The sequence below is a fragment of the Mustela nivalis genome (assembly GCF_964662115.1).
Source record: "Mustela nivalis genome assembly, chromosome: 19".
NCBI lineage: Eukaryota > Metazoa > Chordata > Mammalia > Carnivora > Mustelidae > Mustela > Mustela nivalis.
In genome coordinates this window covers 5798375-5942553 of record NC_139038.1, presented here as the reverse complement: position 1 = coordinate 5942553, position 144179 = coordinate 5798375, and the positions used below count along the sequence as shown (strand labels likewise).

At 46.5% G+C, this 144179-nt stretch overlaps 1 protein-coding gene and 1 long non-coding RNA gene across 2 annotated transcripts; one reads left to right on the top strand and one right to left on the bottom strand.

Annotated features, from left to right (window-relative positions):
• Positions 1–36904: 36904 nt before the first annotated feature.
• Positions 36905–49264, bottom strand: NPTX2 (neuronal pentraxin 2). Its single transcript, XM_082712770.1, has 6 exons — positions 49176–49264; positions 47695–48507; positions 45818–46034; positions 41134–41378; positions 39197–39376; positions 36905–38356 (listed from the first exon to the last, which is right to left on the bottom strand). Exons 2-6 carry the CDS (start codon positions 48118–48120, stop codon positions 38129–38131), a joined length of 1296 nt encoding a protein of 431 aa, XP_082568896.1. The 5' UTR covers positions 48121–48507; positions 49176–49264; the 3' UTR covers positions 36905–38128.
• Positions 49265–49428: 164 nt separating this feature from the next.
• LOC309854092 lies at positions 49429–125056 on the top strand. Its single transcript, XR_014306094.1, has 3 exons — positions 49429–49850; positions 68997–69045; positions 124680–125056. It is a non-coding gene; the product is annotated as an uncharacterized lncRNA (long non-coding RNA).
• The last annotated feature ends 19123 nt before the right edge of the window (positions 125057–144179 follow it).

Below are 144179 nucleotides of genomic sequence, written 5' to 3'. Positions count from 1 at the left end.
TTGCTTGTTCTCATTTTTGACAGGGACACAAAGGTTAGTGACGGGAAAGAAGTTAGGAAATGGGAAATGTATTTGTATGCTCTCAGATTATTAAAAATAAATACTTATCATACTGTATTGGTTTCCCCAATCCAAATGCAGGCGGAGATCCAGCCCTTGGAATACAGCCCTCCTTTAAAAAGGCAATTATAAGATTTCATTTTCTTTCCTTTTTTTTTAAGATTTCATTTTCAACAGTGTCTTTTATTGTCAAGCCCCTTGGCAAAGAAGTTGAAAGAAAGCCAAGCCTATAATGGCTGCATTGATGAAAGGCATGCTAATTCACGGGTTCTCATTCTAACTGAGAAAGTCACAATCTTGGACATTCCCTGCACACCAGAAATCAACACACCAACCTAACCATGCTCAAAGCCGTGCCGTTAGAAACAGAGTCGGCGGACGTGGCTGACGCAAGCAGGAAAGGATGCCACTAAAAGGGGGCTGGGTGGCTCCAGGATCACAGGCAGGATGTGGGGGAGACTGGTTCAGAGTCAGTCATGAGGACCCTGCTGCTGGGACCTAAAAAATCCAGTGGGTTGGACATCACTTAGGCACTTAATGCAGGTCACTAGCCAACGTGTGTGGTCACGGGTACCATGGCAGCCAGTGTTACCCCTAATGCCAACTTGTCCTCTACTGGACTCTACTGGCACTACTCATTCCAGTCAGCAGCTCACAGTGTACAGATGGGGCTGGGTGCATTGGACTGGTCAAGCCTGGATTTCATGACCATAGGCCAGTTGCAAGAGAAGCTGGGAAAGTGACATTCAGGCTTTTGTTTTTTTGTTTGTTTACGTAGAAGGCACACTTCAAAACCATAGGCGTGGACAAGAGATTTGAACAGACCCTTCACAAAAACAAATGCAGGAACAGCCAACAAGTACACGAGAAGATGGTCAACATCAAAACTTGCTGGGGAATTGCAAATGAAAACCACAGGGAGATGATACTCTACATCCACTCAAGGGGCTAAAATTTAAGACGGACAACACCAAATGTTGACAAGGGTCTGGAGCAACTGGACCTCTCCTATGCTGTCAGCCCCCATGTAAAATGCTATAGCCACTTTGGAAAAAACAGTTTGGCGGTCTCTTATGAAGTTAAGTATACATTTTACAACTCATGATTCCACTCCTAGGTATTTAGCCAAAAGAAAGGAAAATGTATGTCCATACAAAGACTTGTACACAAATGTCCATGAAAGCTTATTCACAACAATGCAAACCAGAGACAATTCAAATGTCCATCAACAAGTGAACAGATTGGCAAATTATAAATTGTGATGTTCCCATGGAATGGAATCTGAGTCTTAAAAAGGATTGCAACAGCTTGGATGAATCTAAAAACATCAAGGTGAGTGAAAGAAGCCCGTCCAACAGGAGTACCTCCAGTAGAATTCCATTTTCACACACTTCAGGCAGGAGAAATCTATTCCATTGGGCTAGAAAGCAGATCAATGATTAGCTGTAGCCTGGGGTGAGGGTGTGTTTAGTGGGAAGAGGCTTGACAAGGACGCTTTTGTGCTAAAGGAATTGTCCTGCATCTCGACTGGGGTGGTAATTTTGTGTGTATATGGTCAAGATTCATCCAGCAAAAATATGTGCATTTTATTGTATGTAAATTGTACCTCAATAAAATTGATTTTTAAGAAGCATGAGGACAACACGGGCGCCTACTTTCAGATAATGTACATTTCCTGGGAGAGTCAGAGAGGACACAGCTTACTGAGCCCCTGTGAGGAGTCTTCAGTATTAAATGTGTGATTTCCCATCATTTAATTATTCATGATAATCTCTAAGAGGTACTTTGACCCTCTTACAAATGAGAAATTAGACTCTAGAAAAATTGTCACTTACCACAACTAATAAAAGGTTAAATTATTAGTTAATTTATAAAAAGTGATTTATTTGCTCCACCAGCATTTATGGAGTGCCTACTGTGTACAAGGCTATGTCCCAGGGCTCTAAGCTCCCATCTCTGGAAACTCAGAGCTGGGGAGTAAGGGCCATCACAGATAACAGCGATCCAAAAGGAGAGGGGTGTAAGGGTGTGGGAGCAGGGCTGCACCTGTCAGGGAGGGTTCCTTGAGTCTTGAAGTATTGGTGAGGGATTTACAGACTTGAGAAGAAGGGAATGTGGTGGGGGTGGCTTTCCAATTGTCTAGATATACCCAGATAGGCCTGGGCACAGCTTTCCCATGGATGGGGATGGTATGGACAGATGGAGGAACTAAGATCACATAGGCTCAGAATTGTTACGTCAGGAAATAGGGAGTCACAGCAGGTGTTTCAGCACCACAATGATATGATCAAGGAGCAGATAAAGAAAGAGCTTCATTACAGTGGCATTCATCTGGAAAATTCCTTGTCTGTTCTGGGCTAGCTTAGATGCCACCTCTCAGAAATCGTCAAAAAACAAAACAAAAAACCCACAAAACTAAAAAACAAACAAACCAACAAAAAACCCCAAAACCATAGTGTAGGGCCACCCACAGTAAAAAAAACAAAAACAAAAACAAAATAACAAAACTCAAACCATAGTGTAGGGCTACCCGCAGTGTATCATCTTAAGGGTTTATGGGCAATGTATCACATTCTATCACAGAATAAACACATCACAATGTATCATAGTCAAAAACAAGCAACAGCATTTCTTGAGCTCATATTCCATGCCAGGCAGCTGGCACACATTACTTAACTTCATGCCCCTAACAACTAGTTGTGTTATCCTCCCCTTCTTATGAATGAAGACGCTAGAGTATAAAGGGTTAACTTCCATTCACAAGGCTGGTGCATGGCAGCCTTTAAATGGCAATTTAAAACCTGATCTGACCTTTTACATCTCACAGTGCAACTTTTTTTTTTTTAAGATTTTATTTATTTATTTGCTACAGAGAGAGAGAGACAGCGAGAGAGAGAACACAAGCAGGGGGAGTGGGAGAGGAAGAATCAGGCTTCCTGCTGAGCAGAGAGCCCGATTCGGGGTTCGATCTCAGGACCCTGGGATCATGACCTGAGCTGAAGGCAGTCGCTTAATGACTGAGCCACCCAGGTGCCCCTCACAGTGCAACTTTTTGATTATGAAAGTAGACTTCTCTATTGGTCTGAGAGGGCCCACCCATCAGGACCAACAGGCTGGCTGGGGACTTTTGGTTGATGCCGCTACCCAGTCCTGTAGGGAGAGGCAGCCAGGAACTGTGTCGCTGCCCCACACCCAGGGCGAAGCTTCTCCCTGGCAGGATTCCCTCTCTCCCTTCAGACCTTCCTCTAAGCTCCTCCAAGCTGCCTCCACAGGGCTGCCCTGTGCCAGCCGTTCCCTGAGGCTCTCTGCCCCCTGGCTTCTCTTTAGGTTTGGCAATGGGGAGCCCAGTAGGTGCTAAGAATGAAGGAAGAGAGTGGAGTCTGGGTCTTTGTTTCTCAGCTGCCTATCCTCAGAGACACCACCAACTGGGCTGCTTCTTCTGACAAGCGCCACAGGTCCAATCACGTGGCTCTCTCCTCTCCCCTTGGGCCCCTCATGCCAGTCTCAGCGGCCATCCCTGTCCCCCACCACCCAGGTCTAGGGGCAGTCATGGAGCCCAAGGCACTGCCTCAGTCTGGTGGTTTTCCTCTCCCCTGCTCATACTTCTGACAAGTCTCTAGTACGCTCCCTTCAAACTATCATGTCATTTGGTGTTCCTACATGCTGTTAGTATCAACACATCCCCCCTTTCTACCCACACTCAGTTTCTCCTTGTGTGGTTCCTCAAGTTTAGGTAATTTGATACATACGTGGGTCATCCACAAAAGCAAATCAGGTCCCAGCCAGGTTGGTCCATTCAGAGTGGAGCTCCTCTGGGACTCTTTGATGGTTGTGGGAAACTCTTCTCCTGCTCACCCTCCTCTCCCCTCCTCATGCCCCCCACCATAAGAAGGAGGAGGCTTGCAGCCACATGTCCCCTGGCAGCCCTCTTGTGACCATGAGGGAAACCAACGTGAGGAAGAAGCCAACAAGGAGAGGGAGGGAGATGAGAGAACAGTAGGGAAACTGGGTCAGAGCCCTCCTACAGGATTATTTATTCTATTTTTAAAGATTTTCTATCCCTTTCTTCCTTTCTTTTCTTTTCTTCTCTTTTCTCTCTTTCTTCCTTTCTTTTGCGTGAGCCAGGTTGGGGGTGGTGGGGGGGAGATTCCTGTGGGGAGAAGCAGACTCCTGGCTGAGCACAGAGACAGACGCTGGGTTCGATCCCATGACCCTGAGATCGTGACCTGAACCAAAACCAAGAGCCGGAAGCCTACCTGGCTGAGTCAGCCAGATGCCCTGTGGCCACTTTAGTTTTGTAAGATGACAAAAAGTTCTCTGTGCTTAAGTTCATTTGTATTGGATTTTCCACCATTTGTAAAATCTATCTTCAAGAGATTTACCAAAGACAGTCCCCAAACTGCTTTACCTTCCCCCTCTCTTTTCCTAATGGATTATACACAGCTCTTCACCCATTTGCATTTCGCTCTTAGATGTGCAGCCGATTAGATTACTTCTAGAATGAAACCCAGGGCTTATCTTGTGGAAGCAACCACCTTCATCTCAGGCCACGCAATCACTTTTATTCCTACCCCGGAGTCTGGCACCGTCTTCCATTAACGTGTCAGCGTGGAGCTCCCTGAAATAAAGTGCCGGAGCACAATTGTTGAGCTGGGCTAATTAAAGATGTGTATCATTGGTGGAATTGTCTCTTTGGAACCAAAAAATTAATTATGTTTCTTTGGCCTGGTGACCAGATGTGGAAACAAACCAACAGATACACATAATTGTTTGCTATCTCCTGTTCTAATAAATTATCTCCAGAACTCATTTGCTTTTTCAGATTCTGTGGGTACCAGACGATGAATGTCCAATGGGATCTAAAGAAACGGATGCCACATGGTTGGCAGTTCTTGGGAACGCTTACTTCCCTCCCAGGACACGTGACTGGGGCAGAGATGCCAGCCACATCCCAAGGAGCGTCCGTAACTCTGTGGATCAAAAGTGTGTCTGTTGGTTTGTTGGCATCAAAACAGGGAAGTGGGGCTTTTTGTGAGAAGACACAGATGGCAGTGACCTGTTCTTCTGAAGAGGAGTAGCTTCCACAAACGGCCTGGAGAGACTCCTCCCTGGTTCTTCCTCATGTGCTCCAGGTGTGGGTGGCCAGAGTGAGCTGCCCTGAGGGTGTGTTTTGAGGGTGTATTTTGCACATGGTGGAAAACCTAATTTTCAAAGTTAGGGGAACAGTCCACGAGACCACTGTCCCTTCTGACACCAGAGGTCCCCAAGACTCCTGGTTTGATAATTCACTAAAGAGACTCATAGAATTTTCCAAGAGCTGTTACACACAAAGTCAGGGTTTATGACAGTGAAAGGATACAGATTAAAATCAGTGTAGGGAAGAGGCTCATGGGGCAGGGCGTAGATAAGATCCAAACACGGGATTCCATGGAAATTTCCAGTTGTTGCCCAATGGTAGAGTTAAGGGCTGTGCTAATGTCTCCCAGCCACATGTGATAACATGCATGGAGCACTGCCAAGCAGGCAGACCACCCAGCCTTGGTGTCAAGAATCTTTATGGGGGGGTGCCTGGATGGCTCAGTGGGTTAAAGCCTCTGCCTTCAGCTCAGGTCATGATCCCAGGATCCTGGGATCGAGCCCCACATCGGGCTATCTGCTCAGCAGGGAGCCTGCTTCTTCTTCTCTCTCTGCCTGCCTCTCTGCCTACCTATGATCTCTGTCTGTCAAATAAATAAATAAAATTTTTAAAAAAAAAGAATCTTTATGGGGGATCCATGGTTGACTCTCCAAGTGGCTGAGCTCAGTCTCCAGCCCGTTTGGAAGACATGCTGATCCTGTGTCACCCAACAACCCCACCCTAAATCCTATAGTTAGACCATTTGCCATGGCCCAGGGCCCCGGTAAACAAAGACACTCTTACCAGGCAGGACATTCCAAGAACTCAATGGATTTTTGCATAAATATACAGGTGGTCACCACCCAGAGGAAAACATAGAATGCTTTGTCTCTATCTGTCCAATAGAATCTGCCCCAGCTGGTGAGGTTAACAGCCAGCCAGTCTCCTGCTGGAAGGCCTCAGGGAACTTCCACAGCCTGGATACCCCCCCAACACTGACTCCCCCAAATCCTCCCAAGAGGGCAGCTACAAAAGCACTGGGAATTTTGCACAGAAGACTACCCCCTCCCAAATCCCAAATCCTAGCTCAGTCCCTCCGCCTCGCCGCCCCCGCCAAAGCTATGTTTCTAGGGCTTTAAAGTGCCTACTCAAAGGCCAGGCTCAATCACCTGACTTGGCAAATGAATATATTTTTTAAAGTTTTTATTTATTTATTAGAGAGAGAGCACACAAGCAGGGGGAGCAGGCTCCCCACTGAGCAGGGAGCCAGATGCGGGACTCGATCCCAAGATCCTGGGATCATGACCTGAGCCGAAGGCAGACGTTTAACCAACCGAGCCACTGAGGTGCCCCTCAGCAAATGCATATTACAAGAGTGTCTCCCAAGAGTCATTTGAGCACGAAGTAGCCCAAAAGTTCTGGGTGTCTGTTTCTCAACCTTTCCACCAAATTCCAGACTGGTTCATATAATGTGGGCCTAAGACAACTACGGACGTCATGCCCGAGGGAGTAATTAGGGTTTCTGAATTTTAGGGAGTCTTACCAAGGCGGTACATGGCCCAAACTCCTCATTTACAGGTTACAGTCTTACTGCTCCATCCTCCCGGCCAGCCTCTTCCGCTTGCAGGGACCTCCAGTTGTTAAAGGGTTTTACAATTAATGTAATGAATGCCATTCCGTGGGCCTTCTGCAAAATTGGCCGCTTAGAAAGGCTAAAGTCAGATCCTGTCTGATCGCATTTTAAGCTCCGTGATTAACCAACAGCACGTCTGGAAGCCACACAAAGCCTGAGAAACGCTCCCAGCCAGCACAAAGCCTTCGCTGACATTTGCTGTTGAGATAACAGGGAGGCCACCGAGATCCGGCCTGACTTCAGGAAGAAAGAGCAAGATTGCAGGGTCACAAAAGAGACCCCAGGTCACCAAGTTTGTGGAAACAAACACCCCACCATGGCAGCTTGCTTTTCACACCCACACAGTGGGCACGGTGTGTCTTTTATGGCTCTGGTATTCTTTTGCATTAGCTACCGATACCAAAAGTTTGCTCTGCAGGTTTGTGTCCAATTTATGGACATGCACATATGATTATACCGGTATTATATGGCTGCACATAAAAGCTGGTGACTATGGAATCTCATTAGTTTTCACTTTGGTAAATCACCATCCTAGCTCAACTCAACAAAGAAGTGGTTTGTTCTGCCGACAGGCCTGGTCTGCCAGAGCGCTTCCTAATTATGATACACTCTCAAGGGCTCATTAGCAACTAAATTACATCCTAGTCATTGAGGAAGCTGGCTTCTTGCTTTGCAAGGAGGCACACTGGTTGGATGAAGGAGCGTTGTTATGTCATTCATTCATTCCCTTCCTCCCTCATTCATTCATTCATTTATAATACCAAATTGGAGATGCACAGGGATTGGCCATGGTCTCCTCAGTCATTAGTGCAAGCCAACGAGGTGCCAGACTGTAACATTTCCCTTAAGAGACATCCTAGCCTGTCTTCTGGTTCCACCTGCATTTTGCCATCAGCCAAATGAGTTTTGGGAACTTACGGTCAACGAAATCTGGGAAACGCTGTCATAAATGTGGATGGGGAGAAGCTGGAGAATATAGTACCACACATCTTGAGAACTGATCCTAGGGACACCCAGGCTGTTGTGTGGACCCTGGTGCTGCTCCAAGTTACCTCTGCACCCAGGATCCCCCATGGGAATGGCTCCCTGTCCCTGTTTTGGCTGACTGTCCCTGTTTTCACTCAGGCTCCTTGTCTCTTGGCCAGACAGGTGAGATAGCAAATCTTCCCATCTCCTCTTGAGCCCCTCCCCCACTTAGCCCCACAATGGTGCATTGTCCCCACGCTGTCACATCTGGCTTTCTAGCACCTACTTCAGATTGTGGCCTGCCCTTGCTCAAAGCCCTTGGGTGGCTCTCTCTTGTTCCCTAACTTCCAGACTCCAGATGACCTGGTGCTTGCTCTGTCTGTCCTCATCCTATCTCCCCACCTCTGTCAGGGGGGCATGAAGCCCTTCAATACCCCTGCTCCTAGGTGCCCCCTAGTCCCTGGATCCTGTGCCCCTTCCTGACGCTGCCCCCTCTGCCCCGCGTGCCCTTCCCCAGGACGACTCCTCTCTCCTCTCCCTCCGGGCTCAGCTCATGTATCCACATCTGTGATGCTTTCCTGACAAGATTGAGGACATGGAAAGACGAGCTCATCCTAAGGCTGGCACAGAGCAGGAGCACTCAAGATGAGAGGCTGAAATGCCAACCACAAGCCAGACTGTATACGGAGACAGAACCTGAATCCACAGCCCGCAGCAACCAGCGCCAGACAGCCAGGACTTTATCGACCAGCAGCTTCTTTAGTCTTCCTTCCTGCTTCCAATTTAGGACAAATCGGAGAAAGCCAAATATGCTCCCTTAACCAACCACACAGGATGTTCCACTTTTAAGAAGCCCACCTCCTGCTTCCTCAAATCCCCTGGACAGGGCATGTCTGAGCCCCCCATCAGCCCACTATAAAGCTTTGTCCCCCCGCTGCCTGCCTCTGGGTCTCTGCCAAATACAAATGACAAGGGCTTACTTGTTATCAGAGGCTCAATAAATAGCATTAGCTTGTCCTCATTTGGGTGGCCTTGACTTACATCCACACTGACCCCCTCCCTCCTCCCTGAGTGCAAGGTCGCACCCCTCCACAGCTCAGCTCTGTCACAGGCGTCTTCTTGCCAAGTTAGAGTTGCCTGGGAGCACATCTGCCCACCCAGCACCCAGCACAGGAACCACCCCCACGAATGCTTGTGGGTGGAGGGAATGAATGAATCCACCAATGATATAGATGTCTATAGGCTTGGTGTCACCATGCCAGATGCCCCAAGTCCAGAGTCCTCACTCTGCACTCACGTGGGTGTCAGGCCAGTGAGGACCAAAGCTAGTGCCTCCCCCAACTTTGAGATGTTTGAGAAACAGGGTGATTTGGTTGCAGCCCTGTGGAGCTTGGCACCATTGAGAACATATACATGTGACCCCTGAGGGTAGTTCCTGTCCTCCTCCAGCCTGTGCACTTCCTGAGGGCAAGGACTTGGCTCCACTGTCCATGGTATTTGGTGTCTTTATTGGTGCCTGGCTCATAGTAGGTTTTTTAAAAATATTTTATTTTTATTTATTTGACAGAGAGAGATCACAATTAGGCAGAGAGGCAGGCAGAGAGAGGAAGGGAAGCAGGCTCCCTGCTGAGCAGAGAGCCAGATGCGGGGCTCGATCCCAGGACCCTGAGATCATGACCTGAGCCGAAGGCAGAGGCTTTAACCCACTGAGCCACCCAGGTGCCCCTCATAGTAGGTTCTTATTAAATATTACAGGAAGGAAGGGAATGAGGGCAGGAGAGAGGGAGGAAGGTGGGCTGAACCTTGGGTCTCCTGGGGTACCCCTCTCCCCTCCACCTTTACGATTTTCAAGACTCTCCCCTCCTCCCTGGTCAACCAGACTCACGACAAAGGTCAACACAGGACAGTTCTGAGGCCTCCAAATGAATTTCAGGGACCCTAATATATCTCTGAGCATCCTTAAATGGGCTTTGACTCCCACCACCGACCCCAGTTCCCAGGCCAGTGCCAGCCAGGAAAGCCCCATCACAGGGCACGCGCGCCTGACCCCAGGGAAGGTGGCAGGGAGGGCGTGTCTCTGCCGAGATGGGGAGACTCTTTTGAAAACAGCACCAAATGCCGAGCACCACAAATTATTCCGTGAATTTTACAGGAACCATAAATATTACATAGTACATTTCCTCAGTTCTGCAGGCCCAGGAAGCAGGTGCTACACGCATTCCAACACGGTAATTAGGAGGACTCAGCGAAAGACCAGACTCAATTATAAAAATCCTGCCATTCGCCGTCTCCAGATCGGTCATTAGGAGAGACCACAGTGAGAAGGGTCCAGTTGCCGAGAACGTCCGGAGTTGACTTGCGGGTTATCTCCTAAGAGCTCGAGATTTTATTTTCGTTTCGGTGCTATCTGAGGCTGATAATGGCCCCACCAAATCCAAATTAAATACATATTTTAGGGATTTTAATCTAAGCAATACCAGCAAATGTGCCACTTTGGGGATGAATTATTTATTTGTCTGAGGCTAAGAAGAGATCCGCACAAGCAGACGAAGGCCCTGGAATAGCGGAAAATAAATTAAAGCGGCAGCTTGTGGCCGGTTTAATGCGCTGACAGCCCCTCGCTGCCCTTAAGTGTCACCAAAAATGAACTCGATGGGCCCCGCCCGGGGAAATATTTAAAGATTTGCTTGTCTCAGAGTTTGCTTTTCCACATGTTCTTGGAAGCATTTGTCTCTGAAAAGCTTACTGAAATTTTTTGGTTTCAAGTCCCCATCTGGAAAACAAAGGTCTAGGGAGAATATTGAATCAATCAATCTGCCTTCTCATTCTGGGCTTTTTGGCCCTTGTTGTTTGCGGAACCATGTTTGGGGTTTTTGCAAAGGTATTATGAGTTTCGGGAGTGGGGGTGCACTTGGGGGGGTCACGTGGGGTGTGTGCCTCCACCCCAAGCCCCTCAGGGCTGATGGAAGCGTCCGAGGCAGTGTCTAGACGGGTCCTAATTCATTGTTAATCAGTGCCCTGCCCAAAACACATATAGACTGGGATCTGTTCCATGCAACACAAGTCTCCGCCCAGTGGAATGTTCTCTATCTGAGCTGTCCAGCACAATGGTCACTGGTTCCCAGCGGTTACCAAGCACTTGAAATGTGCCAGTGTGACCAAGGAGCCTGAACATTTCATTTAAACATTTTGTTTTCCATTCATTTATCTTTTAAAGTTAGATGCTTGACACAATTTTTGGAAAACTCTCAAGGATGTTTGCACCAGCTTGGACAGTTGAATCAGCTTTTTCAATGGCAAGTTTGATGAAGCCTAAATACAGATCAGGTATTTCGGGTGAAAATTTTGGGGTCAAAGTTGAGCTCTGCGGTAAATGTAAAACATTTCATTAATAAATCTTATATTGATCCTGTGCCAGAATGACAAACATTTTGGGTATTTTGTATTAAATAAAATATAGTGTTAAAATTTATCTTCTCTGTTGTATTTGCTGTTTTAATGTGGCTAATGGAGAATTTCGATCATGTATGTGTGCAATGGTTCTGGTGGCAAGGTTGATGGTCCGGGCTCATGTAGGCACGCAGTACCAGGATGAGGAGGTCTCAGCCCTCATGGGCCTCAGGGTTGGCAGGATGGGGACACAGACAAGCAAGTGAACAGCATCAAAATAGCAAAAGACAGGAGAAAATCCTCCCTGCGCATGGAGCCTTTTAGGACTAAGTGTCTATAGCAGACTCCACTGTAGATGGCAGGCCTACTGGGTTCCAGATGCAGCACCTCCCTGAATCAAGAGCAGAAAAGCCAGTAACCAGGACCAGGGGAAGACCTGACACCGAGACAGTCAAAGCAGTTACCACCAAGTCCTCTGTGGCCTCAACTTCAGAACAAAACTCAGCCCCATCTGGAGTGTCAGGAAAAGCTGGACACTGCCTGTGAGGTAGACTCTCCCACCTCCCAATTCCCCTCCTAACCTGGTGCTGCCCAAGCTGTCACATATTGCTACCCTGGGTTCATGGCCTGTGTGGCACTACAGGGTCCCAACCTTATTCAGTGGGAGAACCCCTTTGTCACATCAGAAAAATCCATATAGCCAAGGATGGTCATGGTGCTCTGAGTGCCTACAGAGGGAGACACCAGTATAGGACAAACAGCCTGAACCGAATTCATTCAGGTGCATTTAAAAAACAATTTGAAAGCTATTTATCACAGCCCCTCCATACATTTGAAACCTAAACCACTGTGGAGAGATTGTATTTGGGCTAGCTGCAAAGTGGGGATGGAGGGGAGATTTGAGAAGCCCTGGTGGGAACTCTTGGCAGGACGCTGGGAGCAGGAGGGGAGAGGGAAGGGTCTGGAATGCCCTTGGGATCCCCAGGCCTTGAGTGTCAACACCAGCTTGGATTCAGGAGGCATTTTTTCCACGCAGGACAGAGGAGGTGAGTTTTCTCAGAGGGGTGTGTGTGTGAGACCCATAGGAGAAGCAGGTCCCTGGGGCTGGATGCACTGTGCCCAGATTTTCCCTATGTAGAGGTCACAACTAGGCCCTCACCAGAGCAGTAATGCCCCAAGGGGAGGCCAGACTGCATGGTAGAGCATCTGACTTTCCCTATCTCTTGTGTTGGGGCTTCTAGAAGGTGACTCAGAGACAAAAGTTTGAGGACAAGTAGGACAAGTGGTCTACTTGGGAGGGAAAAAGATGGGGTGGCAAAGTGAGCTATGGGAATTAATCCCATGGACAGACCCCAGAACCCAGTGTGGAGTACCACCTCACAGTTAGCCCATCAGAGCGCAATGCTACCTGCTGGGGTTTTCAGATGCACTGTCAGTTATCTATTGCTGCATTAAAAAGTCATCTTAACACTTACCTTAAAAACGAGAGCAGTAACGATCTTGCTTTCCGTGGTTCGGGACCTTGGGAGCGATGCTGCTGGGTGGTTCAGGCTTAGAATCTTGGGAGGTTGCAAGGGAGCTCCCAGTGGCAAAGTCTAGCCCAGGGCCAGAAGATTGGCTTCTACAATGGCTTCAAGGGGCTTGTGAGTTGGTTCCCTGCCATCTGGCCTCCTTGTGGTCAGGACAGTGTTATCTCAGTGCGGGCACTCAAAGGAACAGGTGTCTTTCTGCAGGAATGCAGGAAGGCTTCTCAGAGGAGGCAGTGTGGAGAGGGATTTTCCAAGGCAAGAAGGCATTCCTACCAGGAATTCGTGGTTCATTCGTTGGTTGACTTCAGGGACTGTGCCAGGTGCTGCAGCGAGGTGAACATGATTGGCAGGAGAGGGCTGGGGAGTTGGTGGGGAGCTGGTGAGGAGCTGGTGGGAGATGCTGCATGGCCTTCAAGGCAAGGTTTCTGGGAGGACAGATCATTTGTTTGTTGCTGCTTGAGGCTCTGTGTGTGATTTCATTTATGACCATCAACCCAAGTGTAGAAACGGGGAAACTGAGGCACAAGACGATGAGTGACATTTGTAAAGGTCAAGCAGGTATAAGTGGTAGAGCTGTGTTTGGCAGCCAGTCCGCCCAACCCCTGGGCCCAGTCAGAGCACCAGATGCCTCTCAGGGAGGTGCGATGCTTAGCCTTAAGGTCACTGCTGTTCTCAAGGGAGCAGGATGCAGGAGACTTTGTAAGTCATGAGAGAAGCAAGAAGAAACCTGAAGCTTCCATGAGAGAGTGGGTCTAGATGGAACACAAGACACGGAGATCCAAGACCTGGATTTGAATCCTGGCGCTGACCCATTTTGTGGATGTTGACACCTCTGTTAGCCTCTGGGCCTCCATTATGTCATCTGCTAAATGGGGTCCTTTCATTTGCCTGATAATGTTTACTGAGCACAGGGTGCCTGGGTGGCTCAGTTGGTTAAGTGGTTGTCTTCAGCTCAGGTCATGATCCCAGGGTCCTGGGATGGAGTCCTGCACTGGGCTCCCTGCTTGGCAGGGGTCTTCTTCTCCCTCTCCCTCTGTGCTTGTTCTCTCTCTCTCTCGAGTAAATAAACAGAATCTAAAAAAATAAAAAGTTTACTGAGCACTACTGTGTGCAGCATTCCTTCCTACATACTGAGGTCTAGCACCTGCCCCCTAGTGAAGGGAGAAAGATAGTAAACAAGCAGCTAAGAAGGAGACATTTCAAGGCAAGTGCTGGTAAAGAAGAAAATCAGAGAGAGACTGAGTGACCACTTTGATTAGGACACTCTGAAATCTACGCTGACTGCTCAAGTGAGAAAGAGCCTGGCGAAGATCTGAGGAAGAATCCATACTCTGGCTGAGGGCAAAGCAAGTGCAAAGGCCCTGAGGCAGGAATGACCTTGGTGGTTAACGAGAAGCTCAAAGAAATGAGTCAAATCTTGTTATAGGTCAGATCTGGGGGTGGGTAGGGGCTGCTTGGGGGATGAGCTATTCCCCATCCCAGTTTAGCCCACAGGCCCCAGATGGAGGACATGTATGTCAGGCAACAGCCTCTGACTTCTTTCCCAAATCCAATGCCACATGGGGAGGCTGAGTCCCCTGAAAGCCAGCTGCTTGGTGTCTGTTTGGATTTGCCATTAGAACATGAATACTCCTAATTTAATTTTTCTTTTGTGTCTCTCTGAGTAACTAACTCCACGAGTCATCTCTAAGCAGAATGTGCTGGAGGTAAAAACCAGCAGATTTTACATGAAAACCAAGAGCTGCCAAAGACACTTGGCAGCCTCTAGTGCTGGGCGGTGACCTTGTCTGGTCCAGGGTCGTGCACACAGATGGTGCTTAATGTATGCTCAATATGCCTGAATGACCTCACCAGTCAGGATGCTCTATTTAGTCCCTCCCAGGCCTTGCTGCTGCAAAGGAGCATCGGAGGAGGTGGGCCAGGGAGGAGGTTGCAAGACATCATCACAGTGAGTCAGGCCAGGTGACCAGCTAAACCAAGTGTGGCTGCTGACCTCTCCTGGCATCTCCCACCCCATTTCTGGAGCGCCTACTATGTCCCAGATACTGCGCTTACCCACTCGGCCCACATGGACTGTAGCTGTTGCCTCTACACAACCCCAAGACATGTCCACATCACTTTCCCAGGACCAGGGGCTGCTTGGGCTCCTAGGAGAGCAGCCTCAACCAGCATGGTCTTGGGTGTCCCAAAAGTTGATCCAGTCCACTCTCCCACTCTTGACCTCTTGGGGGCTCTCTGGGCCAGATAAGCAAAGGCCAGAGCTCTCCTGGGCAGAAGTACTGCAGGCCTGCCCTTCTCTCTCATTCCCTAGTTCTCACCCCACGGGACCTCAGAAGCCGGGGCAGCCCACAGCTCCAAAGGGCAGTCAGTTCAACTGCTACTTCCTGCTCAGAGATCTTCCCACTGGTAGGACCAGCCACCCCCAGCTTGTTTTCATCTTTCATCTGTTTGTTCAGAGCAAAAAATGTATCACGGGAAGTGGGAGCGGGGGTGGGGAGGATCCCAGCTCTACCAGGGAAGAGGGCGGGCCGGGCACACCGCTGGGTTACCTCACCTCCGTCACTCTGCCTGTCTTGTGGTCTGGTTCTGAGTCCCACATGGGCCAGGCAGGCTGGTAGCTGTGCCCAGGGGAGCCCGCTGGGCACACTCTGCCTCTACTTCCTTCCGGCTCTGTTTCCCTACAGGCTGGGAAAGAAAGAAACCAGGTTAGCCGTTTCCACCCTCACCCCTCAGGCCTCTTCAAACAGAACTCTAAGCTACCTCTACAGGGATTTCTGGAATATATTTCTGTGTAATTTGGAATAGTTCAGTAATTTTCCAGAAATACATTAACTGGGCCTGTTGCCTGCCTTTTACGTAAATATTGCTTTCCCGTTATAATAATTATAATAATATTTGCCATGTATTAAACACTTACTGTATTCCAGACATGGCAACCCTGGGAAGAAGGTTGTTGTTGGTGTTCTCATTTTCCAAATGAATAAACAGAAGTTCAAATAAATACTTTGTACAAGGTCATTCTAAGTGATATTACCAGATCTGCCTGCCTCGCACAGCCAGAGAGGATCGGACCCCAAAGCCATTCTTAACTTGCGTTCCCTCTTCTAAAGAGAATAGAAAGATAAAATACTCATTTGGTCGGACTTCCTTGCAGCTACAATGGCCAAGCCACCAGTTTAGGCCATCAACACGTAAGCAAAAAGGACCAGGCAGAAGCTCTTAGAGCTAATTCAGCCATTCAGATTTTGTCCTTTTTTCTGTCTGGAACTCAGGTATGATACGTGGAAACAGAGCAGCCATCCTGTAGCCACGTGGTCAAATCCCCATGCCAAGGATGGCAGAGTAGGAGGGTAGAAATAACCTGGGTTTCTGTTTACGTTAGTGGATTGCCTTCCCCAGATCCTTGCTTCATGAAGCAAAAACATTTCTTACTTATTTTATATTCCATTTATGGGGTTTTGTAGTTTCTTACTAGCAAACAAAAATAATTGACACCTGGCCCCCTCACACCCCATAGTGTTATAAAATTTTGAGGCTGCCCATCAAGGAGGCTTTGGCCTGGGCCCAGGAAAACATTAGAATGAACTTCAATTTGTCAAAAACCAAGGACTCTGACCCACAAAACACCACCAGAGCGTCCAGAGAATTTTAGCGGTGGAAATTTCCATTTCCTTGGTGGGTCAACTGTGTCATTACTGAGGTCAAAGATTCTGAAGTCTCTGCAGAGAAGCTGCTCCCTGCAGGAGAGCTGGGAGTCATGTGCTGACCTCGGTTTATGACTTGGTGGGCTGCTGCCACAATTGCCCCTCTCCCACTCTGGGAAAGCTGGAAGTTGCCACATTCTCGCCAATCCTGTTGGTTCTGATCCACTCATGAGAGCCATCCCAGGCACGTGAAAGGCAGTGGCTGCGTGGGGGTCAATGTACAAGATGCAAATAGACTTCGCCAAGGTCTGCCTTGGCCTGGAAAGGCCTGGGGAAGCTGTTCTGGGCATCCAAACCCAATGGGCAGATGTCCAGCTTAGCAGAAATGAGTGCCCACTATGGCCTCTAAAAGGATCTGGGACAAGGATGTAAGCATGAGGCCAAGACCCCCGTGTGGTCCCTGGGGCTCGAAGCCAAGCTCAGGCCTGGGAAGTAGAAAGAAACTAGGAATATGGGCTTGGGCTTCTTGGAGCCTCTCTGCAGGGGCCAGATTGGCTCCTGTAAAGGGTCACCCCTCCATCCCCCCAAACTCCAGGACTGACTCTCCTCCCACAGACTGTCAGCCTGAAGCAGGCGGTACTTCCCTTGGTACCTTTGCATTAAAATACTGTCTGCATATGGTGGGGAAATTAATGTCCCTTTTTCTTCTTTGTGTGTTTCAATGACTTAATATACAACAAAAGGAGAATTTTTCTCCTGGGAGTTTCCAACAGATGTTGCTATTTCCGTCCAGGCTGTGCCTCCCCTTCCAGCTGCCTAACCCAAATAAAGCGTATTATCCCAATAATCTGGAGGCAGGGTGGTGGCACTCCTGTGTCAGAACACAATCAGGACGTGCGTGGCCCAGCCATGCAGTGGGGACCGCTGGATCCAATCTGGGCTCTTTGCAATGGGGGTAAGAGTCAAGTTTCTGTCAGGTGGCGCTGGTTTTCTCCCAAATGGAAATGGCAATAGAATCAACAGGGATACCAGCTCATAACACCCTCTCAGGGACTCTAGATCTAGCTGAAGAAAGTCCCCAACAGCATTCCTGGCTCCTGCCTAGTCCCACCTGCTGCCTCCGCCTGGGCTCACCTCATTCAACACTGGTGTTTGTCCCTAACTACCCTGAGTTCTTCTCATGCTGTATTCGCAAGTATTTGCCACAGAGAGGAAATCTCCTTATAGAGTGGCTAGGAGCAAGGGCTCTGGACCAAGCTGCCCTACGTTTCTAGGCCTGTTCTGGGTGACCTGGGGGAACCACGTGTTGCTGGCGTTTTGACATCTGGACCTCCTGACCCCAGAGAGACGGCTCCTCCCAGGGCTAGCCAATTCCTTGATCCAGTAAATAAAACGCTCACCTTGCAAGTGTGTCGTTTACCCGCAGACCAGCCAATCCGGAGTTCATACCTTCGACGCCCTTCTCTACCAGGCTCTCACCCTCTGGGCCACTACCCACTGCCCTAATGGCCAGACAGCTAGCGACAGCCCCCTACATTCCAGGGCCCTCCGCAATTATTCAAACTAGCCAGTCCGAAGCCTGCCTTCCTGCGCAGACCACAGCCAAGCCTCTCACCCATGTCTTCCCCTCTCTCTGCGTCCTGACTGGCGCGGGCACTTCCCTGGGTAACCGCAGTCACGTGGCGTGGCGTGCGGGACGTGGCGTGGGGGCGTGACGTGGGCGCGTGACGTGACATGGGGCACGTGACATAACGCGGCGTGACGTGGTGTAATGTGACGTGACGTGACGTGACGTGACGTGACGGGCGTGTTTGGCTTGGCCTGGGGGCGTGGTGTGGCGTTGTGGCGTGTGGGCGTGGCGTTGTGGCTTGTGGGCGTGGCGTGGCATACCCCAGCCTCTTGGGAACTTCGAATGACAAACCATCTCCTCAATGGGAATTGTGTCCTGATCGGCTGGCCTCACCACACCGGAATGATAATGCAACCTGCATTTTCAAACATTTCCTTAACCACCTGGACCTTAATGTCCTCATCCTTAAAATGGGGATAAAATTAGTATTTGCCTACTCGGGTGGCAATGAGGATCAAATGAGTTCATAATTCATTTATTACTATTATTACATTGCATTACCAAGGCTCAGTTGTTGAACACACAGGCCAGCACCTAGGAAGTGTCCGTTCAATGTTCGCGATGACGATTATAACGAACAGCACGGTTGCTGTGGGATCACTGTAGAGAGAATGTGATTCTGAGGTCAGAACTCCCAGCACTCCCGAGCAGGTTCACTGGGTTACTCAGCCTTTTGGGGACTTGGTTTTCTTATAAGAGGAGATTAAAAATATCAATTGAATGATATTGCTGAGATAAATCACCCAAGGTGTGCTGAGTGCTGGCACCTAGACCTACTCCTAAAAAAGAGTGCTATACTGGGAACAGGATATATTTTTGACAAATATGAAAGAATAGGTTTTAAGCCCAAAATATTGATTGAGAGCTTATTTTAAGCTCAGCCTACAAGAATAGCTGGTCTTTCTGTCGTCACTGAGCCTGACTTTTTGCCACCTGGGATCTCCTGAGGTGTACGGTAACTCATCCTTCACAGCACCCAGTGGTTATAAAAAGCTCTTATCTTCTAGAAGAGTGACTCAGGGGGCCCATTCTAAAATCTGGGCCTGGGTTCAAGTCCCATCTCCACCACAGTCACTAATGGTGCCACCTGACAAAAGTGACTTTATTTCAATGTGCCTAGGTTTACTCATCTGTAAAATGGGCTCTGGTGAAGATGAGCTGGTCCATCCATGCAAAGTGCTCAGCGAGACGCTGGCCTGTTGCAGGCCCTTGTAAATATAGGTCCGCCCCGCACCCCGATCCTCCAGGCTTCTTGCTGTTCCTCAGAAACCTGAGCTCTGAGAAACAAAAGGGGCCAGATGTTCTGCCTCCGCCTCGTGCTCAAAACCGGAAGAGCTGAGGATGTTGAGCCTCAAAGGGGAAAGGCACAAACATAGACAAAGAACTATTGAGCACCTACTGTGTGCCTAGCACTGTTCTGGATGCTAGGGATTCGATAGAGAGTGAGATGAACCCAGATTCTGTTCTCACAGAGATGACATTCTAGCTGGGGGGACGGATGATAAAGAAACCAGCAAAGCCTGCACGAACTTCACGTAAGGACAAAAGCTATAGAGAAGAGAAGGGGAAATCTAGAAGGGTGAGATCAGGGAGGAGGGTGGCCAGTGAGGCCAGCCTGGATGAGGGGTCTGCATTCTATTCAAAGCTGTCCTGGGAGTACTGCAGGATCACGCTGGCCTTCCCTGCGGGGGCCTCCAGCCAGAGGGGGAGGCCAGGAAGCCCCAGGAGAGCAGGAGAAGCCCCTCAGAGCTGTTTTAATTGAAAGATCGGTTCTTCCCTGTGTTCTCTGTAGGCAGCGGGGCCACTGAATTAAACATGAGTGGTGATTTATTTATCGAGTCTTTGAAAAAGTCTCTCTCTATGATTTGCTGCACTTCTCCAGTTAACCCTTCCTGGCCTCTGACTGGGGTAACTGAGAGTATCATGGGCCAAGTTCCTCTGGGGAATGTGTGTGCTGGTGGCAGGGAGGGGGAGGGTGTAGGAGAGGAGGTGGGATGAGTCTGCCAAGGGATGGGGCCTGCCTGCTAACTACTCTCTGCTTATGAGTCTGCCAAGGGATGGGGCCTGCCTGCTAACTACTCTCTGCTAACTACTCTCTGCTCATCTCTCCCTGGGCATCTGGAGCCCAACTCCGAAGACCACCCCTGCCTCCTTAGTGGATGAGTTATTGGTCATGATTCCTCACTCCCCAGTAGCAGAAATATACCTCCCTACCCTTGCCATGGCTTGGTGGCATGCAGAGTGATCTTCCCTAATCAATGACTTGGCCAATGAGAGGCTAATGGACACGAGGAACACAGACTGGAATGTGTTTGTGCAGCCATGAAAAGGACCCACCCTGGGCAGCTGTGGCCCTTCCAGCTGGGCCACAGAAGATGTGAGACCGTTGGAGCAGGGCTGCCCAGTTGATCTGAATATCCTCGAACATGAGAACAAATGATTGTCGGCCACTGAATAATGACCGGGGTTGTTTGTTACCAGCATGATAATGATTGGAACTGACCAGTACACCCAGGGTCCATTGGAAGGACCCACCACATCCGATAGCAGGGGAAGGATGTCAGGATACCACTGCCCCTTCACCAATGGTCCTGCTCCCTCTCTGCCTTGTTGTGGTTCTAGAAGCTATGGTTCCTGCTGTGTAGCCCCAAATATGCCCTGAACTCTGGTAATACCTTTCCTTGAACTTGTCCATCAGCCCAGCAGGTGGTAATGACTTTCCACTCTTAGGAGTCTCTGGGTGTATCACCACTTTTTGTTGCTCCTTCAGCCTTGCCCTTAAGTCTGTACACACAACCTTCATTCAAAAGTCTCTTCAAAAATTTTCCAGGTGAGTACACCCATTTTCATCGCAGCATTATTCATAGTAGCTAAAACGTAAATGCGACCCAGGTGTAGATAGATCAATGGATAAACAAAATGTGGTGTATATTCTGCAGTGGAATATTATGCAGCCTTATGAAGGAAGAAAATTCTGACACCTGCTACGACATGGATGAACCTTGAAGACATGACAGTTCAGTGAAATAAGCCAGTCATGAAAATTTAGTACTTTATGGTTCCACTTCTATGAAGGCCCTAGAGTCGTTAAAATCAGACAGAAAGTAGAATGGTAATTGCCAGGGGCTAGGGGAGCGGGGAAGGGAGTTCATGTTTAATGGGGACAGAATTTCACTTTGGGAAGTTGATCTTGGCTTCATCTGAACCCATGGGCAGCCCCTGGACGTGTTGGCAGCTTCCCCTCTGGTGCCTGGGAGGGAGCTCCAGCTGTGGGTGGGGAAGCCCAGACATCTGGGGCCTTAAGACTCCTGAACTCAGCATCAGCTGAGGGGGAATGAGACAGGGTGGCGAAATCATCTCTCAATGGGACAGTCGTGAGTCCCAGTTCCCATGGGAACCTGCTCATTAACATGTCCTTCTCAGATTCTTGGTGGCCTCTGCCTTGCTTTCCTTGCTCCTTAATCCCTGCTTCTCGGAGCGTCTCCCCAGTAACCCTCTGCACCTGAGTCCTTGTTCTGGGGCTGCTTCTAGGGAACCCAAACTAAGACACAGATAGAGAAGAGAACACAGGATAGTGACAGAGGAGCCTTCGCTTCTGGGTGACTATTTGGGATCGGAGTCCAGACAGTATCCTCTGCAGGGAGAAGTGGGGTGAAAGTGGATTCCTGAGAATCTAGAGCAGGGGAGCTCTGGCAGACAAGCAAGCCTGCTTTCTGAACCTGGGGTCTGACATGTGAGCAAAGCAGATTATGGACTTGCCTGGTGCTGGCACCCACCAAGATAGTAGATGGCTCGCCCATCTGAATGAGGGAGTTGGGCCTGCCAGGGGACTTGGTGAGGGGCATTGCTGCCCTGAAGCTCAAGAAGGTGGTCATTCTTCAAGTCCTTGATCCAGTACTGACCACCTCTGCTGGCCTGGAATATCAGCCCTGTGAGGCCAGGAACCTGGTCTGGCTGGCTCACTTCTGGGAGGGTGGCCGTCCTCGATCAGGAGCCCAAGAAACATGGTGGGGAGAGCAGATGCTGTTTGGCCAAGAGCAGTCTTTTGATTCTCTTCTGCGTATGGAGCTCAAGAAAAAAGGAGTATGGGAGTTGGTGGGAGATTCTGACTAGAGCTTCCCTGCCCTGCATGGGATGATGCAGTCCTCAGGCCCCTGGGCTCTGCCAGGGCCTCCTGTCCTGTCACCAGCTGGCATCTCTGTGCCCCTTCTCTATTGCAAAACACCTCCCACCGGGCCCAGCATTGATCCAGGAGGGCCATATGGCTCCAAGAAGCAGCAAGGCATGGCTGGGCAATTTGATTAACTTGCCTAATGAACTCTGAATTCACTCCATTTTTTTCCCACGACGACTGTATTTTCTCCCTAAAATTGTTATTGATTCCTCATATTTGGGGACGTAAGTGTAATAGGAAAGAGTGTTCTGCACATGGCAGACAAGGATCCAAATTGTGGGGGTGGAGAGAGGTGAGGTGGGTGAGGGGATGACACAGTATTTGTCTAGTTGAGAGGTGGTTGGATGGCCTCTTTCCTAAGACCTGGCCATAAATCCTAGATGTGGGAAGCAAGCGTTAGCAAGTGAAAGATTGCCAGAATTAGCAGTTAAAAACACAAAATGTCCCATGAAAGCTGAATTTCAGATAAACTACAAAGAATTTGTAGCATAAGTATATCCCAACTATTGCATGGGATATACTTATGCTACAAAATTACTTGTTGCTTATCTGAAATCTGATTTTGCTGAGCTTTCTGTATTTGACAGTCAACCCTAAGGGGATGGTGTGTTGTATCTCTGTGCCTTGGCTACCACATTGCTATCTATACCCAACCTGACTCTTGGTCTCTGGACTCAGACCCATATTCCCACCGGATGCCTACAAACATCTCCGGCTCCAGTGCCCACAGCCAGTGCTCCAGCCATGCCATGTCCCTAAACCCACTGCCCCTGTTCTCCATATCAGCACATAGCATCACCACGCCCCAACTTTGGCCCAAACCCGAGTCATCCTCACTACCCCTTCTCACGCAGCCACTGCCAACCTTTCAGGAAACCCTGGCAGCTTGACCTTCTGAGTCCATCTAGAAGCTAAGTCTTTATCACCCATTCTACTGCCCCCCTCCCCAGGGCTTGGCTACCACCATTTCTGTTCTGAATTGCCAGACAGGCTCTCCCTCCTTGCCCTCTCCCCAGGGCCCTACAACCTGTTCCTGCAGCAGCTGGGGTGTTCCCGTTAAAACCAAAGTTGGACCGTGCTGTGGTGTGGATACTCCAGTGGCTTCCCATGGTACCAGAATGAAAGCCAACGTCCTTACTGGGGTGGTGAGGTCCCAGAGGCTGTGAGCTGGGAGACCTTATCTCACCACTCTCCTCTTCCTGCCACATGGGTCCTACCTACCATGTGTTAGTCTGAGAACATCTCCCATCAGGGTCAATGCACCTGCCTTCCCTCTGCCTCTGTATCTTGTTGGTTCTGCTTCTCTAGAGAACCCTACCAAGTACAATCATTATATACATTTTGCTATATATATTATTGATAAAAAAACAATAGATAGTTGAAAGACACCATATAGATTCTGTACATATACTATCTGCTTACTACATATAATATCTATTTTTTAAAAAGATTTTATTTATTTATTTGACAGGCAGAGATCACAAGTAGGCAGAGAGGCAGGCAGAGAGAGAGGGGGAAACGGGCTCCCTGCTGAGCAGAGAGCCCGATGCGGGGCTTGACCCCAGGACCCCAGAATCATGACCTGAATCGAAGGCAGAGGCTTTAACCCACTGAGCCACTCAGGTGCCCCCATATAAGATCTATTTACTAGAATATAAACTCCATGAAAGGAGGAATTTCTCATTTTATTTCCTTTTGCATCCTCAGCATCTAAAGAGTGCCTGGCAACTAATGAGTGTCCCAGAATGTTAGCTGAAGTCATCACCATCTCATTCAGCTCATTTAGCTTAGGCTGCCACAATGAAATACCACTGACGGGGTGGCTTGCAAGCATAAATTTATTTCTCATGGTTCTGGAGGCAAGAAGTCCAAGATCCAGGTGGCAGCCAGGTAGATTTTTTTCTGAAGCCTCTTTTGCTGGTTTGCAGGAATATGCTTTCTTCTCTCTCACATTGCAAAGAGAGAGAGCTCTGGGTGTCTCTTCCTCCTCTTATAAGACACCAATCTTAACAGAGGAGGGCCCCTTCCTTACGACCTCATTGAACATTAATTACCTCCTAAAGTCTCCATATCTGCAAATATGGCCACATTTTGGGTTAGGGCTTCAACACATGAATGGTGGGGTTGGGGGGGGGATGCAGTTGGGTCATACAGATTGTCATCATACTGGAAAGCTTCTCAGACATCAATAGTAACCTTCTGCAAGTTGGAGCTGGACTCCCACTTGCCTACTGTGTGGCTTCTGGACACCCTATCTTCTTTGGGGGAATTTTGCCCTTCTGAGACTTCTTCCACCTGTAGTAGTTTCCTAGGACTGCGGTAACAAAGTGTCACCAATTGCATGTCTCAAGACCACAGAGATTTGCTTTCTCCTAGTCTGGAGGACAGGAGCCTGGAATCAAGGTGTCGGCAGGTTGGGGGGGTTCCCCTCTGGAGACCTCCAGCAGGAGTCTGTTCCATGGTTGTGTCCTAGCTTCCAATGGCAGCATAATGCTGACCCCTTCCTTTGTGTTCTCTTGGCCTTCCCCCTGGGTCTCAAATCTCTCTCCTTTCTCTTTGCAGGACACTGTAATGAGATTTATAGCCCACCCTTAATCCAGGATGATCTCCATTCCAGGTTCTTAACTTCTTGACATCTGCAAAGATCCAGAATAGGACCCCCAAATAAGGTCATATTCACAGGTGCCAAGGGTTAGGACTTGGCTGTATCTTTTGAGGGGACACTATGCAACCCTCTGTCCTACCTAATCTCTCTTCCTTCCCCTCCCCCCTTCCTTGGGGTTGGCCAGCACCCCAGTCCACCCTCACGGTCATGTCCCCAATACATTTCTTGCACCTGGATCCTGTCTAATCCCATGCTGGGATTGTTTCTCAGAGGATGCAAGAGAACACATATACACAGATACGACTTTTACACAAAAGCATTGATAATGTCACTGTGGAATTTGTTTCATTTTACTATCACATGTCTTTTGCGTGCCTGCCTGCATATTGATACATCAGATTGTTTTGAAGACCTGCATGATAGTCCATCCTGATTTATTCACAGTGCTTCTGAGTGTCTGTGGATAACTTCTATGGTGGTTGTTCCGGTGTTATAATAATCATACGCGATTTGGGGAGCCTGGGTGGCTCAGTCGGTTGAGTGTCTGACTCTTGGTTTCAGCCCGGGTCATGACCGCAGGGTTGTGAGATCGAGCCCCACGTCGGGCTCCATTCTTAGTTGGAAATCTGCTTGGGATTCTCTCTCTGTGTCTCCCTCTGCCTTTCCCCCTGCTTGCTCTTGCTCTCTCTAAAATCAATAAATAAATCTTAAAAAGAAAAAAAAACCCAAAACAATATACATGTGTAATTTACAACGGTCTTCTGGTACCAACAGCTTGTCACTTGGAGCGAGGTGTGAAGACCTTACTTCTATTTTGGTCCCTTTACCTTCCCTGCTTTTAGATGTCACTACCTAGTGTATCAGATGGTGTGATAATTTTGTCTCGATCATCAAATGTGATTTAAAAACTCATGAGGAGAGTCACAGCCAGTCTACCATGTATTACCCATATGTCCTTCCTAGTGCTCCTTCTCCCAGAGGCTCCAAGATTCTTCCTCACATCATTTCCTTCCTGCTTGCAGAACTTCCTTCTGCCAGTCTTTCTCAGGAGGTCTGCTAACATCAAAATCTCTTAGTTTTATCTGAGAATGTCTTTATTTCCCCTTCATTCCCAAAGTCACCAGATATAGAATTCATGGTTTATCTCAGACCTTGTGATTCTTCTCCTTGTGATTCAAAGTCTAGGTCTTTGCTTTTATCTACCACGTCTCTGCTTCACATGCCCTGTTATGTTACGTAGGTTATGTGTGTGGTGCTATATATTTTCCCCCTGGCCTTTTTTGTTTTGTTTTGAGAGAGAGAATTCATCCCTCATAACACTGTACTGCCTCCTACGCCCTATGTGCTGGCACTGGGTGAAGCCTATATCCAAGATGCTCTGGCCTCCATGATCTCCGCCTCTTGAATGCACAGCCTTGAGTAGACCCCCACCTGGCCACCTATGGCACCAGAGTTGGTGTGTGTGCCCTGTAGAACACAGCAGAGGTGATGGCATGTCACCTCCCTGAGATCAGAGACCACATGCCATCAGATCACTCACTATGTTATGCCAAATACCCTGTCGTGAGCCACCCTTTGGAGAAGCCCAAGTGGTGAGGACCTGAGGCCTGCCAACAGCCATCTTGGTAGCAGTCCCTCCAACCCATTCAAGCCTTCAGAGATGCAGCCCTGGCCAGCATCTTAATTACGACTTCATGAAAGATCCCGAGCCAGAACCACACAGCTAAGCCGTTCTCAGATTCCCAACCCACAGAAATTTTGAGACAAGAAATAGTTGCCAGCTTCAGAGTTTTGGAGGAATTTGTTACACAGCAACAGATAACTGATACACCCATCTTAGCTCCTTCAATCCTTGGAACAAATCTGTGCTGTGCATTGTTCTTCCATTCCACAGCAGGACACGGCTGCTCAGAGACAGTGGAGTCATGGGCTCAAGTCACCCAGAGGGAAGGCTAGTGCAAGGCGGCTCAGCTATTTACCTCTGATACAACCAGACCACCGGGCTTTCCGTCTGCTGACAAGCACACTCCTACTCAGAAAGCATGTCCTCATCCGAGGGTTGTACTCCTCAAGATAAGCCTCGGGGAGATAACTGCCTTCATTTTATAGATGAGCAAACAGAGATTCAGAATCATGACTTGTCCAGGCTCACGCAGATGGGAAGGAGGGTGCCCGATCGGAACTTGGGCCCCAGGCCCCAGTCCCCTGGGGTCACTGGAAGCTGTATCCCTCCTGCCCAGAGGAGGCATCTCATCAGAGAAGAAATCAAGACTGGGTGTCCCTCTAAGGGAGGACTGTGTGGCCTCAAGCTCTTCTTCCCCTCCCCTTCCAGGCTTGTGGGGCTTGGTGGAACCTGGGAGTGTCTCCTCCACTGTTCTCGACCCCTCAGCTGGCAAAGGGCTCCCATCCTGGAGCGATGGGTACACAGTCACCTGTGGGACCGAGTTTTCAAGAAGCAGCTGTTTACTCTAGGTCTTGAATTTTAAAGAGGTTTATAGTCCGACTTGGACCCTGAGCTCCTGGGATGCCTGTAACCATGGCAGCCCCTCACGGAGCAAAAGCAAATATTTGCAGAAGGAGAGAGCCCGAGCCAGGTAGGAAGGAAAAGGGACCTGAGGATATGAGAGTGGGGATTTGTTCTGGGGGTCTGCAGATGGCTGGGGGCTGTCCCCACATCTGGCGGTGGGGGCACTAGGATGTCTCTAATAATACCTAAGCGTACGTGTCCCACCTCCTGCCCCCATTTCCTGAGTTTCTGCATGAAATATGCCCTTGGGACAACAGGTTCCAGGCCGGATCCTGGGGGGAGCTCTTCTGCATCAGCAAGCCCCTTCTTTTGCTTGAGTCTGTTTCCTCATCTGTGAAAGGGGAGTAACAAACCTGCCGGCCTTTTCAAGGATGTCACGTGGCTTAAGTGAATTCCAACATCCTGGAACATCCTCATGATGTTGTGAAGAACCCCTCCTTCCCCATCCCAGCTGGGTTCCAGGATTGTCGAGATCTCTGGGCCACCTTCCAGAGAGCCCAGAGAGGGAAGTGGCTCATTCAAGGCCACCGGCAAATGCAGCTGAGCCCAGAATCCAGCCACGAAGCCCTGCTGTCATCACGGCACCAGGCGCTCCCTGACCAGCTGTTGCCAGCTGAGCGGCCGTGAGTGATGGCGGCAGCGTGCTACCCTGTGGACGTGCTCAGGGCTTAGCCACAATCTGGGTCAGGACTCGGGTGTGCCAGGCACGTGGACAGTAGCTGCCAAAGTATGTCTCAGCAGAGAGACCCAGGAAAGCAGAGTCTAGAGTCCTGCCCTGGGAGGGGCTGAATGTTCCTGCAGAAACTTGAGGAAGGGACCCGGGCTCTCCCTGCGGCCTGTCCCCATCACCTACAGTCGCAGGTTAACCGATCCATGAACGCGCCTGACAAGTAAGCCAAAAGCTGCATTTATTTTTAAGTTACATTCTAGGGAGTAAAAAAGATTCCATCTTATTGTTAAGAGAATAAGATGCATTGACCAAGCATACAGGATACACACCACTAAGAGGTCCAGGATCGAGTCTTGGCTCTTTTAGAAGGCTGGGGCCTCAGTTCCCCACCCCATGTAAACAGCGAGTCTGTTTTCAGGAGACGCTGTTCGCCGAGTCTCCTTGCAGCCATATACACTCGGCCTCCTCTCTCTGCTGGAATGCAAATATATGTATTTATTCCATTTCCCTATTTCTTGCACTGGAGACTCCTAAAATAGGACAGGAGGTGGGGCTGTGAGGAGAGGTCCCAGGCGGAAGCTCTGCTCTGAGGGCTGAGAGGCGCGGCTGGGGCTCTGCCCCCCACAGCATGGGGAGACCTGAGCTCATTCTTCCATTCCAGTACAGTGCAGACCTGGCGTGGCTCTAGGACAACACGACCCCCACTCCTCTCCGCTCTGCTAGAGGCCCTGGCTTGGGACACCCATTGCTCTGGGGACCATAAAGGCTATGTCTGCAGCAGGCCCAGTGGCCCTGGGGGATGGCTCCCTGCAGGGAAGGTCATGGGCAAGAACACATCCGCAGGGGCGTCCCAGCCACACGGGGCCAGCTCCCGAAAGGCAGTGGCTGCAGGACCACAAGGAGCATGTGCCCCGAGGAAGGACATTAGAGGGCTCCACCTAGTCAGTCCCACCAGCCTCCTCGGGCAGACAGCTCAGTCCTTCCACTGTCCCTGGACAGAAGGGCAGGGCTCCTGGAAGCCAGGCTCAGAAGTGATATAGATGGTAAAAGAAAGAGACAAGGACATTAAAACAATTATTGTAACTGTTCACTATGTCTCCAAAGTTCTGTTCTGTATGTCCAAAAATCTAAGTGAGGTATTATGAAATTATATATATATATATATATATATATATATATATATATATATATATATATATATATCTGACCCTACTTCCTGACACTGAGCTCCTAAATCCCTGGCAATTTCCTGGGTGATAGAGCATCTTCTGTTTTAATGAGGCAATTCTTTGTTTTAATGAGGCCCCTGGATGGGGCTGGTCACAGAAAGACCAAGTCCTGATTAGATGCTTGGAAATGTCATCCCCTCTAGCCCGGAGAGGGGAAAGGGACTGGAAATGGAATTAATAATTAGCCATGCCTGTGTAATGAAGCCTCCATTAAAACCTCCAAAGTGAGAGGTTTAGAGAGCTTCTGGGTGGTGAAGACATTGACGTGTAGGAGGGTAGTACACCCCAACCCCATGGGACAGAAACTCCTGAACTCAAGATTCTTTCCCCGTGTCTCTTCATCTGTATCCTCTACTATATCCTTTATAATAAACCAGTAAATGTAAGTAAATGTTTCCTTGTGTTCTGGGAGCCATTCTGCCAAATTACCAAACCTAGGGAGCATGTCATGGGGACCCCAAATTGCAGCCCATCGGCCACAAGTACATTGACAATGTAGGACTTGTGATTGCGATTGTGTTCCTGGCCTTTCTCCTCGCTTCTAGAAGTTTCAGGTGTTCCTGGCTTACGGAGGGCATTCTCTGGATCTTCACATTGTCTTCCCTCTACACTTTTCTGTCTCCACATTCAAATTTCCTCCTTTAATAAGGATACCATTCATGGGACGCCTGGAGGGCTCAGTCAGTTAAGTGTCTGCCTTCGGCTCAGGTCATGATCCTGGGGTCCTGGGATTGAGTCTTGTATCGGGGTCCTTGCTAAGTGGAGAGCCTGGTTGTCCCTTTGTCTGCCACCCGCTCCCCCCCATCCCCCGCTTGTGCTCTCTTGTGTTCTTTCTGACAAATACATAAATAAAACCTTTAAAAGGTCATATTTGATTAGGGCTTATTCTAATGACTGCATTTCTACTTAATCATCTTCAAAGACCCTATTTCCAGATAAGGTCACACACCCAGATCCTGCAAGTGAGGGCATACAACACCTTTTGGCGGGAGGAGGACACAATTCAGACTGTAACACTTGTTCCAATGTGAAGATGTTCCTATCTTTCAGCCCAGCCTTTGTGTTCCTGGGCGCTAGCTCTAGAGAAAATTCCTGCAGGTTGCACTAGTAAGTAGATAACCGCTACCCAAAAGTTCATCAGCAGAACGGAGAGATGGAAGCAGTATGTATATTAAAGAAAACTACACAGTGGTGAAAATTAGAGAATTACAGCTATATACACCATCCTGGGAAAAGAGAAAAAGCATCATATTAATGTTACCAAAAAAAAAAAAGAGAGAGAGCAAGTCACAGAAAAGCCCATGGTCTAATCATGCTGTAAAGATCTGAGTTCTTCTGCCTCCTTCCAAGTCTTTGCTCCATCGTTGATGGAGCCCATGCTCCACAAACACACCACTATTCACTGTACTTTGCTTTCTGCCTGTCCAAGCATTTATGAACTCCTCACAAATTATATGATTTGCTTATGCATGCCTCTAGTAGTTATTATCAACCTCCTCCTTCCAGAATATTAGATCCACAAGAGGGGAATTTTTTGGTCTTTCCTTCACTGATGTCCACAAAGTGTCTAGAATCGTACCCGGCACAAAGTAGGCCCTGAACAGAAATAAATATTTTTAAGAGAGCAAGGGGTGGGCAGGGGGAGAGGGAGACAATCTTAAGCAGACTCTACGCCCAGTATGGAGCCTGATTCAAGGCTCGATCTCACAACCCTGAGATCATGACCCGAACCGAAATCAAGAATCAGTTAACTGACTGAGCCACCCAGGTGCCCCCAGATATTTCTTAAACTGAGTGGTTGGTACACTAATGTTCATTTATGACTATTTTTAAACTGTGCACATGCATTACACCTAGTCTGTTGTAAACAGGATGTCTCATGATAGCTTTGGAGGAAAATGGATGTGGTGTATCTTGCAAGACCTGAATCTTGAGCGTGATCAATACCATTCCCTTAAGCACAGAAAGTCAGGACAGGACTGTGTTATTCCCTCAGGATGTGCTCTCTGGTACATGATGATGAATGACAAGGAAATGTCAATTTACCCACAAGCTGCAGTCTTCTGTGTTTTATTTCTGCTTGAACAGGGTTTTAAAATGCACTTGTGAATATTTGCACTGACAACTACAGAAAGCAGGACTGCTTTGTAGGGAGGGTAAAACCACCTGGTAAATTTGCCCTGTGTTTCCTTGGGAAGCCAGCAGCCTATCAAGGACAAAATTCTATAACCAAACCTCCATAATCCTTGTTCTTGACCAACTTCCCTAACCTACTGAAATCCCTTGTAACACTCAAGTCCCTTCTGTAGGACTGGCCAGCGCCAACCCCAGGCAGAGTCAACCTGCTGCTCTAGGAGCCACTGAGGTTAAGGGTAATGGTTGGGTTGGTTCAGTTTGCAGTTGAATGTGGAAATGCCCCTCCCCCAGCACTGGCCAGCCATGGGTTTTTGCAGACAATGATTTGCTTATTTGACTTAATTGGTTTAATTGTCTGTCTCGTAACAGGCTGTGCATGTTCCGTCCTTTTAAATATGACTCACAACAGGACCCGTAAGTACATGTTGAATTAAACTGGCTTGTGGAGGAGTATGGTTCCCACCAGTGAGGAGACTGTGATCCAGGTAAGAAAGGGCACACCTCTGTTTCTTTACATTTACTCGAAGAAAGAGCAGAGGCTGGGTAATCACGCCGGGAGTGCCTAGAGGGTGGGGACCATGTTTTTAACCCCAATTTTAATCTCCACACCTGGCCTCGTGCAAAACCCAACTGCCCACTAGACAGCTCCATAAAAGTGCGTTGTAAGGTGTGTCAGATCTATGCTCAAAACAGAACTCTTGATTCTTCTCCTTCTCAAACCTGTGTTTTGCCCTCCCCCCATCTCAGGAAATGGCATCTACCACCTGCTTAGGTTCAAAACCTCATTTTTTCCTTTTTAAATTTGAGGTATAATTTGCATGCCATAAAATTCACCCTTAATTTTAAAGTATACAATTCAGTAATTTTTAAAATATTCAGACTTTTTGCAACCATCACAACTCATTGGAGAACATTTTTATTACCCTAGAAAGAAACTCCATACCCATGAGCAGTCATTCCCTGCTTCTCTTTAATCCCACACTTACCCTCAGCCTGCGTCAACCACTCATCTACTTTCTGTCTCTATAGATTTGCCCGTTCTGGACATTTTATATAAATGAATCATACAATATGTGATCCTTTGTAGCCAGGTTCTTTCACTTAGCATAGTGTTTCCAAAGTCTATTCATGTTATAGTATCTAACAGTATTTTATTCCTTTTTATTGCAGAATAATATTCCACTGTATGGATATATCACAGTTTTTTTAATCCATTCAACAGCTCATAGGCTTTGGGTTGTTTCTACTTTTGGGTTATTGTGAATAACACTGCTATGAACATTCGTGTGTCAGTTTTGCGTGGGTATGTGTTATCAATTCTCTTAGGTTTATACTTAGGAGTAGAATTGCTGGGTCATATGGTAACTCTGTTTACAATTTTTTGAGGAACTGACAAAATGCTTTCTGAAGGTGGTTGTACCATTTTACATTCCCACCAGGAATGTACAAGGGTTCCACTTTCTCCATTTTTCCAATTTTCATGTTATTTATTTACTTATTTTTAAGATACAATTGAATTGTCTCCAGTGGATGTGAAATAGTATCTCTCAGTGTGACTTAAATTTGCATTTCCCTGATGACTGATGATATTGCATATTTTCACCACGTGCTAGTGGTCATTTGTCTATCTTCTTTGGAGCAAGATCTATTCACATCTTTTGCTCACTTTTAAATTGGGTTATTTGTCCATTTTTATTATGGGGTGGTTAAGAGTTCTTTACATATTCCAGATACAAGATTCTTTTTATTTTTTAAAATATTTTATTTATTTATTTGACAGAGAGAGAGATCACAAGTAGGCAGAGAGGCAGGCAGAGAGAGAGAGAGGGAAGCAGGCTTCCCGCTGAGCAGAGATCCTGATGCGGGACTCGATCCCAGGACCCCGAGATCATGACCTGAGCCGGAAGGCAGAGGCTTTAACCCGCTGAGACACCCAAGTGCCCCGTGGATACAAGTTTCTTATCAGATATACAATTGCAAATATTTTCTCCTATTCTCTGATAGACTTTTCACTTTAACAGTCTTCTCTGAAGCAGAAAAGATTTACTTTTGGTGAAGTTCAACTTAACAATTTTTCTTTTGGTTGCTTGTGTGTTTTGGGTGTCATATCTAAGAAGTCAGTACCTAATCCAAGGTCACAAATATTTATGGCTATGTTTTCTTCTGTGAGTTTATAGTTTTAGCACTTAAATTTAGATCTTTAATCTATTGAGTTAATTTCTACATATGGTGTGAGGTAGGAATCCAGCTTCATTTGTTTTGCATGTGCATATCTAGCTGTTCCAGCAGGATTGATTCATTGAAAACACCCTTCTCCTCCCACTGACTGGTCTTGGCATTTTTTTAAAAAAAATCAACTGACCATAAATGTATAGATTTATTTCTGGACTCTGAAACTATTCCATTAATCCATGCATCTAACCTTAGGCCAGAACCACACAGTCTTGTTAGTCTAGACTTTGGAGTCTGTTTTGAAATCAAGAAACTTGAACTTTGTTCTTCCTTTACAAGATTATTTTGGCTCTTCTGGAGGCCTTGCATTTTCATACCAATTTTGGGATTGGCCTGTCTTTTTCTGAAAAAGTCAGGTGGGTTTTTAAGAGGGATGGTGTTTCATCTGCAGATCCATTAGGGGAGTACTGTCATTGTAAGAAGTCCTCTGAGTCCGTTTTTGACATTTACCCCTCCCTTCTGATGAGAAAGCCCAGGTGCTCTCTTCCTTGGTGTAGGTGGGAAGTTCAAACTATATACAGAAACCTCACCCCAGTCCCACCTTCAACTGATCATAAAAATCTGTTAGTGTCCTTTTCCTGCCTTCAAGTCAGCTGCAGCCCAGCTTGAGAGTCTGTTGTAGATATAACTGATCGGAGTTGGAAATTTAGATAATTGGCATTTTGGACAGGAATGTGGGATTGGGGCTCTCCTTAGGTCTTGGCCCGGACTTACCCACATGTGCCAGATTGAATCCTGTGTTTTTAAAAAAAAATTTTTAAATTCATTTGACATAGCACAAGCATGGGGAGTATCAGAGGGAGTAGAAGAAGCAGGCCCCCTGCTGAGCAGGGAGCCTGACATGGGGCTGGATCCCAGGACCCTGGGATCATGACCTGAGTGGAAGGCAGGCACTTAACCGACTGAGCCACCCAGGGGCCCCGAATCCGTGTCTTGATTAAATTCTAGCAGATCATTGTACCTCCTTCCCCACCACTGACCCTGAAATCTCCGCTAAATTCCTAAAGATCTTTTGGTAAACTGAAGGCCACTCCATCATGGACACTGCCAAAAAATAGTTACCTCAGCATCCACAGCATTGAAACAAGCCTAACATCTTCTAGGACTTCTTTGGGTTCTGGAAGCAGTGCATTCTGCATTTACACAATTTTTTTAAGCTCACTTGTGCTGTTACTTGTAAATCGCCCACTTCAGGTGGGGGCCTCACAAGAAAAGGTTCTAGAATTGCAATGCAACAGGCATTCCCAAGAGTGCCCCGCCTCCAGGGTTCTTCTCTACAGAGGCCTCAGCAATCCCCTCCCTTGCCTCCTGGAGCCTCTGGAGCATCTAAGCTACCCTTGGGCTCCTTGGCCTCAAGCTCTATGTCATTAGAACTTCAATTGCTGATTGCATACTAGATCCTGGAAATAGTAGCTGTCCTAGGTCCTGGCCTGAGACCTCCCATACCCAGCTGTTCCTAGGTCTTGGGTCATAAAAGCAACATCCCAGCAATAATTTCAGCATGGCCACCAAGGCCTTTCTGCTACATAATAGAGCTGGACCCTCTGGCACATCCCATCTGCAGCAGGGGGTGGCCTTCCCTGTCCTCAGTCCCTTACCAGATGCCCTGGTGCACTCCTCTCCCAGACCCCTCGAAGCCACTTGCCATCGGCTGGGTAAACAGCAAAGGGAGTTCTCACACTTTACAGATAGAATAACCACGATGACACCTGCTAGTGCTCCTGCTAGTGCTGCTTTTTTATAGCTTAACCAGGATGTCCCCAAAGAATAGTAGGACCCAAGGGTCAGCACAACTGGCCAAATTTTCAGACAGACATTTTAGCACCGGGCACCCTGGCCAACAACTGACCCATGTATATATATTTTTTTACTTTTGAGCCAGGTAACCTGTTTTGGGGTAAAGAACTCTGGGAATCTCTTGTCCCACAGATACTCAAACCATAAATCAAGATTACACATATCTCACTACTTACTAAAGCCATAAAACAAGACTTCTCTCGTTCAGAGTTCCAGATCTTATTAAGCATGACCAAGATACACGTTATACTTCTCGAAATACCCAGTTCTGGGCCCTCAAACAGGTATTGACCAGAATTCTCTCCTCCCCACCAGCTCAAGCTAGAGACCTCGTAATGACTTACTTAAACAAGGTCAAATTCGATTAAATGCAACATGGCACGTGTCAGCCATCCGTCAAACATTGGAGGTGAATTGTAGTAACGTGTCTAGTTTTTTATGTTTGCTGACAGTTTTAAGCCTCATCTCTCCTCTTCCCATCATACCCCATGTCTGGGCGAGTAATAGAATCTAAATTATTTTTCCTTTGTGCAGGGGGCTGGGAGGAGCAGGGGGTTGTGCAAACCACACGGTGGAATCATCGGTCTGGTCCTACACACAACCACCATAAAAAACCAAGTCAGTATTCTTTCTCTGCTCTCTCAAGCTATTTCGGAACTGTGTGGGAGCCACCCTGATCTCCCCGGAAAGTTCTCATTATATGATCAACCTTTTCATACCTTCTCAGGGTGTGTGTGGTATGATCTTCTGGACATCTGAACCACATTTTCTGCACCAGGTGTCCACAGTGGCAATCCCGACACTATGAAGTCTAAATAATCCAATTATTTAGGTGTTCTCTCAATTATGTAGTATATAAAAACCAAAAAAGAATTAATGTTCTGTAGTTTTCAGTGTCCCTGACTTACAGTGGCTTGACTTATAATTTTTTGACTTCATGATGATGTGAAAGCAACACGCATTTAGTAGAACCTATCTCGAATTTTGAAGTTTTGATTTTTCCTGGGTGAGTGATATGCAGTACGACACCGGTGATGCTGGGCAGCGGCACCGAGCCACGGTTCCCAGTCAGCCATGCCATCACGAGAGACATCACAACAGGGATGGGGCCTGCAGAGCCACAGGCCAGTATGACCCCAGCTCTGCCTTCAGCGAGCCGTGTGATCCAAGTCACTGTTTAATTGTTCCAAGCATTCACCTATAAATTGGGATTCACTTTCAGGGGTTCGTTAGGAGGAGAGAATGAGATGTATCTAGAACACAGAGTAGGTAGCCAACAGGTGTCAGGTCTGGGATAGGGAAGTGGGGGTCATTGAGGTTAAGTCTGATTCCTGGTTGAGAAGACAGGGGCCGGCTGAAGACCAGGAGACTGGCCAGAGCTTGTGGGACATCCGCAGTCTGGGCCTGGCATTGAGGAGGGAAGGGCTCAGCCCTGCACCACGCCCCTCTTCCTCCAAGCACATCAGTGCCCCTGGGTCCGCCAGACACGGGCCCCGGACCTAGGGACTGTGGCAAAGCCCCACCTCCTACCCTCAGCCCCAAACATGGAGCAAACAGATACGGAGGCATCTTCCAGTGCACTTTAATCAAAATTCCATCATCAGAAGAGTTCTTGTAGCATACAATGTTAGGATGGGCATGTCAACTTGGTCCTACAAATGGAATTTCCACATATTTGCACTTCAAACATGTATGAAAAATAAAATATATAATATTTAGCTTTATAAATTTCCCCACTTCATCACTTTGTCCTTAAAATAAATTACTACCTCTGTCCAATAAATTAAGCAACCTGGAGTCACGAAGCAAATATCAGCCAAAAGACTCTCATTTCCTGAAAAAGTTCTGGGGGAAATACTTGAGACAGTCAAATGCTTACAGGAATCAACATGAATTAAAGCTAGCACATTCCTCACAGTGGGGACGAGACATTAAAAATGGAAGGCTGCTAATGGCTGTTCTTCTCTGTTGGGAAAAAATAAATCCCCCCTGACCATACCGAATGGTTGTGGAAGCTGCAGCTGAACTTTTGGCACCGGTGGAGAAAGGAGGCTTTTCAAAGAAGCCATTCCCAGCGATGATTCCATCAAAGCATCGGTCTGAGGGAGAGGTGACAGAGGGGAGGGACAGCTGCCACAGCCCTTCTCCAGAACTCGCTTCTGCGTTCCTGCTCCCAGCCCCCTCTGGAGGCCCAGACGCCCCCTCCATCTTGGAGAAGGCAGGGCATTGTCTGGGCAGCCTGCCCTCCTCCTTGAGCTGAAGAGTTCCTCACAGCCTAGTAAAGAACACTAAGAGAAAGGCCCTTCTGTGGGCGGCAGGGGCTGCTTTGCCACGTGCTCAGGGGACAGCAGGGTATACTCTATACACAGGGGACACAGATATTCCAGCAGGAGAGCCGCACAGCCTTTAAAGGGGACAGACAAAAAGGGCACACGAGACATGGAGCATCCAAGAGGGCGGACAAGGCTGCGGTGTGCTAGCAATGACAGGGGCTCTGCAAGGAGCCTCAAGGGCCTTCAGCCCCCCACCCCCAGCAGGAAGTCAGAGATCTCCCCACCTGCAAGCTCAGGGCTGCTTCCCCCTCAAAACAACATAATCTTGGTAAGGAACAAAGAATCCAGTGACAAGGGCCGCTACAGAACCTCGGCCTTCGAGATTCCCTGGGAATGAGCTTTGGGGGCCCCAGCCCATTCTGGCAGGGGCTTTGTACACAGTTTAACTGGGGGAGGAGGTGGCCTTGCACTTCTGACAGGAACAGCCCGGCCCTGGCCTAGACAGAGCCGGAGGCAGCTACAAGTCAAGGAGACGTTCCTCACAGGTCTCCACGGGCCACTTAGAAGCCCCTCCAAACACATCGACGTTGTTGTCCACCCAGGGTATGATGTTGCCGGGCATGTTCGTGGAGCAGTTGGCAATGTTGATAATTTCTTGTGCACGGAGGACGCGGTCCCATATGTTGAACTGGCTGAGCTCCCCCACGAATGCCTGCGTGGCATCGAACCTGCCCCCAACGGTGTCCTGGGGAGGGGGGAACAGAACCCCATCAGCACAGGTTCAAAAAGCGGACAGGTCTGCGAATTCTCCTGGACTGTGAATGGCCTCTGGGAAGAGATGCCAACTTGGGAGGGAGATAGGGAGACTGGGGCATTTTCCTGACTCCCTCCAACTCTGGCTACACCTCAGGACCCCTGATTCCTTCACATCCTGGGGCTCCTCGACACGGTGCTCCAGGCTAGAGTGGAAAGACATTTTGTCTAAACTCCCAAAGCTAGCACTAGCTCCCCGTCTCCAGACTCCCAGTCTCTCCCAGGGAAGTGAGGGGAAGAAAGGGCCCTCAGCAAACCTCAAGCACAGGCTGAAACATCAACTCTTACCTGCCCAGGAGCAGACAAGCAATGTACATTTCCCTTCTCCCACCGGGTGAGTTTCTGGAGGGCAGCTTCTGAAATCACCTTCCCACCCCCATCTCCCCCAGGGTGCTGAGCACCCACAGGCATACCCTGAGTCCCCTAAAACACTGAGCCAGCAGTTCCTGGAAGATGCCCTATCCGTCTTTGGCATCCTGAATGGATGTTGTGCCTGACAGAGGCTTAACGTCTGGAAAGAACCTAAAGTCACTCCACGACAGCATGACCCCAGGGACACTCCTGTTCACCTGGGTTGGACTCCATTCTGGAATCTTTCTGAACCCACCATACCAACCTCAGGTCATAAGACAGCACGGGGCGAGCTGGCACTGTCCCGCCTCAGGGGCTGGGTCGGGCAGGCAGACAGCTGACTAGGGGGCCCGGTGGCTACCAGTGTAGCCTTGTGCCGCTCGGCTGGCAGCATGCTCCTGTCTTGCCCCCCTACACTCACCTGTTCCTGCCCGAGGATCAGCACACCCCCTGGCTTGATGGGGTGCCAGGGGGCCAGGTTCTCCCCAGTGCCGAGTTTCTCCCCATCCTGGAACGCCTCCCACATGCCATCCCGCGTCGTCCAGGTGATACAGATATGGTGCCACTTGCCGTCACTGACAAACAGGGGCAGCTGCGCAACCTGCGGACAGCAACATGCAGGTGAGGCACCCCCTCAGGGTTTCCAGAAGTCTGACCTGCAGACAGACTGTTGGTCCTACTGCTCCCATCTTGCAGGGTCCCTGCTGGTCTCCCCTTCTCTGCTTTTTGGGTGACACGGGCAACTCCACCCTTCAGAAAGCCTTGGGGAGGGGACACTGTGTGACACAGACACCTCAGAGGAAAAGGGCACGTAGCCTGGGTACAGGCCCCTGAACCCCAGGGTGGCCCAGCTTTCAAGGGGACACCTCTGGTCCGGGTTCTGCTGAGGGTCCAGGATGCTGTCCAGACTGAACAGATGTGAGGTGAAGGGCAAACCCCCCTCCCCGCTGTGCTCAGTCTGAATGCCTCCGCCAGAGGGCCTGAAGGGAAGTCAGGGTCCTACTGGGCCAGCCTCTTTGGAAACAGTCCGAACAGCTATCTACACTCTAGACAGAGGCTCACGATTATCCATCACGACACTTGCAGACTGCGTGTGTGTGTGTGTGCGCGCGCGTGCTCACGTATGCATGTACTCCTGTGCAGAAAAAAAAAAAAAAAAAGGCCTACAGTTATGTGGGAGGGTGTGCTAGGGGTGCACACAGGGCTCCCCATATGGAACAGAAGGAAGGGCACTTCTGACCCGCGTCATCCGCGCGCAGTCCCGTGAGCACTACAGCCCAGCCCAACCAGGTGCCATCCTGTTGTTACTGCTGGTATCCTAGCAACCCGCTGCTTCCTCCCAGGAATTGGCTGTTTGTGTGCCACCTAACCCAAGAGGAAAACAAGGCCCTGCTGTGTCCAAGGGCGTTATTTAGAACAATTAATCCCTGGCTCAGGGACATGGTCACCACTAGAAGGAGCCCAGTGAGGAGATTCCACGGCATCTCCCACTTCAACTCCATCCAAGATGGTTCAGTAACGCCAGAGTAAGGGGCCAGGGCAGAGGCAGCAGGGAGCTGGAGCAGCCATTCCAGCAAGGCTCAGCTCCAGCAAGGACGTCAGGACACATTTTCTTTGGCTGTGCCAAGTCTGACTTCAGAATGGAAGTTTAAGTGGGGCTCCTGGAGGTCTTGCAGATGCCCAGAGCGGAGGTCTTGAGAAGACCACGCTCTCGAATGCTGAAACCAGCCAGTCTATTAAAAAGGGATATTTGCTCTGGAAAAAGCAAGGCTATAGAGATAGGAAACAGATCAGTGGTTCTCATGGGCTGGGGTAGGGGATAGGAGCTGACCACAAAGGGGAATGCGATTTGGTTGGGGGGGAATAAGGGAGAAATGAAACATTTCCATATTTTAATTGTGGAAATCACACAAGTGCATGCATTTTCAAAACTGGCTGGACTGTTTACTGAAAGTTTTACTGTAACTTGTACCCCAGTAGACCACCCCAAAAAGATACATTTCCTACACAGAGGGACACACACAGACCTCTTCTCCTAATCAGTATGGCCATGGGGAATAGTCCTGAGTGACTGGCCCAAGGGCCTGTGACCATTCAGGCTGGCCCAAGAGACCCCAGCTCTATTCCTCCCACAGCACCTGGCCTGGACCCTGTGCCACTTCCAGGCCAGACTCACAGCTTGGATCTCCACCAGCCATGGCCACCTGCCCCTGCCGCCTACCCAGCCAGCTGGCCACAGTGGGACTGAGTTGGTGCAGAGCTGTCCCCCCTGTGAGGAGGACAGCCCTGCAGCCAGCTGTCAGTAGCCACACAGGCTGACCATTGCTGCTGTGATGGGGGTATCCAAGCAGGCCTCACCTTGTCGTTGATGAGCAGCTCAATGGGGTTGTTGCCCCACTCTATCAGCACGATCTCGTTGGCCTGCCCCGGCACCGCGTAAGAGAACGGTGTGCCGATGCCCGGCAAGGCGCTGGATCGTAGCCACAGGCAGATAGTGAAGGCGTACAGTTCAGGCAGTGTTTTCTTGATCTTGCCATACAGGTAGTTTGTGCGCAGGGGGAGGGACACTTTGAACGCATCGGGAGACTTGAACGCACTGTTGCCTGGGGGGTGGAGAAGAGAGGCCATGGTGTGTTCACCTACTCCCCGCCAGCGCAGCCCAGAGCCACAGCTCACCTGGACCCCAAATTCCCCCAGGTCAGTCCCTCAAGCAAAAGAGCACCTGCTACTGGGGAGCCACTGTGCAAAGTGCTACCAGCCCGGAAGTAAACAAGACTGGCCTTGCTCTTGAAAGCCTGAAGAAGCGGGTAAGGACAAGTTGAATTTAATTTTCTAGTTAAGCCAGAAAACCCTTCTTCAGCCCTTTCCTTAAAATCCTAGCCCCTTTAGCTCCTTCAGCAAGGGCAGGGTTGGGGCCCTGCTGGACTTGGGCTTAGAGGCAAAAAGTCCTTAACAGGGACTTAGACACCTGATTGATAAGATACTCGTCAAGCCAGTAAGTCCCTGTCACTTCTCATCCTGAAGAATCACTGCCCCCCCGAGTCCACATGGGCGCCTGGACACTACAGCTTAACTCAGAAGTGGCTTTTTGGACTAAATCTCTCACATGAACCACTTTGCTCATGATTTGCCTTTTCCTCCTCAAGAGAAGATTGTGTCTGTTGATGATTTCCTGTGGTTTGGAGACAGTCAGAGACAGAGAAGTACAGAGGTGCCCGTCCGCTGAGGTGAGCACCCACAGCCAGAGCCTTGAGCCCTTGGGGCCTGCCTGGGACGGAAGAGAAGCTCCTGACTGTCCTCATGTAAATGGTGCTTCCAAAATCTTTGAATGCCACTAGTACGCTTAACTGGGTCTAAGTAATTTCTAATAGTTCTGACTTAAGCTCCAAATTAACAATAAAAATAAACATACAGAAGGCAAGTCCCCGTCTCGAGTTATCACAGATTCCGAGGTTTGCCAGGTACCACCCAGTTCTGTGAGTGGTCACGGCAGCAACTTCCCTCTCAGCTGGGGACCAGATGCTTCTGGTGAAGGAGCCTGAACACCCTTTGCTCATTCAACAAGTATTTATTAGGCATCCACAAGGGGCCGGAGGGACTCCATCACCATGAGAAACATGCAGGCTCTCTGGACCCAGAACCAATGGAACCAGACAGGCCTGTGTCTCATGTGAGTGTATAAATCAGTCCCTTCTAAGGAACAGAGGCCACAACGGATGACCCTTTCTCCACTGTGATCCCCCAGACTCATTTGCTTTTGTAGTCAGGAACATGTGAGAGAAGCTCTCTGGTGCCGTGGTTCACCCCCACCCAAGGAAGACCTGCACAGAAAAGCAACAAGGTCCAGCATCACCCTTTCAACCTCTGGAACAGGCAGCAGAGAAAGACTAGCCTCTGGGCCTTATGGGTGCTATTTACTTGAATCTGCTGCTTGTGGACTCTTATCCGGTCCATCCTGAGCTCCCCGTCAGAGTCACTGAATACCTAGCGAGGGCTGGGAAGGCTTGGTCACCTGGGGAAGATGAGGGGGGCCACGCCGGGTACAGGTGGAAGCAAAACTGAGACTAGGAAGCCCCGTCCCCAATTCTGTGGATTGTGCAGTTGAGGCACTGAGGTTTGGAGAAGCGAGGGGACTCAACCACAGGTCACACAGCTAATGAAGGACAGAGTAGGGAGCAGAAGCCCCTCTCTCAACTACATGCAGCCACTAGTTCTTAATCTGCAAATGGCCATGTTCTTCACGAAGGCATGATTAGCTAATAAAGAGAAATGGCTTCTATCCTTGCAGGTGGGCAGGCCTGCTGATTTAATAAGGCTCAGTGTCGGTAATATCATTAGCTAGGTGACAACAGATAGGTTTAATTAGACCTGGGAGAGCCAAGGGGCAGAGGAGGGGCCCACACCCGGAAAGCTGGTGCCCTCTATTTATATCAAACAGCTTGGAGGTTTAGAGGAAACTTCGTTAAAACCAATTAGGGCATTAAAAGGCCTGACCGATAAATCAGAGGCAGCAGGTGGCAGACAAGTGAAAATGGGGGGCAGCTGGGGCCAAAGAGAGACAGGTTCTGTCTTCTCAGTGGAAACGTTTACTTCAACTCCAAGGTGGGCTGTCCCTGGCTGGCTGGCCCGGAACCTGGAGGCTCCTGCAGATGAGCAGATCCCACGACAGAGAAAACGAGCATCCGTGGGCTCAGGCAGCGCATGCCTCTGCGTGGAGCGTCGGATGCTCACCCCTGGGCTTTCAGGAGCCTCCGGCCCAGTGGGGCTGGAGCCCACACGCCACTCCAGGCTGCAGCCTCTGGGCATCTTGTCTTCTGGGGTCACCACCAAGTTCAACCCCAGCTCTGCAACCTGCTGGGCCCGTGAATGCATGAATCACTTGGTTCTCTGACTCAGTCCCTCATCTATAACTAATACCTACCTCACATAGTGGTTGCAAGGGTTACGGAAGACACGGAATGTGGAAGTCGCAGCCCGGTGTCTGGCTCTGAACAAGCCCATAACGGGCAGGAGATGATGGACCGAGGGCCAGAGTTCCCAAAGCCCCCTACTTTGCATATGCCTGAGGTCCATCTCCTCTGAGCTCAGCAGGATGTTTTGAGGAACAGAATGTATTCTCCACCCTTGATTTATTTGGGGGCACTGGGAGTTTATATATTCCTTTATTCTCACCACAAATAGGACAGATAGAAACTCAGAAGACAAATTTATCGGCAGATGATCACTTTCCTCAAAGATTCATTCCAGAGCTGGGTGGAGCACACAGAAGGATTCTAGAGTTCTCGTGGTGGGTCAGTACCAGGTCCTGGGGGCTCTACAAGAAGGTCAATCAGGGGCCCTGCCCTGTAGAGCTCAGTGCTAGCTAGAACATGAACCTCCTTTCTATGCCAGATGAGCTCTGAGGGCTTCCCATAAAACCTAGGTACCGAGAGTGTGGATGCTGGAATCTGGCTGGGCATGGGAGGGATAGTCATACAGAGCCAGCTGCCGGATGGTCAAAGCCATGTTGCCACTGCTGCTCACCAGCCGGTGGCCCAGGTCCCACTCAGTCCCCTCTCCCCAAATGATGCACCTCTGGCCGAAAGTTCAGGGTATTTTTCTCATCTGTGTAATGGGTATAAGTCAAGTCCTCTCTCACAGGGGTGATGTGCTCAGCACATGCTAACACGGCAGGCTTCTGTTAACCTACATCCTTGGAGCAATTCAGCCACTGAGCCAGGCAAGGTATATAGCCAGCAAGGTCTCTGGCGGAGCTCTCTTTTTGTTCTACAGCTACCCCCTTCAAGATATTAAGTGACTGTGGTGTGCCTGCATGTTGCCAGGTTCCACTGTGGGTGAGGCTGGGGAAAGGGAAGGCAAGCCACCCTCACCTTGGACCCGATGCTGCCTTCCTGTCCTCCAGTCGGCAAGAAAGGCTGCAGCCGCAGCTGCTCTGCCTTCAGGGAAGGCTCTTGAGACCTAAGGAATTTTCTGAGGTCACCCTGAGGTGAGGCAGAGAGGAAATTCTTTCAGAAACTCAAGAATCCAAGTCTAACAGGCAAGTCACCCACCCCTTTCTGAGAAGGATAAGGAAGGAGGAAAGCAGGAAAGTGTTGAAGGAGACCTGTGACTTCTGGGGAGCTGCTGTAATAAAATGGAACAGACACACCATCCCCTTGATCATCTGGCCCTCCCTTGCCAGAGTCACTAAAGGCACAGCTGGACCTTCTCCTGTCAGTTCATGAAATCGAGTAATGAGAAACTGTCTTTGACAGGCTGGTGCCTCTGAGAAGATTGCAATTTCGTATCCCCTATCAGCAAACTTACACTTCACTCCCAGGCCACTAGGTAGTTTGGGGGTTGATAATGCAGTCGGAATTACGTAGGGCCCTCGATTCCTTTCCTTCCTGTCCCCCATGGGAGAAACTCACGCACCCCAGTGTGAGCAGAGGAGAGGAAGAGACTCAGAATCCACTGAAGGTCTGGTTAGGAAGTGACTGAAATGTCCACATGGCAGAAAGACAGAGTGGGCTGTTTGCCCACGCTGGTCCTGAGGTTGGAAAGCAGGCTGCTCCCAGCAGCAACAGGCCCCTTCAGTCTCCACCAGGTCAGAAGATGTATGAACAAGGCCGTCAAGCTGGGCAACTGTCAGGCAGAAACCCTACACCCCTGCACACCACGGGAGATGCCTCAAGTTGAAAAAGCAACACTTCGTTTGAGAAACAGAAGGGAAAGTGGAGACCTGCTGGGATGGTAGAGAATGCTGCGGCTTTTTGCACATAGGACAGGTAGGTTCAGAGATGACCCAAGAGCAGCCTCAGAGCCAACCCCAGCAAACAGGAGCAGAGCCCAGGGAGCAAGCAGGGGTCACGACTCTCTCAAGGGCCCTAGTAGTGGCCTGTCTGTAAATGGGTGGCTGTGGGGCCAGCCCCCCTCTGCCTGCTCTGCCTTACTGAGCCGGGCTTCCCTTACAATGCAGCCAAACACCAAGGCAATGGGGTGGGGGTGGGGGCTGAGAGGGAAGTCAGCCAGAGGGCGACAGAGAAGCTAGTCAAGAACTCACCTCGCTCCAGCTCAGTCACCCTCTGCAGCAGAGCATTCAGGGCATTCTCTGTCTTCTGCCTGTGAGCAGAGGTCTCATTGTGGAGCAGGGACTTCTCGTCCTCCAGCTCTGCCACCTTGCGCAGCAGCTGCCTCTCCAGCTCCCCCAGTCGCCGCTGGAGCACCTCTCGAAAGTCGCTGGGCAGCATTGCATTGGACACATTCACTCGGAGCTGGTGCTTTTAGATGGGGAGAGGGACATATGAGGGAGAAGTATTAAGGCCATTTAAAAAGAAATTGTGAAATGTAGCTCTAAAAGCCCAACCACACAGGGAGAAGCTTCCAAAACAGGAGTATTAAATCGTGCCAATGGCACGAAGGGGAGCACTTCACGGACGCTTTTTTCTTTTTTGTATGGAAAGGATTTCAAAGTCAAACAAGAATTACCTTGCTGCAATCTTTGAAACTTATGAATTCCATTTTCCTCTCTCAGAAAGCTATTTTCCTTCTCTTGCTAAAAACTCAAAATTTTAATCACTATCTATCATCCTTGGGTAAAGATCACAACACAGTGAAGATTAAAAAAAAAAAAAAAAAAAGTTAACCAAATGGTACTAAAGCAGATGAGCCTTCATCTAGAAGTGGAAACAGCCCCCAAGTCCCAATATGGCACAAAGGTGAATAATTATGCTTGCAGAGATGTTACTGGAAAATGAGAGACCTAAAATGTGACAGTTCTGAATTCCAGGAATTTTTGCTTTGAATGCTGTTGCTAAATCCTCATTTCCTATGCCTTCTCCTCCTCTACCATCATGCTGGCTCTGGAGGCAGTCTGCCACTGGCTAGCCATGAATCCTTGGCAAGCTATGTACCCCCTTTCTAAGCATTCCAAATTGTAAAATGCAGCTAAGAGGATCTGCCTCAAAGGACTGTTGGAAGGGTTAAAATTAGATAATACGCCTGGTATATATTTAGTAAACTAGAAACGTTAGCTGCTATTAATCATACCGAATCAAGGGATACACAGATGCTGGAAATACTGTATTTAGCCATCATGCCACAGGAAAGCCTCAAATAATTTTGCAATAATTACCACCTGTAATTGAAACCTAGTTCTGCTAATGAGCATTCTGGTAAACGTTTTTAACAGAAACATTCCACACTTCTTAAATAGGGTTCAAAGGGAAAGATGGAAGTTAAATGAGGATTTCTCTTGAAAGTTCCAAACTGCATACACCTTCCAAGAGAGAAACGTAAGAAGGTCCCTTCCCCCAAAACGGCCTGGAAGGGCACCTTAGAACGGGCGCAATTCGCGGGCAGAGCATCTTTGAAGTTAAAACCAGGTTTCCTCCGAGGCGCCAACCGGCGTGTGGCCCAGGACCCGCCCGCGCTCGCCTCCCCGCCGCGACCCTGGGGTCTCCGCCCGCTCCAGTCCAGCCCGGCCTGATTTAGAAAAGGAAACGCGGGACGCCCAGGACAGCTGACCGCACTCGGCAGCCGCAAGTCACCCGGCACAGCCTCTGCGAGCGCGTGCGGCCCCGGGGGTCTCGGACATTTAGAGAGAAGAGGCCGTCCCGGTCCGCTCAACGGGATCCCGGGAAGTGACTGGCCACAAGGCGGACAGTCCCGGTGCGGGGCGGGGGGTGGGGGTGGGGGGTGTTAACCCTTTCCTTTAGGCAAGAAGCGTGGTGGGGGTGGGGGGTGTGGGAGTGGGATGCGAGCCCCGCAGGTAAGTTCGCGAACCCGAGAGAGAACCAACCCCCACCCCCGACCCCAAGCCCAGCTTGCTGTGTCCCGTACTGTCTGGCTGGCAGAACCACGCGCCCCACCACTGCCCCGCGCCTCGGATCTTTCCCACCCTTCAGGATCACCCCCCACCCAGCCCCGCGCTCAGGCTACCTCGAGGCTCTCCAGGCGGTCCTTGAGGGTCTGCAGCGAGCGGCTGAGCTGCTCCACGACGTGGCCGGGGTCCCGCGGCAGATCGCCCATAGTGTCCTTGCCTGTGGCTGCCGGGCCCTGCGCCTTGCCCCCTGCCAGCCCCTCGCAACGCGCCAGCTTGCCCGTGAGCTCGCGGATGGCCTCGCGCTGCGCGCCCAGAGTCTCCTTCTGCTGCACGACGGTCTCGCGCAGCTGCAGCACCGCGGCCCGCAGCTCCTCCTCGGGGCTCAGCGCGCCGCCCTGCATGGGCATCGCGGGCAACGGGCAGCCGGCGCGCGCCGCCTCCGGGGGCAGCGCCGTGCACACGAAGCGGCTGCCGGGCGCCGGGCCGTCTTGGGCGCCGGCGGCCACGACGAGCGCCAAGCCGGCGGCCAGCAGCGCTAGCATCCCGTCGCCGCAGCGCTCACTCCAGCATCAGCCGGCGGGCGGGCGCCGTCGGGGCGCGCGGCGGAGGCGCCTCCGCTGCGGGCTGAGGCCCGGCGCGCCGCTCGAGGGCAGCTTGAGCGCGGGAGCTAAGGGAACCGCCTGCCTCCCGCAGCCCGCTGTCTCCGCTCCGCGTACGGTTCTGGTCCGACCGGGTCCGCGCGCCCTTTCTTAAGCTGGGGGTGGGGGGGCCGGCGCGTGGGGCGCAGCGCCGCGAGCTCTGATTGGCCCGGCTGGGAGCGCGTCAGCGAGGGGGCGGGGCGGGGGCGCCTTCTCTCGGCGGGCGGGCGCGTGTGTGGGCTCGAGGCGGGGGCGCTAGCGCGGGGTCCCGGGGCTCTCAAAAAGGGAGGACTGAGGTAAAAAAAAAAAAAAAAAAAAAAAGAAAGAAAGAAAAAAGAAAAAGAAAAAAAAGAAAAGGAAAGGGGAAAAAAGAAGCCGCCCCGGGTGCCTTCGCGAGCCTTAGCCGCGTGTCCAGGAGCCCCTCAGACCCACCCGAGGATGTGGGCGTCGGGGGCTGAAGAGAAGCCGGCAACTTCCCCAGGGCGGCTTCGGAGCTTCCGGCTCGGCGCGACGCCTCGCTCTGCGGCCACCGCCGCCCCCGTGGGGAGGGACCCCCCCCCCCCCACTTCCCAAGCGAGGAAAGTGAGGAGGAGCCCCGGGAGGAACTCAACCCAGGGCTGCCGTCGAGAGACCCCCGCGGGCCGCGAGGGCCTCCTCGTCAAGACCGCGGTCGCCTCGCCCTGAAGACGGGAAGGAGACGCACGACGGCCGCCCCCCCCCCCACCCCGGGCCGCCCGCCGCGTGCACGTCCACCTTCCCGGTCCCCAGCGCCACCCGCCGCGGTGGGCAAGACTTCTGAGGTCCGCGGGGACCGGAAACGCGCGCCAGACGCCGACTGCGCGGAGGGGGCGCGCGCACACCGCCTCCGCCGAGGGCACGGCGCGGGGGCCGGCGTCACGAGGCCACCGGCGGAGCTCTCCGTGCTGGTCGGGCGACAGCCCAGCAGGTGGTGAACTTACTCAGCAAGCCCTGGGCTCCGCGGGTCCATCGGAGCGCAGCCATCCCGGAGATACCGCGGAGGAAAGCCGGACCCCACCCTCGTAAGCCGGCTGCCCGCAGGTTCAGCTTCCCAGGGTGAGGCCGCTGCCCTCACATTCTTGGGAGAGCCCGGATTTGGACAGAAACTCCAAAAGGCAGGAGGAGCCAATTTGTTTCAAAATCCTGGCTGTGGCTTGCCAACAAGTTCAGAGAGATTTTGATGCACAGCTACAGACCGAGCTGGTTTACTGCACATTATAAATGGAAACTTTATTTTTTTTCTCGGTGTTTTTAAGAAATCCGGTGGCAAGGTCATTAATCACATTATCCATTATACCAGAAACGAAATGGATTTGTCGCTTGTGCACAGAAGCTGAGGTTGATTCTGAAAACAAATTGTATCAAACTAAATGAAATTATTATGATAATATAAAGTAGACTGCAGTGATTAATCTCCAGAAACCAAATTTTGACCTGCTTTGCACTTCAAACAATAGTTTTCTGTTATGTAAATACTTGTGGGGTTTTCAAGGACTATGTAAATTACAAGAAAAGTTCTATTCATGAAAATCTTTTTATGGATAAACATCAAGAGACCGAAAACCTGGTCTATACAACTCCTAAAGCAAAGGACAGTGGAAGTGATGGTGGTTCAGGTAAGAATATTCGTTGATAGGAAAGATATGAGGTGGGGGTGGAGGGAAGCGGGTCATGGGCTAATGCCACTGTTGGTCCGCAACACCAGGAGCTGTCAGCTTCACGTAGTAAATATGACCTTGAACAGGCTCATTCCTCCTGCATCCTTAGGTCAGTTCTTTGAAAACCCCAGAAGTTCCAATGAACCCATAGACACACAAACTGCTATAATGAAAGCAGTAAGGTTGCAAAGCATTTTATAAAATACTACATTTTAGGTGATTCCATAAGGCACCATATCCAGACATGTTCAGAATTACCCAGATAAGGATTTCACTTTTCAGTTTTCACTTATAAGTCTTCTATGAGTATTTTTTTGTTGTTGTTTTTGTTTTGTTTTGTTTTTTTCCCCTGATCTAGGTGGATCCTAATTGGATGTGAAAATAGAGTAACATAGCCTATATTGTTCCATACATCCATTCTTGACACAGGTTGATACATTTATATTTGCAACTACTTGAAAGAGATACTTGTTCCTTTAATAATTAATTAAAGCCAAGTATATTTCCAGAATTCTAATTTTTCTCCTGAACAAAGAAAGCAGTGTATAAGAAGCCATAAAAATAACAAAGCCTATATCCCAAAATAATTACTCTTAAATTTCTCAAAAGGGATTCTAATATGAGAAATGATCAGTGAAATCGCCGAAGATGGAGAGACTGAGGCATTTAAGATGTTATTTCCTTTGGAGGCAGTATCATTAGAGGGCTCAGTTCACAAGGGTATTATGTGCTATTTAGGGTTTGTGATTTTGTTTTCCTGGTGCAGTGGGAAAGTCTGCTGGCTGAGAAACAGGGACCAAGTCCTAATGCCAATTCTGTCACTAGCCAAGTGTTTGGGGGCAAGTCATTTCTTTTTCCTGGACCTCCGTTTCCAGTGTATAACCTAAGGGGGTTAGACTAGATTCTCCAAAGACCCCCTGGCTATGCTGGAGAGCTGATAGTTAGAATCACTGTTCAGTGTGATGAACGTTCCAGAGCCTTGTCCTTTCTGTTTCTGTCATGAACCACCTGTAAGCAAGGAGGAGTCTGGGAAGGTGGGGTGTTTGTGGATACAGCAGGTTAACCTTCACACAAAGATAGGCTGTAGCTGTGGTTAAAACCTGCTGTCGATGACACGAAAGCTTGTCCTTGGTTTACTCACAGCACAACAACCTTGTCTACCTGAAGGAGCCTACATATCTGACTCATGCTATCCATAAGGATGGTTATGCGAGTGGCAGAGACCAGGGCCCACAGATTTTCCTCCACAAAAGTCGTGCAGATTTGCAGCAGTGAATCAGCTCCACCTAATCTCTTAGTGTAACTGATGCTGCAGCATAGTAACCACCCACTCATTCACTATGTCTCCTGGCTCCCAGGTCAGCTGAGAGCCCAGTATGGACTTCAGCCGTGCGCTGGAAATCCTGATGAGCTCATTCCGCCTCCATTTTATTGCCCCATCTGTTTGGTTCCCTTGTTCTTCTCACATGCATTTTTATCTCGGTCTTCTGGGAAATGTGCTAATTTCCACCATGGTGTCAGAGGATCCCATCTTATACTTTCTTACATTTCCTCTTCTCTTTCTCAGTGCCACTTGGGAAGTCAAGAATGGGGGTGTGAGCTCAATAACAGAATCCAAGGACAGCTTTCTGTGAACATGACTCAGGAACTGTCCTCACTGCTGAATTTCAGTTGAAAAGGGATCTAAGAGTGTGTGATGTTTTTGGGGTGTTTTTGTTGGTTTGTTTTTCTTTTTTCCTCTTTTTTGTAGGATTCAGTGCAGGTACAACAGAATCTGGAGGCTCTAGTGAATTATAACAAATACTCTTTTATGCCCAAAATGCTAAGACCTTTTCGAGTGTGAATTTTTCACTAGACTGAACTAACGGCATGGTAGAGTAGAAAATGCTCAAGATTTGGGATCTTGTTTCTGCTCTTGTTTCAATCCTAGTTTTATAACTGACCATTTGACCTTGAGAGGATAGCTTAACCTGAGTTTCATTTTTCTTATCTCTAACACCAAAGCTAAATTTACTACAAAATGTTATTGTCAGGCCTAGTGAGATAATGTATGTGAACATGTTCGGCATATAGCAGGTGCACAATAGATGCTAATTGTCCTTTTTTTTTTTTTCTCCTTTTCTCCACTGAATTTAGAGCTGCATTATATAAGTTCTTTCAGAACTTATTTCAGAACTTACTTTGTTCAGAAACAAAGTTTAAATTTTTCCTCTATTTTCCACAATATCCATTTGTAATTAAATGAAAGCAAGAATTCTTGAAAAAGAGCAGGCCAGTCTCTTTGGAGGAAAGGCAAGGGATGAGAACTCTGGAAAAATTTATTGGCATCTCGGAGAAAGTTATCCTGTCCTAGTGTGTGTGTGTGTGTGTGTGTGTGTGTGTATGTGTGTGTGTTAAAGTGTGTGTGTTAAAATAAAGCATTGTGTTTAATCATAGGATTCCCAAACGATTTCACACCTCCGCTAGCTTATATCACTAGGCCATATTCCTGAACCCAACTAAAAGATTTATAGTCCTTAACATTTCAGTGACTCTGAATTTGTATTGCTATGGGATCCCAATAGATTTAAGACCCCCAAATAAAGCAAATGTTTTTTCTTCAATGCCTCTGGGTTCTTCTTGAATGACGTGCTTCTGGTTTAATTTGGGGAGTATGTGATAGGAGACATTGAGTTTCAGACAGTGTTCCTTACGAGCATACGATCACATGTGGCAGAAAAGCCATGATTTGGGGACTGATTGATAAAGCTACCCAATAGATTTCAATAAGCAAAAAGGGTTTTGGTGACACTCTCTAATTTTAAGCAATAGAACAAGTTGCTGGATAAACTAGGAATACTATCTTAGCTTAGTTTTTTTAAAAGTAAAGACTAGTAGACTGGGGATGGGAGGGAGGAAGGGTGGAGATGGGGTGGAGGAAGTTTGCGTGGAGAAAACAATTGAAGAATATAGTCTGAATTATTCTATATTAGGAAACACTTGGAAAGTGCCTTGCTTTTACACAAGTTTCACAAGTAATGAACTTTACCTTTATCCAATAAAGATTTGTATGTAGCCCCCTCTCTCCGTTTGGTTTAAGAACACATTTAGCTTGTTTGAATCTTTGAAAATGAGAATCAGAAGATATATATCGAATATAGAATTTAAAATATAGAATTTTGAATTCTAGGAAGCAGCTTAAAAGAGGTTAATAGGTCACATGGCTATCTAACAGCAGGACCAAGCTGGAACTCATGTTCTCTGGTTCCCAATTAAGGACTCTTTCCTCTGTACCACTCCCTAATTTACTCATTAATAACCCTTTAAAATGCTTTATCTCTTCAAAAAGAACTTTCTTAAATATCTACAATTTGCCACACCATGACCATTTTTCTGTGATTCTCCTGGTACTCATTACAACATGCAACATTGTTGGGTATGGCTTTTTTTTTTTTTTTTAAGTAAAACTTTCCATTGTTGGTTTTTATGATATTGTATTCTTTTGGCTTTCTTCCTTGCTTTCAGAGCTCTTTCTCTCTTCCCTACTTCCCTCTTTCTCTCTCTCTCTTTTTCTTCTTCCCTCCCTCCTTCTTTCTCCCTTCCTTCCTTCCTTCCTTCCTTCCTCTTTCTTTCTTTTTTTCTTTTCTCCTCTTCTCTTTCTTTCATCTTTTTCCATTACCTATCTCCTCAATACATGTGCCCAAAATTGAGTTGTCATGATCTCTCTCCTTTCTCTTATTATTCTACCTTAACAAGTTTTACGCTTTTAGCTATGATCTCTAGGTTAGTGACTCTATCCCTGATCTGTACAGAGCTCCAGAACATAATAAACCAATTGCATGCTGGAGAGACATGTCAAGGAAATACTGCCACCACTTCTAACTCAGTATGTCCTCAACTAATTTCATTGTTTTCTTCCTCATTCCTCTTTCCTTCCTCCTGTACTCCTTGTTGGGACATATTAATGCTTTCCAAGTCATTCAAATTGAAAACTTTGTGGAGTTACCTGTGTCTTCTCTCCCACCCTCCTAGTCCGTTCAAATTCTACTCAGTTTCTAAGTTCTAGTTGTACTTCTACAATATGTCAACTCTACATTCACTGCCACAACCTCATTACTCCTGTTTTAAACGATACAACTGCGTCCTAGCTAGATTCTCCAACTCTACCATCTCCATTCCAACATATATTCTGTTGCCGGGCCAGTTTTCCTGAACCACAACTGTGAAGCATTTAGCATCTGTACACAGAAAACTTCCATGTTTCCCTATGCAAATTTGTAAACTTTTCTGTCTCCATTACATGCCCCCCAGTTTCCTACCCAACCCCATTTTCTACTATCTTCCTTCATCACTTCCCACTAATTCAAGGAAACTATCTGATGCTTTTCACACATGATCCACACTTTATATCCTCCAGATTTGGAGGGTTTAGGTTGTTTCCTACCTGTGGAATGACCTTTCTGCCAATTCTAGAACCACATAGCCTATTCATCCTTCACACCCCTGCACATATTACCTTCTTCACAAAGTTTACCCTGATTTTGCTCCATCTGAAGCAACATTGTAAAGGACAGTAGTTTATCTTTGCATTCTTTATTTCTTTTACTACTTTCAGTCTATATTATAATTATCTTCTCTACTGGACTACAAGCTCCTTGAGAGCAACACCTAGATCTGATGTACATTCTCCTTTAAAAAAAAAATACCTTGTTGGATGTGCACAACAGTAATAGTGCTGTGGAAGACAAACAGAGATTTACTCAGTGTATGATTTATTCTCTGATTTTGCAGGAAGAAAGTCACTATGTTAGATTGGCAGGGGACATGTTCATAGAGAAGTTGGGATTTAAACTGGCCCTTAGAGAAGATAGTGGAAGGGGTACTTGATAGGGAATGTTGGGTGTCTGATGAAGCAGGCAAGAGAAGGAAAAGTCAAAGCCATTGGAGAAAAACAAGATATGCAGTTAGTAATGTCTGACTTTTAGTCCTCTGTTCCAAATCTGTTCTCTGTTTCCAAGGATACCTTAAGATAAAATTATCTCATTTCTGGTAGAAGATGTCACTCACCTAACCTCCATAGGGAAAGAAAGGGTCATTATTTTGGGCAAGTGACCGGAGTAGCTACTTGCAAGAATGAACAAGTGTAAGTAGTAACAATGTTCAGTTTTAATTGAGCAAAGGGAAGTGGGAATTTGTGTCTGAAACGTCTACACATTCCAGACTTTCTGAAATTCTCCCAGATGGATACCCAGATGGAAGTGTTACAGAAATGGTGGAGGGAGGGTTAGCATTTTTTTCTGCTGGCTCTGTAACACCACTTGGTGGGGGTTAAGGTGAAATTTAAAAGAATGAACCTCTCTCTGAGTACTATCAAATGTCTGAGCCCTAAGAGCAATTGATAATAGAGGGTCAGAGCCAAAACAAGTTTTCCAGTGTTGTTTATTCTCACCATGTTAGGTTCAGTCCCTCCTTGAGCTTTGAGCTAAAATTCTTATTGCCTCTTTCATCTCAGCTGAATTATTTATTCCCCCAGGAATCTTGATGTTCATACCTGGACCAGCCTCACCTTAGCTGAATGAAAGGTGCAAAGAGACTGCATGTTTTAGGTTGCTAATCAGAGAGGAACTGCACTATTCTATGTCCAGATGTCCTGTTGCCATCTCCACTCAGCTCGAGACCACATGAAGTGAATTAAACCCTCATGTATGTCACTGCTTTTGTTGCAGAGGTGGCAGCCTCCTCCAACCAGACTCTTTCTTCTTTTGCTATGTGATTCAGTCTAGCTAATGAACAGCCCATCTGAGAGGAAGGGGGTGGAGAACATTTCCTTTAAATATAAGCAGCCCAAATAAATAAATTCTATTAAGATTTTCTTTCCTCTTCAACAAGAGCCAGTTAAGTGATCTTTCTTTCACTGCCCAACTAAAATGAACTCCGGTCGGAATTCATCACAAAATATTTAAAAACTCATTTGAAATAAAGGAAAAATGTTTGGTGGAAAGAGATTCTATGTTATGATTGGTTTTTAAGTCTAGCTTCCTGAAAACTACATAAGGTAATAAAAGGGTTATGAGAACAAAGGCATAATGCTGTATTGCAGCCTTGAGTCTTTGGATTTGACAGATAAGGTCAATTTAATGCCAAAAGAAAAAAAAAAAGGAAAAAAAAACCTCTCATGGTATATGAAAGGAAAAAGAATCGGAGTCAATGTGTAGCATTTTAGGTCAAAGCTTAGACTTCATTCTTTTTACTGTGTTTCATATTTTTCTTTGCTATTTTGGCACTAAAAAGAATTCGCTCAATTTCCAAACCCTGTAAAAAAATAAATATGTATTGAGTATGCTACTTGAAACTGCAGCTAATGTTTTGATGTTTAATCTTTATTTTTAAACAAATAAGCGGTAGCATGAGTCCTGGTTTGGAAAGCACCTAAACGTGGAAATATAAAGAATATATGTGTTTGCTAGGTGGTGTGGTGGGGAGGGTAGTGAGTTGGGAAGATTGCCATTTCCTCTGCAATTGAATTTAATATTAATCCTCAGATTATTACATAAATGTAACTCACAATGCTTCAAGTCTTGCTGAAGATTATATTCACAGAGTAAACTGGCCAGAAAATACTATTTCAACTGATAATGATAAAGGATAAATGCTTTGTTTTTATTTACTTCTGCATCTCCAGCTCTAGAATAGTGCCTGGCACATTGTAAACAGTCAGTATTTGTTGTGAAAGATGTATTGTTGTAGATGCCCCACAGATGTCATTCCCATGAATAGGTGCTATGCCAATTTAGAGTAAAAGACTCCTAACTTCTTGATCAATAAACCAGAAGGTTTATTGATAGCTTAATTTGCTTCTGAAAACTACAGGCAAGACAACTATATTGCAGTTTTAACTATACATTAGAAATATGTGTGTCCAGGAGAAACAACAGAAACAAAAGCCCTCCTGATTTTGACTGCCTCTTAGGGAAGTAGAGAATGGAAGAATAGCCTCGCTCCTGAGAATGAAAATTTCAAAAGGGCATTCTTTGAGGAAAAGGAGCAAAAAACAGAATAAGCCTGAAAAGACTTTTCTACTAGGATAAGCTTCAACTATTCTCTCTACATCACTGCAGTTAACATGACTTATGGAACCTCAGTCATCATCTAAGCCACAGAGATAAACACATAACAGACATTGTAAATGGAATCTTGGAAATGCAAAGCAAAAGAAGGAGAACATTAACTTCCAGCGTTGCTTGTATCCTGGTTGCCATAATTCTAGAGCTATAATGTTTACTTCAAGCACAGCACTTGGGAAATGTTTGGGTTGACCTGGGTTGAACAGGAGTTCTTTCTATGACCCCCCACTCCTGTGGGCCAATATTGGCAACTGGGAGATAGAAGTGACCCCAATGAAGTTTTATTGAATCATCCATCAATCATCATTATAAGCACATACCTTTAGGAGGCTATTTTGACAAATCTAAAACAGAAATGTTTTGTTAGAAGCTAACACGTTAACCTGTTTCATGTTTAGTATCTGAGTTGATGGATTGGAAGAGAATGATACTGAAAGTCAGTTTCACAATGTGCCTTACTGTTAGAAGAAATGAGAGCAACCGGGAAAGTAAATGGCAGAATGAAGGAGAGAACCCAGCCAACAAAATTGTGTATCTTTTCTAGTACCTGTGGGAGGACTCGGGAATATGGCTTAAGAATTTCTGGTTGTGCAATAAGAACTTAGAGGTCATGTCAAGTAGTTTAATGATCTAAAAGCTCATCTTGAGCCCTGTTATATAATGACAGTTTTTGGTCCAGACAGAACATCCAATCCTTGAACACAACAAATATTAAATAAGGAATTCATTGTGGAGATGGATCCTGTTCCTTATCCCAACCATTGAATGAAGATAAATTATGTCATCAAATTCTCAGTCACTGGAACATCTCTGTCTTCAGAGATCTAGGCCAATAACAAATCAATTCCCTGGGTAGGCAAGTGTGGCCTTAGCATACGGTTTATTTCTCTAAGTTCCTAATTTCCCTAGTAATTTCATACAACCTTGTCAGGCTCTTTGGTGTTTTTAAGGAATTTTTAAAAATCCAGCTTTTAGTTATTTTCAACCAAAGGATTGATCCAACTAACCAAGTTCCCCAACTCTGTTGAGTTCAAATTGCTCAAACTCGTTACACTAAGAAGGGAGAAAATGAATGGATACTAGGCAGATGTGAGGATATGAGAATGAATGCAGTCCTTTCTCCTCCCTTTCCTTCCACCAAAATTTACCCAGAATCAAAAAAGAAGTGAGTTGAAGAGAATATCAGTTGTCCTTTAGAATACCTCCCAGACTTCACTATTGAGAATATTGAAGTCCAGAAAGATAAAGAGGCTAACCTGAACTTGTATAGTTAACTTCTGACTTCTCACCCAGCACATTACCCATCCCGCCTTGATGAATTATTACTCCATCTCACCTGCAGTGATATATCAAAGATCAGTTGCATTACCTTTTCTGTGTCCTATTTATGAGCTACAGTTATTTATTTTTTAGGTAATCTAAAACAAGCCAGTGAGGGCACTGGAGTCCAAAGGAGAGGACAGAGAAAGGAAACAGGAAAAAGGCTTGGGGAAATAATGGCTTAAAAATTTCCAAAGTTGATGAAAACTGTAAACTTATAGATTTAGGAAGCTCGGTGAACCCCAAGCACAATAAACATAAAGGAAACTACACTAAAGTTCATCATAATTAAATTTCTTAAAACCACTGATAAAGAGAAAAATCTTTAAAGCAGCCAGAACATCTTTAAATTACTGAAAAAAATCTGTCAGTGTAGAATTCTATAACCCAATGAAAATATATTTCAAAAACAAAAGCAAAATATGACATTTCAGACATACAAAAAAAAAAGAAAAAGAAAAAAGGAAGAAAGAAAAGAAAAAAGGATAGATGGATATATTGTCACCAAAAGATCCACAGTATAAGAAATATTAAAGGTAATCTTCAGGCATAAAAAAAATTACACCAAGAGGTAATATGGATCTATGAAGGAATAACGAACACCAGAAATGGTAACTATGGAGACTACGTGATTGTCTACTGAGAAAATCCTATGCAATCTGCGAAACCTACTAGAACAAATAAGTGAGTTTAAGAAGACTTCAGGATTCAAGATCAACAGACACAAATCTGTGTTATTTCTATATACTAGCAGGAATTAGAAATTGAAATTTAAAAATATATAAGGGGCTCCTGGGTGGCTCAGTGGGTTAAAGCCTTAGGCTGCCTTTGGCTTGGGTCATGATCCCAGGATCCTGGGATTGAGCCCTGCGTTGAGCTCTCTGCTCAGTGGGGAGTCTGCTTCCTCCTCTCTCTCTCTGTCTGTCCCTCTGCCTACTTGTGATCTCTGTCTGCCAAATAAATAAATAAATAAAATATTTTTTAAAAGAATATGATAGCAACAAAACTATGAAGTGCTTAGAAATATATATATATATCAAATATATATATATATATATATATATATATATATATATATATATCAAAAGATGTGTAAGACTAGCACATTGAAAACTACAAAATACTGCTGAGAAAAATTAAAACCTAAATGAATGGAGAAATATGCCATGTTTGTGGTTTGGAAGACTCACCATTGTTAAGATGTCAGTTCTCCCCAAATTGACCTACAGAGTCAATTCAATACTGTTTTTTTAAGATTTTATTTAATTTGACAGAGAAAGATCGCACAAGCAGGGGGAGCAGCAGAGGAAGAGAGGGAGAAGCAGACTCCCCACTAAGCAGGGAGCCCGACATGGGCCTCAATCCCAGGATCCCTGGATCATGATCTGAGCTGAAGGCAGATGCTTAACCAACTGAGCCACCCAGGCACCCCTGACTCAATGCAATCCTAATAAAAATTCTAGCATGCTGTCTCTAGCATGCTATTTTGTAGAAATTGATTATCTAGTTGTAAGTTTCTAGTTCTAGGTCAAAGAACCTAGAATGACCAAAACACTTGAAAAAAAGAATAAAGTTGGATGATTTTGTGTCTTAATTTATGTGATTTTGGGTCTTATTTTAAAGCAATAGTAATCACGATAATGTGCTTTGGTGTAATGACAAGCAAATAGTCTTTTTTTTTTTTTTAAGATTTATTTGTTTGTTTGAGAAAGATAGAGTGTACTCACAGAGAGGGGAGGGGTAGAGGGAGAAACTTATGTTTGATCATGGGGCTTGCTTGATCTTAGTACCCTAGATCACTACCTGAGCTGAAACCAGGAGTCCAGTGCTTAACCGACTGAACCACGCAGGCACCCCAGGAAGGTCTTTTAGAAAATATTTCGTATCTATGCCCAGAACAAATGAACTTTGACCTTTACCTCACATCATATTAAAAAATAATCCAAAATGGAATAAATCTAAATATAAAGTCTAAAGCTATCAAACTTCTAGAAGAAATATAGGAGAGAATCTTAGCGACCTTGGATTAGGCAGAGATTTCTTAGATGTGACTCCAAAAGCACAATCCAGTTTTTAAGAGTAATACATTATATTTCAAAAATTTAGGAACTTGTGCTCTTTAAAAGACACTGCTAAAAGAGTTTTTTTAAAGTCATAGAATTGGAGAAAGTATTTTCAAATTTATAGATCTGACCAAGTCCTTGTATCCAGAATATATAAAACTCTTAAAACTTAATCATAAGAAAACAAACAACCTAATTAATAAATGGCAAAAGATTTAAACAGATGCTTCACCAAAGAGGATATACAGATGGCTAATAAGCACATGAAAAGATAGACAACATAGTCAGTTATTGAGGAAATGCAAATTTAAACCACAGGATGCCTCTACACATACACTAAAATGTCTATTAAAAAAGACTGACCACACCAAGTGTTGGCCAGGGGGAACTCTGGTGTACCATTGTAGGAGTACAAAATGATACCACCACTGTGGGGAAGCTTGACAGTTTCTCAAAAAGTTGAACTTATGCCTAGCTTATGAACCAGCTACTCTACTTCAAGTTATTTACCAAAGGGCAATTAAAGCTGTGTTCGTACAAAGACTTGTACATGAATGTCTACAGTGGCTTTATTTATAATAGCCAGAAAGTGGAAACAATCCAAATGTTCATCAATGAGTGGATGAATAAATAAAATGTGGTAAACACTCAGCAACAAGATGGAATGAACTGTCCTTATGTCTAACAATATGGGTGAATCTCAAAATGATTATGCTGACTGAAAGGAGTCAGAGAAAGAAGAGCAATACTCATAACCTCATTTATATCAAATTCTGCAAAACGCAAAATTAAAACAGGTCAGCAGAGGGCATTGGAGTGCAGAGGGGCTGAGAAGGATTACAGATCCTTGGGAATAATGAATGTCTTCATTATTTTGATTGTGGTAACGGTTTCATGAGTGTACACATATGTAAAAAGTTATCAGAGGCCCCTGGGCGACTCAGTGGGTTAAGTGTCAGACTCTTATTTCAGCTCAGGTCATGATCCCAGGGTCCTGAGATTGAGCCTGAGTCAGTCTCTGCACTGGGCATGGAGCCTTCTTGAGACTCTCTCTCTTACTCTCCCTCTGCTCCTCCCCCCACAAACAAAACAAAACAAAACACCTCACCAAATTGTATAGTTCAAATACATGAGATTTATTTTATGTAAATTATACCTCAATAAGACTTAATAAAAAATAAAGATGCCAGTGATCATGTACACATGTGAACAACACAAATAAACGTGCATGTGAGATCACGTCATGAAATCATGTCCATGAGATCATACTTATGTACATGTGGGAATATGTACATCTAAATAATGCAAGCTTCTGATAATAAGTATAAATATAGGTTAACAGATATACCTGAGAAGCCATAAATGTACGTTTGAGATAACATATCACATGATAGGATATTTGTAATGCCCCATCATGGAAACATAATGTGATTTTAATAGAGGAAACCCAAGAATATATTTTCATCCAGTAAGCGTGAATTTCCATCCTCCTCCCTGAACATAGAGTCCTAGCTCATGACATGAGTAACCCGTTTCCTACTGTGAACTATCTTTTCTTCTTACTCACTTTGACCTCAATTAAGGAAAACACTTTGACCTCAAGCCTTCCATGGCTCTCAGACACAGAAGCTGGCAATCTAATGCCTTGTTCACATAGCACACCATTTGTTCTGGGACATTGCAGGTTAAGCCAAGAGGATTTCTCTCTGAAACAAAATACTTTCAGTAAAGCTGTAAAGAAGAAGCTTAGAGAAGCACATTGGATAAAGACATAGAATATTTTTAAAGAAAATTATTCTTTGTTTTCTGCAAGAGGCCAAGGCCAGGACTTGAGTTAGTACAAATCCACAAGGAAGAATAGATGAGCAATTCTCAATTCATCTGGATCTTGACTTATTTTTTTCAAGGTTAAGCAAAACTGATCCTTAGAGAATGTTCCTGTCATAATATAGAATAAACCAGTTACATAAACTTGTAAAAGTGATACAAGTCTTCTACAACATTCACTTTCCATCTCTCTTTCTCTCTCTATCACACACACACAGACACAACACATTCTCTCTTTCTCTGCCCTCCCCCCAATACAGTAAATACCTCTGGGCGACATTTCCTCATCTGTAAAATGAAGAGTTGCATTATCTCTAAGGCCCATGAGAGAGCATCCAGCTTGCAAATGCTGTGAGATATACTGCTCAGTTGATCGCTGTGGTTCTAGCAAAGCCAAAACCAGGCAGTATTTTAAAACACAGACTAAAAAACTTCCCGGTATTGTGCTATGCGACGTCAGAAAGCTGAAGAGTTTTTAAAAATCTAGCAAAGCAACCTGTTTTTAAAATCTGAGTGGCATCAGAGAGCTGATATTTCTGTTTTTAAAAAGCGATTAAAATCATATCTCCATAAATGAGTCTCAGCCCTTGCTGTACATTAGAATCACCAGGGGATTTAATTAGTGCAGGGGTGGAGCCGTGAGGTGTTTTGTTGTTTCTGCTGTGCTCCCGCTCTTCAGTACTCCAGGCAAGTCTAATATCCAGTTAGGGGTGATAACACTTCTTTTATTCCATGCCAAATATAAGGATAGAAGCAGGTACTTCAGGTACTTGAATATTTGGATCTTGATGGTTTTGTTCAGGCCCAGCCTAAATCTAACAGAATATCTGGGAGTAGATAGTTTCTTTCCTGAGATCCAGGCCCCCCAATCCCTCCCTGGTTGGGTCACACAGGTCACTATGTACATTTTAAAAGGTCAGTTAGTAGGGGCGCCTGGGTGGCTCAGTGGTTTAAAGCCTCTGCCTTCGGCTCGGGTCATGATCCTGGAGTCCTGGGATCAAGCCCCACGTCGTACTCTCTGCTTAGCGGGGAGCCTGCTTCCTCCTCTCTCTCTCTCTCTGCCTACTTGTGATCTCTGTCTGTTGAATAAATAAATAAATAAATGCATCTTTAAAAGGTCAGTTAGTACAAAGCAAATACATTTTCAACATTTAAAAAATTTTTTTACTTGTAATACTTATTCTTTGTAATAATTGAAATAATTCAGGAGTAAATAAATAAAAATATAATAGTGTTCCTCTCTCTCCCCACTTCCCCACGTCCTTTACATAATTTCCCTGAGGGAACATTAACAGCTGAGAGTATATCCATCCATACCAGGTATTAAAATACATGTACCAGCACATACAAATATATGAACTCACATATCGTGGTTTTGTTCTTTTTTTCTTCCTTCCTTTGTTAACACAGAAACTAGGATTTTTTTTTTCACCCTCTGTGTTTTATTCACTTAATCTATATCATGAGACTTCAGTTAAGCCTGGTGGATTAAATACCCTCCTGCAGCCTCACTTAAAATGGCAGCCAAGGGACTGAGAAGGACATAAGCTGCAAGGATAAAGAACACAGTAAAGGAGAAGAGAACAATAAAATCTGGGAACTGGAAAGCAAATGGAGGAGCTGCAAGTGTCTCAGGAAACCAGAACAATGAAAACTGGAGGTTGGACAAAGTCCCCAAACCACTGCTTTCCAATTCAGAATCTCAGGCTGTAGAAATAGAGGCCCAGGTACTTCTAAAAGTGAATGTGCAGGAACTCCAGAGATAGATAAGAGCCTTCACTAGAGCTCCTGAATCGTTGTATCCCCATCCCCACTCTGAACAACTGCATGCTCTCCCCCACCAACAGAAGCCCAGAGGAGTAGTTCTCAAGTGTGAGTAGGTATCAGAATCCCCTGGAGATTGCTGGGCTCCACTCTCAGAATTTCAGGTGCAGCAGGTCAGGATGGGGCCAGGGAATTTGCTTTTCTAACAAGTTCTAGGTGTTACTGATCTGGACACTATACCATGAGAATCACTGGACTAGAGATTTCCTCTCTGATTCCAGACGTGGGCATGCAGGGCAAAGTTAAGTATGCAATCACTCTACAGAAAACAAGGATTGTATGAGTACTTAACATACTGAGTGGAAGACCCTCAGTCCCTTCTTCCAGCAGGGTCCCAGGATATTAGCAGCCAGATGCCTACCCCACAAAGTGAGAGATGGAAAGTTTATTTTCTGAGGGATCTGATTACCCCAAAGGAAAAATATATCCTATGTTGGTAGTTGAGGACTCCCCAGTGAAGGGGTCAGTCCCCCGGCCCTCTGTAAAGGCTCTCCCTACAGTATGATAGAATTATTTGGAAAGCGTTTAAAAATATGAATGACAAGGTCTCAGCCAATTAAATCAGATGTTTCAAGGGTGTGGCTTTGGCATTTGTATTGGTTTTAAAAGCACCTAGGTGATGAAAACATATGGCCAGGGGTGAGAAACACTCCTAGTGCCGATCACCAGTCAGTAAGCTATAGCCACACACACAGAAACACTTTTGAGTGCTTCACTCCTAAGGATGAATTGGCAGTCACCAAATGTCTGAGGAAGCTCTACTATGAAAGAGACCGAAACAACAGAAGGAAAAAACTCAGAGGAAATAAGTAATGCAAAGAGCAGAAGAAGACTTCACAAAAGCTGTAAATTATATCTTCAGAGATAAAAGAAGATATTCCATTCATGAAAAAAAAAAAAAAAAAGAACAAGATGTTATCCAAAAAATGTTCAGAGAATTAAAAAAAAGAGCTCTCACAAATTAAAAATATTCTGGTGGAAATACAATTTTCCGTAAAGGGTGTGGAAGTTTAGTTGAACAGAACAGAAAAGGAGAGCTGGTTATAAAACATCAGTTCAAGGGATCCAATACCTGAGTAGTAGATGTTCCAGAAAGAGAGAACAAAGACAATTGAGGAAGGGTTATTAAAGTGATAATTCAAAAGAATGGCCCCCAGAGTAGATGGGTGGTTACTTAGAGCTGTGGGGGAGACCAGGGAACGATTGAAAATGGGCACAAGTTTGTCTTGGAGGTGATGGAAATGTTCCAAAATTAGATTATGGGGATAGCTGCACCACTCTGTAAATATACTGAAAACTACTGAACTGTGTCCTTTCAATGGGCATATTTTATGGTATGTAGATTGTCTCAATAAAGCTATTTTTCTAAATGTCCCGAGAAATCTCAGTGCTCAGATTGAGGAGACCACCAAAAAAGCCCAGTACAGAAATAGACCTACACTAAGCATGTAATCACATAATTTCAGAATACCGGAGACAAAGAGAAATCTCTAGAAGCAAAACTCTCAAGGAAACAAGCAATTCACACACAAAGGAATGGCATCATACTTCTCAGCAGTGACAGTTAACTCTACAAGGCAGTGCAGCATTGCCTTTAGAATGCTAAGGAAAATATTATTTCCAGCCTGGAACTCTACCTAGCATGAGGATGAAGAATGGCTGGAACCCATTGGCTTATGCCCAAGTGGATAAGGAGACAAAAACTTTACCCTGAAAGTCTGTAACATTATACCTCTCACTTTGTTAAGGCCAAAGTGTGACGGATGGTGTGTTGAAGCCTGTGTGCAGCAGTCTGCTAGCTGGGGAGAAAAGGCAGTGGCTCACCTCCACTTCTCAGGGGGGCTCTGTTGTTTTCTGTCTCCATGAATCCAGCACGTCTCATAATTTGAAAAATAACTGGGTGGCTCAGTTGGTCAAGGGTCCGACTCTTGATTTCAACTCAGGTCATGATCTCGGGGTCCTGGGATCAGCCTTGTGTCAGGCTCCCTGCTCAGCCTGGAGTCTGCTGGAGATTCTCTTCCTCTTCCTCTGCTCCTTCCCCTGCTCTCTCTCTCTCTCTCTCAAGTAAATAAATAAAAATATTAAAAAAAAAAAAAAACCTATGTTAAATTGTGAACGTGATCCTGAAAGAGAAAGCCCTTAGCAAGCAGTGGCATTATATAGAGTTTAAGAATCCTGGATTTAGATCACAGAGCCTGTGTTCAAATCCTGGTGGCATCACTACCTTCTTGTAACTTGGGGATCAGTTACCAAAGGTTTAATTTCCATTCCTGCAAAATGGGATGATACTATCGTCTCATGAAGCTGTTGTGAGAATTAAATAAAATATTATGTTAAGCGGAGGGCATGGTGCCTGCTACAGGCACTATTAGTAATAATAGTAATATCAATACTAGTGCTAGTGGTGGTAGCAATAAAATGAAGAGGTCTAATAAAGTGTTGTCATTGAGCAACTTGGATTTGGTAGCTCATAAATGCCAAAGACGTGTACATGCTCAGGGTTCAGTTTGCGCCTTATAATACCAATATTCTTCAAGGAAAACAAAACAGACAACCTATATATATTTTTCCATCCATACTGAGATAGATTTTTCATTCTACTCATGTTCTTTCAGAAAGAGGCCTAATAGCTTATATCTCTATCTGTAACTATTTCAGAAACACAGCTTCGAGGTTTGAAAGCCTTCTCTTTCTATTTCTCATTGTTAACATCATACTTACAGCATCTCGAAAAGATTCAAGTACACAGTTTATAGGTGTGATTTGTCTATACCAGGCATATGTATTAAGAGACTAGCAGAGAGGGAGCATGAGTTAGGAGATGATCTTATACATTCACGGCAATTCATGGTTTTGGAGTATGTCCTTTACTGCACTGCAACACTGAAAACATCTCAGGCAAAATACCTGGTTAATGTCATGGAAGCAATTCAGATAAAAACGTCTGATGTCAAGAGGTAACAAAAACATCCCAAATAAGAGTAAGCACATTTAAGCGTACGGTTTTGTGTTTACTTGTCATCTGCACCCTGGTATATGAAGAGAAGGCTTCCACGTCAGCCAGAACAGAGGCACATGGCAGGGCGCAGCTGTTGTCCTCAGGTGGGGGTCAGTGAGGGCCTGAGAGATGGAATGGTGACAGACAAGAGAGGTGATATCGCTCCTCTTTGTTAGATTGCTATGCCCTTGCTCCACAGAGCGGGTGGAAATGCTGCCCCCACCTCAGGGTCTGTACATGGGCTCATCCAACCAGTCTGGCATCTCCACCACTCACTCATCCCCTCTCAGGAGACACAAACCAGACTCCACTCGAGTGTTGAGAAGTTATTCTTAAAAGACAACAGACATACAGCATAAACTGCTTACAGGAACACATATACTCCAACAACTCCCCCGCCCCCCCCACACACACCCTGATCTTCTAATTCACAGACAGTACTTTAAAACATCTGCAGAAATTTCTTAGGTGCTTTGTCCTTTGATACCCATAACAACACCGTGTGGGGCATCACTGTTCGCTTTCTTACAGATGAAGAAGCCAGAGAGGTAAATGGCTGGCCAAGATTGCATTATTACATAATAGTAAGTTATTTAATCCTTGTCACAGTCCAATTTTACAGAGACGGAAATGGGCACAAAACAACAGATGGCTGTCCAGAGAAGTTATGTTACCTTCAGCAGGCTTTCTGTGCTCTAAAGGATCCTACTTTGAGGGTTGTTGGGGTTTTCTTTTTTCCTACTCAAGGCCAAGGTACTTTGCCAAATTAGCTATGTCTTTTTAGAAACTGAAGGGCTTGTTAGCAAACACCACTTAGATGCCTACTCTGGATGCAACCCTGACTATGTGGGGCTGTTGTGAGGAGCAACTCTGCTGGGAGAAGAGTGATCCCTCCATTCCGTGTCTCCCACGTTGTTGGAGAGGTGACCAGGCCTTCTCCACGTGAAGCACCTGCACATTTTTGCCTCTGGCACTTCTTGAAAGTGAAATCTGTGTATCTGCTTCCTGCCATGTGAAGTTTCCTTACACCCGTATGTCAATGTCATGTAGGCCTCCAAGTTACCTCTAATTCCAGTGTTTCAGCCCCCATGCATTAGTCTATGTTCATATCCTGTATTCTTCTGGAGACTTCAACCTGTGCCCTTTGGCCAAAACCTTCCAAGCTAGGGTCCTAACCTGTCTAGTCTCTCATTCTTTCTGGAGGAATCACTTCAATTCCCTGACTACTTGGCTGGCTTTCTTTGAGGTTCCTTCCAGATCTCTGGCTTTTCCCCCCTGAATTCCTGCATCCAGAATGACACCGAGCTCTTTGGTAAACATCACATTGAATCCCATTTCCACTGGGTGAGTTCACCTTCCTCGCGTGCTTGATAGCTACCACTGGCCTTCGTGCTCAGAGGAAGCCTGCACCGAGAACTAGTTCCATTCTCTCTCTAGGCCCATTTGACCAAAAGTGTAATTACCTTCAGTGGTTTATTTCCATCTTTTCTTTCTGTTGAGTGGTCCACGTGCTCCCCACCCTGGCTGCCATGTATTTATTCAGTTGTTTAGAAGACTATGTGCCAGGCATCCTGCGAGGACTTAGAAATGCAATAGTGAACAAGACGGCCATGGTCATTGTCTCTCAGAAAGACTCAGTAGTAAACAAAACACAGTATGAGCAGCATGGTTGCTGGAGAGGTACAGAAAGTCTGAGGAACACAGAAGAGGAACACCTAACGGACACTGGGGAATCAGGGAAGACTTCTAAGAGAAAGTGAGAAGTACGGAGTACAGGATAAGGAAGAGGGAGCCAGTCAGAGGTGCTTGAGGGAGTGGTCATGGGAAGGGAGGGGGTGGGGATAGAAAGAGTGTCCCAGACAGACACCCCTCACCTCCCCCCACCCCGGGCACACATGAGAACACACATACACAGGCCTGGTGCAGCCATAAAAATTAAATAAATTTTTCTTTTTCTTTTCTTCCTAAGGTCAGAAGCAAGATATTCACGAGAAGCATTGAAAAATGAGGCCACAAAGGTAAGCAGTGGTCAGATCATGCAAAATTTTATGAGCCATGTTAGGGCAACTGGACATTATTCTGAGAACATTGGGAGGCCATAAAAAAGTTTTAGGCAGGTCAGCCCTCGTGTGATCAGGTTTGCATTTCGGAAAGGTCCCTGGCTGCAGCGTGCAGGGGCCCAGGGAAGAGGGAGGTGATGAGGCACCATCTTCATTAACAAAAGAAGCGTGTGGGGCACCTTGGTGGTCCAGTCCGTTTAGCATCTGCCTTTGGCTCGGGTCATGATCCCATGGTTCTGGGATTGAATGCCGCATCTCCCTCTCCCTGCTGCTCCCTCTCCCTTGACCCCTCCTCCATGCTTGTGGTTTCTCTCTCACTCTCCATGTCAAATAAATAATAAATAAAATCTTTTAAAAAATAGAAGAAGAAGAGTATGCCATGTGTGTACCTCCTGTGTGTGCACCTCTCCGCATCCCCCCCAGGCCCAAGACACTTGTCCCTCAGCTGCTCGGGGAGGTGACCTTCCTCAGTTCTCAACTGAGAACCTCTCTAGGATCTGTCTTCAGCCACCTCATCTCAAGTCATACTGCTCCCCTGGGCAGCCACATCCAGTGATTGGTCCATGGAACAGTTTCAGGGTTTGGGCCTTGTCTCAAGGCAGGATAGGATGACTGTGAAGGGCTGTTCCACTCCAGAGGTCCTATGGCATAGGCTGAGGCCCCTGCTGCAGCCTTATCACAGCTCCACTCCTTCATCCTGCAGTCCCCCACATGTGTGGGACTCTAGGGCTCCCCAGGAAACTTCCTGATTGCAAATCTCAGTCTCAGAGCCTGTTCCATGGTGGGACTGTACCTAAGACTACTGGTATCAGGAGTGGTCCCTCTTCAGTCCCCTGAAGTGGGACTTTGGCCCTTAGTCACTGACCAGTGGGGTGGCCTAGGGCTGTATCAGTGGCAGGTGGAGATCTATGTGCTGTCACGGTAAAACTGGGAGACCTTCATGAAAGAGAATGGGGCTGATTGGGGGAGGAGTCCTGGCAGGGCCAGTATCTCTGGCTCTTGAGAGCTTAAGGGCCTAAAATAATACTACAGTGAAATGAATGATCCCAATGAAATGAGATGCTTTTTAATGGGTGCCATTGATGCCTTGAAGAAAGACTATAAAAAGCAGAGTATGAAAGTCATAGGGCCTCCTCAACAGCATATGAAGAGACTCTTAACTCCCATATCTACAAGATGGGAAAAGTCAGGCCCAGGACTTCATCACGGGAGTAGCCCCGGTCCTTCAAAATGGATTGAGTTCTCAACCCTCACAAGTCTGCTGTGTCAACTCAGGACCTGAGCTGGGAAAAAGCACCCTGAGAACTGACATGGGGTCATTCTGGTGGATACACTTGAAAACCTTGAAACCCCAGATCCCTTGAAACCCCATGACCCTGCTGTGGTGGCCCACCACTGCCACTACCCCCACCCTGCCCCAGCTGGAGGTTAGCTGGAAGACCATGCCGAAGTGGTTCCCTTGCAATGTGTAACCTCCTCAGAATGCACACCTCTTCCCTCCCAGCACCGGACAAAAATCAGGGGTCAAGTCTTCACACAAGCCATCTGGGGAAGTGGAAGGTCTGCCAAAAGAGGAAAGTGACTGTCTCCAGGAGAAGAGTACGTAGGGACTGGATCCTGAGGGTCTGGACCACGCAGGGAGAGGGGCACAAGACGGCATGAGAGAGAGTTTGTCCAAGTGGAGGCACGTCTATATCCATGTACTACACGTGCCCCCTGGAGAAGGGGCCAGCATGCTGCCAGGACAGATCATGGAAGCTTGGAGAGAGCACTGACAGGCATCAAGTGAAGCAGAAATGACTGAGCCACTGTGGCAGATGAGGACGAAAGAGTCAAAGGCTTGGAAGTGCACATTCCCCAGCACACTTCCTACACACAGCAACTCGACTGCGACAAACAGCTTAAAATGGCCAGGAAGGTACGTTCATTTTAATAGCTCAAAATGAATTTGCCTCCACTTTCAATTTTTTTGAGAAAGTTTTTAATTTACAAGAAACTCTATCTCAGTTCACTTGAGGAAAGTGCCCCTTGGTTCACTTGAGGAAAAAAATGCCTTTTGTGGCTCATGATCATTCTGAATATGAAGTATTTACTGAAGGAAATTTTCTTTCCTAAGAGAACTTAGTAAGCAGATTGTTCAATTTTTCTTTTTCAGGGAAAGCTCTCTGCCATATCTTTCTTGAGAACAAATTTGCCAAATTCTTATCTTGCTGGCTGGTGAAAAGGTTTACCCTGGATAGCATCACTACTTGGTTTTCATTATTCTATTTTTCCTGGCTGGGCCATGTAATTTCTCTCCTTGTAATTTTCCCGGGTATGCTGTGTGAATCACATACGAAGCATCTTTTGAGTCATTTCCTATTAGTTAGGCGTCTGGGTAACATTTCAATTTTACTAATGGTGTTTTTTTTTTTTTTTTTTTTTTTTTTTACATTTCAATTCCAGGATAGTGAATGTACAGTGTTATATTAGTTTCAGGTATACAATACAGTGATTCAGCAATTCTGTACATTACTCAGGGCTCAGCACAGTGTGCTCCTTAATCCCAGTCACCGATTTCCCCCATCCCCCCACCGACCTCCCCTCTGGTCACCATCAGATTGTTCTCTATAGTTAAGAGTCTCTTTCTTGGTTTGTCTCTTTCTCTCTCTCTCTTTTTTTTCTTTGTTTGTTTGTTCTGTCTTTTAAATGAGTGAAATCATATGGTATTTGTCTTTCTCTGACTGATTTCACTTAACATTATACCCGCTAGATCCATCCACACTATTTCAAATGGCAAGATTTCATTCATTTTTAGGGCTCAATAATATTCCATCATATATAATTACCACATCTTCTTTATTCATTTATCCACTAATGGTATTTTAGACCACATCAAATAATAACAGCGATACAAGAACCCCACAATGTTAACAGACTCTGAACGAGCAATTACTCTGCATCAGGCACTGTTCTCAGGACTTTGCATGATCAGCTCATTACACCCTCACAGCAGCCTTGACTGGAGAACCCCCATCGTCCAGGCAAGGAAGCTAATGGTAAGGAATGTCTTGTGACAGAAAGTAAACAAATTGGGAAGTTTCATCTCCAGGACGGAAGTAGAAGCTGAGCCAGAGGCCATCTAGTCTGTGTGGGAACCCTGCCCACAATGGACGGCTCAGCCTCTCCAGGCAGTCCTGGTCAGGCAGGGCTTAGTGTCCACACATCTGAAGGTTTGGGACTTAGAAGTCTAGCCATGTCCATTGCCAACTGCCAATGAACAATGAGGCAGGCTTTGTGAGTTCACCAACCATAGAAGGAAATTTAGGTGGCTCAGGTTCTAGCCCTGCCCAGGAACAAGTAACTTTTCCTCCTGGGACTTGGTCTCTCCATCCATAAGAAGAGGACATAGACCAGATTAGGAATTGCATATTAGTGGCCTGTGGAACCCTGGAAGCTCACAGGGCTGTGTGTGTGTGTGTGTGTGTGCGTATGCATGCGCGCGTGTTTTGGGTTTTTGTTTTGTTTTGTTTTGAAGCTGTACATCCTGTTTTGTTTTTGTTTTTAAGGGGTTGTATTAAATTTGTATTCTTTTAAGATGACCAGTTCAGACACTGGGCCCACACCTCCTTATTGCTATAAGCCTGATTTACACATTTACATGCTCACCTGGCACATATCTCAGCAGGCTTTTGAGATTGCAGATTTGGGATTAAATGATCTCTGAGGTTCAATGTCAGTTGTGTTTTTTTTCCCCCTGGAGTCCCCTGAGGAGATGCAAGACTCTAGGAGGGCAGATTAGGTAAGGGAACTGGAGCGGTTTGCTGACCTGCCTATTCTTAGTGTCCTGGGATCATAGGCACTTGGCTGGCCTTGCCTGGTGCTGCCCAGTCCACAGTGCCAAGGAGAGCGAAGCAGTGAAGAGTTCTGGATGGGAAGGTTGAAGTGGATGTGAGTCCCAGCTCTCATTCACAGTCTCTGAGCAGTGGTCAGGACACTACGGGAAGGAAGCATCAGAACCAGCAGAAGCAAGTGCCTATACTTTCTGGCAGGGTCTACAGTTTTAGTGACCCACTGAGGCAAGGAGGAGCTCCTGTGGTCTTCAAATCCATTCCCCTGGGAGCAGATCAGCCTTGACCGTGCTAGTGTCAACCTTGACAGATCCAGCTCACTGCTCTCTTTTGCTGTCTGTGGTTGTCATAGTTACAAGGCTTCAATGCCCCTGATCCCCCTCTTTGTGCTGAAGGGGCTCAAACTTACTTCTTACCAGGGCCAAGAAGCCTGTTGCCAATTGCATACATAGAATTCACCCTGGGATTGTATTACCAATGCCATTTTGGCCCCCAAATGTCCTGGACAGTATGGAGGGCCCAGTTTCTTCAAGGTGTATGAATGACCTTGACTTTCTTCCTTGTAGTCCCTCTTCACTTACTTATTCCATGCCCAGCTCTGTGACTGACATAATCAGGGCTGGTATTATCCCTCAAACAATATGACATTTCAAAACACCCAGGCATCAGGTGGACCGAGATAATGTCAGGGAAGCTCAATAGGGTTCCTCTTAGGCCCTAATGAGAAACACAAAGGAGCAAATTATGGAGACTTTCTATAGAGCCTTCTGGTGAGCGCCGGAAGGGGGTGGGGAAAGAATCCTATCAGTAATAAGGGCCTTTTTGAGAGGAACTAGTGTTATCCGTCTGCTCTTGAATCCAGATTGAGTTTTATAGGTGAGAGAACTCTCTTCCCTCTTGGTAGATTTCTCTGTGTGAGCTTAGGGAAAACATTTCAAGCTGAAGAGAGAATTAGATCAGCAAATGACAGTGTGTATGTGTACCCCTGGCAGAGAAGCCCATAAATGAATTTTGTGCCTTTTGTTTTGGCTCTCAGCTAGAATACCCTGTTTAAATTAATGTTTTTAACAGCATTACTTAAGCTTTACTATTTTTACAAGCTATTCTTAAGGTCGGAACTTTTTATAATTGTTCATTTTGACAGAACTCCTCTGAGGTACAGTAGGATTAAAATTGTTTATAGGGGAACATGAGTCCTTAAAGATAACAATGCACAAGCTGATTTTTAAAAAGGCACTATATATTTTTATATTTTTGTGACATAAAATACTTAGAAAGCCAAGGCTACTTGAGAAATTATTTTATTCTTTTCTCGCAAATCTTGTAGCATTGAGCATTATGCCTTATACATACATAGCAGGCACTCTGTAGATGTTAAGCTGAATTGAGTTTATCAAATATTTATTAAGTTTTCTACATTTAATTATATGGTTTTGCTAGAGTAGGAATCCTACTCTTAATAGCTTTATTTCAATTCCAATTTTGCAAGGTAGACTTAATTTGATTAATTTATCCCAAATAGCTAAAAAAAATATGAAATATTTTGTCATTAACATAATCATTGTGAAGTAGACGTAGGCCGAACACTTTTTCCAAGCAGTGCAGCTCATATGTAGTTTAAAGTCTAATTGGCAGAATCCTTAAACAGATTTTTATTTTTTAAAAGGTTTTATTTATTTATTTTTAAGAGAGGGAGAAAAAGAGCATGAGCAGGGGAGAGGGGCAGTTGGAGAGTCAGACTCTCTGCTGAGCAGGGACCCTGGGATCATGACATGAGCCAAAGGCAGAAGCTTAACCGACTGAACCACCCAGGCACCCCTTAAACAGATTTTTTAAATAAACTTCTCCTTGATTATCAGACAGCATTAGTCTGATCCTTTGGAGTCCCAACCATCTTAGAGCTCAAAATATGTTTGTGAGCAGGGCAAAGCGAAACAGAAAAAGAAAAACTCACCATCTAGCCAGCTGCGCTAAGAGGAAATCCATTGCCACCTGTCTGTATTTGATTGAACCTCCATGAACCACCAGTGCCACACGCCCTGGAGGAACAAGATTAAAGACCTACAGGAGTCGTCTTAGAGATCTTCTTAGACAGGTGCTTTTCACACCTCTGCAGTTTATCTAAGGCTCACTTCACAAAGACTTGGAGGGAGCCCTGCCCTTCCTGAAGCACATGAAGTAAAATAAACTCAGAGCTCAAGATAAGGTGTTCCAGGCTCAAATTCAGGATTGTGTGAATGACAGACAGAAGGGAGATAGCCAGCCTCCTTTTACTAAAACCCTATATATTTGGCATTTCCCATATTCAGCAGAAGTCATCCATTGTTCACTTACTCATTTGTTCGTTTCCTCGTTCAGCCCATTCAGATGGAGTGCCCACTGTGTGCAAAGCATCATGCTGGAAGTGTAAGGGATCTCTGGCAGGACTGTTGAAATGACTCTCCACCCTACAAGTTGATGTCTGGCCCTATAGGTGTGATTACTGTGTGGATCCCCCTTTGTTTACACCCAGGTATTTGGAAGTATAGGAATCCTTAATCCAGACTGCCCAGTCATCCCACATACTTTAGGTGAGGGTGGATGTGTAATCCAATAGGTAAAATCTCACTTAGACCAAAAATATCTGTGATTCAAACTTTAAGAGAAAAAAAAAAAAAACAAACCTTAAAATTCCAGAAGTGAACTGTTATGGATTGAATTGTGTCCCCCAAAATTCATTTGTTGAAGCCCTAAGCCCCCAATATGACTATTTGGAGAATAGGCCTTTGAGAAGGTAATTAAGATTAAATGAGATCATAAGGGTAGGACCCTCATCTGAATCTGAAAGGACTGGTGTCATTATAAGAAGAGGAAGACACACCATACATCTCTCTGTCCCTTTCCACATGTCAACAGGAAAGAGGCTATGTGGAGACACAGCAAGAGGGTGACTTGCTACAATAAAAGGAAAGGCCTCAACCAGAAACCAGCCCCAAAGACACCTTGATCTTGGACTCAGCTTCCAGAACTGTGAGAAAACAAATTTCCGTTCTTTAAGCCACCTAGTTTGTAGTATTTTGTCATAGCAGCTAGAGCAGATTGACATAGAAGCATCACAAAAATCCCCCAAACCGTTTCCACGAGATTATGACACTTAGTACATGGCCAAGCACATAGAGTAGACAGTAGGCATTTATCAAGCGAGTGGTAAGGAGACAACTTGGGGGACCCCTGGTCCATGAGGTCATGCAGTGGGCTGGGAGATGGGTCCAGTTACCAAGTGATGACCTCTCCTCTGTCTGGAAACTACAATTGCTCATCTAATTTAGACCCTCTCTACTCTCTATTATGGGAAGGCTCCACAAAGGTTGGGTGATGACACCGAAACACCTTAAACTTGAAAATAAAAATGAGAACACTTGACCTTTTCCTCTACATGCTCTTCTCCAACGTACTTCCTTCTTTAGCTGTAGAGTAAAGGCAGAATGACAACTCAGGGTCACCTGCACTTCTTAACCTGCTGTACATGGCAACCCCCTCTTGAAGGAAGAAGATGCACAACCAGTTCCTTGGTGCACAAGAGTTAAAATTACAATCCTTTTGGAATTGGGAGAAGGCCCACATTGAGAAAAATTGTAAAAAAAGATTTGCCTGTTTTCACTGTGTCTTCCTCCTACCCCACTTGTGCCAACTTCTCCCAAGTTGCCTGGATGGCACATTTGATCTGACAAAATAATCGTCAGTATGGTCTTAGAGATTAAGATTTAGTGACTAATACTGGCCACACTATAGGCTGGGTTTGACAGAGTTTACACACAGAAGATATTTCTTTCTTTTGAGGTTTCCTATCTGAAATTTGAATAACTTCCAGCAGGTTACTAATGGTCCCAATGGGCCAGACTTTCTGAATAAGAGGCTCATACAAAAAATGAAGAAAAGTTAGGATGCTTTCCCACCCAATGGTTATTTCTATTTAATAGAAATATTATTCTCTCTCTACATATATATATGTAAAATAAAATATTTGGAGTGTGTGGGTGGCTCAGTCAGTTAACTGTCTACCTTTGGTTTAGGTCATGATCTCCAGGTCTGAGATTGAAGCCCCACATCGGGCTCCCAGCTCAACAGGGAGCTACTTCTCCCTCTCCCTCTGCCTCTCCTCTTGTTCATGCTCTCTCTCTCTCTGTATCTCTCTGTTTCAAATGAATAAATAAATTCTTTAAAAATAAATAGCCTGGGTGGCTCAGTGGGTTAAAGCCTCTGCCTTCGGCTCAGGTCATGATCCCAGGGTCCTGGAATGGAGCCCCACATCGGGCTCTCTGCTCAGCAGGGAGCCTGCTTCCTCCTCTCTCTCTGCCCGCCTCTCTGTCTACTTGTGATCTCTGTCTGTCAAATAAATAAATAAAATCTTTAAAAAATACATAGTATATTAACTAAAAGGAATATTATTAATATTTTTTGCATGGTTTGTCTTTGGAAGGATGGCCTATAATTCAGAACATAATTTTAAAAAATACAAGTATTTTGCTCAGTGATTATTTACTATTTCCACTGTCTGGTTATATTGCAAATTTGAGAAGAATAGCACAAGCTAACTCAGCCAGTTGGAGGACTGTAGGAGGAAACTTGGAATTTTCCATACTTCCATAGGTTTTGAACTCCCTGAAGCCTGTTTTTACTATAAATCTAGCTGCCTTATCCCACTCTAACACTCTCATTTGTACTTAACACTCTCCCAGTTAATCCAGGAGGCATCTTCCCTACTCCCACCCAACTGAATTTATACTTTTCATAAAAATTCAAACTGTACTTTTAATTATTTTTAGTGAAACTAAAATGTCATATTTAGAAATATATTTTAAAGGGGGTCCCTGGCAGGCACAGTTGGTAGAGCATGTAATTCTTGATCTTGGGGTTATGAGTTTGAGCCCCATGTTAGATATAGAGATTACTTAAAAAAAAAAAAAAAAAAACCTCTTAAAAAAAAAATAAAATAGAGGTGCCTGGGTGGCTCAGTTGGTTAAGCATCCAGTTCTTGATTTCAGCTCAGGTCATGATCTCAAGGTCATGAGCTCAAACCCCACATTACCCTCATGGAGTCTGCTTAACATTCTCTCTCCTCTCTGCCCCTCCCTACTTGCTCTCAAAAGATTTTTTTCTTAAATAAATAAAATTAAAAGTTAAAAGATAAACAAAATAAAAATGAAAATATATTTTAACAGACTTCCAGTTAAAGTTGGCAGAGTAAAGGCAGTTTTTACTCTATCCCCTTTACTTGAAACCCACCAAAAATAAGAATAACAAACCATGAGGGAGAGGAGACATAATCTTTAATAAAGCAAGCAAACAGCTACCACCCACTTCACAGATTTTGGGAGCATCGCTGTGAAACACTGTGACATTGGACTTAAATACAGGACCTACCTATGTACAAGTTATAGGTATCCCCAAGGATACAGGTCACACACCTGTTTAAAAAAATAGATATATGGGTGCCTGGGTGGCTCAGTGGTTTAAGCCTCTGCCTTCGGCTCAGGTCATGATCTCAGGGTTCTGGGATTGAGCCCCACATTGGGCTCTCTGCTTAGTGGGGAGCCTGCTTCCCCCTCTCTCTCTGCCTGCCTTCTGCCTACTTGTGATCTCTATCAAATAAATAAATAAAAATCTTTAAAAAAAATAGATATATGTTTTTAAAGATGTTTTTAAAGATAAAGATAAAATTAGATTCCTCATACTTCATATCGTTTATGAGAATAGACTCCAATAGTATCAGCTATCTAAAATGCTATCTGAAACTCAAGAAAAAACAAGTGTTGGCAAGAATGTAGAGAAAAAGGAGCCCTCATACACTATTGGTGGGAATGCAAATGGTGCAGCCATTGAGGAAAACAGTTCCTCAAAATATTAAAAATAGAACTGCCATATGATCCAGTAATTCCGCCAATGAATATTTACTGAAATAATACAGAAACACTAATTTGAAAAGATACGTGCACCCCTATGTTTATTGTAGCATTATTTACAATAGCTTAATTATGGAAGCAACCGAAGTGTCCATCAATAGATGAATGAATAAAGATGTGTTGTGTATAAAAATATGCAATGGAATATTACTCATCCATAAAGAAGAATGAAATCTTGCCATTTACAACAACATGGATAGAGCTAGAGAGTATAATGCCAAGTGAAATAAGTCAGTCAGACAAAGACAAATACCATATGATATCATTCATTTGTGACAGTTAAGGAACAAAATAAATGAACAAATCAATAAAGGGACAAGCCAAGAAACAGACTCTTAACTACAGAGTGCAAACTGATGGTTACCAGAGGGAGATGGGGGTGGTGGTGAAATAAATGAAAGGGTTTAAGAGTACACTTATCATAATGAGCACGGAATAATGAATAGAATTGCTAAATCACCATATTGTAAACTAATACAAAACTAATATAGCACTGTATGTTAACTATACTGGAATTAAAATTTAAAAAATTTTTTAAATTAAAACGCTACATAAATCTAAATTTATCTAAATAAAACCCTACAGGTACTAAAATAAGACATGGATAGTATCCAGGAACTTAATATTATAATAAATACATATGGATTAAACTAAAAAAGTAAAATAAAAAACAGATGGATAGATTTCTCTTCAACCTGGGTGTAGGGAAAGGCTTCTAACAATGTGACTCAAAACCTAGATGCAATAGAAGAAAAATTAATAAAATTCATGAAAGAAGACATCTCCCTTCCCAAAAAAGAAAGAATGAAAGAAGACTGTCTCATATACATAAAGTTAAAAGGCAACTAACAACCTTGGAAAATTATTTCAACATATATCACAGATAATAAGTTAATATATCTAATATATACACCACTATTTAAAATTGAGAGAAATTTTAAAAAACATAAAAGAAAAATGGGCAAAAATATGAACTAACAATTCACAGAAAAAGATATAAAATGGTTCTCATATGTATAAAGATATGTTCAACCTCATTCATGATAAGAGAAATGCAAATTAAAACTACATTGAAATATCATTTTTCATTGATGGATTGAAAGAAATTAAGAAGCATGGGGTGCCTGGGTGGCTCAGTGGGTTAAGCCGCTGCCTTCGGCTCAGGTCATGATCTTAGGGTCCTGGGATCGAGTCCCGCATCGGGCTCTCTGCTCAGCAGGGAGCCTGCTTCCTTCTCTCTCTCTCTCTCTCTCTCTGCCTGCCTCTCAGTGTACTTGTAATTTCTCTCTGTCAAATAAATAAATAAAATCTTAAAAAAAAAAAAGAAATTAAGAAGCATAACAACACACTATTGGTGTATTGGTGTGACTGAAGGAAAGTGAACTCTTTTACATATTTTTGATGGGAGTACAAATCATTAGAACCCTCATAAAGAGAATTTGTCTAGCTAAAAAAACTGTGTATGTTTTTACCTTGTAACCCAGCAATTCATTTATGAGAATTTTCACTGAAGATACACTCTTGCAATAGAAAGTACTAGAAACAACCTAATTGTACACAAAGCAGAGTGATAGAATAAACTGGGGTACACAATGGAGTACTAGGCAGCTGTAAAAAATGAAGATCTCTATAAATTGATTGAGAGTAATTTCTAGGATGTATTAAGTGAAAAAAAAGTAAAGCACACAAAAGCATCTATAGTATGCCATCTTTTGTGTAAAGAAGAGAGAAATTAGGAAATATATATCTCTATGCTCATTTGCCCAAAGAGAAATACAGGAAAGATAAACTAGAGACTGAGACTGGTTACTTACAGGGTATGATTGGGAATGAAGAAACAAGGGTACACAGAATGAGAAGGAGAAGGCACTTTCTTGAATGTAACTTTTTTGTTCAGTCCTGCCTTTGGAACAACCTCAACATTTCACACAGAAAGAAAGAACTTAAGAAAGAAGGAAAGAAGGGAGGAAGGAAGGAAATCAGCAGGGATGGGGGAGGAATTCTAAAACTGAATACAAAGGGGCGCCTGGGTGGCTCAGTGGGTTAAGCTGCTGCCTTCAGCTCAGGTCATGATCTCAGGGTCCTGGGATCGAGTCCTGCATCAGGCTCTCTGCTCAGCAGGGAGCCTGCTTCCCTATCTCTCTCTCTCTGCCTGCCTCTCCATCTACTTGTAATTTCTCTCTGTCAAATTAGTAAATAAAATCTTTTAAAAAAAAACTGAACACAAACAAAACAACAGAACCATAATTCAAATGAATAACATGACCACACAGAAATGGAGGAAAAAGAACTAACCCAATTAACATTTGAACACAGTATTGGGAGTAAATACCCTTGGGCTAAATACAAAAAACTCTAAATAAATATTGAACTCTAATTGATAGGCTTCATTTTTCTCAGAGGCATGAGCTAGCAATTCTGAAATTACTTTCTGAATATTCTAGGATTGAACAAATAAGTAAGTTTACTGTGGATAATGGATATCAGGTTTTTTGCTGTCAAAGAAAGGAGTTACAAATATGGAAAGAGAGAAAGGTGGAATGAACCCTACAATATTATGTTGAAATTGGAGCTATGAGTGTAAATTTGTGAGTTTTAGTCTAATTAGATAATAGAAATGGATCTAGATTGTGAGGGTATGGATACGTATACATGCATGTGTGTATGTACATATGACGATTCAAATCTCTCTCTCAGTTCTGCTTGCTGAGAGACATACTAACACCTCACCAGCAGTGAGCACACCTAGTGCCCAGATTTTGGTTTCTAATTACTGTTCTCCACCAAGGAACCAGAGCCCTTTAGAAAAATGGCTGGCCCCAGGCTAGAAAGGAAAAATACAAGGTAAGCCTGAACTATCATGTACCAAGAGGGAAAGAAAACAGTATGAAAGAATTGCTCAAGGTATTATCAACATATGTCAAAAGGACACAGTAGCTAGCTTGAAGGAGTTCCTGGTGGCAAAGTAGGGGACAAGTTGAGCATCAAAATAAGTGATAATGGCATTATCATTATTATAACCCATCGAATCCATGAGTCCACATTGATATAAATAAATAATAGGGGGAGGAAAAGTTCTCCTGTTTTATATATGTTTGGTTTTATTATGTTTATATATTGATTTTTCAGTAGTTTTATGGAGACAAAATACACATACTGTATAATACACCCATTTAAAGTATACAGTTAAGTAGTTTCATTACATTCACAGAGTTGTATAGCCATCACCACCTCTAATTTTAGAACATCTTTATCACCCTAGAAAGAAACCCTGTCGCTCTTCACTTCTCCTCAACCTTCACTTCTCACTGCACCCCTCAGCCACAGGCCACCACTGGTCTACTCTCTCTCTCTTTGTAGATTTTTCTGCTCTAAACATCTCATGTGAATGGATTCATACAATACGTGGTCATTGGTTACTGGCTTTTCTCACTTCGTGTTTTCACAGTTGATCCATGTTGTAGCATGTATCATTACTTTACCCCTTTTTACTGCCAAGTAATATTCCATTGTATGGATATACCACATTTTATTTATCTGCTCACCACTTGATGGACATATGGATTGTTTCCACCATTTAGCTATTATGAATAAATATACTATGAACTATGTGTCCAAATTTTTATGTGTGCAAACTCATGACAATTCATGTACATATTTTTATGTGGATATATGTTTTCATTTCTCTTGGGTAAATTTCTCCAGGAGTGATTTTGCTGACATATGGTAATCTGTGTTTAACATTTTGAGGAACTGCCAAACTGTTTTCCACAGCAGTTTCACTACTTTTACATTTTGCATTTTACATTCCCACTAGCAATGTATGAGTGTTCCAGTTTCTCCTTATCCTGTTACTATCTGTCTTTCTGATGACAGCTGTCTTACTGAGTGTGATGTGGTATCTCATTGTGGTTTTGAATCACATTTCACTAATGTCTAGTCATGCTGAGCATCTTTTCATACACTCTTTGCCCATTCATATGTCTTTGGAGACATCCAGATCCTTTCTCATTTTTTATTGGGTTATTTGCCTTTTTGTTATTGAGTTGTAGAAGTTCTTCATGTATTCTGGGTACAAGTCACTTATCAGGTACATGACTTGAAAATATTTTCTCCCATTCCGGGGGGGAGTGGTCTTCTAACTTTCTTGAGGGCATCATTTGCAGTACAAATGTTTTTAATTTTGATGAAGTCCAATTATCTATATTTTCTTTTGTTATTAGTATTTTTGATATCAAATCTAAGAAACCAATGCCTAACCCAAGATCATGAAGATTTACTTTTGTGTTGCCTTCTAATCGTTTTATTTATTTATTTATTTTTAAAGATTTTATTTATTTATTTGACACAGAGAGAAAGAGACAGTGAAAGAAGGAACAGAAGCAGAGGGCGTAGGAGAGGGAAAAACAGGCCTCCCGCCGAGCAGGGAACCCAGTGCAAACCTGACCTGAGCCGAAGGTGGACCCTCAAAGACCAAGCCAGCTGTCACCCCCTAATATTTCTAATTTTAACTCAGACATTTAGGTCTTTGATCCTTTTTTTTTGAGAATGGTATGGAAACAAAGGCATCTAACTTTATTCTTTTGCTTATGGCTAGCCAGTTGTTCCAGTACCATATCTGAAAAGACTTCTTTCCCCACTGAGTTGTCTTCGCACTCTTGCCAAAAATCAAGTGACCATAAATGTTAAAGTTTATCCCTGGATTTTCAATTCTACACTATTGATCTGTGTATTTATCCTTATGCCAGTACCACACTATCTTGATTAATATAGCTCTGAAGTACAGATTACAAAGTGTTAGTTCTCCAACTTTGTTCTTCTTTTCAAGATTTTTTTGGCTGCCCTGGGACCCTGAAAAGGGTCAATTTTAGAGTCAGCTTCTTAATACTTGTTAATTTCTGGGAAAAAAAGAAAAACAAACAGCTGGGATTCTGATAGAGATTGTGTTGAATCTGTAGATCAGTTTGGGGGAATATTACCAAGATTGCCATCTTACAATACTAAGTTTTCTGACTCATGAACTCTTTTCATTTATTTAGACAATCTTTAATTTCAGAAAGCTTATTTTTTTCTTACTGTAGGAAGTCAACTTATAACTGCAAATGTAATGATAATAAAATTTCATCATTTGGCAGTCATCATAGTAATGACTGATTGGATAAGAATCATCAATGAGTACAAAAATTAGTGGGTTAAAATTCAAGAAATAATAAGATATTTACATAATCTCAAAGTATTTCCTCAAAAGATATTTATTAATTAAGCAGAGAATGAGATAGAACCTTTAGATCGGAGAAATGCTGTAGGTACCACCTTAACCTTACTCTCTTATTTAATCCTCATGCCAAAATCCTCTGATAGAAAAGAGACTCTTAATCTCACAAAAAAAACTGAGGGTTGCCAGGGAGGGTGGGGTAGGGGGATAGGGAGAGAGTGGTGGAGTTATGGACACTGGGGAGGGTATGTGCTATGGTGAGTGCTGTGAAGTGTGTAAACGACTCACAGACCTGCACCCTTGGGGCTAATAATACATTATATGTTTATAAAAAATTTAAAAATTATTAAAAAAAAAAAGAAAGACTCTCATTAACCCCATTCTGTAGATAAGGCAACTAAGGCCTATAGAGACCAAGTAACATGTGCAGAGTCACACAGGTAATAATTGGTGAAGTTTTTCTAATTCTGAAGCCTGTGTTCTTAACTGCAATGTTAAACTGAACACTATTTCTGCCAACCATTCTATTGTGTCAATAATTTTAGTGGAGAAATGTCAGTATTGTTCTGAATGAAAGTCATTTACGTATCAATAAAAGTCACAAATAATGGCTCTTTATGCAAATATCCTCCTTGGACTGTTAGCCAGGAAAGAACATCTCTCTTGAGAAATTTGTCTGCAATGTTTTATCAGACAATGAGAATTATACAACTCATTACTCTTTCTTCTTCTCTGCTAGGGAACTTAAACTAAAATAAGTGCTCAAGTGGAGTAACTCATTTGGGTGCCTGGCAAAGTCTATTTCTAATTTGGGGGATCTGTATTGTTCTTATTAGTTGTCCTGTTTATATTGTGTTTAATTTTGTAAGCAACCTCAAATCCTATTTGGAAGTCAGTAGGACATAAATAACAAATTAGTTAATGTGAGTATGCTAAACAATGTTGAATTGTACACTTTACTCAGAAAATTATCTGGTCTGTGTAACTCAACAAAGCTGTTTTTAAAATGAGTAAGTTCATTAACAAAATTTAAAGATACAAAGAAAGGTCAGGGGAGAGTTTGTGAAATTATCAAAGAAGGTACTGTACTGGGAAAGGAGGCACACGGCCTCGAGAATTCAGGGAGGGTCGCGTGATATGAACTGCAGGGCAGGTCTCTTCAAGCAGGGCATTCGGCAACTGGGTGAGTCTGGAGACTAACCACTATACACCAGGGACTAGAAATAAAGTTGTCTGGTCTATGGGCTCAGGTCATGAAGCCTTGAAATACAGGCCTGGGTGATGGGGTGAGTGGTGCCTCACATATTAGGCTGGAAAACATGGAGCTGATTTTCCAAGCCAGGGGTTGCCGACTGGCAGCTGTCATGGCATATCTGGCCACAGATTGTTTTCTCTGGCCCACACACTATTTTGACAAATTTTTAAATTAGTTGCCAACATTACAAATTGGAAAATTCATACAGAAATCCGCATCTCCTGCTTATCTTGGAAATCAGAAAACCTGTCCACATGGCCTGTATTCTCACTTGGCAAAGGTACCCTAGAATTGAGAAGCATATGTAGTGCTCTTGGTCAGTCCCACCTTCCTCTTTTAGTCATGCTTCCAGCCTGGTCCGCATAAGCATTTGAGTTTGTGACTGTAGCCCAGGCAAGGGAGAGCTGCTGACATTTTGTGAGAATAGAGGGAGACATTGATGCTTTATGTTTTGTGATGCTGAATCATAGGATGGACTGAAGGGGAGAAAGGAGATTATAAGCAGAGGGACAAGTAGGAGTCCAAAATGAGGATGGAAAGAAAAATAGTTGGGGGAAGGAATAGGCAGAAATCCAGAAGTGGTTGAAATCAGGAGATGGAAATTTCCCCATGCACAAAGCAGTCTCAGAGTTGCTGGGGAGAAGACATTTTAGGGTTCATTTGCTGAGCACTTGGGGATGTAGTACTGTATGCCAGCCACCCTTCGTTGTGCAAAGGTCAGTACTTGCCCACTTCTTTCTCATTCATTGGGCATATCAGGGGACCAGGCTCCTGCCATTGTAACCAAACTGAGTTTGTTCCTTGGTGATAGAGACTACAAGAAGGGGACTTGTCAAAGGAAATTTTATTTGCAGCAAATGGAGATCATGGGGAATAACTTCCAAGGCCATGACTCTTTGAGTGAGGGTGAGTGGGTTTCTTTTATTTAGGATTAGGATGAATATTAAGAAAGGGGAGTTTTGTCATCACATGTAAATGGGGGCCATAATGTTTTTGCATGGTGTACTTAGGAAATATGCCCATACATGTACCCTAGGCTATGTTAATGAGGTGTGTGCTCCTTTTTGAGTGGAGATTTTAACATTATAACGAGGTAGAGGTAACTGTTGAGCACTCCATTGTCCATCTATGCAGGTGTGAGTCAGTGGTCAAGCTCAAACTACTCTAGGCCAGCCAGAGCTCCTTCTTTTGTTTGGCTCTAAAAGATTGGGTTAACATTTCTGTGAAGAAGAAGGAGGGGTCAGTGGGGCTTTTGCTGGTGACAGTTTTAACCTTTAACCCTATGGGACATGTTTTCACCATGTCAACTCCAACAGTCTAACCCTGTATGGCTGACATACAGAATTAGCCCCAGTGCATGGCTCTATCTGTCTCAGTGAATTGCTATACATATTAACTGCTAACTAAATCATACCTTTTGGGGTGCCTGGGTGGCTCAGTGGGTTAAAGCCGCTGCCTTCGGCTAGGGTCATGATCCCGGGTCCTGGGATCAAGCCCCGCATCGGGCTGTCTGCTCTGCAGGGAGCCTGCTTCCTCTCCTCTCTCTTTCTGCCTGCATCTCTGCCTACTTGTGATCTCTGTCTGACAAATAAATAAATAAATAAAATCTTTTTTTTAAAAAAAAATCATACCTTTCTGCTTCTTGTGATTTAGCAGACATCCCACATCCTTGTCCTAGAATATCATATCCTTGTCTGCTGGTACATCCTCCTTCTCCATTAGTGAAAAATCTCCTAGTCTGACTCCACTCTGGTTTCTCCTCAGTTTCAGTTGGTCCTTCCCATTCAAAATGGATAACCCAGAATTCTGTTTCTGCTTTAGATGAAGAAAGGCAGAAAGAATGTCACTCCTACCCTAATAACAAGAAAATCATAATTTTTACTGAACCTATCAGAAAGCTGAGGGTACAGGGCAACCAAGTAGTCAGAAAACTAAGGAAAGATGGTGTTTTTAAGGAAAAAATGAGACACAGGTACTGAATCATTTGGGGTAGAACACGGGAGAAAAACTTACCAGGTTCCATACAAATGGGTAAGAAGAATCCAGGGGAAAACAATTTAACTTTTAAAAACCAAAGAAACATTTATATGAGAGTATAGAACCATGGGAGCAAACTCCCACTTGTAAGCTCCGCTCTACACACCTCTACTGTATGTTCACATGAAAGACTAGACATAGGATGGGAAACCAGAATATATCTCACAAGCATAGAGGGCTGCCACTGTGGCAGAGGCACAAAACTCAGTATTCAGGACTCTTGCCCCCTTTGGGATCAAGCCCTAAAGTCCTGAGAGGGAATGGGCAGAAGACTTGACCATCCCCAGAACACAAATGATGACCCACTGCAGGTGGCATAAGGGTAAAAGAATAAGTCTGCCCCTGAGATGGGTCGGGAGGAAATCATTCTGAGCCCAGAAGCCTATACTAATACCCTTAGATGTCTCCTACTGCTGGTAAAGGAACAGGAAACTCTCTCCCTCATAAGACCCACCAAGGTTACAAGATAGAGTTTGGCTACCGTAGGAAGGTAGGTTGGATCTGTGAGTAGGTTGGATCTGTGAAAAGTCCCCACCCCCAAATCCAGGGACACAGGGCTTGTGTCAAAGCCGGATCAAGAAACAGAGAATATTTTTGTTCACTACCCCTAGATTATCATCAAGTGACAGCAACAGCAGTCTACTGCAGGGGAAAGGGCAAGAGCATGGAACCCTCTTTCAGGTGCAGACACACAGAGAATACAAACAGCTGACAGCGTTACAGAAACAATTTAAAAAACCCCAAAAAACCCAAACTCTCTGCACCCCAGCTACTGCTCTAAACACAAGGCATCTCTAGAAATGTTTGAAGCTGATGGTGCACTGAAGATAACTATATCAACAACAAAACCCAAACCCAGTTTTATTCCTGACTAAATTGACTCAACCCCCACATTAAGGCTGAGAAGAAAAGGCTTGCGCATTTGCAGGCATATGTCTTTATTTTAGTCTACTACTCTAGATACTGTGTCTGACATTCAATCAAGATTTACAAGACATGCAAAAAAGCAAGTGAAAACAACTCCCTGCTAAGGGATACAGCAATCAAAAGAACCAGACTCAGAAATGAACCAGATCAATTAGAACTCTGAGATAGAGATTTTAAAATAACTATAAATAATATGTTGAATGCTCTGTTTAAAAGGTGAAGAACATTTATAAACAGTTAAACGGTTAAAATTAAAATTAGTTAAATAGCTAAAATTGAGAGGTGAGCACTATAAAAGTCAACTGTAAGTGATAGCATTTTAAAAAACTAGTAATAAAGAGAAGCAAAATGCTTTCAAAGGGCTCATCAGAGTAATTCACCCTGCTGAGAAAAGAAAAATGAACTTCTAAGGGAGGTCAATGGAAATTCCCCAAACTGAAACACAAAGAAGAATTTTAAAAAGAGCAAAAAGGCTATTTTTTAAAAGAAGATTTAAAAAAGATTTAAAGGATAGAGCATCCAGTTGGTATGGGACAATAAAAATGGTCTAACATAAGTGTAATTGAAATTCCAGAAAGTAAAGAAAGAGGCAATAAGACAGAATAAATATTTGAGGAGATAATGGCTAATAATTTTTTGTTTGTTTGTTTGTTTGTTTTAATTTGACAGACAGAGATCACAAGTAGGAAGAGAGTCAGGCAGAGAGAGAGGGGGAAGCAGGCTCCCCGCTGAGCAGAGAGTCCGATGCGGGGCTTGATCCCAGGACCCTGAGATCATGACCTGAACTGAAGACAGAGGCTTTAACCCACTGAGCTACCCAGGCACCCCATGGCTAATAATTTTTTAAAAATAAAATAACATCAAATTACAAATTCAAGAAGATCAGAGGACCACACCAGAATAAATAGCTTATCCTCCAAATACTAACAAACAAAAAACTCAGACACATCCTATTCAAACTTCTGCAGGCAAATGATAAGGACAATATCTGGAAGGCAGCTAGAGGAAAACAGACACATTACATAATGAGGCATAATTATAGGAAACTTCATCAGAAACTATGGAAGCCAGAATATAACGGAGTAACATCTTTAAAATATCGAGAGAGGATGCCTGGGTGGCTCAGTCAGTTAAGCATCTGCCTTCAGCTCAGGTCATGATCCCAGCGTCCTGGGATCGAGTCCCACATCGGGCTCCCTGGAGGAAGCCTGTTTCTCTCTCCCCCTTTGCTTGCCACTCTGCCTGCTTGCGCTCTGTCTCTCTCTCTCTCACTGTCAAATAAATAAAAATAATAATAAAATAAAATATTGAGAGAAAAAAACCTGTCACCCCAGAATTCTCTCAAAAAATAAACATGGGACATTTGGGTGGCTCATTCAGTTAATCATCTGACTCTTGATATCAGCTCAGGTTTTGATCTTCAGGTCATGAGTTCAAGCCCCATGTTGCGCTCCACACTGGTGTGGAGCCTACTTAAAAAAATTAAAAAATAAACTTAAGAGAATGACTTTACTAAACAAACAAAAGCAGAGAAAATTCATTATCTGCAGATGTATGGTATGAGAAATGTTAAATAAAATCCTTCAGGAAGAAGTATATGATATCAAACAGTAATTTGGATTTGCACAAAGAAATTAAGATCTCCAAGAACAGTTTAAAAGAAGATGAATGTTTTTTAAATTCTTTCTTATTTTAAACTGTCCTGAGAGAGAACTGACTACCCAAAGCAAAAATGACTGCAATATATTGTGACAAAGGATTTGTTTGTAGAAGATATAAGAACTCTTAAAAAAAAAAAAAAGAGGGCAAAAGAAAACACAAACAATCCAATTTTTTTAATGGGCTCAAGTTTTGAGCAGACAATTTACCCAAGAAACTATACATATGGCAAATAAGTACATGAAAAGATGCTTACCATCATCAGTCATCAGTCATCAGGGAGTTGCAAATTTAAACCACAGCAAGATACCACTGTGCCCCTGTTGGAATGGCTTCAGACAGACAAAAATCTGGCAGCCCTGAATCCCTGCACAGATGAGCAGCCGAAGCTCTTGTCTTTGTGGGTGTTTGGGTTTCTTTGTGTTTTTTTTTTTTTTTTTTTTTTTTTTTATAAAGTGAGTTTACTTAAAGTTTAAATACACAGGCTTCCTTCTATTTTCTACAGCAAGTGTTCTAAGATTAAATGAATACTCTTCTTGGCAACTATTGTATGCTAGGGAGACATTAAGCAAGAACTTTTTAGTTAACATTGTTGTTTCTATTTATTTTTTATTTGAATGTAGTTGACGTAAAATGTTACATTAGCTTCAGGTGTACAAATGAGTGATTCAACAAGTTTAAGCATACTCTGTGCTCACAGTATAGCTACTGTCTATTAACCATGTAACACTATCACAGTATCATCAACCCTGTGCCTTGTACTGTGCCATTTATTCCTGTGACTTATTCACTCCATAACTAAAAACCTAGATCTCCATCTGCCCTTTATGCATTTTGCCCGGCTCAAACCCCCTCCCCTCTGGCAACCATCAGTTTGTTCTCTGTGTTTACAGGTCTGATCCTCCTTTTTGTTTGTATGTTTGTTCATTTGGTTTTTGTTTTTTAGACTCCACAAAGAGCAAAATCATACGGTATTTGTCTTTTTCAGTCTGACTTATTTCACTTAGCATCCTACATTATTGATGTTTGAGTACCAAACAGTACAGGCATTTTGGAAAAACAGTTTGGCAGTTTCTTATAAAGTTAAACATACTTATCTTAAGACAAGCAAATCTCACTTCAGGATATTTACCTGAGAGAAATGAAAACTTATGTTCACCTAAAACTTGAAAATGAATACTTATGGCACCTTGATTCATAATCACCAAAAAATACTGAAAAACCATCCAACTGTCTTCAACTAGGAAAGGGATAAACAAACTTTGGTCCATCTATACTGTAGAATACTATTTAGCAATGAAAAAGAATGCAGTGCTGATACCCACAGGAATAAGTTTCAATCTCAATTGCATTGTTAACCAACAGAAGCCAGACTCTGAGGCTACATACTGTGTGATTCCATTTATATGATCTTCTGGAAAGGCAAAATTATAAGAACAGAAAACAGGTCAGAGATGCCAGAGGCAGGAGACAGGTAGAAGGGTTAACTATTGGCAAGGCGTGAGGTAAATTTTGGGGGCGATGATGTGGTTGCACAACTCTGTGCCTTTGCTGATGTTACAGTGAACTTGTGAACTTGGCTTTGAGGAGTTTCTTCTGGCTGCATGGCAATGTAGCTTACAGAACACTGACTGGCTGTCAGGCCACAAAGAGGCCCATGGACAAGGCCTTGGAGCCTTCACTGTGGTACAGTAGTCTACCACACACTAGCCCCACATCTCCTCTTAACCACTCACAAGAGACTGATGTGTAAAACCAACTTGATAATTTATGAGGCGACCAAACTACTAAATAATATTAACAAAGGCTTGACAAGCTCCTTCTGTTCCTATAGACACACCTGTACAGGACACTAATTATAATTAGGAAGTGGTTTAGAGAGCCAGGAACCGGAGAAGGGAGCAGTTAAGCCACTTCGTAATGAGAGTGTTTACAGCAAGGGCCATGGGTGCCTTAGTTGGTGAAGTGTCTGCCTTCAGTTCAGGGCATGATCCCAGGATCCTGGGAAAAAATACAGTGTTTACTGCATTAGGTTCTGTGTATCAGTCAGGTTTCTGTGCCAACAATGCTGTGTAACACACCCGACATCTCACTGGCCTAAAACAACAATGTTCATTTCCCATTCACCAGTCTGCAGGTGGACTGTGGAGACCCTGTTTTGTGCTGCAGTCCAAGTTCAGGTCAATTCCACATGGGTCTCGTTCTGGGACCCAGACTGAAGGGACTTCTGGGACAAACTCTTCTCATGGCGAATGGCAGAAGAGGCACGCAAAGACCCTGCTCACGTCACAGACACTCACATTCCTCCGGCTAAGGCAAGTTAAGGCCTGGGAACAGACTTAGCTCTGGGAAACCATGGCAGGGGCAAACAAGGAAGGAAGGATTGTGTACAGATAATGAAATCCGTGCCCCCCGGGGGGAATCTGGGAAGTGCCTCTGGACCACAGGACTGTCCCTGCGCAGGGACTGGACCAGGGTGCTGAACCGTCAGCAGTGCTGGGGCAGGTGGGGGAGGGGGTCTTCTTCGATGACTTTCTTTCTGCTCAACACAACCTTTCTTTATATAAGTTACGCATTAAATCCAATTACAGTCCTGCTGACTGAGGACTCTCTCGTAAGGTGACTTTGCCTACTCAGCTCCGTAATTCAGCTCTCCAAGGTGAATCTTCTTCCCTTTACTTCTCTGTTCTTTTGGGATGCCCCACGACTGCACCCAGGTAGCTCCTCCACGAGAAGGCCAGCTTTGAGGGCAGGGACCATGTCTTAGAATTTGCTATGGTCTGAATGTTTGTGTCCCCCCAAATTCATATGTTGAAACCTGCCCCCAAAGGTGATGGTATTAGGAGGTGAGGCCGTCAGGAGGTGATTAAGTTATGAGGGCTATGCCCTCTTGAATGGGACTAGTGCTCTAATAAAAGAGTCTCCATAGAGCATCCTTGTCCCTTCCACAATGCAAGGACACAGCAAAATGACAAGGTCTGTGAACCAGGCAGCTCTTACTAAACACTGAATCTGCCGGTGCTGTGATCCTGGACTTCCCAGGCTCCAGAACTAGAAGAAATATATGTGTGTTGTTTATAAGCCATCCTGTCTGTGGCATCTTGTTACAACAGCCTGAAGGACCTAAGGTCCGTTCTCCAACTACCACAACTATGTGGAATTGAGTATTGGCTTCCAGGAAAACTGATGCGAGAGCACCCATTTTCATTGTCTGTGTGCCCACTAAGCTCACTGAGAAGGGGTATCTCGATCACCAGGGTACCTGTAGTGCCCAGAACGGTGCTCGACACAGAGAGGTGTTTGAGAAATACTTGCAAGTAAATGAATAAATGAATGAGTCAGTGAATTCTCACTCTTCTCCCCCGATCCATTCCCAGCTGCCAGTAACTTGCCCATCTTCTCTGCCTCTCAGCCTGACAGCCTGAGAATTGTCAAGGACATCCCCTAGATCATTGTCCCTGCCACAACTCTGCCAAACAGGCACTTCTCACAGGAGGACAGAACGGAACGTTCCCTCTCGACACCTTTTCCCACTGGTTTTTGCATTTGCCTCCCTCAGACTCAACAATGGCTGATTCAAGGCCATGAGTCATGCTGGCTCTGAGTGTGAATTAATGGGGGCTGTTGGATGGACGTCACAAGAATCACACCCACTGACAAGGTGCTGTTCTCTGTTTGCTCAGAAACCAACAAGAAACAGTCTTCTGGTTATCTAGGGGGCCAGAATCCAAGCCCCAGACCCCCCCTTCCTCAGGTAATTGTGCGGATGAGCCTCTGTCTTCCTTCCCATGGCACATTCACAGCACCTGCTCCCAGCCTCAGTGCACAGCTCTGCTGCGCCACTCAAGGAGGCCATTGTGTCCTGTTCATCTTCGCAGAGTGCCATTTCTGTGAGCAGGCACAGTGCCTGTTGCCCAAGAACCATTCAGAAGTGAACACCAGAATCTCCACTGACTGTTCTGTTCAGCTTCTACTCATTTTTGCTCCTACTCGTTTTTGCTACACATTCAATAAGTGAGAAAAAGGTGCCCTCTCGGTCTCAAAACACTGATGGGAAGGGGGAGGGGGGGCCCTCCTGTCATAGCACATTTCCTTCCCTGTTCCTGTTTCTGAAGTTAATTGGTGTCCACTCAGGTCTGCTGGTGCATTTCTAAAAGCATGGTAGGGGTCAGGGGTCACTTATTGATTATAGGAAATCAGATAAAAATGAGAAACAGCTTTTATCTCTGTGGGGGTCTTTGGAGGCCCAGCTGCTCCTCCAACAAGGCAGCCAAGGCGACCACACTGTGACGGTTCATTGGCTGAATGGCCTGGTTCCTGACATCAAGTCAGTCACTGTCTGTAGCCATAACAGGACAGGGACACAGTTAAATGCCCCAGGTGGGAGCACTTGGTTGAGCCCCTAGGAAGCAGAGGATTCCTTTGCATATCGGGCTCACTTTTTTCAAGAAGGAAGAAGAGTCTTACTTCAGGTCAAGAATGGCCGGCATAACACTCTCAGGTCTCTCGTGATTGGAATGGGGGGAAAACGAAGTTTTGGGAGTGTCAGAAGATGTCTCTGCTCCTCTTGGACTCTACCACACTCCTTTCTCTTTTCTAAATGCACACTTGACACACACAGGAGGCAGCAGCCAAGAACAACAATATCACAAACATAGAGCACTTTACAGCTTCCATCTTCACACCTGTTTTCTTTTTTATTCCTCACTGCCCTTTGCATAAGTGTCATCACGGTGCCCATTTTATAGATGAGAAAACTGAGGCTTGTTGAGGTAAAAGGAATTGTCCATGGCTAACCAGCCAACGAATGATGAAGTAGAGATCCACTTCTGTCTTGGGTCAACCTATCACGTGTGAATCAGTTCCACTGACCCCACACAGAAGGAGGGAGTGTGATGTTGTGAGCCTGAGACTGTGTTCCTACCCAGCCAAGCGGGGGAGGCTCCTCCTAGCTGTGAGCCGTGGGTGCACGCTGCCAATGCCGACGTATGGGATGCTTGGGAACGAAGGCATCATCTTCTCCACGAGGAGCAGCCCTGGGCCTTCTGTAAAATTGTGTTCATGTTCAGGCTGGTTGCCAAGGGCATGGCTGATTATTTTGCTCTGGCAGCTCGTTGATACCCATTAACTTTGCTATCTAGGAAGTGCGCCCCCAACCTCCCACCAGAGTAGTTCCCTCCACCTCTCCTCAAGTTTTTCCTTATTTCCACATTAATCCACATCCTGCCACCACAGCAGTAATTGGGGGCAAATCCTTCAAAACCTTACACTGCATGTAGATGGAACTTTTTTTTTTTTTAATTGCTTCCCAACCAGTGGTGCCCCTAATGGAATCAGAAAACTGAGCTCCCCTCTCCTGTCTTTCAGCTGCATCTTACAGGCTCTTGGCTTCCTTTGTCAGGGGAGTCGTTTTGTTTCTGTGGAGTGTCTTGTCTTACGCTGAGCCAGGGTTTGGGGGTGGGGGAAAGAAGTTGGCCAGAAATAAAGAGATCTAGGCTCCTTTTGTTCCTTGCAGACAGATGCCTCAGAACTTTCCAGTGCTGGCCCCGAAAAGGAAAGTCTATCCTGTTACAAGACTAGTCTATTAATTTAGTTAAGCCTGCAAAGCAAGTTCTTTATCAGATTGTGAGTTTGTTTGTTTGTTTTGTTTTTTAAATAATTGCCATAGTGTCTGGCCCTGACAGAAAGGAACTCAGCATCAGAAACAGTTGTGGTGCCAATGTCCTAATGACACAGGGATAGCAGCCTCTACGGAGAAAGACAAATGTCAATTAGCGCAGAGCAGCTAATTGAGCCAGAATGTCTCAAAGCAAAGGACAGTAGCTGTGAGTCAAGGGTTCCCCCCAACACACACACAGTTTTGTTTTGCCTGTTCTTAGATCAGCTAAACTAAATAGAAATATAAATTTAAATAGAAGCTAACACATACACACACACAGAAGCCATCATTAGTGGTTCCTTTGGAACTCAGGATCTAGAAACTGTCACGTTCTCGAAAGCCGGAGTGACCTCCAAACATCCAAAAATTCCTTAACACTATTTCAGTGTGATTGTCACAGCCTGGGTTCCTCATCCACAGACTGAGCTCATTCTTCCCCATCCCCGAACAGAATAGGCATGCCCTCAAGGATTCTTCTGAGAATTTCCTGCTGTCCCTTTGTCAGTATTCAGGATCCTGATCACAGGAATGCAGTTTGGACCCCACCATCTTCAAAGACCTCTGCAGTCCTGGCAGCAGCCACAGAAGTGGCATCTTCTCATGTCCTCTGGATGCCTGACACCCAGAGCTTTCTCTCCCCGAGACCTCTTGTAGAGCTCCTTCCCTGCCTGGGGCTGGGGGCCGTGGGGGCCCACCCTGTTGGTGTCCAGGAACCAGGGGTCAATGAGGTGCATGGATTTCAGTTCTGATGTTGGTGCTGTGTCTCAGCAAGGGTCCTTGGAAGTAGTTCTCCCAGGTTGCCCAACTTCCTCAAGTGAAGAATGCCTGGTGGGCTTGCTGCTCTGTAGCACTTCCTTCCTTGGGTTCACCTTGGGAATCTAGTGCGGTACAGACCCTCCAGCAGTGGGGAGCAGCCCCCTCTTCCACCTAAGGCAGAAAGTAATAAAAAAGTGGAAGGGAAGCTTCCGCTATTCTCTGAGGCAGAACATCTCCTTGGGGCAAAGTTCTCCCCAGACTTGTGCTGCCATTTCTGCCAGGGGAGTTGGCCTAAAACGCAGGAAGGCAAAGTCGCTCTGGAGGAAACCAGGAAGTCCTCATGCCGTGGTGTCCGTGGGACAGACAGACACACGCTGTAACTGACTCCACCTAAGGATTTATGATGAGGACCAAACAGGTCAATTACCGCAGGCCAAGAGATCACAGTGACGACTTGAGGAGACACATATCCTGCTCTTCGTTCATTTGTGGTCGTCCGTCAGTCAGTCCAGCCATCCAGCCATCCAGCCAGGAGGCCTGTTGTTCAGCCCTTGTAGCAGTTAGCATGATGCTGAGTCCGCAGTGGGGGGTTAATTACTCTGCTAAACTCAGGAACTGCCAAATAGACTGGCCTTAATGCTTGCCAGAGACTCATAGATGCTCCAATGTATTCCTCTTGTTTTGTTGGCATTATTAAAGGTGTACGACCAACCTCCCTATTTAGTATTCTTCTGATGGGATCTCAGAGAAACTCTATGAAATATAACGATAGGAGCAAACCAGATGTAACAGGATTTTCACTGGAAAAATTCCACTTCTTCTGGCCACTGATCTCCGATTCATGCCTCGAATTTTGGACGGTCTTTTGGGAACAGCCTTTGAGGTCTGACTGAGGCTGGAGCCAAATAGATCCTGATGCTCTGGACACATGGGGGCCCTGAGGTCGGACCCCCAGGTGCTTCCCTCAGCCTGACTTTCATCAGCCCGGTGGCGGGGGCAAGGCCTTCACTCTTTGTCTCTGCTCATTATTTCCACTGAAATCACGAGTCTTCAGAGTATGAGGCGTGGATCAGCTGTTCTCCTGGGCTCTGCATATGCATCTCATTGTCTAAAGCCAGAACACAATGTACAAGAAATGGGAAGCCGAATGTCTTAGTGCTTGTCATTCACAAGGATCAGGCAGCAGCTCCCCTCACTGGAGGCACTAATGGATCAGGGCATTGGAGCCTAATGCAGAATCCACTGGCCCTCTGAGCCTTCTTAGGAACAGTCCTCCATTGTGTGAAGTAATTACATTATGTGAAACCACCTGACCCTGAATCCAGTGGTCCTGCCCTCAGAGCAAAAAGAAGGAGGAGCATTCATTAGAGCGAATTGTGTTCTCCACGTGCTTTGCTGGACAGCCGCCCAGCCATATCCACCCCAGAGAGAACCACCAGAGAGACTGAATTCCCTTCCAGCAGAGGCTCCCCCTCAAGGCACGCAGGAGCATCACTCCCTTTGTTCCTATGAGGGCAGCCCGCCAGGGTCATTCCTGTCCCCGGGACTGGGGAGGTGGCGTGGCTTAGAAAGCCGTCATGCCACAGCCATCCTAAAGGTGCACACATGTCACCACGGCGGCGGCTCTTGCATCCTGCTCACCTGTCCTATGGCAGGCATGAGCTGAAGCTCATCATCTCAATTAATGCTGGAGACAACCTCGTGGGGTAGAGACTGTCATTCCCACATCGCAGACCAGGAGACACAGCTCAGGTTGCTGGTGATCCTGGGAGGTGGACTTCGGCTCAGATTGTCTGCATTTGGCAGACAATTGCGTCTCGCAGGAACAAACACTGGAAGGGAATGCGCAAAATAAAAAAGGATGATGGGCCAACTCCTGCATCCCCATCCCTGCCCTGCGCCCGTGCTGTGCTGTCTGGATGCTCCGGAATGTTCCAAGTGCACGGCAGCACTGAACCATCATCTCCTGACCCAAGCCCATCCCCCATGCCCGTGTCTTCTTTTAAAAAAAATTTATTTTATTTATTTATTTGAGAGAGATAAAATATTTTATTTTATAAAAACATTTATTTTATCATGTTCCATCTCACTACCACAGCCTGCCAGGCGCATTAGGTCCCAAAAAACCACCTGCTTACAGGCATGGCTCTCTGTTTCCTCTACTTTCTCAACTCGGGCCATTATGGCCCGGCTTCAGTTTGCCCTTAAAGCCTCATTTGCTACCACCTCCCCTTCCTACACATACAACCAGTCTCTGGACCTCTTGTTTTACCTCTGTACCCTAAACATGCCATGCCCTTATCATGGCTTAGCACCCACTCACCTCCAGGGATAGTCAATGATTCTCAGGTTCTTCTCTACCTGGGTGCTCTGCAACTCACCCCCAAGTGCCTCCCCTCTACCCCCTCAGTCCAAATCTCTCAAAGTTAGGGGCTGCCACCCATCTCCAGTCCCCCAGCACTCAGCTCAGGGCCTGGCACCCAGGTGCAGCTCAGACAACAAGAGAGAGATAAATAAACCAGGCAAAACAGAAGAGCCTGCGGGTCCTCCCTGAACCCGGACCTGTGTGAACTTGAGCCAGTTCCTAGCAGTAATGGAGGACGGGGGACTCAGACAGCCTGTGGTGAACTACCAGCTTCCTCTTCATCTGCATCTCATGAAAGTGGAGTCATTGTGCCCTCTGGGTTGGAGGAGACTGGGTGCCTGAGTCTCTCCACCTGGGTGAGGGGCCTATGACTGCCCAGGGACTGGTGCTGTCGGCTCCAAGAGCACCCTGGTAAAGGTGCCCATCTTCTGCACTTCCCTCTCGCCGAAGACCCCTATACCTGAACTAATTAGGCAATTGTTATCCCTGAATAGTTAGCCCTGATGTGGGCTCCCTTTCTGACTCTGTACAAGTTTGCCAGAATCATGAAAAATGTCCTCCAGAAACCATCGAGAACACCAGATCCTTTGAGAGCCTCTTCATCTAGTTGCTTCCCTCCCTGAGAGGCTAGAAATGCACCCATGCATCCAGTCAGAGGCTCTACTGCTTCCGTAAATATGCAGAGCTGTTTGTTCAGTCCTGTGAACATGGAAAATAAGCCATCAGCATCCCTGGGGGCTCTGCTGGTGGTCCACCAGCATCCACCCAAGCACGTAACAAGACCAGACTGCCGTGAAACATCAGGCTTCAGTGAACTGTCCACCTGTGCAGGGCATGAGCTCTGGCCATCTGAATGACCTGACATTGTCTCAGGACGGAATGGAAATGTGATCCAGTTTGGGGGAATGACACAAAAGGAAAATTTCCTAGGAATATCCTGGGGAAAAAACTTCTTTGCTTTTATGATTTTACCTATGTCAAAAGGAAATATGATAGTGGTTGCAAGGGTTAAAACTCTGGAGGCCCTTTTGCCCCCATGAGGGAGGCTGCTTAAGGACAAAGCTGCCATCCTGGAAGGCAGAAGCTGAAAGAAAACAGGTTGCTTGATAGTGTTGTTGTGCTGCTGAATCAAACCAATCCTGAAATCCACCTTCTCTCTGAATCTTCCCATTATGTGAGCCACACCTTTTGCGGATGGAACTAGTGTGAGATGAGTTTTCTTTTTCTGAGTGCTACCAGATTCACTCATCCTGGAAAATTGCTTCCTGTGCAGGTGAAAGCTCTGCCTCTGTGTTGCCTGGAGCCTCCATCTCCCTATCAGTAAAAGTGGTAGTTCATCGACCTTGCAGCGGAGAGAGAGAGTGAACATAGTTGTTGAAAAGTTCCTGGCACATCGTAGGTGCTCAACAAGTGCTATTTTCTTCCCTTGCCTTAGGCCACTTCAAGAGTCAATTATTCCAAGATTTTGTTAGAAAATGGCAAGAGTAATATTTGCTGTCCTTTCCTGAAATGGTTGCTTTTGGGGTCAAATAAAAGAGATGTGAAGACACTGAGCAATACAAAAAGCCTCCCACAGGTTAAGGCATGAATATTAAAGACCCAGAGGGGCTCCATGGCTATGATCCATTTAGGCTTTTGCTATTCCTGCTGCCTCCTCTGTGAAGCCCACCCAGACTTCTCCCTCTTCTGGGCTCCCTCAGCCCCTGAGGCTCTCCTGTGACTCTCCTCATAGGCACAATAACTGCACATTGATGCCTGTGTTCTGATCAGACACTGTGAGGACACGTCTCCTTTACCCCATGTCTGATACACAGGGCAGAGGCTGGTCCTCCCCCAAACATTTCTCGAGAGAGAGAGAGACTCCCAAAGCCACTGTGAATGGCACCTTGGGAAAATCAGAAAAACACATCCTTCTGGGCAGCTCTCGATTGGTGGGCACTGGTCTGGCCTTCAGGCGGTTGTCCCAGCTGCCCCATCAATGTCATGGTGAATTTCTGTTGTCATTCTCCCCTGTCATCCACCCATTTCTTCTCCACTTTCCCCACCACATCTCAGTTTCTGCCACATGCGTCTCTTGGTATTCCCCCTCGCTCTCCACACCTCCACCCTTGCGCTGGCTCTGGGGGCATTGAACACTGCCCAGCCTCCTGACCCTATCTCTCCACACATCAGCTCCCCCCTCTCCCACTGCAGAAGGACTTTTCCTTGTGGGGGGAAAAAAAAAATGCTCAGCCTTGGTAACTCTGAACTCACATTCTCACACCCTGGCAGCTCAAGAGGAAGGAATACAAATTTCAAAATCCCAGAGACGCACTCTGATTGGCCTGGCTTGAGTCATGTGTCCTCCCCTCGGACCAATCCCTGAGCTAGGTTGCTATGGTTGTCAGCTTCCACTAGGATGGCCTCCTCAGAGTGATCTGGTCATCCTAGGGAGCGGGCAGGGACTCCGGACAGACAAAAAGGGAAGTCCACTGCACCCCCAAAAACAGGAGCTCTGCTTGGCTTAAGGACTGCCTCACATGGCAGGGCAAGCACCTGTCTTTCCCTCCCCGTGTCCCCACCCTCACCCTCCCTCAGCAGTCCTGGCACAGGAGAGGGATCACTGGTTGGCATCCCCGTCCTTCCTGGTACCTCTCCTCACAGGACCGTCTCTCAGCCCAACACTGGCCTGCTCCTTATCCCGAATCCTTTCAGCCTGGCTCTCTGAGGCCTGGAAAAGTTGTAGGTCCTCCCTGCCTGCAAGAAATGGTTGTTTACCTCCAGAGACACAGGTTGCATGTGGAGAGTTGCCAAAAACAAATTGAAGAAGAAAAAAACCAAAATGAGACACAGAGAGGTCTGACAGCCCAGCGGGGGCTCAGTAAGTGACGCTCTCTGCAGCAAGGCCTCTTGACAGCTGAGCCACTGGGAACCGCTGCTGAGTTCTGTACCAACCATCTCCCCCATACCCACTGGTGCCCCTGTTTTTACTCCCATCCTTCGTCGAAATCCTGTTCAAATGTACCTTCTAGGGATGTCAAGGAACTGTGTCACTTACTAGTCTGTCAGTCTTCGATACCGTATGAACTAGTCCCTCAGATTAGATGATGGGACAGCCTGAGCTATCCTCGCAAGAGGTATGGGACTCGGAATGCCACTGCATGTAAAGAAAAAGGCTTCCGGCAGAAGAGGTCCCAACTCTGCCATGGGGTTTCTGAGCAGCCAGAAAGCACCTTGAGGACCCAAGAGCTGTGGGGAGGAAGGATGCTACGGAGACACCGCTGGGTACTTATGTTTGAAATATTCATAATTTTCTGAAGAAGAGGTGACTCTGTTTCTTGAGAAAAAAAAAAAAAAAGAAAGAAAGAAAGAAAGAAAGATGGGGGGCATGGTCTGTATCTGTATCGGGATCAGAGGCCAGAATGGCAGGAGCCAAACCAATCCTAGGTAATCTCCAGCTAATGCATTGAACCCCAGTCTTTTGGTGCTGGGGCCTGGGGCAGGATAAAGAAAGGTCCATCAGGGTGCCCCACTGCTCTGGGGAAGCCCAGATATGTCACAATTACTCTGAAACCTGCAGCTGCCCACAATCAGGGCCCCCCACAGGCTTTAGGCCTCAAGAAAATGCTCACTGTCATTTTCTACTTATGTAGGTGGGGGAGCCCGAGGAAGACCATAGCAGCAACTAATAAAGGTTTAATTTCAGGAGTACCCAATCCCACCTCCCTATCTGCCTGTCTCTGGGTCTTCCTGGCCATAGTCCTCCTGACGTGTTGCACTAATATTAGCAACCGGCAGTGATCATTACTGTATTCTTGCTAATTTAATTAAAAGCCGTGTTTTGTACAAAATAGGTGCAGATGGCTGCAATAAGGAGTTAATCACTGCTTTCAGTTAGTGAGATCCAGGGACGCCTGGCCGTGGGAGCCCAGGTTACATACGGGTGATCAGTTACGGATGCAGAAACCGTGGGAAGAGAGAAACTGCTCTCATCCTTTCAAGGTCTTGAGTAAGGAAGCAGGTTCAAGTGGTAAGGGCCTTTTGGGATTTGATCCCCACCATCTGGGAGTAATTACAGCAGGGCTTTCCGACAGCGTGAAGTATATTTGCCCTCCCACCCCATCCCTACCCCAAAAAGAAGGCAAACCCAAGGAGAGAGGGGCAAGTGAGTACTTCCTGTGGGCAGCTGTCAGACACACAAGTCGGGCTCTTTCCTCTCATCGATTGTCTGCCTGGCCACCCTGCCTAACACCCACACTTTCCTCTGCCGGGTACAGGTGCCTTCCTCCGCGCGCCTGGCCTCCTGGCCTCTGGGCACCAACGCTGATGAGCAATTACCAGGTTCCTGGCCATTTGCTGAAGCCGCTAATATCAAGTCTCATCAATGACCATACTTCCAGGAAGCCACAGAAAGCTCAGTCCCCTGCCGCCTGGAATTTCATTTGGCTCTGGCACCAAAACCATCTAGAAGGGGATCAGCGGTGTGTCTAGGCACTTAAGCCATTTGTGGTAAGAGGATCCGGATGTGCAAATGGCTGAGTTCCCTGATATTGGGTTGTTTTTTCCACCAGATGAAAAACAGATTTTTTTTTTTCCAACTGGCTGCAGCTCCATTCAAGTAATGACAAAATGTACCTATGGTGGCACGTTATATCCACCGTTAAGTCTTTAAAAGAGAAGACTTGCTTGGTGTGAGGCCCTGCATGGCGACAGGTGGTGTCTGATGTTTCTGTTCAGTAGCCACTGGACCCCTTCTGCATGGGACTCTCGGGGGTGAGCCGAAAGGAAACGCGTGAGGAAGGAAGACCACAAGGCAAAGAGAAGGCAATGGCTCGCTAGGCTGAGATTGCCTCGGAGACCCACACCAAGGAGGGCCTGGCGAGGGTAGAGACGAGGGAGTCCCCCCAAGGAGACCCTCAGGACAGGCCCGATCCCGTGGGGGCTGGGAGCAAAGGCCCTCCCCCATCACCTGTTACCTGAGCAGTAACCTAGGTGTCAGGCTCAGTAGGCAGGTGGAAGGGATGAGGCCAGAAGCTGGGAGGCCACTTAGGAGGTTTCCTTATGGAACATTGATTAAGCTCCTACTGTGTGCTGGCAACTTGCTGAGTCCAGAGGTGGGACAGAGAGAAGATGAGAAAAGACGGACCAGATCCTGCCTCCCCAGGCCTCTATTCTCGGATGGTGATCTGGGGAAACAGCTGTTGTGATGCATCATGAGGAAAATAAACAAAAGAGAAGAAGAAGCCGGAAGCAGGAGCCAGCCCGTGTGGGTGTTGGCTTTACTCCAGCCAACAATGTAAACAGAGTGAGATTAACATGTTCAAAGGGCTTTGCATCCATTCCTTAAACCATGCATTTCGCTTTCAGAATGTGTGCAAGCCCTGGGAGTACAGAGCGCTCCAGAAACGGGCGTGCAACCCTTCTCGTCCCTTTGCACAGCCGCCCTGTCTCTGCTTCCTCTCCCCTCACTCTGGGACATGCTGATGAAAGGGTCAGGGAGCTTCACTTTCTCTTTCAGTGAACTGAGTGTGCTTCCAGAGCAAGTTCTGAGCCTTTTCCCCCTGCACCTGATTTTATTTTTTTGAAGCTCACACTCCTACTAGGGAACCCGGCTCATGTGGCCGCCCCACGTAGGCAGAGGTGTTTTAAATGCCATGTAGACAGAGCACAACTGAGCCATGTCTGGACATCGTACGTTTTTAGCCATGTAAAAAGAGCAGGGCTTTGTTGGCGCTGCGGGGATTAAGTTTCAAATCTGTTAGATCCGAGATCTCAGCAGCTGCCAAGGCAAGTCACCCGGTTAAATAGCGACTCTACAAATAGATCGCTGCCAGGAACTCCTCCCAACAGTGGGGCTGTGGGAAGGCTTCGATGCAAGGACAGGGCGGGAGCCTTTACTTCCCTTAGCCTACATCCACACCAACACCCTGGGTCACCACAGAGACCGCAGGACTCGTACTCGCTCTGGGCGCCTCTGCCATTTGGGAAGGGTAATTTTAGCACATGCGCCTGGAGTTCATTTACGCCTTTGGTTTGTGAATAGATGGTTTGGCAGCTTTGGGGCACCTCTAGTTGAGGACATAAGAAGGAGTGGGCAACTGGCATTGTCAGGCTAACAGTTCCGGCTAAAGCCTTTTTGTCCCCAGTGTGGGGGCTGGTTGTGCAAAAGCAAGTCCTCTTGGCCACATCAGCCTCCCGTGACAGGATCTCCTGATTCCTTTTAGGAATATCTGTGGGAATATTTTCCCTGTTGGATGAAAAGGGGAAACCAGCTGGGTGTACTACAGCTCTGTACTACAAATCAGTTCAGCTCAACTCAGAAATTCTGTGCCACCTGGAGTTAGCAAACCCCATAAGTTATGGGCTCCCCAAAGCTGCTCTTAGTTTTAGATACCAGCCATGCTGTAGGGACCTCCAAGCCACTCATACTTCTGAGCCACTGGCTACAAGTTTGAGGGGTTTCCACAACACCCTTGAATTTGATAATTCTCTGGAACGACTCATAGTATTCAGTGAGTTCCGGAGTTACCTATTCTCAGGAGAGGTAAAGATACCTGTGTCCTGTAGCCACAGGCAGTTTAATTGTACTTTTCTGCATGTCCACCCATGGCTCCACCTTTCTGAATGAGATTAGAAAGACTCACATGTGCTTTGAAATTCTGATGGGTCTGCATGCCGTCCAAAGACCCAAGGAGCTGCCAGAGTTGATACAGAGATTTCCCCACATTTCATACGATCACGAAAAGAGTTGGTCCCCAAGATTGCATTTAATTCTGCTACCTTGGGTCTTGAGCTATTAAAACTTTATAGAATTCTTTCACAGCCTTCCCCTGGGACCTTCCCATGCTGGCGGGTGCTACACTTCAGAATTTATGCTCTTTCCTTTCTGAAATTGAAGATTTCATGTCTTCCCTTGCCGCATCTCACTTGGGCCAGAGTGGAACAAATTACCTTGGCAAAATACATCCTTACCAACTGGTAACACTGCAGGAAAGAAACTAAATCCACACTTGAAATAAATCAGAGTAGAATATTTTGAAGATCGTTCAGAAATAACATGCTACTGGCTAACCCATTATATGAATACAGCTATGTCTGGGTGTGTGATCTCCGGGTGAAGACTCACCCCGCAGAGGTCCCAGGAGTTGGCCTGGGAGACACAGGCCTGGAGAGGAGGACAGATGCCATGGCAGAGCGGGAATTGGAAGAGTAAGGGCTTGCCTTTGGGGAAGGGAGCAAGCTTCCATCCTACTACTGGTTATTTTGAAAAACAGCGTCCAATTAATTCAAATTTCTGGTTATTGATTCTAAACTTTCTTCCCCAAAAACAAGCCAAGAAAGGGGCACCTGACCTGAATTCAGCTAGGTTTTCTTTCAAAATATTCTTCGTAGAGGTGACCTCAGACTTTAAAATGAATCTCCCTTACGGAAGCAGAAGAAGAAAACAGGAAGAGGGGTGCCTGGGTGGCTAAGTAGGTTAAGGCTCTGCCTTCGGCTCAGGTCATGATCCCAGGGTCCTGGGATCGAGCCCCGCATCAGGCTCTCTGCTTAGCAGGGAGCCTGCTTCCTCCTCTCTCTCTCTCTCTCTCTCTCCCCCTCTGCCTGCCTCTCTGCCTACTTGTGATCTCTCTCTCTCTCTGTCAAAAAAATAAATAAAATTTTGAAAAAAAGAAAACAGGAAGAGGGGGCAGAAGAAGACTCGGTGTATCCGTGTAGGCAGGTGCCCCCACAGCCCCATAACACCTTCTCCTCAGTTGACCCCTAAGACTTCCATTGGAGAGGCATCCAGGTCACTGTGATGGTCATCAGACAGATGAGGGAACCAAGATTAAGAACTTTTGAATTATTTTCCTTCATAATAGTATACAAGGCGCGTGTGGCTTTAAAGATCTACAAATATTCTGTGGGTGCCCCTCCTTCAGTACTTCCTATAAAGTCCATTTGACCTGACTGGGCTTTTTCCAACCCACTCCCTGATGAAATGACAGGATAATGAAAGGAACTTATTGGAACTTGGGAGATATTGAATCTGTTGCATGAAATGGCCAGGGTACCTTGGCCCAGCCTCCTCAGCCATCACGCAGAGGTCATCTGGATACATGACCATGACTTAGATGTTTGTAACAAAGATGTGCTCTGTGGGAAGAGGCAATTTCAGACTTTCACGAGTCATAAACGCCTCCCTCCAAAAGCACATCTTAAACTTTTTGGAAAATACTTTAGTAAAAAGAACCATAATCCTAGCTTGGAACTGATTTTTTTTTTTCCTGTAAGTATAGCAGCTCTCTCATGAATCATACTAATTCTACTCTAAAATTATACTTGACCCCTCAAAGGAGTTGGTCCAACTGCATACCTCCAGACCATGATTCAGCCCTTCTGAGTGCTAAAAATGTAATTTTGCTCTCCAACAGCTTAAAACAAATTGATGTATTTATATCCTACCAATCTGTAAGCTCTCAGGGTGTGAATTGGTTGTTTACTTTAAAGAGCAGACAAAAGTAAGAATTTGTAATAGTGGTTCTTCTGCTCTGAAGGCTGGATGCCAAGAGCAGACAGAGCCCTCTGGGATCATATAACCCGCTTCCGGTAGTTGTGAGGAAAGAAGGCGCCCCTTGCGCTGGAGGGGAGGAAAGTCCTGCCCCCTCCTGCCGATAACTGCAGACTTGTCCCTGCATTCATCAGAGGAGTGTGGGTGATAGTGGCTGGCATTCATGGAGTGCTCCCTGTCCTTCTCATGGAAGAAGACACTTGATCTCCACCTTTGAGGGGAGCTGCTGACATCTTTCCCATGCTACTGTGGGGGAGACTGAGCTGGGAAGCTCAGGGCAGAGTCCTCACCAAGTTCTTTGCCAGTGCTTCCTTAGCTCCACTGTGTGCTTAGAGCCCAGGTCCCCTGGTTCCCTGGCCACCCAAGCCCAGACACAGGAACCTTTATCAGAAGTGCATAGGAACTGACTGTGTTTATAAGCAGAGATCCCAGCAGCAAGGCTAGGTCCCAGCCAGGGACTAAAGGGCGCAGACGCTCACAGCAGTTAGCATTAAACAGACAGGGCCCAACTGGCCCAGCTTCTTTCCCGCAGGACAACAGTCTGGACAGTCTGACAAACAACCAATGTTTCACTTACTACTCTACAAGCTGAGCCATATCCAGAGAGTTTCATTAACATAAAATATTTGAGCAGCGATTTTAACTTTCACTCCTGTGTGCCGGGTCTGACCTGATTGGCCAAGTGTTGCCTTTTATTTTTCTCCCTCAGCTGTGTTGGTCATATCCGTCATTTAGTGAAAAAATGGAGCCACACACTGAAAGTTGTATTTTTTAATAAAAATGGATCTGTGATCTGGGGCTTGCTTGTGTTCACAACTCGTATTTGCAACAATACAGTAATTCATATGTCAGAAAACAGAGCTGCCTCCCCAGAGCTTGCGAGACGTCTACAAGTGTCATACTCGGTTTATGAAACGCCACACTGGGCCCCTGAGCCTTGTAGGCTTGTTCACCTGGACACAGGGCAGCCTGACAAAGCAGATGAGGGCATGTGCTTCGGAAGAAGCCTGTCATTTTATGGAGAGACTTGGGTCTGGAACCAGAGGCCTGATGAGTCAGGCTTGATTCTGGGCTTTACGATGGCCCGGCCCCAAGGCTTCAAGTCTGTCATGTGCCAGTGAGCTTCAGGATCCCCAGGCAGGGCTGACACAGGGTCACAACTGCAGATCAGTCAGCGAGGTGGCTGTGATGGGAGGGGCCCAGCTGGCTGGCCCTCCCTACGCACGCATGGCAGAGGTCTGGAAATGGAGGTGATGCTGGATTTCTGCTCAGAAGGGCTGTCTAGTGGCTGAAGAATGCTCCCGCCCAAATTCATGTCCACCCAGAAGCTCAAAGTGTGACCTTATTTGAAAACAGGATCTTTTCACATATAATTAAAATCATACTGGATCTGCCTAGGCCCATCGTGACTGGTGTCTTTAAAAGAAGACAGACACATACACACAGAAGAAGACCGTGTAAAGAAACAGATGGAAGTGATATATCCACAAGCAACGGGACACCAGGGATTGCCAGGAGCCGCCACAGCTGAAGTCCCTGGAAGGACAAGCATGAGCTTGGCAACGGTCACCAGCTGACACCCTGGCGAGCAGTGTAGCCCTCATAGACCACATGGAGATGTTCTGAATGGACACTCTCTGCTGAGCCAGTGAGCACGGCCTCCAGCCAGGAGCAGCAAGGCGCCAGGCTCGCAGGAACGAGAAAACACACAGCAAGCCTGGAGAAGGAGGAATCCGCGGGGCCAGGCTTCCGAGTGGCAGCAGCTGAGTAACTGTCTGCCCTGAGTGAACCCAGTGTGGGGGATGAGCGTCTCCAGCATTTCCTCATGCCCATCTCATTCATTCTGGAGGCAGAGGCTCAGGGAAGCGTGTGCCTGGTCCCATGGGGGGCGAGGGTGGCCTGCATGTCCCTTCACTGAGAATCAGCCATCGCGGCTTCCCCAGGGTGGGCAGGCCCAGATTTGCCTCTCCACCCAGATGGGGCTGTGGGGCAAGGTGGGAGATGATTCCCCAGGGGGAGCCCCAGGCCGCATTGGGGAAAGGGAGGGGATGGACTCCAGGGGTCAGAAATGAGTGTCCAGCCTGCATTGGGCATTGTCCTGCAGAGTGGGGACCGGAAGGTGTGACATGCATGGTCTGCTCACTACCGTGGGCACCTATGTCTACCGCCTCCCCCACTCTTCTCCTGAAGGTGGGCTTGCTGTGGGGTGTCCCAGGCCCTGGGGGATACAACATCACCCAGAGGGCAGAGCACAGGGTGCTTCTTCCTGGTTTAGCCCTGTCTGGCAGCCGCTGCTTCTGCAGGGCTCAGCTGGCTCCAGAGATGGGAGCCGGAAACCAGGCAGGGGGGTGATGGGAGGACTTTAGCCATGGCCAGGGCAGCCACAGCTCTTGGACAGGATCAAGCATGCCTCCTGTCCTCAGCTCTTCAGAGGCCACAGAGGTCTCAGGGCCAGGAAGGAAGGGACAGGAGCTTGCCCAGGGCCTGAGGCCAGGGTGGGAACCAGGCTGCCCAGGGCCCAGGCCAGAACGACAGGAGACTCCCGGCAGTAGGGTAACAACTTCCAAACCGTCGTGCAGGCGTCACTCTCCTGCAGATGGAGGAGGAACGTGCAGCGGACCAAAGAGCATTAATTAAAGTGTGCTTTAGCAGAGGCACAGTTAAAATCTAAACAAACAGTGTGTGCTAAGTGCAGGAGTTTGGGGCAAATGGGCTCACAGTATCTCTTTATTTACCCAACACCTGTGACCTGGCAGGCAGGCGCTCTACTCCATGCTGGGAACTGAAACCTACCCAAAGACACAGGCATCTGAAGGCAGAGACTTGACGTGTTTACATCTGAGCACCAGGCCTATGACAGGGTCTGTGCAATGTGCATGGTGGATGCTCAGGAAACCTTAGCCAAATGTGCAAATGAATGAACACATGAACGAATGCGTGAAGAAGCCAATAGAGGAAACAATCTAAACATCTAAATGCGGCCAGGATGGGACGGAGCTTTGACCTACAGAGAAGAAAGCGGTCAATTCAATAGGCAATCCAGTAAGACTGCCTAGGGGAGGCAGCACTTCTTTGAAGCCTGAAAGATTGAGTAGAGCTTTGGGGCCTGGAAAAGGAGGTCACAAATATAAATAAATAAATGTTACATATTATTTACCCAGATATGTTTACCCAGAAGCAAGAATGATATTTCTGAGGAACTTGTACAAGGCCAAATGTAATCAGTTTCTAGAACACTAAAGCACTTTTGTACATGACAGAAGAGTGGCACCAGGATTCCCCAGAGGAAGTAAGGGGTGGGGGCCAGAGTTTGGCCAGAGGTTCCAGGGGGAAGGTCTAGTCCCTGTCCCTCTGCTGATGGGGCATTACAGTGAGGGGTTAGATTGCTCTCCCTTGGGAGTGCGGCAGGACGCACAGAAAGGCCAGAGGCTCAGGAGTCCTTCCCTGGAGAAGGGACCCATCACAGGCTGAGGGGCATGCCCTAGGTCAGCGCAGGAAGGAGGTTGGCCTCTTTGGGCCCAAGAAAGCACATGAGTGGGGGGGTCAGAATGGCAAGAACTAGCATTACTGGACAGTGCCCTGTGCCTGGTACAGTCCTGGAAACTTTGCCCTTTAAAAGCCCCAACTGGAGAGGCAAGTTCCTTCTATTCTCAGCTTCCAGAAGAAAACATGGAAGCTTAAGAGACAAAGTCACTTCACCAGGTCCATCCATGTGGGGAGGGAGGAGCTTGGACTTCCACCCAGAACCTTGAGACCAAAATTCATGAACTTTCTAGATCCAGATAGTTGGCAGTGACTTGCCACTGAGAGGGGAGGAAGGTGGTCCCAGCTTTGGAAGGAGCCTGTGCCGAGGTGTCAGAATCCTGCCCTTGCCGAGCAGACCTGCTCAATAGATTACTGTCCTCCCAGACTGGACCAGACATGGGTCCCAGAGGGAGTGGCCTGGGGCAGCTGAGCTCAGTGCTTTTCTGTCCTGGAGCAACCCCAGCCCCTGCCATTTCTTCTCAGGACAGACCTTTGAATGGGAGACTCTGTTCCCTTGGGGTCGCACTAGCCTCTTTAGATTCCCCCACCTTCTCCAGGGTTGCAGTCACACAAATAAATCAAAGTGGCCATTTCTGTGTTGGTGGGGGATAGAGGGGGGGGCAGATTTCAGTGGGGGGGGGGGTCAAGGTGAAAAATGACATGTTGCCAAGTGGGCCTGCAGCCAAATTATAAATGTCCAGGGGGTTATCACCCTTGGGAAGGCTGGGCCATTGTCCGTCCCTCCAGGTGGCCCGTATCCCTCTCCTGTCACCCAGCACTCCTCAGGGGCTTTTAGAGAGGGGTCCGCTTTTGCCCTGAGCTCTGGGATCATGGGGAAAAGTAAACCCATCAGAGAGAATATGCACCTACCCTCTATCGGTGTCTTGTGAAAGGATTTTCAAGGTAAAATAGTGACTCTCCTACAAATACAAAAACAAACGTGTCAGAGATCTTACTTCACTCATCCGTTAATGAGGGAACCAGTAAGATGTCACCAGTGGTTTAAAGGAGCGCTGACTGAATCCACTAACACATGCAAAACAGTGGTGTCCGGTTTGGGTTTCTTGGACAAGGATCATTTGCATGGTTATCGGTTTTCTATGATTGGCAGAGCCTGAAAGCACAAAGACGAGGAAAGGTAGATAGCGGAAGGGTGAGCTAGCCCGGCCACTCCGTCACCTCGCTTGCCTGACGAGCTGCGCCCACAAACTGCCGGCAGGCCTCTCTGCTCCCCACCTTCTTCTGGGCACAGACCCCCATTCCGCCCCTGTCCTGCATCGTCATCGCCTTTGTGACGGCTACTGGACCATTCCCAGCAGCATAAAAACAAGCTGTTACGCCTCCCACCTAAAATCAGCAAAGAAACGTTTTTAAAGAAAAAGAAAAATTCCTTGATCCCACTTCCTCTGAAAGCTACGCTCCTTGTCTTTGCTCTTCTTTGGGGTAAAACCCTCAGAAGAGTTTTCCAGACTCTGCTGGACCTATCCCTGCTTCCCTGCTTGAGCCCACCTGACTGGATTTGGCTGCCACTTCCCTGAGGTGCTTGAATTTGTCCCCTAGCGCCCTCACGACAAAGTACCACAGATGGGGGGCTTCACCAACAGACATTTTTTTTTCTCACAGTTCTGGAGGCTGGAAGTCTGAGATCAAGGTGTGGTAGGGGTGGCTCCTTCTGAGGCCTTCCTTCCTTGACATGTGGACAGCTGTCTTCTCTCTGGGTCCTCGCATCGACCCCCTGTATATATCTGTGTCTTGATCTCTTCTTATGAGGATACCAGTCCTACTGGATTAGGGCCCACTCCAGTAACCTCATTTTACCATAATCACAGTCACAGTACAGTCACATTCCAAGATCCTGGGGTGTTAGGGCTTTGACATATAGATTTGGGGAGGACATGATCCAGCCCATCACAGTTATCAAGGACAACAATGACCCTGTGAGTACACAGCCTCAGCCTCTAACAGTTGCTTCCCTGCCCCCTGAGCTGGTTCCTTCGATTCTCTTTGATTTCTTGATTTCGGAGAACCTCAGGGCTCAGACCCCGGCCCTCTTCTCCTCTTTATGTACTCTCGCTCCCTTATCCTCATTCAGTCTCCTGGCTCTAAATTTCATCCATAGACTGATGACCCCCAGCTGTACACCCCCAGTCTGGACCTTCCTCCCAAAGTCCAGACTCATACCCAGCTGCCTGCAGAATATCTCATAAGGAATTGTCCAGTGGACATCTAAACTCCACCTTTCCAAAGCCTTAACCTTGACTTTCCATCCCAAACCTCTCCTTAAATGGTGTTGACAGTGGCCAAAGTCTTCAGTCACCCTTGACTCCTCCCTTCCCTCACACCCCACGTCCAATCTGTCTGGAAATACTCTTGAAAATACATCCAGAAACCGTCACCTCTCACCGCTTCCCTGCAACCACCTCGATCCAGGCCATCATCATCCCACACCTGGATTACTGTGCCCTGCTGCTAACTGGCCAGCCTGCTCTGTCCTTGCCTTCCCCTACAAAAGATAATGTCATTCCTTTTATCAAAACGCAGCAGTGCCTCCCAGTCTCATTCAGAGTGAAAATTCAAATTCTTCCATGGTTTCTTTCAGCTGCCACATGCACCTGAAACATACCAGGCACACCCCTGCCACAGGGCCTTTGCACTGACTATCTCTCTGCCTGGATGCTCTTCCCCTGGATCTCTACTTGGCTACTTCTCTTGTGTTCTTCAAGTATTTGTGCCAGTGCCACCTGTGCATCGAAGTTTCCCCTGATAGCCTTATTTGATATCACAACCCCTTCCCAGAGGCTACCCTTCTACTTGGGTACACTCTCAGCTCTTATCCAGCTCGGCTTTTCCTCTTCCATAGCACTTGGCTCCTCTAGCCTGATACAGAAACTCCTTATGTATTCTGCTTTTTGTTTACTCTCTCTCTTCCACTGGAATGTAAACCCTCAAGTGAGGATTTCATTTTTTGGTTCACTAGTGTCTCCCAAGCACCTAGAACAAAGTCAGCACCCAGCTCCTTCCCTGGTTTCACACAGTGTCTTTTCCAACATAAGAAAGCATTTGGTTTCCTTGCCTCTGCACCACAGCCCTGTGCCCCATCTCCCAGGAGGGACCCCTGAGGCTTGGCAGGTGAAGTGACACACCCAACCAAGGTCACCAAGCTGGGAGGACAAAAAGAATCCAAACCCAAGATTTGGTTGCCCCAAGCCTGCAGTCTTTCCCCAAGAGGTGAGAAGGTCTTGGAGAGCAGCACCTGAGTCAGGTGTGTCAGGTCTGCCCTGTGCCACCTCCTTCCATGTCCTTGCCAGCCCCCTCCCCGACTCCGCAGCAGAGCCCTGCGGATCAGATCAGAGGGTGCAGATGTTGACAGAAACTCATATTTTTACCAGGAAAGACGGGCTCCGTCGCCGTGGGAGAATTTAATCTCAGAGTGGCATGCCCTTGTCCAAGACGTTGTCCAGGCAGCCTGCAACCCAAAAAGGCTCTGACCCAATTAGCCTCAAAGGTCTGCAGCACCTGGCACGAGATTTGGGGACTGCTGGCAGCAGCAGCCCTAATCCCGTCCAGAAAAAGGAAAAGAGAGAAAGAAGAAATGTACTAATGCAGCTGATAACTGTCCGTGGCTCTCGGCGTGCTGGCACTTGGGCACAGGAAGAAGAATTCCCAGGACCAGGGCAGGGAACACGGCTCGAAAACCTCCAACCCGGGCAAATACTCCTGGGTGCTAGTATTTGCTCCAGGAGAGGCCGAAGATGTGTGTTTTGTAAAATGGTCGTCAGATGTGGGTGGATGAAGCGGCCTGCGTACCCCCCCACCCTGGGTTCTGTTCAGTTCCATGCACAGACACAAATCCGGCTGTGTGGCTGCCTCAAGTGAGGGACCCACAGGTATTTGGAGAAAGAGTCCCTTGGACTCTTGGGCTCACTTCTAGTTATTAGGGGACTAGAGAGCTGGTGAGAGGGGGGAACCAGGGAGGGATGAGTATGGCCTGGACCTCTCCCAGCTCTACGCTGCCCCTTGTTCCAACCATCCTCCACCCCACCACCACCCCTGCCAGTTGTGGCTTTCTCCTGCCTCTGGTGCGTGATGCCTCCCTCTGCTGGCTACTGGGGGTAAACGTTCCCCCAGAACAAGGCAGGTACAGATGAAAACCCTGGTTTCCTTCTGCCCACAGATGAAGGCTCAGCCTTTCACAAGACTTGAACCAGGTGATTCAGGAAAGCTGGTGGGGGGAAGTCGTTAGGAACCATACCAACAGGTTCATTTCAAATTGCGGCTTTTGGATCCCATAAACACTGCAGCCAGTCCCAAATAGCTGATTCTACCTGGCACCTCTCTGACCAGGTTGGAAGGTCCCTGGCACCTTGATCTCTGGGCTCAGAGCTTATCTGGCAGTTCTGTGGATAGTGACCTGGAGCCTTATGGGGACTCAGAGGCCATCTGGGAAGCAGCACAAGAAGGGGTTCCAGTCACCTTCTATGATAATTGGCTTTTACGAAGAGACTGTAGCGCAGCTTCCTGCACTGTCTTTCGGAAAATTTTCAAAGCAAGGAAATGCAAAGAATCTATTTTCCCACTTAGAACCTGCATTTGTTTCCTAGGGCTGCCGTAACCAAGAGCTACAGGCGGGGTGGCTCACACAACAGAAATTTATGGTCTCTGATTTCTGAAGTCGAGAAGCCCCAGATCAAGGTGTTGGCAGAGTTGGTTTCTCCTGAGGCCTCTGTCCTGTGGCTTTTAGATGCCATTTTCCTCTCTGTGTCTTCTCACCATCTTCCTTCTGGGTGTGTCTCTATGTCCAAATTTCCCCTTTTCATAGGGGCTACAGTCATACTGGATTAGGTAGGGCTCATCCTAATGACCTCGTTTTAACTCAATCATCTACAAAGACCCTATTTCCAAATAGTTGCATTCTGAGATTAGCTAGGGGGTAACACTTAAACCTACGAAACTGGGGTGGGGACACAATTCAACCCATAATAAAACCTGAAAGTGGGGACAAGATAGATGACATGAACACACAAGTTAGGATCCCAATATATGATCTGCTGTCTGTGAGCAAGGCCCCTCCCAGTTTGGGCAAATACAATAGTGGGATGTTGATGGTATATGCGTCAAGCGCAGGCTCCAGCATCTGGGGTCAGTCTGGAGCCCTTGGGCAAGTCCAGGCACCTTTCTGCACTGGTGGGTCTGCTTCAGAAAATGGAATAACTCAACCTCAAGGAGGTTTTCATGAGGCTTACAGATGAAAACTGTTCATGGAGATTTTTGGAATCATTCAGAACTCTTACTTGGCTTCACAGGAACCGGTTGCCCCTGAATGAGCAGGCTGGCAGAAATATGTCTGTTCCTGGGCACAGGGACCGTCTCCACAGGAACAGGAGACGTGTGGGTTGATTTGACCCAACAGCCAGTTCATCTCCACCATTTTAAAGATGACTTGATACCCCCAAAAGGCCCCGGGCTGAGCAATTGTTTTAAAGCCGTGATGAGGTTTAGGATGAATGGAATTGTCTGGAACATCTATAAAGGGAACCCAGAAAGCCCAGGCAGCCGATCGTCAGAAGATCATGCTTGGGCTCTGTGGATTGTCTGCCCAGGGCAGCTCAGGCCTCTGTTTGGCATCTCGAGACCTGTTAAAAAGGCTGCTGTGGTTTTCCTGTTGACAAGGCAGACTGAATAAAGGGTAGAAATACAGGAGGACTGCACCCATGAGGCAGGGTTATCGGTGAAGAGGAAACGTCAGTGGGTTTCTGGAAGATAAGGAAATGGATGGGGCCATGTGGCAAGATAAAATGGGAGAAGAAGCCAAGACACAGGAGCCTGCATGGGAGCACTTCAGGCCTGATGGGGGAGGGAGTAAGAGGAACATCAAGAGTGTGGTGGTTATGAGACACCTACACCTGTGCGCCCCCACCAGCTCCCCTTCCAAGCCCCCCACTCACAGCGCAGGGAGAGCCCAAGCAGACCATGGGGCCGTCAGGAGAGAAAGACATTGTGTTCAGAAGTGCCTTCCTCCAGTGGGAAATCAGAGCACCAGGGGCCGACCTCCCACCCACCCTCAGAGGGAGCCCAGTTGTTGTCACGCCTTCCTGGGGTTCAGAGACCCCGTTCTGGGAACCAACACAAGAATTAAAAAAGAAGAAGAAGAAGAAGAAGAAGAACATAACTGTCACTAGATGGGAGAGGCCAGGAAACAGAGAGTGGGATGAATCACCTAAATTCTCACGGACCCTAACAGGATCAGTAGCTACTCCCTAAACTTGGCAATTGAGGAAGCAGGAGAAGCACGGCATCTAGCAATCGAGCCCCTATCCGGAGAATCACCACTGACAGAGCAGGGAGTTGTCCTGCAGTGAGTAGGATGGGGTTGGGGATGGGCCAGGAAACTGCTGCTTTTCACCCCACACTCTTCCACTCCATCTGATTGATAACCAAGCACCTATATTGTTGTAAACTGTTTTTTGTAGGTTTTTTGAAGCACGAGAACATTTTCACAAGATTGATGGGGCCTGGGCACCAACCATGATGGAGAAACTTACTGGATCCCCATTTTCAGACTCTGTTGGCAAACATCTGCCCCAAAGACATTAGCCTTCCCCTGTCCCCGACTCAACCTGAGGCAAGTGAATTTATGTGCCGATTTGGATAGAAAAGACGGAGAAGGGGTGCAGTTTGAGGGGAAAGAGCAGAATAAACATTTAAACAAACATTTAGAACTTGGACTATCCAATCCACCTTATATTTATTCTTTAAAAATAAAAAAAAAGGACAGTGCTGATAAAGCAGTCCTGAGAGCTCACAGGGCGTGTCCAAAGGTGACAGTTTGGTGAATGCAGATAGAATCTGAAGGTCCTTCTGAGAGGTGTTCTGGAACTTTCTTTGCATCTCATAGGCTAACAGGTTGATCAGGACGACTAAGGGGGCAAAAGGAGAAAAATAATTACAAATTCGTGAGTCAAAATTCTGTGTTCTATTTCTATTCTAGAGGAACGATCTTTCTTTCTTTCTTTCTTTCTTTCTTTCTTTCTTTCTTTCTTTCTTTCTTTCTTTCCTAAAGCAAGAACTTTCGCCACAAATACATGTGTGAGCAAATGCTATAAAGTCCCCCAGCTGAACAAATTGCCAGGTCTGTACATGCAGCTGCCTTGACTGCAGGTGGAGCATCTTGTTTAATTAGATAAAGATTAGGTAAGTGAGAACAGAGGGGCAAGAAATGTCTCTGCAAATTGCCTTTCTTGCATAGGCCTGCATCCTACTATAGTTTGCCTTTTAGCTACATTCACACCAGACATAAGATGCCACTGGCTCAGGAGTGTGAGATTAGAGAGGTGAGACCATAGCTTTTCTTATCCTGCCCAGTCCACACTGTGAGGTTGGAGTTCCCTAGAGATGAGGCTAGGCCCATCTTTAGCAAGGTCTGTACCCTAAGACCAAGGCCAATGTCTACACTGTAGATGACTCAGTGCAGCAGGGGAAGGAAAGACTTAATGGGTCCCAAGTGTTGGGTTTCTGGATGCTGGGTGTTCATTCTCTGTCCTGGGACATGTTTAAGATGTGTAGACTTGCATGTGTAGGAAAACACACTGCACCAAACACTCATCATCACCTCCGCCCTAGAAGGGAGAATAGGGAGGAATCAAGATTCTAAACATGAGACTCTCTATACAGAAGAGCCGATGGTGTAAGTTCCAGTCCAAGCCCAAACGCAGGAGATGTCTTCCACCTGGAAGAAAGTCAGGCAATAGAGTTGCCTCTTATAGAGGTTTTTTGTGCTATGCTGACCTTCAACTGATTAGATGAAGCCCACCAACATTAGGGAGGGCCAGCTGCTTTATTCAGTCTACTGATTCAAATTCTAATCTCATCCAAAAACACCATAGACACACCCCCAAATAATTTTTGACCAAATATATGAGCCCCCCATTGACCCAATGAAGTAGAGACAACATGAACCATCACAGGTGAATCACACCCCTGGCATCTATGCTAAGGGTCTTGTGTGCCAGGGTCCCTGAAGCCACAGCCTTCCCAGGCCCCAGCTGAGCCCTATTGATTTATTTAATAAACACTGACATAGTACTTGGTATGTGCCAGGCACCATTTTACAAATGTAACTCATTTCTTGGTGCAAAAAAATCCCAGAACATGTATCTCAAGAAACCTGAGAGTATGCTTTTGGGATAACCATGGCAGTGAGGGGTGCAGGGAGTATTTTTCATTTTCATTATTATGCCCTAATGGTCTTCTGGAAAGAGGGCACTGATTCACACTCCCACCCACAGTGTAGGCAAATGCCTACTTCTCATCCTCATTAGTCCTGGGGCATTTCAGTTTCCCACTTTGGCTAATCTGATAGGCGAACAACAGATTTCACTGTGGTTTGTTTTACATGACCTTCATCAAGTATGAGGCTGGGCACATTTCCTGCATTTTTTGGCCATTTGTATTTATTTTTCAGTAAATTGCCCGTTCACATCCTTTGCCCATGTTTCTATTGGGTTATTTTTTTCTAATCGATTTATGTGAACTCTGTAAGACAGGGAAATTGGCCTGTCACATTTGTCTGCTACAGATGTTGCAAATATGTTCTTCCCAGAATTTCATCTCTCTCTTGGCTCTGTTATAGTCTACTCCATCAAACAAAAGTCTCAGATTTTTATGTAGCCAAATTTATTGATTATTTGCTTTCTGAACTCTAGGTTTTGCGTTTTGCCTCACTCATGCTCTCTTCCGTAATTTCTGTATCTTTATTGTTTTTAACTTTTTTTTTTCTGAAACGATCACAGATTCGCAGGAAGTTGCCAATATAATTCAGAGAAGTCCCTGTACCCCCATCTAGTTTCCCCTGGTGGTTACAGCTTCCGTAGCTGTTGTATACAACATGAAAACAAGGAAACTGACATTGGTTCATTGCGCGTTGTAGTTCCATGCTGTTTTATCACTTGCATAGGTTTGTGGAGACACCATCACAGTCAAGATAAGGAAGAGTCCATTTCCATAGAGATCTCCCCCATGCTGCCCCTTTATAGTCAGACCAGCCCTCCTTCTCCTACTCTACCACTTCTAGCCCTTGGCAACCATAAATCTACTTTCCATATCTGAGATATTTTTCATTTCAAGGGTTTTATATAAGTGGAATCACAAAATATACAACCATTTAAGACTGGCTGTTTTCATTCATCATTACATACTTGAGATCATCCAAGTTGTTGCCTGTTTCAAGAGTTCATTGCTTTTTACTGCTGTGAAGTATCCCATGGTATGAATGTTCCAGAGTTTATTTAACAATTCACTAATTGGGGTGCCTGGGTGGCTCAGTAGGTTAAAGCCTCTGCCTTTGGCTCAGGTCGGGGTCCCAGGGTCCTCAGATTGAGACCCCTATCGGGCTCTGTACTCAGTGGGGAGGCTGCTTCCTTCTCTCTCTGTCTGCCTTTTCGCCTACTTGTGATCTCTGTCTGTCAAATAAATACGTAAAATCTTTAAAAACAAACAAAAAAAAAACAGTTCGCTAATTGCAGGGCACCATATTTTTTTCCAGTTTTTTGGCTTTTACAAATAACATTTCTATGAACAATTGGTCTTTTCCCTTCTCTGAGACAGGTACCCAAGGAGTATAATTGCTGTTCCATATGATAAGTGAATGCTTAATTTTTTAAAGAAATCACCAAATTATTTTCTTGCACAGATAATTTTTTAAAAATTCATTCTGTTGACCTCTGTCTTTTAATTGGTGTATTTAGACTAATTACATTACATTTAATTATTATTGTTAGGGCTTAAGTCTGTCATTTTATTTTTTGTTTTCTGTTCCTTCTGTTTCTCATTTCTTGTTTTCTTTTTTGTGCCTTCCTGTGAATTACCTGAACATTGTTGAGAGTTCCATTTTGATTTATAAGTAATGTTTTGGAATTTATCTCTTTGTGTCTTTGGTTACTTTAGTTATCTCATTAAACATGCATAGTAGATCATAGTCTAGTCAGCATCTAACCAGTTTGAATAAAACATAAAAACCTTACTTCTGTTTACATCTCGTTACACTCTCCCATTTATAATATAATTGTCTTAAATATTTCCTCTACATATTTTGTGTATTTCATCAAATAGTGTTAGGGTTTTTGCTTAACCATCAGACATAATTTAGAAAACTTGAGAACAAAAGGAAAGTCTATTGCGTTTACCCGTATTTTCACTCTTTCTATTGTTTCATCTTCCTTTCTGGTATTCCAAGATTCCTGCTTTTATCATTTTATTTCTGTTTTGAGAACTTCCCAGGATGAGAACTGAAAAATGAGATAGTCATCTTTCTAGGGTAGATCAGCTGGTGACAAATGCTCTTTGTTTTCCTTCATCTGAGAGGAGGTTCATTTCTTCTTCATTCCTCTTCATTCCTGAAGGATATTTTTATTTGAGATAGAATTCTGGATTGGTCGTTCTTTTCTTTAAGCTTTCAAAAAATATTGTGCTGCTTCCTTCTGGACTCCATAGTTTCTGATGAGAAAATTTTGTATTTCTAACTATGTTTCTCATATAAGTAAGGTGTTTTCTCTCGCTGTGTTTAAGATGTTTTTCTTTCTGTTTAGGTTACAGAAATTTGAACATGATGTATCTTAGCATGGATTTCTTTAGGTTTATCCTGTTTGGAGTTTACTCAGCTTCTTGCATCTGTGGGTTTATGTCTTTTGCCAAATTTGGGGAGTTTTCAGCCATTATTTCTCTGAATAATTTTTAGCCCCACCCTCTTTCTCCTCTCCTTCCAGGACTCCTTCCAGACCTTGTGTTATCACCCCAAGAGCCCTGAAGCTCTCATTTTTTGTCATTATTGTTTTTAGTCTATTTTCTCTCTGCTGTTCAGACTGGGTCATCTCTATTGTTCTCTCATCAAGTTCACTGATTCTTTCCTCTGTCCCATCATTCTGCCATTAAACCCATTCATCGAGCTTTTATATTGGTTATCTCATTTTTCAGTTCCAAAATTTCCATATAGTTTTTCTTTATTCCTTCTCTCTTTGCAGGAACTTTCTACTTCTACATGCTAAGATGTTCTGCATTTTCTTTTATTTCAAACATGTTCATTATTTCTTGTGGAAGTATTTTTATGACGCTCCTTTAAAATCCCTGTCAGATCATTCTAATATCTATGCAACTTCAGTGTTGGTTTCTCAGTGTTGGTTGATCACCTCATCTCATTCAAGTTAAGATACTCCTGGATTTTGGTATGATGAATCACTTTTCTACTGAAAACTGGATGTTTCTGCCATTATGTTTTGAGAATCTGGATCTTACTTCAATCTCCTATTTTACCAGGACTCCTGTGACATTGGTCTGGCAGGAGAAGGAGGGGGGCACCCCTTACTCCTAGGTGGGGGTAGAAGTGCAGGCTTCCTTGTAGGCCTCACCTGATACTTCCCCAACAAAGAGGAGCAGGGGACCTTGTTACTTACCACTAGATGGGGCTTACTCCCAGGCTCCACACAGAGTGTCCACCAAATTCACAAAGGGAGGGGGTCTCATTACCACCACAGGAATGAGATTTGTGGCTCCCCACTAAGGCATTTTCTGCCACCGCTTCAGCAAAGAGGGGGTAGGTTGGTGTGCCTCATTACAACCTGGAAAGGGTGAAGGTCTAGGCTCCTCACTCAGCCTGTGCTGGCAGGGGTGCGGGTGGGACCTCTGTTTTCAGTGGTTTTAGATGCTTGCAGGAGTATGGAGGTAATTCATTGTCTAAAGTTGCCTGCTTTGCTAGACTGCCTCTTTCCTGATCCTTTGGTCAGAGAGAGCAGATTCTTCTTACGGCTTTTTTTGTCTGCACTTGTTAGCATTTCTAGGTTGCCAGCTTCTCTAATATTCAGTCTGAGATATATAAAGTGTATACACACACACACACACACACACACACACACACACACACACACACACCAAATTTTAAGGAACCCAGTGCCATGTCATTTCTTGGGTCCTAAACTCCCTGGCCTGTCTGTCTTCTCTCCAGCTTTCAGAGACGTCTTATGTTTGTTTTGCATATAATGTCCAGGGATGTTAGTTGTACTTAACAGGCAGAATAGAGAAAAATATCTATTCCACCATTTCAGGAGCAATGGCCTTCTTTTTCAGTTAATACATTCGAACCTCTGACCCATCTAAAATTCATTTTCACATAAAGAGTGATGTAGGGGATCCCAACTTCATTTTTTCCAGACTGTTCTAAGTTATCTTAATACCACTTATTGGATAATCCCACATTCCCTCACTGATCTGAAATGCCATATATCTTTCCACACACAAGCAGGGCTTTTTCTGAATATACTCTGTCTCATTGGCCTGTGTGCTTCCTTAGCGCCAGAGGCTTATCTGTCATTGCACCAAATGTAGGTCCTCTATGCTGGGACTTGCGGCCTCCTTGCACCAAATGTAGGTCCTCTATGCTGGGACTTGCCGCCTCCTTGCTCTTCAGCCCACCTCTGACCCTAAGAGCCCACCTCTGCCGACCCTCTCCCCACTCTCAGAAAGTCACTGTGATATAAAGCCAAATAAATGGCTCTCTCTCTTCTGAAGGCCAGGAGTCCAAAACCAAGATGTTCCAGGTCTGGTTCCTCCTCGGGGTCTCAGAGGGAGCCTCTGCTCCATGCTTCTCAGCCAGCTGCTGATATGCTGGCAGTCCTTGGCACTGCCCGGTTTGTAGATGCACTTCTGCAGCTTCAATCATCACATGGCTGTCTTTCTTCTGAGCATCTCTGTGTCTGCGCTTCTCTTAAGATTGATAAGGACCTCAGTCATATTGGATGAAGGGCCTCCTACTCTATTAGGATCTTGTCTTAAATAATCATATATGCAGTGCTATTTCCAAATAAGGCTACATTCTGAGGATTGGGGAAGGACACGAATTTCGAGGAAATGCTATTATCTCTGTACAGCCCCCAGCAGGATGCCTTGTCAAGACGTCCCCACAGCACGTCCAACATCCACCCGCCTTCCCCTTCTCCTCAGTGCACAGCAGGAGCTCCAACCGCCCAGCTCAATCAGGGCCTCTCTCTGCCCCTGGGTGGGGGTCACTCTGCACACCAGAAACCCACCAACCCATCTCCCCTATTCTGCTCACACCCCACCAACCCCCACGTGGGCTCTTCTTGGATGTGCAAGAGAAATGGCCCATTGAGGGCTCACTCATTGTAGGAATTTCTCCGTCTGGAGTGTACACAGGGTGGGACACCACTTGCTCCCTGCAAGTGGGCACCAGCCGAGGACGCAATCAAGGGGTCCTCTGTCAGAGCAGACAGGGTCCCCAGCACTCAGAAGTCCTGCATGGTAGAGGCAGACATCTGTGAGAATATTTTTCCACTTGCCACCTTGTTCAAAATCCACAAAATCAAAATCATCAGAGTTGCTACTTCGTGTTGAGAACCAATTCAATGTCAGTCATGTCACATAGACTATTCTAATCCTCAGGAAAGCTCTGTGATGGACACACTGCTCCCATCAAACAAAAGGGGAAACAGTTCCAGAAGGGGTCAAGTAACCTCCCAGGGTCACCTGTGAGAAAAATGCAGACAGAGATTTGAAGGAGCTCTGTCTGGCTCCTCCACCCACCTCTGGGCGCCTCTGGGGCTCTCACAACCTGGCTGTTCTGCTGGGCTCACCCTGTAGTACTTATTGGGCACAAAGCCCTGGGTTGGACCTTAAGATAAGTCCCCGGAAATGACCTTCATCTTCAGCCAAGGAGGACCGAGAAGCATTGGGTACAATTTGTCCAATCAGCATGAGTGAAAAGGGGCATCTCACCACAATGTTACTTTAATGGAGATCAAAGTCTCAATGTTCTTTCTCCTTAAATTCAGAGAGTTTGCATTTAAGCTCTTTCAAGCACGCCCTCTTTTTTTTTTTTTTTTTAACAGAATCATTGGTACCAGATAGAGGCCCTGCTGGCAACTTTCCAACCATCATCCGCCAACGATGGTGTTTCCATGAAGCACATCTCCATCTTCACTCTCAGGGAGCAAGATGCCCCCAACGCCAGCTATCCCACCCCATCACTTCTTCCCTGTGGCCAGGCCCTTCTGGGTCTCAGTGATGACCATGAGTCTTGGTGGCTCAGAGGTAGGCTTGGGTATCAGACTCCAGTGTTCAAATCCCCACTCTGCCACCTACCAGCTGGTGACCTTGGGCAGGCAAGAAACTTAAGTTCTCCGAGCTCCCATTTCATCATTGGCACGTCCTCTGCAGGGTCAGTCTCGATCAGCTACAATGGCTCACGTGACGTGTTTAGCACAGTGTCCAGCCCATGGAACATTCCTCAGAAATGCAAACTGTCAGTATTGCCTTCATGGCTAGGACAAGTGCTGTTAATCAGGCGGGACCGTGATCACATGCTGGTCTGACATACATGAGCCTAGACATACATACCAAGCTAGAACCAGAGATGTCAGTCACAGTTTAGACCAGTGACACTCTGAGGAATGGGGTATTGATTACTGGCTTGTGTCCACTAACAGCAGCTCTCCATTTGTGCCGTATCCATGCCCACCTGCGCCTGCTGGCACCTTTCCACAGCCCTGGGAGGAGGCTGGAGAGGCAGCTGTCAGTCATTAGGCAGACAAGCCACAGAGAGGACTTCCCCAGGTCACACATGTGTGCAGGGCAGATGTGGGCGCCAGCCAACCTGGCCCGGGTTCCACCCCTCTGAGCTCTGACATTGGGTTTTTCTGCCTTCTAGCCTCTCACACCTGCATGGGAGGACTCTTGAGACCCTCTCTGTGGATGGCTTCACCATACCTCCTTAATTTGGGGTCCCAGTGTTTCCTGGGGAGACCTTGGAGAGGTTCAGGGGGCTCTTTAAAAACTGTTTTTACTTTTGTCAACTATCACTCAATTCTGTGAAAACCGCTTTTTTAGCTGGGGATGGTGGGGCGGCACAGGGCACGCGAGAGGGGAGCTGTACATATCTTGCCGTATTACCAGTGACCTTCAGCAGAGGACAAGGCTCACCAGTGTGCCCAGCCCCCCTTGGGCCTGAAGCAGTCCCACACTTTAGGCCTGTTCCCATCCATGTCATCTGTCCATGCAGCTGGGGGCACGAAGGACTGCCAGCCATGGGGGAGCTCCAGGCCTCCCTCCTGGATTTGGAGCACATGATGGATGGATTTGGATGTGTGCTCAAATCACAATCGCCCAAAACAATTGATAACTTTTCCCTTTCATCAAACTGTAATGTGCACCCACAATGGGTTGTATGCCTTAAAGACACAGCTGAAACGAACCTCCCCGTTCCCTGCCCTCATGGAGAGACAGACGACAAACCCCAGGCAAGTTATTGAGAAGACGTTGGGTGTGAGGTATGCGTGCAGGGTATTACAACAAGATGACATCATGGAAAGTGCCCCGATGCCCACTTCAGATGGGCTATCACGAACGCTCAACATTTAGAGGGCAGCCACGCTGCCAAGGGAACATCTGAAGGATCCAAGCATGTGAATTTCAGGGAGATGAACATTTCAGGTGGGGAGAAGAACCCATGCAAAGGTCCTGAGGCAGGAATGAGTTTGCCATGCTGAGAAAACAGAGGAGGACCAGAGCTGCTGAATTGTTGAGACCAGGGCAGAGAGGATTCTGCAAGGTATGGTTACAAACCCATCTCCAGCAGATGAAGCCAGAGTCTGAGATTATGCTCTGCCACTTTGCATTTGAGGCACTTTAGAAAAGCCCCTTAGCCACCAAGCCTCATGTGGCCCAAAAAGGGCATGCCCTGTGTGGACACCAACCACAAGTTGCTGTCGCCCCACATCAGGACTCTCCAGAGTTCCACACTGTTGCAGACATCTTGGTCGGTTGATAAGAATGGGACACACCAAGTCCTTGAGACCCAGATGCACTTCTGCATGTCATCTTCTGCAGGGACCACTACACACAATCTCTTCCCCATTCTCTAGACCCCATGGCCAGCTCATGGGTGACCCCAGCCTGACCTCTCTATCTCCTACCATCACCATGATAAGGGAAGCTGCCCTTGTCTAAGCTGCCATTCGTAGCTTGATTGTTTTATGGCGCATTTCTGTTACCTCTGTTCTCTAGCAAGGCTGGCAGATGAGACCCTCTGTCTCAATCAGATATCCTGGTTAATGGAGCATTACATCTATACCTTACATGGATCTCCCATTCTCAGAGAATTATAAAACAATAAAATGCATTTGGCACTAAAACCTCAATGACCATAATTTAATCTGGCTCTGATAAACACAGAGTCTCACCAGGAGAGTCACAATTATGAGTATCGGTTTCTATTTGTACCGTAAATGTGCAAATCTGTAGGTTAATAGACATTTCTGGTAGGGGAAAATGCTGTATCGACCATCTCTTATTATCTACACCCTTTGCCAACCCGGAGAAGTTGCACATACAGATGAGGACGGTTTCCTCCCTCCCATAAAAGCCTGTCTTAACGATGATGTACATTACTCTATTTACTTGCCCTCATTCCCGCCAAAGTTTGCATTCTCGGTGTACGGCAGATGTTTGCAGAACAACCAAATATCTCTGCCCTCCACTCAAGCAAGATCTTCAGCCATGTGCCTTTCCTCCAGGAAGCTGGATGATGCTTGAGAATCAACAATCTGCTCGTGGGTCCTTCTGCCCTTGCCAGTCCACGAACTAATACAAATTTACTCCACCAGTCCCTGGTAATTAGACTCCTCCGAATTGATATGTCAGATGAATACGGCAAAGTTTAAAAGAAGCCCGAATTAATCTCACAGAGGAAAAGGGGCATGAGGCACTCTGAGACACTATTAATGTCAGGAGGATGCAGTAAATTTTATTTTTATCATTCCATGTGGATTGATGTTCTCATTACCTATCACACTCGCATATGATAAAAAGCAAATGTACAAGTGCCTGTTTTCCATAGAGGCGATCTTATACACTGTATTGAGGATGCGATCATTATACTTACACATTTTATAGTAATGTTTTCTTAACAGCCAAAAGCACTTTCATTTAATATTAATAAAACAGATGTTTGGTTGAAAGTGGCTGGAAACCACATGGCGCTCGCACGTTCGCGAATGACAGTGCCTCCCACGGCATCTCTCCGCCCAGAGGCCCCGCCTCCCCACGGAATCTGGGGCGGCCTGCTTCAATCCAACCCCGCTATCTTTCCTCACACCCCCCAAATGAGGGTAAATCAGGGAGAGTAGAAATCCCGTTATCATTAGCCAAGGTCCAAAAGACAAGGAGGCGCTGGAAAATGGACAACGCGTTCCTTCTGCCATTTCTGTATCCTCAGCCCCTTTACCCACACCAACTGTAATTTTGAATGGAATTTAGAAGCAGGCACCTGGACACGTGGCTTTGGCACCCAAGTCAATCCTGATAAAGCTCAAGGGGTGGTGGAAAGGACAACACTTCCGCACAGAGCCAGCAAACGGCAAACACACAGGAGCCCCTTGCAAACTGTTGTTGGGGCTGCGTGACAGCATCTTAGCCCAGCTATGCGCCTGGCCACTCTCCTTCTCATCATAATAACAAAAGCAGCTGGTTGGTAAGTTTCCCCTTGGCAACCTCTTGCTCGGATAGAAGATTTTTGAAATGTGTGGGGATGTTTTCTCTGTAATATTCCGGAAGATCCAACACTTGGCTTGTCCCAGATGACATGCCCTATGAAGAAAAGTGAAAACCCCGCACCGGTGATGCGGCGCCCGGGCTGGCCTCCTTGCCTTCCAGGCAGACAAAGGCTTTACCAGGAATGCCTCCTGCGCATGCCAGGGAAGGAGAGCAAAACTAGCCCAGTGAAGCTTAGGACATGGAACCTGGTGAATCTATTTGCTGGCAGAGCCACCTTCCTGGCAATACACACAAGCAGAGCAATGGTGGGGTGGAAAGGTTGGACACTGTCAGGCTTTGAGGGATAAGATGCCTGCAGTCCTGATCAAAACGGGGTCCTGGAGCACCCCCGGGAGTGGCCCTGCAGGCATGCCAAACTGATGGATGCTTCACTGTGTCCACAAGAAGCCGGGCTGAGGTCTGATTTCAGCTCAGGGCTAAACCCATCTGAACGCATTGCACCACACAAAAACTTCTAATCCACAGAGACGCCAAGCCCTCCGGTCTGTTACCCAGATAACCTGGCCTTGGATGGACACATTATTTGGAAGTCGATTGTTTCATTTGACACCTGATGCAAGACATGCATTTGGTGGGTGCCTGGGTGGCTCAGTGGGTTAAGCTGCTGCCTTCGGCTCAGGTCATGATCTCAGGGTCCTGGGATCGAGTCCCGCATCGGGCTTTCTGCTCAGCAGGGAGTCTGCTTCCTCCTCTCTCTCTCTGCCTGCCTCTCTGCCTACTTGTGATCTCTGTCTGTCAAATAAATAAATAAAATCTTTAAAAAAAAAAAAGACATGCATTTGGTAATGTTTTTAATGAATGACAGAACAAGCGAGTTAACAGATAGAGGAACGCCGGTTTCCTCGGGGGTGATGAGTTAGCGCTCCCAGCAAAATACGTGTGTGTATCAAACTGCCTTTGAGAAGCCTTTATGTGAGCCAGAGAGAACTAGGACAAATGTCACCCCAGCAGGGATTCATGGCCACGTACACAGGCCCTGTTGGGAGCTTGGCGTCATTTCCCAGAAGGCCCAGCTTCGCACCCCCCACAGGACAGTTCTGTGTCCCTGGCGGCACCCATACGGATGGAGCCGTGGGCTGGCTGGTGTCCCGTGCCTGCGGCCCTGAGCAATCAGTCTATATGCCAGAATCCACTCTGCCCAGCCTCTGGAACGAACTCACTTCCCACCTCAAGCTGGGGCCCACGGTCTATGCATTTACATCAGTATCTTCCTGTCCTGCCACCCACCCCTCTTACAGATTATGCCAAGCGGGATGATTAAAGTCTAGAATTTTAAACAACTATGTGAGGCCATGGCAAGACAGAACTGGCCGTTTGAAATCCCGGCAGCTGTAAGCTTCATTTGCCCCAGGAATCGATCGCTACTCCAAGCCCCAGGCACTGGGCGCCCATCCACACCGAGCATAAGCACAGAGCCTGCAAGGCCATGAGCTCCTCCCCTGGCTCCTGGAGAGGAGGGTATGCGGGTGGTGCCAGGAAGCCCAGGGCATTTCAAGGGAATGGTGGAAAATTATGCTTGCTAGCAAAAGGTAAGAACGTCTTGCCAGATAATAAAATGGTCTTCAATAATCCATCAGTTTATACTTAAAATTCTAAAATGTGATAAAATGTGCACATAGACAATGGTCACTCTATGTTCCGAGGGAATCTAAGTAGTCAGGAATGAGCCTCCCTAGACCCTCACCACCTTGGCCACAGGAGCACCAGCCCCACCTGGACCCCACTTCCCTCCTGGGCTACCCCCTCCCATGTCCGCTCACACCCTACCGTTCTGCACACTCTTTTCCCCGGGCTGCTGTAACAGCACCGCCAGCTGGAAGGTGTCACACAACTGAAATGCAGTCTGTCACCGGCCAGGAGGCCCAAAGTCCAATCCCCCGGTGTCAGTGGGGCTGCTTCCTTCCGGAAGCTGAGGGACAATCTGGTCCAGGCCTCTCTTCTCTCCTCTGGGGGCTTCCAGTGATCCTTGTAGCCTCCTTGTTCCCCACTCTGGTCCCCTTGTCACGTGGCATTCCCTCCCTGTGTGGTCACCCCATATCCATGGTGACCTCAACTCAGGATCTTTGCCTTAATTCCATCTGCAAAGCCCCCATTTCCAAGTGAAGTCACGTTCATGGGCATGAAGGACTAGAAGGACTAGGACTTGGACATATATCTAGGGAGGCTGCTATTCCCCCTCCCCCCATGATGTTCATAAGCACCGGGAGCGTCAAGGTTGCCAGCCAGAGTTGCTGAACCTGGTGTTGATTCTGACGCTTCTCCATCCGCACAGCCCATGCGACCAGCACTCCTCTTGCCTGGAGCCCCTTCCCTCGGCCTCCAAGACCCCCATTCTTCCCGTGACTCTCCTCCTGCCTCCCCCCACCTCTCCCACAGGCTTCCTCATCCAGCGGAGTCTCCCCATCATCCTCGTTCAGGTCAGAAATTGTGGTGGTGGCATTGGCTCCTCTCCCTCTTACGCATCCGATCCAATAGCATGTCCTGTGGGCCCTCATCTCTCTCATGTGCTGTATGAGCCTCCCGACTGGTGTCCCTCTTTCTGTCTCACCTAAATCCATTCTCACGAGCAGCCAGCATGACCCTGTGAAAACATGTCAGCTCAAGCCCCAATGCATGGAGGCTCCTTCTAGTTCTCAACTACACACACCATAACCCTACCCCAGGGCCTTTTCACCTGCTGTTGTCTCCCTGGAATGGTCTTTCCCTGGATACCCAAAGGGCTCCCTCCCTTACTTTCTCCAAGTCTTTGTTCCAACATTTTTTTCTCGATAGGACCCCCTGGCCCATCCTATGAAGATTAGCAACTGCCGCCTAGCCCTCCTGATCTTCAATGTCCTTCACTCAAACATACCACCCGCCCCTCAGGGCAAGGGTCTTTGTGTTCAACCCCATGGATCCCAATACCTAGAGGAGGCACTCAGCAAGTTTTTGTCGAATAAATGAAGTAAGAATAGAATGCCATAAAAACAAAATGCTTTCATTGTAAAGTATATCATACATCATAAGGTGATATTTGTATATAATCTTTACATATAGTTCAAAGAATACACACCCACATACCCAGCACCCAGCTTAAAATAAAAATCTGGCTGTTCGTTTGAGCCCATTGCCCTGAATCACAGCCCCCTCACAACCCCCAAAGGTAATCACTATCCTTCATTTGCATGAGTCATTCCTTTGCCTTTCTTTAATGTTCTCCACATACGTATGTCTCCCTAAATACATATAACACATATTCGGCAACTACGTGATAGATATGATAAACATTGCCAATTCACATGTCTTAAAAATATGTAAAAGTGCTGACATTTGTAGTCTCCAAATTAAGGGTGAGGTTCAATTTCCTTCACCTTCTTTTCCGTATTTCCCAAGCTTTTATAACAAATATATATTGCTTTTGCTACCCGCAAACAAGGAGATACACGACCATGGATACCTCAACTATTTCATTGTTGAAACAGAAGCATGCTTGTTTGTAAGACAAATAAATCTTGTTTCTGCTTTTAGACTTACCCTCAAAAAATGTTCAGATCTGTTTAATGTGGTGGAGATGCAACTAATGCTGAAATGAATCTTAAACCCGATGCTGAAATGAATCTTAAACCCGATGCTGAAATGAATCTTAAACCCGACGTGCCTTGAGTGGCTCTCTGGGGAGCTGCAGTGAAGCAGGTGCTCCCAGTGTAGCTCTGGCCTCGGCTCTGGGAGCAGCACCTGGCGTCCAGGAATGAATGGCTCCTCCTTCCATGATTTGTGAGTCGATGACCATCCTGAGTGGTGACTTGTCTCTTCTATTATTAAGGACACCAACAGTCCTATATTTTTTGTCTTTTGCCTCTGTCTCTCGGGGCAAGACACTGTGTGGGGAGGGGGGCTGGGAGCTACACCAGGCCTCCCACTCTGCCCACCTTCACCTTGACGTGACCTTGGCTGAGTGGCCTCAGAGCCCCAGCATCCTTCTGTGTAGCAGGCAAAGGGCACTTGGAGGAATATCTGTTCTCTACATTTCTACCTCTTACCTTTTTCCTTAGTTTTATTTTTCTTTCCTCAAGGTCACTGAGCCAAACTACCTGGACCTCCACTCTGGCTGCGGGCAGGCTCTCTTTCTCCATGCCTCTGCTTACCCATCTGTGAAATGGAAATGACACAGAAGGCCAATGCGGACGACTGGAGGGAGAACCCAGAGCAGAAGGTGCTCACCGCAAGCTCTCGGTAGATAAGAGCGACATTCCTTGTGCGTTTTATTCCCTTGACTGTTTTGAGTTAGACATTCTCTTTCTAGTTATTTTAATGGTTGCTCTTACATTTTTTAAAAAAATATTTAATTTATTTATTTAACAGAGAGAGAGATCACAAGTAGGCAGAGAAAAAGGCGGGGTGGGGGAACCAGGCTCCCCGCTGAGCAGAGAGCCCAATGTGGGGCTCGATCCCAGGAACCTGAGACCATGACCTGAGCCAAAGGCAGAGGCTTAACCCACTGAGCCACCCAGGTGCCCCGCTCTTACTTTTTTTTAATGTGGATAATCTAAAAAATCTAAAATCTAAAATTTTTTTAATCTAAAAAAACCTGAAGTTAATTCGTGTTTCCTGTATCATGAAAGGTTGCCCTGAATCACCAGAATTTGGGACGCATTTCAAAGCACTTTACACATCCTTATGGACCTCCCCTACTTTTCGCAATGTATTTTACTCTTATCTTGTTTTTATTTTGAAAGGTTTATTTATTTATGAGACAGAGTGGGGAGAGAGGGAGGGAAGCAGACTCCCCGCTGAGCACGGAGCCCCACACAGGGGTCGATCCCGCGACCCCCCAGACCATGACCCGAGCCAAAACCAAGACTCCAATGCCCAACTGACTGAGCCACCCAGGCGCCCCACTTTCAACTTGCTTTAAAAAAATCTTTAACATTAGGCTTTTGTTACTACATTAAATATTTATTCGGTAGTGAAGAGGCTTTTGGATTTTCTCTGGGGGCCTTCCCTGCATTAGCAGCCTCACTACAAGCCTCAGGCCCCACTGGTCTGCCTACCCGTCCCCGTCCCGACTCTTCACAACCATGCACCCATAAGCACACGCCTGTGTACACAAGTGCACACAGCTAGTGGGGGTTGAACTCCACCATTGCACAATGATTCTGCAAGACAGTAACTACGGGGCGCGGGGGGGCAGGTAAGGGGTATGTCAGAACTCTGTACTATCCTCACAGCCTTTCTGTGAGCTTCAAGTGAACTTAACATGAAAAGGCTTTTAAAATCATTTGGGGACTTTAAAAAAATATCTATATTCCCAGGTTCAGGGCAGACCTGTGGAATCAGAGTCTCTCTGGGGGTGGCACCGTGGGAGCTCCAGATTTTTCAGACCCTACAAATGCAAGGGTGAGGACCTTCACAGATGAACTTGGCAGGGGACACAGTTTAGCTCAGAATGGTCAGATACGGATTCCCTCTGTCCCTCTGGCTGTTCTTCCAGGGCACACATGTCCTGCTCCACGCACAGTCCCAGGGTGGCACCATTCCCTGCCCCCACACAGGCTCTGCATGGAGCCCCCACACTCCACTCCCTCACCCTCTCTCCTGGTAGGGTTGAAGGTGACGGGTAAATCCTTCCTTGGGCCAGTCTTACCTGGGGATCCAGGAAGAACAGGCACTGGGCCAGGAGCGGAGCCAAAGTGGGCAGAGTATGGCACTTGGAAGCAGGCTGGAGGCTGCTTGCTTGAGGAAGCTGCATTTTTAGCAAAGGCTGCTTCCATTGCACAGAAGCTGGGCACCACAGTTGCTAGAGCCAATCAGGGCTGAATGCATGGGCCATTCCTTCTATGAGGACAGAAATGTTCCATATCTGCTTTCCCCAGTATGGTAGCCACGAGTCACCATGGCTCTTGAGGACTTGAAGGTGGCTAATATGACTGAGGAACTGAATCTTAGCTTTTGTTTAATTTTACCCTAAATAGCTGCATATGGCCGGTGGATGGTCACAAAGCACTAAGCCCCACTCCCCCACTCCCCATCCCGTGCTGGGCACAAACAGCAAGCTGACATTTCACATTTACGTCCAGGATGGGGCTGCTCAAGTCATGGCTGAGCAGCCACAGCTCTGAGATCAGGCCTCATCCCACCCAGGTTCCTGGAACCTCAGGGGAGAAGGATGCCTCCCCCTTCTCAGACGGGCGGAGCCAGGCCAGAGCAGACAGGGGCCACCAGGGCAGGCCTCCTCCCAGCTATGGGACAGACCTCGGCCCTCCATTCCTGGGCAACAGAGTGGCCTACCGTGCCCTCCCCACTGGCTTCATCTGGCCCCAGATGGGAGCCCCATGACGGGCCCCAAGGGTGTTCCCACCCCTGGGTGCAATGGCCATCTGGAATTTTCTGAATGCTCTAAAGTGGCCACAAAGAGACCAGGAAGGCAGCAGTGGAATCTTTAACTCCGGCTGGAAACCAGGAGAGTAGAGAGACACCGCCACCTTCCTTCTGTGAGACCTTGGTGGGAGAGAAGGGAGGACATTGATGCCGTCTTCGGTACAGAGCTGTGGTCGGGAGAGGACTGTCTGAGAGCAGAGCCCGTGGTCGGGAGAGGACTGTCTGAGAGCAGAGCCCGTGGTCGGGAGAGGACTGTCTGAGAGCAGAGCCCGTGGTCGGGAGAGGACTGTCTGAGAGGCGCCAGTAACCCCCACAGTGTCTTAGAGCAGACCTGAGGTAGGATTCAAGGCAAAACAGTTTTTTGGAAGGTGACCCCAAGACCTGGGAAGCGCCAAGAGAAGCAAGGCAGTTGTTTTAGGCTGAATTGTGTTGGCACAAAATTCGTAGGTTGCCATTCTAACCTGTAGTGTGTGACTGTATTTGAAGATTGGGACTTTGGGGAGGTAATTAAGGTTAAATGAGTTCATAAGGGGGGACCCTGATTGAATAGGACTGGTGTCCTTATAAGAAGAGGGAGAGGGGCACCTGGGTGGCTCAGTCAGTTAAATGTCTGACTCTTGATCTGAGCTCAGGTCTTGATCTCAAGGTGGTGAGTACAAGCCTCACATTAAGTAGGCACCCAGCATGGAGCCTACTTTAAAAAGAAGAGGAAGTGGGGCCCCTGGATGGCTCAGTGGTTAAAGCCTCTGCCTTCGGCTCAGGTCATGATCCCAGGGTCCTGGGATCTGAGCCCCGCATCGGGCTCTCTGCTCAGCGGGGAGCCTGCTTCCTTTCCTCTCTCTGCCTGCCTCTCTGCCTGCTTGTGATCTCTGTCTGTCAAATAAATAAATAAAATCTTTAAAAAAGAGAGAGGAAGACACACCAGAGCGCTTGTTCGGTTGCTCTCTGTCACTCTGTCTCTATCTCCGTCTCTCTCTGGCTATGAGCAAGAAGGTGGCCTTCTGCAAGCCAGGAGAAGAGCTCTCACCAGGAACCAACCCTGCAGATGCCTTCATCTTGGACTTTTGGCCTCTAGAACAATGAGATAATAAATTTCTGTTGCTTAAGCCACCCAGTTTGTCATTTTTTGTCCCAGCAGCATTCACAGACTAAAACAGGAGGGAAGGCAGCTAATAAAGGGTTGATTGTCAAGCCACAAGCCAACATTTCCTCTGCCCTAAATCACCCAGGGCCTGGTACCAGGCAGCTAGTGACCACCCTGTGGCTCAGAGCCCACTCACATTGCTCAAACCAGCCAGTCCTATACTCTGTCCTCTGCCTCCCCCTGCCTCCCCCTGCCTCGCCCTGCCTAGCCCTGCCTCACCTGGGGGAGAACCCAATGTAGGATCCAGCCTACGCGCACCTCTCCCCACCCCACCTGGCCTGCCTGGTTGTGTGCCTCTCGGTTCCTGGAAAACTGTAACATGAAACTTTTCTTTTCATGACCTTCTCTTCCTCACCTTGTCACTCAGTCACCTTCATGATTTAAGACACAATTACAGATCCCAGACCCAGGAGAAGGTGAAGTCATGGAAGATGAGAAAGAAGAGATAGGCTGTTCAGAAACAGGGCTGCACTGAGAGGAGAAGGGAGGTCAAGGGAGTGTATATAAGATGGGGAAGCTCACGCACATTTGTAGGCTCCGGGAAAGGGTCTGGGCAGGCGGGCCAGGTGGTGTGCATGTCCCCTTGGGCGCCTTCCCACACAGGGTGTGGGGATGCTTCCCAGAAGACCATCAATAAATGATTAAATATCGACATCGATCCACAGACCTGAGGCCCATTTTATTTCTGACTCATGTCTTTCCTAGTGGTTCCTCTGAATGGATGCTGAGAAGGTGACCCCTGGGCCCTAATAAAAACAGCAGACTCCCCACACCTGCAAAATGCTTTCCCAATGAGCTTGTCCTGCTGGTGGCTCTTCCTGCCCTGGCCATGGCCCATGGGATCCCCGATCACCGGACTGCTCCCCATTTGCAAAGAAGGGGGTTGGAAGGACGTCCTATGAGTGTGGGGCAGTGGCCTCTCCTCCTAGCTGCCCTGATGCTGGCTTGTGTGGGAGCTTGCACGGTGCAGGGAGACAGGTGGACAAGGACTAGGCTGGACAGACGGACAGTCAGAGCCCCTTGCCTCCCAGAAAACAGAGGCAGGCCCTCTCTTAACAAGAGACTTTTTTTTTTTTTTTTTTTTTCCGGAGGAGCGTCTCTTCGAGAAGATTTCTCTTCAAAAGACAGAAGCACGTCTGAGACGTTCTCTTCCCTTGGTGCTACAAGGCCATAAATTTTCCTCGCCAGTCCCCACTCCTACCCCATGAGTTATAGCAGCTTCTCGGTCATTTATTATTCATCATTATTACGGTGACATGTTCAGCCGTCTAATTCACTGTCTCTAAGCGCTGACTTCATCTCGTTCCTTAAATGCTCGCCCGGCTGGAATTTCTTCTGACAAACTCCTGGCCCCGCTCTGGCATTATCTTTCCCCAAACAGGCATGATCATTTAGAACTTTATTGGAGATCTCGTAAAAGAGCCTTTCAGAAACAATCAGGGCTTCGATGTATCACTGATCACTTAGCACTTAAGGAGGGAGGACACACAAGGACGACATGAACCTGCCCCGTCTCCTCGTCTCGCGGCGCCACGGAGGAAGTTCAAGGTGCCAGCACCACAGTCTCTCCAGAGTCAGGGGAGGCATCAGATACGTCCTCTGGCTCATGAGGTATGCCCTGACTGCCACAGCCGTGGAGCACCTGAGAAGGGTAGAGGAGGAGCTAACACTGTGGATTCCCTGGGGGAGCCAGAGGCTGTGGGCTCACTGGGAGGGGCAGTGAGTCCTCAGACCCCCGCATCACTCCTGCTGGGGCCCCTAGGACCCCCACCCAGGTCCTACCCACATGCTGCCTTCTGCTCCCTGCCCAGAGGGACCTCTGCTGTAGACCCTGACCTTCACTCCCTCAAAACTTGTCTGCCCTATTTTTGTGCCTTTTAGGGACCTGCTTCCACTCGCTGATCTAATCAATGCTGCCGGATAGGACATTCTGCGGTGACAGAGATATTTGCTATCCGCCCTGTCCAATAGGCGGCCACCTGACCCTACGTGGCTGCTGAGGGCTTGATATGTGGCTCATGCAACTGACAACTGCATTTTTTAATCTTATTTAATATTAAGTTAAAAGTCAATAGCCACACGTGGCCAGCGGTGACCAATTGGAAGGGCAGGTCGGGCAGGTCTAATGAGGGGCTCATCTGTTCCTGTGGCACGTCGACTCTCCTAGAAAACAGTCATAATTAAAGACTTTATTTATTTATTTGAGAGAAAGAGAGGAGAGGGGGCACAAGTAGGGGGAGGGGCAGAGGGAGAAGCAGCTCCCCCTGGAGCAGGGAGCCTGATGTGGGGCTCTGATCCCAGGCCCCTGGGATCATGACCTGAGCCAAAGGCAGACGCTTAACAAATTGAGACACCCAGTGCCCGAAAACAGTCATAGTTCACACCAAGTTCCCGACAGGGGCGAGGCAGGATGTGCGGTGTGCTCTACTCATCACCCCCTTTCCTTTTCATGACAACCACAGTAGATGGGTGTCCTTAGACACTATCTTGCAGACAATAAGCCTGAAGCTTGGGGAAGGTAAGTCACATTACTGAGAAGAGTCTCCAATTCCGGCAGGCCAGAGTGGAGGCTAGGAGAAAGAGGGTAGGCTTTCTCCACACCCCAGGGGTCTGTATGATAGGCCGGGCTCTGTAGCACATGTCATCTCGTAGGGTCCCTGGAGCAAGATGACACAGAGCTATACAGGGTCTTTCTGACACCTCTGGGTGACTAGGAATATTACTGTCCTTTCTCTGGTTAAAGAAAGCTTGACACTCCCCCCAGGACAGGATGGCCCACCGGAGCTGCCGCCTTGCTTTACCCTCTTTCCTGCGAGCCTCAAACAAGAGGAAATGTTATAGCAGCAGGGATTTATGTTAGAGATGAAGGGTACTTGGCAGGCCCTGAAGTGAGCTTCAAGGAAGACGACATAGCTCCATCTTTGAAGAACCATAAAAGCAGCATAGCTTTCTGTCTGGGATCATGAGGACAGGGTTCAGTCCAGAGGCAAGGGGAGGACAAGACGACCCCCCACAATGGTCCCTCAGAGCCTGTAACTTTTTCTGCGATTTGTCATTAAAATCCCTCTGTGCATTACTTGAGGAAAGGAAATATGGAGCAAGATTTAAAGAAATAACTCGGATGGGGTGCCTGGATGGCTCAGTGGGTTAAAGCCTCTGACTTCAGCTCAGGTCATGATCCCAGGGTCCTGGGATCGAGCCCCGCATCGGGCTTTCTACTCGGCAGGAAGCCTGCTTCCCTTCCTCTCTCTCTGCCTGCCTCTCTGCCTACTTGTGATCTCTGTCAAATAAATAAATAAAATTTTTAGAAAATAAAAATAAAGAAATTACTTTAAAAAATAAAAATAAATAAAGAATTAATAAATAAATAAATAAATAAATAAATAAAAATAAAGAAATTACTTGGACTAATGGTGGGGGGCGCCCTCTTGCAGACATTGATTCTCCCAGGATTCATCTCTTCTTTGCTAAGCCTTGGTTTCTTTTCCTCTTCCCAGAAGAAGGCTGTTCCTCCCTCCCATGAATAGCTTCATCTTCCTCACACTTTCTGAGTCTTACAATAAGAAGCTGTTCCAGCAAATTCTGCCATTGGGACCAATGGTCTGTCCTTCTTGCATTGGCTGGAACATTCTCTGTTCCTGGGTCTGAGACTTCTCTTCCCACAGGAAGTAACATGCGGCTTTCCTTTCTGATCAGATGCTCCATCCCGAAAACAGAACAAAAGTTTCATCACCCTCATGCTCTCTTCCAGTTCGGGGGGAAGGGAGGGTTGGAGTGGGGGGGGGGGATGCTGGGTGTTGCTAGGCAACCAGCTGTTCTGCTCACTCTCTCCCCACCCCAGAAAACAGCCAGGTCACCAGCATAGGAGTCTAGAAACAGCTTTACATTTTCCTTCTAATTTCTTTTCCTGTTTGTTTGTTTGTTTGTTTGTTTGTTTTAACCATTGCTACTTTTGTTCCTCTCAGATCAGGCTCTCCATTGTTTTTTCCACAATCTTGCTAACTGGATGAAAAACCAAGATCCCTCCTTCACTTGCAGCACAATTACACTGACCTACATTGCCTGCAGATGTCCAAAGTGTAGCTTCATTATTCCTCTACAAATAAAATCTAGGTAGTAATCCGATTTTCTTCCCAGGCCCCCTCCCCATTTGTAGCTGGAGGAAGACGAGGGGAGAGAAAAAAACAAAATGCAAGGCAATGCAGTAAATATAGTGTCCTTCTATAATCTAATAGTTTCCTCATTCTCTTCAGGGTTCCTCTGCCTTCTGGTCTCCAACAGCAGTCCCCCATCCCCTGCCAACCCCCGCAAGATGGTGTCCCAGCCTGTGTGGATGGCAGGTGGCTTTATGACCTCATGGCACTAGGGTAAAGGGGCCCTTGTCCTCGAATGAACATGTGACTGGTATCTCCTGAGAAGGATGGGCTACACAATTTGCAGGGCTTGGGGCCAAAGGAAAATATGAGGTGCTTTGTTCAAAATTTGCTAAGAATTTCGAGATGGTGACATGGGAGCATGAAACCAAATGCAAACTATTCTAATCACAGGCCCTGTGAACCGTCGGGCCCACAAAATTGGCCTCATCCCTAGTGCTCATGTGCAGACCGGCCTCTTGTTAAAGTCTCTGGCCGGATGAAGGCTGTTGGAGTCTACTCTCCCGAGACTTGAGACTTGGTCAGACCCCGTCCTCAGACCTGCACATGACTCTTGAACTTCCTTTCCTCTGGGAGGGGTACTGGATTCCATCCGCCACCAGGGCACAGGAGGTTGGCCCTACACCTCTCTCATATGGAACCCACAAATCCCAGCCCCCAGAGATCCCAACCTCAAATCAGTTGGGGAGCCCATCTACCTTGTCCCGGGAATGTGGGTACTGGCCCTGCCCATGTCACTTAGAAACATAGGCACTTGGAGGAGATGGACTCAGGGCTTCCCTCTTCCTATGGTGGGGAAGGCAGGCTGGAAGGCCACCTGTCCCCACCCCTAATCAGATCCTAAAAAGGAAATGTAGCAGAGGCCCCTGTCTAATACATCATCCATGTGGGCCCCCAGCCTTCAGAGAAGTATTTATGACACAGGCTTAGTACCCCTGTCCCCATGTCCCTCTTACTGCATGAGCCACTGAGCTCAAAGGGACAGATTCCCTTTGATTCAGTCTATCAGGTCGACTTCTTGATCTACTAAAGTGGAAGCTGAAGTAATTTCAAGAACCCTTACCTCTCTTGACCAACCTAGCTTCCTAATCTTGCTGCAGACTTAAAAATCCTATTTCGTGTATCAAAACTGATATTAGCTTTCTTCCATTTTGCAGGGCTGGTATAACCGCCTTAATCCCGCACTCTGTCTCCCAGGAAACTGAAATGGCTTTGTGTCACATCGCCTGAGTCTTGAGCGGTCAGCGGACCAATTTCACAAGATCAAGGGCCAAAGGACAGAGCCTGTGGCCTCATGGCTCACACGTAGTGGGGAGGCCGGCCCTGCCTAGGTGAGGTCCCTGTGCTAGATAGGCAAGGGTGGGAGATTCAGAGGTTCCCCCCTTTCAGATGAAATTAGAAAGAGAAGCAGATGTGAATTTTGCAAAAGAACGGAGGTGAACAGGTGCAGGAAAATGGGAGGGGGGAGGGGAGGTAGCCAACCTGGATTAGAGGGGCAGTCCCCGGCTCCTGCTCACCCTGCCAGAGTGGGGACTGCCAGTCTACGAATGTTTTTACAGATTTTTTTTCATGTTTTAAATGTTGACAGTTCATTCAATTTTCTAAAAATAATGAAACTGTGTGGTACATCACATAGGAACCAAACGAAGCACGTTTTCTGGCTGAACCCAACCACTAAAAGAACAGAAGGAAGACTGGGTACCAGGAACTGGAAAGTGCGGCGAGGCCAGAGGGGCAGATCTTGCAGGATCTGAGACAAATGTATTCCCACCCCTGGGAAGCCATGACATGGTCTCAAACAAGGCAAAGTCAGCACCAGGTTTGTATCTTGAAGAAACCCCTCCAGTTGGCGTGTGCAGCCTGGTTTGAAGGAGGGAAAGTAGACACAGAAAGACCAGTTAGGAGGACGGAGCAGAGGATGCGGTGGCAGAGAGCAAGGAGAGATATTTAGAAGGTGACACTGGGGAACCTTAGAGGTTGACAATCATTAAATCAGCCAAGAGCTGATTCCCTGGCACAAGCCAAAACCAAATGTTAAGATCAACTCGGGAACTGGCAGGGATTTGGACCAATGGAAACTCCGGTTCGCTGCTGATGGGAACGTGTAGAAGTCCTCCCAGCTTGGAGAACAGTCCGACACTTTCTTTGAGAACTTAAACACGCTTCTCCCACGTGACCCATTCTTTTCATTTCTAGGCATTTACTCAAGAGAAACGAAGTCACGAGTCCCCACAGTGACTCAGACACATATCCGCAGCCATTTCATTCACAACAGCCCCAAACAGAAAACAATCAGAACGTCCATCAATGGCTGAGTACAGAAATTGTAGTGTGTCAGCCCCATGGAATGCTACTCCCCTGGCTATTGATCGATAACCACATGAGTCAGCCTCACCTCATTCTACTGGGCGAAAGAAGCCAGCAAAAGATACACGCACTATGACTCATGTATATAAAATTCTACAAAATGCAAACGAATGGGAAGACCTATCAGTGGTCGCTTGAGGGTGGGCGGGTAAGAGGTGAATTTCAAAGGGCCGTTAGGAAACTGTGGGAGGCAACAGAAATTATTATCTTGAGTGTACTGATGGTTTCTACATATATATCAAATTGTATACTTTAAATACGTACAGTTTAGCACACTTCAATTATATCTCAATAAAACTGGAAAAACATTAACTCAAGGAACCGGAATGAAACATTCTGAGAAGGAGAGCCCCACCTCCACACTGGCTCTGCATTTCCGCCTCTTTTAACCCAACTTCTAATTTTAGACAGAAAATAAGAAAGAAAGGGAAAGACACCAAAGTGAGATCTCGCTTTAGAAAGGTGTTGAAAATATATTAAACACTGAGATTTACCATAATAAATGAAATGAATAATTTCGGATCTCTCTTGTCAAATGTTAAATTTTTTTTTTTTTTAATTAGCAAGTACAGAGAAAACTAACGTGAGCTAATCATTTTAAGGAATCTATCCTATTATGTCCTAATGAGTGGTTTTTTAAAAAAATTTGATTTTATTTTTGTAATGGAAGTTTATATTTCCAAGACTTCCTAAAGGGGTTTTCCGATTACATATTTTTAAAGTACAATTTGAAGAGAACAAGTCAGCTTTTAAACAATTATAAATTATATAAATTATACAATAATGTTCCCACAGGGCACAGACTTGGAAACTAGCCGGTCCTTAGGTTCAGTGCCTGTCTTTGCTTGTTTATTGTGAGACCTTGGGCAAGTCCAGGTGTCTGTCAGGGCCTTGGTTTCTCCGTTTGGAACACAGAGCTAACGACCCCCCTCACCTCCAGTAGTACAAACTGTAGAGACCAAACAAGGATTTCCTCCCTCTATAGTGGTAGCTGATAATTACTAGATTTTACACTCAGTCCTAAAATTGCTGCCTCCCAAAAGGATATTTGAAAGGAGGAAATTGCAAGACTCCTTCCCTTCGTTCAAGTCTGAATGTTGATCATACAACGAACCGGATGCTTCTGGATGCATCGTAAAACGTTCTCAAAACAATCCCGCTTTTCGTTCCTCACCTGCCTAGCAGCTGAACCACAGCCTTATGAAATATGACACGAGTCCTCTTTTATAGCCAAACATTCATCTTCAGACTCCTTGGCATTCGAGTCCCTCCAAGTTATTTTATTATTTCCAAGAAACTGTAACTGAGCTTTTTTATATACCTTCTGTTGTCTTAAGAGTGATCGCACATAAAGCATGTCAACCAAATATGAGAAAGGCATCCTTCATGTGGTTTATGGTCTCCTTGAGACAGCCACTCTCTGGGCCGGGTCAGCTGACAGCTTTGAGAGGGTACTGACCATGGCTTTTCAAGGAAAGTAAACCTGGGACCTGTAGAAGGTCCTTCGTTGAGTTCGACCAGCAGTCTGGGGCCCTCCAAAGCAGCTCTTAGCAGAGGGGGGCCCTGGGGGGCCCCACCCAGGCCTACAGCGGCTCCCCGGTGCAGCCACAGTGCTGAGCTTGGGCTAGATGGCTAAGGACCAGCCCTCCCCCTATTCTTCCCCCTACCCTACCCCCACCTGAGGTTCCAGCTGCAAGATTTCAGCCCCAAGGTCACCTCCCCCTTTCCTGTCTCATCTTCCTTTTCCAATGAAACAG

Bases quoted from the DNA above. Each gene is read 5' to 3' on its own strand.
- NPTX2 (XM_082712770.1), bottom strand. From the start codon at position 48,120: ATGCTAGCGCTGCTGGCCGCCGGCTTGGCGCTCGTCGTGGCCGCCGGC. The intron at 39,377-41,133 runs GTGAGGCCTGCT...TGCTGTCCGCAG, and splicing joins AGCTGCTCATCAACGACAAG to GTTGCGCAGCTGCCCCTGTT. The intron at 38,357-39,196 runs GTGAGTGTAGGG...CCCCCTCCCCAG, and splicing joins TGATCCTCGGGCAGGAACAG to GACACCGTTGGGGGCAGGTT.